The 143,777-nt window shown below is 32.9% G+C and overlaps 13 protein-coding genes and 1 non-coding gene across 38 annotated transcripts; 6 read left to right on the top strand and 8 right to left on the bottom strand.

Moving 5' to 3' along the window:
- Window positions 1–13,934: 13,934 nt before the first annotated feature.
- Window positions 13,935–16,450, top strand: LOC108338725 (glucan endo-1,3-beta-glucosidase 12). The gene is made up of 3 exons (XM_017575781.2): window positions 13,935–14,198; window positions 14,302–15,636; window positions 16,121–16,450. The coding sequence occupies exons 1-3, from the start codon at window positions 14,141–14,143 to the stop codon at window positions 16,153–16,155; spliced, it is 1,428 nt and encodes a 475-aa protein (XP_017431270.1). The 5' UTR covers window positions 13,935–14,140; the 3' UTR covers window positions 16,156–16,450.
- A 7,176-nt stretch (window positions 16,451–23,626) lies between these two features.
- On the bottom strand, window positions 23,627–26,927 carry LOC108336553 (TMV resistance protein N-like). The gene is made up of 5 exons (XM_052880695.1): window positions 26,923–26,927; window positions 26,246–26,879; window positions 25,859–26,137; window positions 24,855–25,748; window positions 23,627–24,701 (listed from the first exon to the last, which is right to left on the bottom strand). Exons 1-5 carry the CDS (start codon window positions 26,925–26,927, stop codon window positions 24,006–24,008), a joined length of 2,508 nt encoding a protein of 835 aa, XP_052736655.1. The 3' UTR covers window positions 23,627–24,005.
- On the bottom strand, window positions 26,878–34,174 carry LOC108336474 (TMV resistance protein N-like). Of its 3 annotated transcripts, none has more exons than XM_052880304.1 (6): window positions 34,113–34,174; window positions 32,814–32,887; window positions 31,041–32,731; window positions 30,503–30,761; window positions 27,572–28,200; window positions 26,878–27,343 (listed from the first exon to the last, which is right to left on the bottom strand). In XM_052880304.1, the coding sequence occupies exons 5-6, from the start codon at window positions 28,021–28,023 to the stop codon at window positions 27,118–27,120; spliced, it is 678 nt and encodes a 225-aa protein (XP_052736264.1). In that variant the 5' UTR covers window positions 28,024–28,200; window positions 30,503–30,761; window positions 31,041–32,731; window positions 32,814–32,887; window positions 34,113–34,174; the 3' UTR covers window positions 26,878–27,117. The 3 variants fall into 3 exon arrangements, with proteins under 3 accessions (XP_052736264.1, XP_017428439.2, XP_052736265.1); XM_017572950.2 differs by having other exon boundaries at window positions 27,572–30,412; XM_052880305.1 differs by lacking the exon at window positions 30,503–30,761 and having other exon boundaries at window positions 32,378–32,731.
- LOC108337361 (uncharacterized) lies at window positions 33,922–36,314 on the bottom strand. Of its 2 annotated transcripts, XM_017573876.2 has the most exons (6): window positions 36,181–36,314; window positions 36,023–36,093; window positions 35,841–35,921; window positions 35,669–35,712; window positions 34,306–34,388; window positions 33,922–34,160 (listed from the first exon to the last, which is right to left on the bottom strand). In XM_017573876.2, the coding sequence occupies exons 1-6, from the start codon at window positions 36,218–36,220 to the stop codon at window positions 34,030–34,032; spliced, it is 450 nt and encodes a 149-aa protein (XP_017429365.1). In that variant the 5' UTR covers window positions 36,221–36,314; the 3' UTR covers window positions 33,922–34,029. The 2 variants fall into 2 exon arrangements, with proteins under 2 accessions (XP_017429365.1, XP_017429366.1); XM_017573877.2 differs by lacking the exon at window positions 33,922–34,160 and having other exon boundaries at window positions 34,165–34,388.
- A 918-nt stretch (window positions 36,315–37,232) lies between these two features.
- On the bottom strand, window positions 37,233–41,735 carry LOC108338447 (vacuolar protein sorting-associated protein 29). Of its 2 annotated transcripts, none has more exons than XM_017575336.2 (4): window positions 41,579–41,735; window positions 39,811–39,979; window positions 38,750–38,887; window positions 37,233–37,756 (listed from the first exon to the last, which is right to left on the bottom strand). In XM_017575336.2, exons 2-4 carry the CDS (start codon window positions 39,940–39,942, stop codon window positions 37,454–37,456), a joined length of 573 nt encoding a protein of 190 aa, XP_017430825.1. In that variant the 5' UTR covers window positions 39,943–39,979; window positions 41,579–41,735; the 3' UTR covers window positions 37,233–37,453. The 2 variants fall into 2 exon arrangements, with proteins under 2 accessions (XP_017430825.1, XP_017430827.1); XM_017575338.2 differs by having other exon boundaries at window positions 39,811–39,982.
- A 3,832-nt stretch (window positions 41,736–45,567) lies between these two features.
- LOC108338027 (1-aminocyclopropane-1-carboxylate oxidase) lies at window positions 45,568–47,050 on the top strand. Its single transcript, XM_017574671.2, has 4 exons — window positions 45,568–45,726; window positions 45,838–46,064; window positions 46,190–46,523; window positions 46,605–47,050. The coding sequence occupies exons 1-4, from the start codon at window positions 45,622–45,624 to the stop codon at window positions 46,869–46,871; spliced, it is 933 nt and encodes a 310-aa protein (XP_017430160.1). The 5' UTR covers window positions 45,568–45,621; the 3' UTR covers window positions 46,872–47,050.
- A 7,641-nt stretch (window positions 47,051–54,691) lies between these two features.
- Window positions 54,692–56,607, top strand: LOC108338025 (1-aminocyclopropane-1-carboxylate oxidase 4). Of its 5 annotated transcripts, none has more exons than XM_017574664.2 (4): window positions 54,692–54,871; window positions 55,433–55,659; window positions 55,783–56,116; window positions 56,198–56,607. In XM_017574664.2, the coding sequence occupies exons 1-4, from the start codon at window positions 54,701–54,703 to the stop codon at window positions 56,456–56,458; spliced, it is 993 nt and encodes a 330-aa protein (XP_017430153.1). In that variant the 5' UTR covers window positions 54,692–54,700; the 3' UTR covers window positions 56,459–56,607. The 5 variants fall into 5 exon arrangements, with proteins under 5 accessions (XP_017430153.1, XP_017430154.1, XP_017430155.1 ...); XM_017574665.2 differs by lacking the exon at window positions 54,692–54,871 and adding an exon at window positions 54,894–55,344; XM_017574666.2 differs by lacking the exon at window positions 54,692–54,871 and adding an exon at window positions 54,894–55,297.
- A 6,240-nt stretch (window positions 56,608–62,847) lies between these two features.
- LOC128193407 (small nucleolar RNA R71) lies at window positions 62,848–62,950 on the top strand. Its single transcript, XR_008244628.1, has one exon. It is a non-coding gene; the product is annotated as a small nucleolar RNA R71 (small nucleolar RNA).
- Window positions 62,951–68,380: 5,430 nt separating this feature from the next.
- On the bottom strand, window positions 68,381–72,903 carry LOC108336554 (uncharacterized). Its single transcript, XM_017573030.2, has 7 exons — window positions 72,347–72,903; window positions 72,107–72,256; window positions 71,800–71,952; window positions 71,437–71,595; window positions 71,101–71,343; window positions 69,338–69,783; window positions 68,381–69,247 (listed from the first exon to the last, which is right to left on the bottom strand). The coding sequence occupies exons 1-7, from the start codon at window positions 72,876–72,878 to the stop codon at window positions 68,636–68,638; spliced, it is 2,295 nt and encodes a 764-aa protein (XP_017428519.1). The 5' UTR covers window positions 72,879–72,903; the 3' UTR covers window positions 68,381–68,635.
- Window positions 72,904–78,437: 5,534 nt separating this feature from the next.
- On the top strand, window positions 78,438–86,529 carry LOC128197792 (uncharacterized). Of its 15 annotated transcripts, XR_008250634.1 has the most exons (10): window positions 78,438–78,607; window positions 78,682–78,821; window positions 78,899–78,990; window positions 79,640–79,785; window positions 79,898–80,045; window positions 81,984–82,087; window positions 82,559–82,637; window positions 83,638–83,722; window positions 83,805–83,889; window positions 84,173–84,485. XR_008250634.1 is itself a non-coding variant. In XM_052880586.1 (8 exons), the coding sequence occupies exons 4-8, from the start codon at window positions 79,980–79,982 to the stop codon at window positions 86,272–86,274; spliced, it is 357 nt and encodes a 118-aa protein (XP_052736546.1). In that variant the 5' UTR covers window positions 78,438–78,821; window positions 78,899–78,990; window positions 79,640–79,785; window positions 79,898–79,979; the 3' UTR covers window positions 86,275–86,529. The 15 variants fall into 15 exon arrangements, 1 of the variants encoding a protein (XP_052736546.1); XR_008250628.1 differs by having other exon boundaries at window positions 78,438–78,821; window positions 82,556–82,637; XR_008250626.1 differs by having other exon boundaries at window positions 78,438–78,821.
- Window positions 86,530–88,130: 1,601 nt separating this feature from the next.
- Window positions 88,131–96,649, bottom strand: LOC108337707 (uncharacterized). Of its 2 annotated transcripts, XM_052879880.1 has the most exons (7): window positions 95,960–96,649; window positions 95,553–95,702; window positions 95,212–95,367; window positions 93,790–93,957; window positions 93,545–93,709; window positions 92,852–93,309; window positions 88,131–88,979 (listed from the first exon to the last, which is right to left on the bottom strand). In XM_052879880.1, exons 1-7 carry the CDS (start codon window positions 96,504–96,506, stop codon window positions 88,371–88,373), a joined length of 2,253 nt encoding a protein of 750 aa, XP_052735840.1. In that variant the 5' UTR covers window positions 96,507–96,649; the 3' UTR covers window positions 88,131–88,370. The 2 variants fall into 2 exon arrangements, with proteins under 2 accessions (XP_052735840.1, XP_017429771.1); XM_017574282.2 differs by lacking the exon at window positions 93,790–93,957.
- A 1,397-nt stretch (window positions 96,650–98,046) lies between these two features.
- Window positions 98,047–108,320, bottom strand: LOC108336558 (uncharacterized). Its single transcript, XM_017573032.2, has 7 exons — window positions 107,783–108,320; window positions 107,334–107,483; window positions 106,866–107,021; window positions 106,601–106,768; window positions 106,358–106,519; window positions 98,966–99,537; window positions 98,047–98,867 (listed from the first exon to the last, which is right to left on the bottom strand). Exons 1-7 carry the CDS (start codon window positions 108,306–108,308, stop codon window positions 98,259–98,261), a joined length of 2,343 nt encoding a protein of 780 aa, XP_017428521.1. The 5' UTR covers window positions 108,309–108,320; the 3' UTR covers window positions 98,047–98,258.
- Window positions 108,321–113,958: 5,638 nt separating this feature from the next.
- LOC108336456 (uncharacterized) lies at window positions 113,959–118,616 on the bottom strand. 2 transcript variants are annotated; one of them, XM_017572918.2, is made up of 7 exons: window positions 118,074–118,616; window positions 117,652–117,801; window positions 117,134–117,289; window positions 116,893–117,042; window positions 116,652–116,810; window positions 114,897–115,402; window positions 113,959–114,792 (listed from the first exon to the last, which is right to left on the bottom strand). In XM_017572918.2, exons 1-7 carry the CDS (start codon window positions 118,579–118,581, stop codon window positions 114,184–114,186), a joined length of 2,238 nt encoding a protein of 745 aa, XP_017428407.1. In that variant the 5' UTR covers window positions 118,582–118,616; the 3' UTR covers window positions 113,959–114,183. The 2 variants fall into 2 exon arrangements, with proteins under 2 accessions (XP_017428407.1, XP_017428406.1); XM_017572917.2 differs by having other exon boundaries at window positions 114,897–115,411.
- Window positions 118,617–138,378: 19,762 nt separating this feature from the next.
- LOC108336202 (1-aminocyclopropane-1-carboxylate oxidase) lies at window positions 138,379–140,232 on the top strand. Its single transcript, XM_017572548.2, has 4 exons — window positions 138,379–138,556; window positions 138,693–138,919; window positions 139,135–139,468; window positions 139,793–140,232. Exons 1-4 carry the CDS (start codon window positions 138,452–138,454, stop codon window positions 140,072–140,074), a joined length of 948 nt encoding a protein of 315 aa, XP_017428037.1. The 5' UTR covers window positions 138,379–138,451; the 3' UTR covers window positions 140,075–140,232.
- Window positions 140,233–143,777: the final 3,545 nt, after the last annotated feature.

Genomic DNA, 143,777 nt, shown 5'->3' on the forward strand with positions numbered 1-143,777 from the left:
GAATATGCTATATTTTGCTTTTGCCTGATCTTAAATCTTGAATATGGAGTATTTTGTTTCTGTATGATCTTGAATTTAACTGAGAGTATGCTTTTGTGTTGATATCCAAGTGTGATAGTTGTAAAATGTGATGTTGATTATGTTATGTCATTTGTATGTTATTAGTTGTTTATTTTTGTATTTGGAAGGATTAGAAATTGTCTAACCGGCTCTGCCAAATTCAATTTCTTGTTTCCCCAAACATTTTATTATTTTCCTTATTTATTTTTATTGTAGTTTGGAAGGATTAGAAATTGTCTAACCGGCTCTGCCAGATTCAATTTCTTGTTTCCCCAAACATTTTATTGTTTTCCTTATTTATTTTTATTGTATTTTGGAAGGATTAGAAATTGTCTAACCGGCTCTGCCAGATTCAATTTCTTGTTTCCCCAAACATTTTATTGTTTTCCTTATTTATTTTTATTGTATTTTGGAAGGATTAGAAATTGTCTAACCGGCTCTGCCAGATTCAATTTCTTGTTTCCCCAAACTTTTTATTTCTTTCCTTACTTATTTTTATTACATTTTTGGAAGGATTAGAAGTTGTCTAACCGGCTCTGCCAGATTCAACTTCTTGTTTCCCCAAACTATTTATTGCTTTACTTATTTATTTTATTGCATTTTTGGAAGGATTAGAAGTTGTCTAACCGGCTCTGCCAGATTCAACTTCTTATTTCCCCAGACATGTATTGTTCTTGTTATTTAATTATATTGTATTTTTGGATGGATTAGAAGTTGTCTAACCGGCTCTGCCAGATTCAACTTCTTGTTTCCCCATAAATTTTTATATTAAGATTATTTTTATGATTGTCAAATATTGTATTCTTATATGACCATTTATAATAATATTTGTTTGATTGTTAATTGTTTATAATTATCTTGTATGAATTCTATTATGAATGTTTATTGTGATGTTTGATATGAAATTATGCATTTGAAATATAGTATGAGTCTCGGGGAGAGACTTTATAATGACATGGTATTAGTGTATATGTTGATGTTGAGGGTCCTGTTGTTGGTGGTGATCCTAAAACTCTAATAATCTTCCAGTCTCAATTAGAGAAGGATGTGTTATGTGGTGAGAGTAGTAGGAGGTCCTAGTCTATGTTTATAGACATTAATGGATTAACCTTGTGGGTGATGTGATATATTATATTTGGCCAAAATTTTTGTTATTGAAATCACCACAAGTGCATGACCACCCGAGACTTCCATCAACATTATATCCGGATAATAGAGTCTAGTATGATAATTGCATCTTACAAGAATTTATGGTGAATGTATTATGTATATTAATAGTGTCATGCTTTTCTTTGAATTGTGCATGGTAGCTCACCCTTACTTGTTTGTTTGTGCCGGAAAAATCTTATTTCTTGCGATGATCGTATAATGTTTTTCTTATACGGGAGCAGATGAGGAAACGACGTCTGAACCAATTCAAGTGAAGGAGGAAGCAGCAGAAAAATGAAGAATATTTTAAGAAGAAAAAAATAAAATAAAATTAAGAGTGTTTTATTTATGTGTGAAAACATAATGTATTTCTAGTGTGAACTATGTTACTCCTAGATGGAGGATTGTAATATTATACGATGTTTTCTTTATTAATGTAATAAATTTGGGTGTGAGATGTTTTATATTTTGGGGTGTTACACGATGTTAGTTTAAAAATAATGAGACTTGGTTATTTTAAGTTAAAAGGTTTAAATATAAATAGGTTTGTTATGAACGACTTCCACTATTTTAAAACACATAATCTCTCTAGAAACCATTTTTCTAGAATTCTTTGACTTCTTTCTATAACCGAGATTGTAAGATTGATCCTTGTAGTGAACTCCTTAGTTTGGACTCATCAATTTTTCGTTGAGTTTAAACTCTTTTTCTTGGTCTTTTATGGTTATCTACATGTGAGCCTTAATGTATACTACTTTGCATGAAAGTAAAATAATAACAGCAAATAAGTTAGAGAAAATTCAATATAAGAAGTTGAGATTGAATTCATTTATCTCACTCATCTATAATCTGAATAAATATAAACATATAGCATATGAAATTATCAAAATTGATGCAACACACAGAAGTCATTTATACTAATTCCTCACATATCCCACACACACATACACATAGATCTCTACACTGGTAAGAGGCCTTTTGGAGTGGTGCCAAAAGCAAATCCGTGAGGGGTTGGCCCAAAACATATAAGATGTATGGTTTTGGCTATCTACCACTGGCCACCTGCCATGGCTTCACCTGATCAAGGAGGGACGTACTCGACTGAGCCCGGTCACCAGACCTGAACCATGGGCTCTGATACCATTTGTAGGGAGGGTCAACATACACATACACGTAGATCTCCACCCTGGTAAGATATTGTCCGCTTTGGGCCACTCACGGATTTGCTTTTGGCACCACTCCAAAAAGCCTCTTATCAATGGAGGTATCTTATGTGTATATAAACTCATGTTCATCTCTTATTTTATACGATGTGAGACTTTGTTTGTACCCAAGAAAATCTATTCCTAGCATCATGGGATATCAAGTATTCTTGTTCAAATCAGATTTTAGACATACCTTCTAGTCAAGTATAAAATCCACCTTCATGAAACTATTGATTAGATAGAATCAAGCACAAAGAGCAGAACAAAAATACCAATATTAAATAAAAATAGAAATGCTCTATATAAATATCACCAGATTATATCCGAGTTCGAATTGATTACATTCAATCCCAAGAGAAAGGATTAGCCACTCATGGTAGCCATTATTAGCATTCTAAGAGATGAAGATGAAGATCCTATAGCTAATGTTGAAGACGAACTCTTTCAATAACCCTGATTTGATTATACGTTCCCGTCCTTTTTTCTTCCCGAATCATGAGTATATATATTGTCCGAATTCTCGCTTAAGCAAGAAGAAACTTCTTGGTGAAGAGAGGTCATTCTTGCTTAAGCTAAATTATTCTCGCTTAAGTGAGAATGACTTTTAAATTAATGGCTTCCTAATCTTGCTCAAGTGAGAACATTTTCGTTTAGGCGAGGGTGGCTAATTGTAGAAGATATTTCTCTAATTAGCTCTCGCTTAGACGAGATCATTCTAGCTTGGACAAATTGTTACTAGATTTGCTTTTCTCTCTTAATTTACTTGAAACATATACAAAATAGGGATAAAATAATTTCTTTTTAATCAAAAACTCAAAAACATATGATTACATTTCATCTTTCTTAGATTAGAAAAAATTGATACAAATATACACAATTAAAATATATATATATATATATATATATATATATATATGTGCCAAAATTTCATACGAAAATTTACTATTTTTTTTGCACTTATCATTGAATACAAATTAATTTTCAAAAATTTAAAAGTGTTATTTATATGAAAATAGGTGTGCCCGTTAACTAGAAATTTATGTATGACTTCAAGGTTTTATATTGAGTTAAATGATAAATTTGAGTGGTATGTATAAAAAAACCGCTAAAATAATTTTTGTTTTTGTGTATTTTTAAATTTTTTACTTTTAATTTTTGTTTTTTTAAGTTTACTTTTCACCTATTAAACCTGTTACATATCACTAGTGTCACAATTATCACGTGACAGTTTCAATATTTTGTATTCAATTTTGTTCTTGAAATTTTTATTTAATTTTCTTTCAATTCTTTTTTAAAATGAGACAATGTTGTCCCTAACATATACACGATATAATTTGACACGTGAAAATAAACTTAAAAAAAATAAAAATAAAAAACTCAAAATTTAAAAATATTATAAACTGACACATGGTATGTAAAGACGACATTGATGTTGTTTATAGAAATTTAATAAAAATGAGTAAATTGAATCAATTTAACAAAAAGGTCTTAGTTAACAAAAAAAAATTGAATAATAGGAATAAAAGTCTTAACGAAAAAAGAATTTTAACTAAGAAAAAAAAACAAGACTCATGAAATTTAAGCTTTAAAGTTTTGGGTTATATGTTATGTGAAATGTTTTATATAGGTAACTTACATTTTAAAGATGCAATTAATCTCTCTAGTTTATATATGAGAAAAACAATAATAATTAATAGTAGTATAAGAGCTTGATGGTCTTAATGTTTGACTCAAACAAAAACAGGGGTATGTCTAATTGTAATAAGACTCAATAGTTAAAGTTTTGGGTTATATGTCTATTTTATCTGAAAAAAAAATTCCAACATCGTTACTAATTGATTTTTTGTGTGTATGATTATATCAACATTATCTTTCTTCACTTTATGAAAAGTGCATCATTATATCACTGAATAAAGTTGTTTCTACCCGTTTAAAGGAAACATAAAGAATAAAGAGAAAACTAATGGAAATGAGACAAAGGCAGAATATTTATATACTTCCTTCCCACAGGGACACTTTTTTCTTTATTCAACCAAAGAATTATGCTAAACAAAGAAAGAATAATACTCTTCACCATGTGCTCGTGTAGATAATGTGATTTTATTTTATTTTCCTTTTTGTTCAAAATTCTTACTTATTAATTGTCTTTATTTATTCATGTAAATTATTAAAGTGTAGCAATCCCATTATTTTAATAAAATTAAATAAAACATAATTGCTAAATATATAACATGTATTTACAGATATGTATTAAAAAATAAAAGTACAAAACATTAACATATTTATAATTACAAAAGAATATATGATATCTCTCAAAAGTTTCTTAGAAAAGTACTTTCGTCTCTATTTTTATTTGTTTTGTTTAGAAGTTAAAATATAATTACAAAAGAAATTACATACAATATAAGATAATAATATATTTAAGTTATCACATGTAAACATTTAAATAACACATTTATTCTAACATGTTTCACAAAAAAATTATCAGTATAACTAAACAAAAGACAATAGTAAGTTATGAACTAAATGTATAATATACTTTTAGTTTTTTCCTTTTGGTTCTTTTTATTTCTACTACCACATTTTTACAGTTATCTAAGGAATTACCTCACAAGATAAATATCAAATCAAAATCAAAGATTTTCAATTTGTTTGATTCCTGAGTTTGTGATTGAATTGTTTACTTTTTCAACAATTTCTATATTGATCTTGCAATTTAATTTTCTTGCTTTTTACTGTTCTTACTTTTTAATGTTCTTGTTCTTTAATTAATTGCACTTTAATTTTCTACAATTTTGTCTTCTAGCAATTTCATATTTCAGCTCTTGAATGCATTTGATTTATTGATTTCAGATTCAAATTATTTTTTCTGTTCTTAATCCATTAAACTCTCAAATTAATTTATAATAAAACAAAACTAAAAATTAAATACAATTAAATATGTGTCCATTGATATTTAGTATATGTTATGTTTTATATTATAAAATTAAAAAAAAAACTTACTTTTATTTGAAATAATTTACTAGAGTGAATTTATTAAAGAAAAAATTAAAGTTAATATAATTAGCCTTTCAAATTTTATATTTACAAATAAAAAATATAAGTTTCTTTCAGGATAATTGTATATTAACATTAATTGTCTGTATAATAAACAAACATCACAATTACTAAATATTAAATATTAAGCACTTTTTTAATCATTAACAAAATTCAAACAAAATAATGAAATATGTTATACTATCTATAGTGAACCAATCATTTATCCTAAATGTTTTATTTATATATGTGAAAATCTAACTTATCCTTTTCATTCCTCCATTTCCCATTCCTTCTCATACACAAGATCTTTAATTCTACATTTTCTCATCATCCACTCTAATTGTGATTTCATTTTAGAAAAAAAAAAAAGGCCTCAACATCAATTTGGAGTTCGATGTCATTCAATGGGTTTCTTATTCTTTATTCTCCTTCTATATTTCATGCATGTCGATGTTTTATGGAACATTTTTTATTAGGGGTTGGATTTGAATTTCAAAGTGATGAATCTAAGATTTTGCATAGTTATATTTTGTAACATTTCAAATTTTATAATGTATTATTTTTCAAGTATAACATATCAAATTATATTATTTTAAAATTACTTAAATGTTTTGTTATTTTCTTAAAATAATATAAGACCTACTACTGATAAAGAAAGTTTTACAATATATATATATATAGAGAGAGAGAGAGAGAGAGAATTATTAAATAAAAGAGAGAATAAAGCTACCTTATCTATGTGTACAAGAGATAAGAAAGAGATTAAACAAATCTCTTATGTCATTGTCAAAAGTTTAAATTAAATAAAAAGGAAACTTTTTACTGTGGATTGAAGAACTATGTGAAAATATTTTAAGAGATAAAGAAGAGAGAGAAGTAAAGAGAGGGTATAAAAAACTCATAAAAGGTGCTTATCTAATTTTAGTGTATCTTATTCTTCAACCAATACTCCAAAAATCCAAAAATATCATTACTCACTGCATTTCTAGTTTTTCTTTATATTTTTTTACCGATATAATACAATTCTTTCGAATACATTCTTGAAATGAGTAATTTTTTATGACTTTTCATTTTCTTTTAAATTATTCAATAAATCATTTGAAAATTGTTTATTAAGTCTTTAAATATTTTTCAACTGTAAAAAACTTATTTAAAATCATTATTTTGAACCTTTCAACATTGGTTTAAAACGGATGTAGTTGAAAGTTATATATTATAATGGTAAATGATAACTAATTTTGAAAGTATGAACTTTAAATATTGGTTAATGTAAAACCAATTTTGAAAGTGTAATCCAAATATAAAAGCAACTTTGGGCCAATACATTTTTTTCATAACATAGTTAAATTAAACAAGGATTATCTTACACCTTGTGGATGGCTTTTACTTCCTACACCCCTTTATTACTAGATGTTCTATTATTCTAACAGAAATACCCTTTCTCATTGTATCACACCACCTCGGTCATTATTGTTGTTCTCACCGCTGCTCCATTTCCATTGCAAAGAAAGAAAAAGAGAGGGAGAATGTTGTAGAAGAAGAAAAGAGAAAATAACACTTTGCGGAATAAGCTCCTTCTAGAAAGTTCTTTTCCAAACATATTTCATATATTCCAAAAACTTCATTCTAGAAAATATTATGTATTTTTTGGAAAATTTATTACGGAAATTTGTTTTAGAAAGCTTATTTCCAAAAAATCTCATCCAAATATTCTGTTTTCGAAATTCTATTTCAAAAAAATTATTTTAAAAATCTCATTCAAAAAGTCATATTCCAGTAAATTCAAAAAACTTATTCTGGAATAATTTTAAAATAGATAATTTGAAATTCACTTTTTTATAAAGAATGAAATGTCATTTTAAAAATTATAGGAGTGTGCTAAGAAACTATAGGAGACACAAGGAAAAAGCCCTGATGGAGGTGCAGAAAGTATAAATTATTTAAAAGTTATTCTAGATACATAAAAATTGGCCCGTTTGGATGGCTTTTACTATTTGCTTCAAAATTTTAGAAACCATATCAGTTTTCAGGTTTAGTTTCAATTTCAGTTTACTTTGATTCTTGTTTGAAAAAATCACTACTAATTAAGAGATTGCTTTTTAAAACAACTAATTATATACATTTCATTATTAATTTTACTCTTTTAAATATAAATTATTTTAAAGGTTAAATATATTTTTAGTCTTGGATGCAAAATTGAAATTTATTTTTGAAATTTTGATATATTTTGATTTCTAAATTTTAAAAATGAATATATGTAGTCCTTTAACCCAATTATTGAAAATGATTTTAATATGTCAAACGAGTTTTTCAACTGATATTGAAGCAAGAACATGTTAAATAGTATAAACAATTCAAATGTTAGAATGAAATGTGTATCACACATACAAAATATTTAATCCAATTGGATTAAAATGGATTATATCTATTATTTTTCAAGTTTAGATACTAAAATGTATTAAAGTTTCGGAGATAGACTAATTCTAATTTTGTGTCAAAATTTAGAGACTAAAAACATACTTAAACCTTATTTTAATATTAATTTTACACTTTAAATTTCATAATTATTTTTTTATAATTATCTTTTAAGAATATTATTTTTTATAAATTTAATATTCTTTTATTTTAATAATAATTAAAAGATATAATTTTTATTTCTTTTGTTACCATAAATTAAAATTGAACCCACATATACTTATAAATGCATGTGCTTTCACTAATTTTTTTTTATAAAAGAAATATCAATAGCAACTCATATGTTTTGAAAATAAAGGTTAAATTATTTTAAAATTTATTTTAACCTCTCCTTAATTTTGTTTTGAAAATGAATTTTGAAACGTTTGCTATCCAATTCTTTGAGTAATTCAAATATAATCTAAGACCAACTCAATTAATTAATGAATTTAACCTTCACCACATTATTTTATTTAACGTTCAACTTATTTCACATATATATTTTTTCCCTAAAACCACATTTTTAATGTTTAAAGCTTTCATTTGTTGTATTTACATGCATATCTTTAATTTATCTGAATTTATATTATTTTCCCAGAGTAATTAATATGGTTCTTTTTATTACTTTAGCTTAGTCAAATATAAATGAAATGCGATTACTGAAACTATCAATCACCATAATAGCAAGAAACAAAATAGTAGGCTTTTAACATTTGCAGTTAAAATATATTAGACAAAAGGTGGACGTTACCTATTTGTATTAAAAATAAACGTTTAGTTTAAGCCTTGACTTCAAAACAAAATATTTAATTTTTCTTTAACTAATTTTTTCTTACAATTTAAAAAAATAAAAGATAACATTTAAAAAATATATTTTAATTCTTTAAACTATATATTAAAGACACCTGTCAGTATTTTTTAAAAAATATAGTACATTTACACCAAAGGAAACAAACAATTGAAGATTGATAAATCAACTTAAATGTCACCAATATAAAAAATAATAAGAGTTCCAACATCGATTATTAATCGACGTAGAAAATGGATTCAATTGTTAGGAAGTGACCAATGTAAAAGGTGGTATCTTATTTAAAAAAATAATGTATTTATTTTAAATTTTCCATCAACCAAAAAACTATATTAAGAAGAATGGTATTTAGATTTACAAAATTATTAATAAAAATATGTACAATAAAAGGTACGAAAAATTATTTATCTTTCAAATATAGTAGTATGTAAAACTAAAATATATTTGAAATAAAAATAAACATGCAAGATATCATAAATAAATTATAGAGGGATTATAATTGGAATAGAAACTCCGTTAATGAATTATACTTTGGAAAGAACTGATATCCATAGTCAAAGAGGTATAAATACAAAGACTTCAACTTTACAAACATATTCAATATTTGTTTTTCAAAGTGTTCGTCCTCCTCTCCTCATTAGTAAGATAAATGAATGTGGTGTTTCTAGAAGACATTTTAGCGCTCAAGTTAGTCTCAAACGTCAACAAAGTATTTACTGTGTAATTAATGATAGCGTACCTAAGATATATTGATGATTGTGTTATTTATAATATAATTTATTACTTTTGTGGACTCTTACATTGATAGGTTGGGCTTGAGTCGAATGACACATTTTCCTTGTTTTAGTTAGTGTTTGATCACATTATGTTAAGTTATAGAGTAATCGGTACACCATTAATTATGGTAGACCGACAGGTAATCGATCATGCCGCCTAATGGTAGTCACATATCATGTCGTTGATGTAATTAAACTAATACGATTAGCAATTTTAATAATATTAAGATACTAACCCACAAAATAGTAACAGTGAAGTCAATTGATTTTTAAAGATTAGTCAAATAAAATAAAAATAGTGTAAGAAAATAAAGATAAATAAAATAAGTTAAAGATTAAATAAAATAATAATAAATGATACAAAGAAATAAAATTGGAAAAAGATAAAATAAGATAAAAAAAGGGTTAAATATGTTTTTAGTCCATAATCTATCAAGCAAATTTGTTTTTAGTTCATCTTTCAAAGTAAGGTACATTTTAGTCCTCCTCCTTCAGGAAACCTTAACTTTTCGTCTTCCAAAACTAACGGTATTGAAAAAAAGCTGAGCTGGTTAACGGTAAAGTGTCACGCCATTTTTTTTTACATTGAGTCAATCTTCCCAGCTTTTCTGTCACGTCAATCTTTCCCGCCTTCAATGCCATACTGCCAACACAATGTTGCGCCGGCCAGCCACCATGCCGCCGTGAAGTCGCCGCCGCAGAAACCCTAGCCGCCGCCATCCTCCATTACGCACCTCCACCATCAACACCTAGACGCGAGCAACCTCATCGCGCCACCATCCAATGCGAGCAGAGTTCAATCTCTCTGCCACCACTCTCTCTTCATCATCGCGAGACTGCCATCAAAACCTCATCATCCTCCAAGCTCGCATCGGACCATCACCACGAACAACCATTCATCGTCGTTGCGAGCCTCCACAACCATAACCATCAGCATCGCAAAACCCCTAATCCTCTAGGAAACCTGCACCGTGAGGCTTTTCTCTACGCCGCAAGAACGTCGTCGAACATCCAAACGACGAAGCTCCTCGTGACTTTCTCTTTCTAACCTGCAAGATAAAACCCAGAAAACGCAGCAGCCCAAAAAACCCCTAATCAAACCCAGAACAGAAACACTAACACATGCCTTGAGCTCGCGTAACCCATATAGCGCCTCACCACCTCCATCTGCGACGCCATCATACTTGCAAGCAGACCCTAAATCAGAACCTCCAACGTGCTACTACAGGAAAGAAATTCCAGTGTGTTTCTCCTTTGCGACAACAACCCTCGTCCCTTTCACCGACTTCTTCTCCATGATGGTCGCGCTCTTCACTCTCCTCCTCGATTTCGTGGGAACGCAGTACTACGAGCGTTAGATTAGGGTTGCTGTTTTGGGGAATAGGAGTGGGAAGCGAGAGGGCATTATGGCGAGGCTCCAAGAGGAGAAAGGCGGTTTTGGGAGAAGATCGTGGGGGGCGAAGCGGTGGGAGAATAAGTAGGAGAGAGGGGTGAAGTGAGGGTTGGCGTGGGAGGTGAGGAGGGTCTCGCCGTGGAGTCGAGGCGGATCTCGCCATGGAGGGCCAGGTTGGTGAGGAGGAACTGCTCGGAGACTGCAAAGGAGTCGAGATGACGCCAGTGAAGGAGGGAGATTGACTCAGTGTTAGAAAAAAAAAAGGCCGTGGCATTCCACCTTAGCTAGCTAAACTTCTTTTTAACCCCGTTAGTTTTTGAGGATGAAAATTTAAGGTTTCCTGGAGGATGATGACTAAAATATATCTTACTTTAAAAGAGGGACTAAAATCAAATTCGCTTGATAGATTAAGAACTAAAAACATATTTAACTCTAAAAAAATAGTAAAGAAAATAGGTCGATTTCACTATTTTTTTTCAAAATAGATTCATAATTGGTTTCCTAAAAATGATTGTTATTGATTTCATGTCTAGGATTTCAAATTAATCAATCTAATTTTCAAATTAATCAATCTAATTTCTCAATTAATTTGTTAGCGTCCTCCCTTTTAACCAAAGTAACTTTTCGTTAAAAAACAATAACATTTTAGACTAATCCTAACAAATTAATTAAATATTATTATGTCTAATGTCTATTATTTTACATCTTATATATGTGATAAAGAACTAATTAAGCAAAGTCACTTCTTGATTAATTTTAATTAAAGTTTTTACTTTAATGGAAGTAATTTCTCAATTTTTGGAAAAAATTCATATGAAAGTTCTAACTTTAATTAAAGTAACTTTCTAATTAAAATTAAAAACCCTTGCACGCTAATAATTGTTATGAGGTGTAGATTTAACACCGTGTTAACTTACTATAATATAAAAATTATTACTTTTAATTGATTGAAAAAAAATACATAAATAAAATATAAACAAAAGCAACAATAAAAAGAACAAAAAAAACTATTTCATTCTAACATCATAATCTATAACGAAGTTACAATAATAATCAACCCTAAAGATTTACTACTCCATAAAATTTAAAAATAACATAAAAATATAAAAGAATGGAGGCTAAACGTAATTTAGTTCCCAAAAGGTTGTTAAGCTCGCTTAATATTTTTTTTCTAAGTTTCTTTATAAAAATTAGATTGATTTTGTTTAAAATTTTTCTGTTGTTATGATTTTTTTTTCTGATGATGCAATATCTTTGAGAAACATTATATCTACATCAAATCATATAAAATTATTTGAGATACAACTCGTTATATACACAAACAAACTTTTTAAAAGCTATATGATAAAATCCAAACAAATTAATTAAACATATAATTAATTAGATATTTAATTACATAACAGTTTCTATTGAATATAAGAGATTTAATTAAAATTTATATAAATAAAATTCATTAATCACATGTGAGTGATGGAAATGTTCTCTTTTTTTTACCATATGAACGATAACATGGAATCAATCTAAATTATTCTTTAAGTACTAAAGGTATATTATTTGTAGAATTAGTTTATGCAACTTTTTTTAAGACTAAAATAGCCAGGTGTGAAATTGAAAGAACATGTTTAGTCATAAAATATAAATATTGAATTTTTTACGTTTGAAAATCTTATAATTAATTTAATCAGTGAAGAATATTTGACGACAATTTTAAAATATTTTATTACGGTCATTTTTAGCAATATCAGTTTAACTATTAAATTAAAAACTAATAAAAAAACCTCATTTTTAATGGATAATTAATTAAAATAATAATACTATTACTGACATAAATATACAATACTTGGTCAATTACTGTATTTGTATATTATTTTGTATTGAATAGCATATGATAGTTATAATTTGTATTGATATAAATGATGATTTCCATTATAGTCATTACTCTTTACTCATAAGTTTACTTTAGAAGGAGAATAATTGATGAAGAAGTTGGAAAAAAGTATAGTATGTTAAGCATTCCATCATCATTGGCCAAGGCTTGTATCAATTAGTTGCAAAGCCCAAGCTACACACCATCTTCACTCAAAGCTTAAAAATTAACAAAGAATCACAGAAAAAAAATTAAATTATTTTTTAAATCTCTCTTCGCATTCGTGTCAAGATTTGGAGAGAAACACTAACATTCATAATATATATAAATTTATATATATATATATATTTTTATCACATTATTTATAAATTTTTATTTATTTTTTCAAATACCATCATCTAACTTTTATTCATAGTTATATTTTATTTTAATCATCCAATCTTTTTTAATTAAAATATTTTTTTAATCTATCAAATTTATAACATTATTTATAAATCTTTAATTTTTTTTCAAATACCATAATCTATCTTTTCAAATATCTTAATTTAAAGAATAAGATACAGAACAGAACCTTTATCCATTCTTTTGAAACCCCTCCACTCACTTTTTCTCTAAATCCTGAACTCAATCTAAACTCAGCCTCAGTTATGGTGCAAGTGTAAGATGCTATTCAGAAAGATAATGATGTAATATTGGATGGTTACCATCTCTTTAAAAGGGTGCATCAAATTAATACGACCATGTTTTTTTTGTTCATCTTTGTCATTGTTGGATGATAGCAGTTCTTCCAAAACACTGCCCTTTTGAGGTCCAGAACTTCAATACACTAATGAACAAAATGCCACTGTCAATTTTCATTCTTATTCTTAAATTGGCCTTTTATCACTCTGCTTTGGCTGTTTCTTGATTAAGAAGAATGGAAAATCATGATTCATGAACCACAAATCTAATGCATGTGTGAGTACATAATTAAAAAAAATGTATGAATATAAATAATAATAATAATAATAATAATAATAATAATAATAATAAGTTGGAAATCCCGATCTCCAAGGCCCTGTTTGGTTCAGTGTTCGTCAGCAGCATGAAGGCCAACTGGCCTAGAATGATGGATGGTGGTCCTATAATTACTCGTCCATTTCTTACTGTCAGTAATACCAAAGGGTCCCACTTACCCTCTTAACCTTTTCCACCACCACCTCGTTTCCTGAACTTTCTCTCATAGATATACTAACAAACACCACTCTTTCTCACGTCACCCACTTGCACCGCAGGAACACACTCTGGGCACCACTTTCACACAAACATCGTCAAAAACACCGAAAACAAACACAAGACACAACACCAACACAAACCTTCTCTCTCTGTTTCTCCTCACAGAAGCAGAGAATGCAGCGCCTCACCGTCTCCACCCTTCTCCTTTCCCTAACACTTCTCACCCTCGCAGGCAATGCTCGCCTCTCTCACCTTTTCTCTCTCTTTTATTTACTCTGTTTACGTAATGTCACTGACCAACTATCCTGTGTTGTGTACATTGTTTGTTGTTTCAGATGGAGGTTCCATTGGAGTTAACTATGGTCGCATTGCGAACAACCTTCCCTCCGCGGTTAAGGTTGTTCGTCTCCTCAAATCCCAGGGGCTGAACCGAGTCAAAGTCTACGACACCGACCCGGCAGTGCTTCGGGCATTATCCGGATCCGGAATCAAGGTGACCGTTGATCTTCCAAACCAGCAACTCTTCGCAGCAGCGAAAGCTCCCTCCTTTGCATCCTCCTGGGTTGAAAGAAACGTCGTCGCTTACTACCCTCACACGCAAATCGAAGCCATTGCGGTTGGGAACGAGGTTTTCGTAGACACACATAACACCACCAAGTTCCTGGTACCCGCCATGAAAAACATTCACCAAGCGCTTGTGAAGCATAACCTCGACTCCGACATTAAGGTTTCCTCCCCCATTGCCCTCTCTGCGTTGGCGAACTCGTACCCATCCTCGTCCGGATCGTTCCGACCCGATCTCATTGAACCCGTTTTCAAACCCATGCTGGACTTCCTCCACGAAACCGGGTCGTACTTAATGGTAAACGTGTACCCGTTCTTTGCTTACGAGTCCAACGCTGACGTAATCTCTTTGGACTACGCTCTTTTCCGAGAGAACCCGGGCGTGGCGGATCCGGGTAACGGGTTGAGATACTATAACCTATTTGATGCCCAAATCGACGCCGTTTTCTCCGCGTTAAGTGCTCTGAAATACGACGACGTTAACATTGTAGTGACCGAAACAGGGTGGCCTTCCAAGGGGGATAGTAATGAGGTGGGTGCGAGCGTAGAGAACGCCGCTGCGTACAACGGTAATCTCGTCCGTAAGATCTTAACCGGTGGCGGTACCCCACTTCGACCCAAAGCCGATCTCACCGTCTATTTGTTCGCACTTTTTAATGAGAATCAGAAGCCCGGACCCACTTCCGAGAGAAATTTTGGGCTTTTTAATCCTGACGAGACAAGGGTCTATAATGTTCCGTTAACGCCGGAGGAGCTCAAGGACTACCACGACCGTCCATCACCGGTGAAGGGTGGCAGTCCGAAACAGACCACCCCGGCGCCGGCACCCATCGTGAGCGGCGGCGTGTCGAAGAGCACCACCGGTAACACTTGGTGCGTTGCGAACCCGGATGCGGATAAAGTTAAGCTGCAGGCAGCTCTAGATTTCGCTTGCGGTGAGGGAGGAGCCGATTGCGCTCCGATTCAGCATGGTGCCACGTGTTACGATCCTAACACGATCGTTGCACACGCTTCGTTTGCGTTCAATAGTTATTACCAGAAGCAATCACGCAAGGGCGGTAGCTGCTATTTCGGGGGTACGTCCTACGTGGTGACGCAGGAGCCTAGTGAGTATTCTAAAAATCCCTTTTTTACTTTTACATAATTTAATTCATTTTTAATATGTGTGTGCTTTAGAATAGTGTTTGGTAGGGTTACTAACATGAGCGGGGTGAGGAATGCACACGATAAAGAGGCACGTGATAGGGTTGACAAGAGGGAATCTTTTGTGATAACGACGTGGCGTAAATTTATTGGGTAGAGTGTACTTGTAGGACATTATAATTACGGTGCTACAGTGTTGTGTTACTCGGTCTACCCAAATAATACCTCTTTCTCACTGTTTTGGTGAACCCTATTCCCGAAGGGACTAGGGTAATGGACGCCAACTAGATGGAAACTTGTAGCTGTAAAGGTCGTCAATTAGTCAAACATTGGATTCTAAAACCTTTGAAAAACATGGGATTTATGATTGTACTTTATGGTCTTTAATTTTTAGTTTAATCTATGGATTTGTGATAAAAATGATTAACCATGGTTATTTTTGTGCAGGGTATGGTAACTGCGTGTTTCCTACAGGATACTAAAAAGCTGAAGAAGACTGACATTCCCGCATGAGAATATGCATATGCCTGATTTTGCTTTGTGTAAAGTATGTCATGAGAATGAATGTGTCTGGAAGTGAAGCTAGAAAAAGTGGCTAAATTAGTTTGAATATTTTTTTGGGGGTTCTGATTATGTTAGTTAAATAATGTTGACTTTTCATCCAGTTGGGTAGTTAAATTAATTTTACTTTAAAGTAATTGTATCTAAGTTTAAGTTTTAACTTTGCAGTAGACTTTATCTTTTGATTCCTCAACATCGTTCTCATGTTTCCTTGTATTTGAAACCAAGTTCCTTTTTCTTACAAAGCCTCTGTATTTTCTTTTCTTTCACCTTATACACTACCATCGTAGAGTGAGTAATTCACCGAAGCCCTTACAAATTAAGGGCAAGTGTACCTAACATTCGCCCACGTGGGACCTAAAGTCACAACTTGCACCCTTTTTCATCCAACAAAAGAAGTAGGGCTCGTGTTAGATAAAAACTAAGTGGCCATCACATGCAGTGTTGCCGAAATTTATAAATGAAAAATGATTTCGATAATGAGCAGTACACAAGCGAATAAAGTAATAATATCATGATTTTTTTTTCACAGATCATTAATTTAGTTTGTGACAATGAGATTGGTTTTAAAATATACAGTAGGAATGACTTTTATAGTAAAAAATGCATAATGATTTGTGACCATACATTTCATTCTTGGCTATAGTTACTGTATGAGTGGTCTGAAAAAATATTGGCTCAAATCATACTTTGGCCAATATATTTCTCTATTATAGCAAGTTATGATACACTTGAAAATATATGTAACTTTTAGCAACGGCTATGTGTTGTTTTCTTAAATAAAAAAATTGGATGCAGTGATGTTACTGTGTCTTAGTGCCTTTTCTGTACAAGTTTGTCTGTCGCTGAATTCTTTTATTTTGGGTATTTAGTATTTATGGTTGAAGAGGCAGAAACTATAATGAATAGCTATGATACCAAAACCTGTCTTTGTCAGAAGATGTGTACAATGAGACCAAAATAACATAAACAAATTACATCACATCCTGAAATGTAATTTTGATATATGACAATTACGGATTTGAGGGAGTCATGTTGTATTTATTTATATGAAAAAAATAGAGTTGAAATTGGTTACATCTCCACCCTCCATTATTGATGATTGTTGAATTGCTGAAGTATTGTGTTCCATTACCCTTGTTACTGAATGAGCTTGTTATGGCACCCACTATGCTAGTTTTACACCTTGTAAGCATTAATCAAATTCAAAATTATGAGCTATGAATTAAGGACAATATAAAAGGTGAGGAATTTTTGCATTTAACTAACTCTATTTTAATTACTTCTCATTCTTATAATTATATTTAAAATCATTCTTTTACCATTTATATATTTTATTCTTATTCTCTCAATCTGGGCTCAAATAATAATTTCTAAACAAATATTATTTTAAACTCATCATGAAATGAATAAAGTAATTGTTGAAGTGACCCTAAAAACGGCTAAGGATAAAAGTCAATGGGAAAAAGGGAAGCTTTCAAAGTTGGCCAACGGCCATAAAAAGGAAAAGATAACTCCCATAAACCAAGGTAACAGTGAAAGGTAATAGACTATGATCTGCAACAAATAGTTGATGTTTGCAATTTTAGTGAATGATTTGCAGAGTTCATTTTCAACAAATACTGCTAAAAGTCGACATGAATCTCGATTGCATCAATATATTCTTTCTTTCATTCATCCAAAGGGTGAGATCAGTTTTTATCTGTTTAGTTTTAATCTATATGTAAATATTTTTATTACTTTAAGTTTATGACACTTTCACTCTTCATTATTTTAATTTCGAATATTCTTCACTGTTTAAACTGTTTTAATTAATAATTTATTTTTTAACGTTAAACTAGGAATTATTAATAGTAAATACTAAAAACTAACAGCTATAAAATTTGAATATTTTAACTAACAAATGTTTTATAAAGACTAAAATAGGTTCGTTAGAAGAAATTAAATGCTTAGAAAACAGTTTCGTTGATCATTACGAATTAGCTAACTGTCTTTTTATGAATAAACGAAAAATAATATTAAAATAGATAACTGTAGCAATTAAGAAACTAACGACCAATAAATTATATATATATATATGATAAAAAAATTAAAATTAGCAAGTTTGACAACTCGCAAGTCAGGTTATTACTTTGAAATTGTTTTCAATTGAGAGTCTAACCCGACTTAGCCCGTTTTAAACATACCTATATCAGTCAGATTTAAATCCGTTTTGTCATTAAAAGGATAAAAACTTTTTACAATTTTTTTATTTATTTTTGAATTAAATAGTTTTATTCTTTACTAAATTATTGTAACATTGTAATTATAGAAATATATATAAGATGTATATTTTCCTTTTATATATATTTCTGCCGACTATAATAAGATGTATAGCTAAAAATTAAGGAAGCAGTTTGTTAATATTATATTATTTGTTGGGTGAGTGAGATAGCAAGTTAAAGGACAGACTTGGAAAAGTTGGTCATGAAAATTTGTTAAGCTAATAAAGTGAGCTATCTTTACTATAACAATTTTCCCAATATGCCCTTATCTGTGGCCCCCCTAACTTCAATTATGTGAATAAAGATTCATACACTTAACTTCTGACATTATTTATACTGCAACCATATTCTTCTCTCATAGTTTATGTGTACAATTATTTCATGCTTTCTTTAATATTGTTTTATTATTGATTATTTTGTACATTTTATTGATAAATTGGTATAGATGGTGTTGACATACAAAGTACAAGGGTTTCAATGTTAATTAATAAGTGATATAGAAAGTAAATTTTTAAATGAAAAGACATAACTGATATAAAGTGTATTATGATTTATATTCAACTAACCTATCACATTCTACATCTTTAGAATTACGACTTATGTAAAATATTATATATCTTAAGAAAAAACATTTTTACTTTTACATGCACGAAAATGATTTACTATCAAAATCTAAAATATTACAAAACGAGAATTAAAAGAGCAGAGACCTAAAATTTAACTAGACAGGTGAGATTATTGAAATAACGATAAATGTGTAAGATATTAAAAGAGAATTGTAGTTGAAAAAAAAACCTAAGAATCCATGTTCAAATGAAAGAAAGAACAAACAGATCAAAATGCCAATAAAATTTTTTACATAAAGGAAAAAGTTTGCATATTATTTAGTTTTATTATGTTTAACTGTTTATATACTAATATGTTTTTTTAATTTATTGAAAGTAAATAGTAACTTCTGAAAATTTTGTGTGTATAAGTTTGAGTAGAGTTGAGTTTTATATACCTATAATGACTCAATTCAAAATATGTCAATTTTTGTCTCAAGTGTTCAAGAATGACATTTTAAGATATTTTTCTTATAATGTTTATTTATTTTTGTTAACGTTAATTTCCTTTTTATTTTCTTATCATGTAGTTTTTAGTAATATGATATTGTTTGTATTATGAGTTATTTATAGTATAAAACTATGGACTTTTCTCTATGCGTGTTATAATGGGATCTTACGAACTTTTTATCATAATTTTTATTTACTAATTTTAACGTTTTCAATTTTTACTTGTTTAGCCTTAGTTTTTACTGTAATTAACCTATATTATAAAAGCTAATTTGAAAATATCACAGCCCATTAAAATATTCTCTAGCTTCTTTGTCTTATAACTACTTTTTCCAATTTCTCTCAAACTCAATAATATTTTCTCAAATATTGTTTTTTCTTCAAAAAAAAACTAACTACTAATCAGCTATCCATATATTCCCTGTTTAAAAAACTTATATTTACATTTACAAATTTAACTGTGAACTTAAAATTAGGTTAAATTGTTGTGAGTTCTATAATCTTGTGTAGCGGATGGGGAAAGGGGAAAAAAGATAAATGTGAAGGGATGCTTTCATGCTGACCTGACAGTCCTAAAAAGGAAAACCAACTCCCAGAAGTAGATAAGGTAACAAAGAGAAAGTTTCAGCCATTGTTCAAGAATATTTAAATAAAATCTTTTTTCTAACGAAGTATCAAGTATATTTACAGGCTTGAAAATTATTATTTTTATCATGTCCCATTGTTTATTTTAGAACATGTCTCGAAGATTAAAGAAAAAACTGTATTCAAATTGATTTTAATTTCGATTTTTAAACAATGTGAAATTATTAAATATTTCAAAACAAATTTCTAAGATTAAGAAAATTTTCATCTTCATAAACAAAATTGATGTTGGAACCTTAAGTCGGTTGAGATAAGATCGTTAAAGTGAATTACCTCAATCCATTATTGTTTGCTTCAGAATTTGAAATTCTATCACATTTATTTTAAAAATATTTCAAATTATTGAAGGAGAGAAATGTATGTAAAGTAACCTTAATTTTGACTCTTAAATCATATAAAACTATTGGTATAACCAAACATAAATTAATCATTATAAATCTTCTAAAAATCAAGGGTGAAGACATTGAATAAAAACAATTACCGATGTACACTGAAACGAGCATCTTTGACAACTATTTTTAGAAAGAGGTAGACGTTGAAAATATAAGTTAGACATAAATTATAGATAACATTCTCCACATCATGATGGGAGTCTCAGATAACCTAAAAGTGCATCTTCTCCTCTATGGTAGTTTTTCCTATACGTCCTTGCCTGGGCCAGGGAACGTGAACCCATGTGAGTAAAGATTACCTTATCTATGCTAGTTTATGTAAATTATAAAAGTGCTAACCTTTTAATACAAATTCTCATGTACCGTCTAATGGGATTAGGTATAGGTAGTGTAAAAAAAAACCTTCATTGCATGGCTATATATACAGGCAACAAGTCTTCTTTTATACGTATATATTTTTATAATAAATTTATTAATCATATGATAATTAGTTACCTGTCCTCTGTTTATATTGCAAATAAAAACATTATCAAAATGTTCAACAGTTTTTTTTCTTTTTTTTTCCAACATTACATTAACTAGTAAGGTTGTATAAGAAACTTGAAAAAAACAACGATGGTGGCATAGAAAATGGAGAAATAGAGTCGGTGGTGCGCCACTGGTCTGTGTCGGGCTATGTTTGAAGGTTGAAGCAGTGAACTAGCTCTGTTACAGAAGTGGGTTTCTCTCTCCACTGCAACCCTAATTTGTCATTTACCTCTAAGTCACATGCTCTGTTCTTCCTAACAGTGAATCATAGATTCCAATTTCTGAACATGCATTATGGCCATTGTCTTGTACCACGGTTTCTTGTTTTGGGTCCAATTATAGTACGTGAATTGCTAAACAACGTCAGATTGGGAACTATACACTGGTATTCAAGATCGCACGATCATTTTGACAACAACTTCTTCATGTCATCTTGTGGTTTCGGATTCTGTCGCTGTCGGAGAAAACATATTTAGGGCTTTTGTGACATCACTTTTTGTCTACTGTGCTCTCACTATACGTAGTCTCTTCGGTGCATCGTAATTTTAATCACTACCTCTTAGTTTTTTATTAATATATATATTTAATACTATTGCTCATTTTACATGCTAGACCTGTGGCGAATAATAATAACTAATGATTTTAATAATTTGAATGCATGTTTGTAAATACAATCACATGTATGGTAATTAGAAAATTTTGATCGCTGATTTGAGTTTCTGTTCTCTACTAAGATACGTCTTATGTCAATAATTTTTTTTTTGAGACCTTTATACCTATTAGAAATGAATCATGTAATAATAAATCTATGATCTTCTCCTAATAAATAAAGTTATTTTTGTACAGTATCATTGTCCGATCAGGACAATCCTTTATGTTTATATTTTTCAAACGGTTAGCTAAATGATTTTAGTTAACAACCATGACTTCAATATATTCATTATGTGCACATCCTTCATCATCGAAACAATCACTTCCCTGATGATTAAAACCTCTCCCGGTCAAACCACATTTGCAACACATGAATGACAGGAGGCAAGGAGTCAATTTCAAACTCTTTCCAATCATTTAAGGTTTGGATTTGGGGGATATGTGTACATATCACCGTTAAATCAAACACAGTCCCAAATAGTCAACGATTACTCGAGTGGTCAACTAATAAGTTCGACCAACCACCAAACAGGCCGACATGTCATGCACTAACCTAGAGGACAAGCTAATGAGTCTGGCCAACCACTAGACAAGCTGACATGTCATGTACCAGCCTGAAGCACAAATTAGCGAGGCCGACTAACCACCAGATATACCGACAGGTCATGCATCAATTTAGAGCACAAGTCACCAAGACTGGTCGGTCACTAAATAGGTCGGCCAATCATATACCAGCTCGAACATTCAATCACCAAATCGACAAACAAAATAACAAACTCGGCTAGCCACCACATAGATCGGTCGACCATGAATTAGACTGATTGAGATGAACAACCCCAAAAGTAAATTAACCTTAAAGCTAATTAACTTAAGGGTAAAACATACTTATTCATAATTGGACCCTAATTAGACCAACATTAATCAAAAGTCCATCACGAAACATATAAATAAATGTTTGAAGTAAGGAGGTAGGTTATAATTGAATTAATTGCTATCTATCAAACGTTGAAGTAACTTTGACATTAGAGTGTCTTTTACATGTATTCTCCGAACGGTGTTGATGAACGGAAACTTGCTTTTAGGATAAAATTTAAACTTCAGACAATACAACACAACCCAAAATATTGACTTCGACCCCGTTCCGAAACAATTTCAATGAAAAAATTGATCCCATAATTCTATAGTTTATTTTGAGATATTAATTAAATGTTTTAATGGTCATGATTAAAAAATCATAGGCATCTTCAGGAGGCTTAAACTACAGTGAAATGTGCATTTTAACAGAAAATGAGTAAATTTTTCATAAATTAAAGTTAATTTAAACATCTTAACCCTGAGAGAAAAATAAGATCTTTATAATGATGTGTAGTATTTGAATGCCCTGAAACACAGACACCGGTTCGGTAATTAGTTTGAAATGAAATAAAAAAAATCACTTGACATAGAAATATCACCCATAAGATTGGCTATTCTATGCTGATATAGCATAAAACAGCACCACTTTCGTAAGTGGTTTGAAAAGAAAAACTTTTTCTAGTATATACCACATCATAGAAAAGTGAAAAGCAACGAGAATAGAGAACAGAACACAACCTGCTTCATCCGTTTTTGTGTACTTATTAAATACTGAATTTGACCCAACACAAAGTTTGATTCACATGATCATAAGATGAGATTTAAGACGTTTTGTTTTGGAGCATATTGTTAAGAGCATGTTAAGTGTCATTATTTGTATTGTACCTTTAGTTGGGATATGTGGTCCTATACAATCTATTTCTGTTGCTTGTTTTATTTATTTTAAAGTCATAACTTGTTCAAGTTTTCTCAATTTCAAGGTTTGATCCCCAATTTATCCCACAAGTGAAATTTCAACATATTAAACGGAAAATTAAATGAAGTTGAGGACACTAACTGGGAGGTGAAAAGCGAAAAGGTGACAAAAGTGTGATAAGTTTTGGTCCTCTACAAGCATAAGTCACAAATTGTAATGGAACATTTCACAGATTATGTTGAAACATGTTGTAAACTATTATTATGAAACAATTCATCACGACATTGTGATAGAAGTGACAAAGTAAGTAAATTATAAATTATGATAAAACTTCTCAGACTCTCAGCTGAAATATATTAGATGAAATTATCAAACTATAAAGTGAAACATGTAAGATGTTCCATCACTATCAGTAATATACAAACCAAATTATTACTTGTATATTATGAACGTGATACAGTGAGATCATTTACCAAGGGTAGTTTGTCCTTCTGTTTTCTCCACGGGAGAGAATGTGTTTGGAGAAGTAGGTTCTTCCACCTGCAATTCATGACGTTCCTCATCTTGATTCGTTTCTGTTATTCTTGATATATTAAGACCATCTGAGAGCTTCCTCCATTCTTCAATTTTTTCCTTACATATCACACGGCACCCACACTTCTTTATTCTTGCCTTGCATGATTCAGAAAAGTTTTCAACAAAAAGTATCACTTCAAGCTGTGTTTGCTCCCCACTTAGATAATGCTGAATATACACATGATCAGCATTCAAGAATATAATATGGATGTAAGGGTCCTTGAATTTATACAGCATGTGCCCAAACTTGGGTGCTATAGGAAAATTTGGGTCAGGATCTTTATCAGGAGCTTTACAGACCCAGTAATAAATGCCAATTTCCTCATTGACAGTAGAAGTTGACCTTGCATTAGATGAAGATGGCACATCCATGTTCAAAGGTTCTATTACTAGGCATACTGCAATTCCCCACCATTCACTTAACTGGAAGTCCTCAGATACATCCACTGTTATTGAAGTAACTGAATCACAACACAACTTCTCATACGTTTGATCTGATGAATCAATTTCAAGAAAGTTTTGATTGTTGAACCAAGATGGAATTTCATTCCCTGGTGTTATGAACCAAAGCTCTGGCCCTTCAATCTGTTACAATGCAAGGATTTTTTTGTTGTTGTAAATTTAACTAGTTAATAAAAGAGTTATTCAGTTTTAACTTTTAATGTATGAGAAAACTTGATAGTTTTAATCACTACAAACAAAAAAGTTAAGTTTTGGTCCTGTGTATAAGAAACATACCGGATCCTCATGTGAATGTGACTCAAAGATCTTCCATAGAGTATCTTCAACCAAGTGAAAGGGTTTCAATTTAGGACAATTAGTTGTGTACAAAGATTGTAAATTTGGTGGAAGCAATGGCAAGGATTCAAGTCTTGGGCAATCATTGAAGGACAAAGTATGCAACATAGAAAGACTAATAATGAATTGGGCAGGTGGGTTAACAAAATTGTTACCACTTAGATCTAAACGCTTCAACAATGATAAAGGACCAAGATCACTAGGAATTGATTCATCAGTAAGACCTCCATAATTTAAATCCAAGGACTCCAAGGCCAATAAACTGGGAAGAGGAGGCATAAAGTTTTGTGATTTGGGTGTTGTTTCTTTCCTTCCACCAAAGGAGAGCTCTCTAAGTTTTTCTAAACGTGAAGGAATTTCTCTTATGTCAGTACCACTCACATAAAGCTCCTCCAATGACTCATTTTCATTCATACCATCTGGCAGTGTTGAGATTCTTGAGCAGCCAGAAACGTAGAGTTTTCTGAGAGATCTCAAATTGCAACTGGAATTTGGCAGGGAAAGGAGATTTATGCAGTTCTCCACATTAAGCAGTGATAAAGATTTCATGTTGTCTCCAAATTCTGGGAGTTTTTCAATTTTTGAGCAGCCAGAGAGAATCAATTCCTCCAAAGAATCCATTTCCAATTTTCTTGGCATGATTTGAAGATTTTTGCAATCTTTCAGCAACAATAGAACAAGTCTCTTGTGTTGTCCAACTGATGGGTGAACCTCAACAAGGTTTACACAACTTATACGAAGCAATCTTTCAAGAGATGGAGCCCCAGAAACTATTGGGGTTTGAATTAGATCTTCAGAATAGCTCAAATCAATGAACTTCAGCTTTGCAAAATCCTGACCAATCAGAACAAAAGGTAAATGAGAGAGTAGGGAGTTAATTAGCTTTTCTAGACTTAACTTATTCTAGTATTAAGTTAAAACAGGATCGTGATTGAACTACTGACTTGATTTCCATTCCAAATCCTTTTTATTCTGCTGGAATGCATTTTCAACTCTACAAGTTCATCTAGCAGCACGCCAAGCGGTAGATATTCCAAAGGATAGTTCATCCACTGAAGAAATTTCAGAGAACTGCAAAGACATTTGAGGCTAGTAGGAAGATTTACACGATAGTTTATGATAAGTAATTGAAGATTATACATCCTTGAGAACGCTTCAGGATCCCAAATAGCTTCTTCCTTTTCAGGCGAGTTCAAAACAATACCTTCAATTGATTCATTTGCCTAGCAGAGAATAATAGTAATGCAGATGAAGTTAAGACATGTCATAAGAAGTTAAAATATAGAGTAAAAATACATTAATGGAATTGGACATTAGCTTAAAAAACTTGCCTTATTGTATTTTAATACTTCATTTGTCTCCTCTAGAGTCCACAATCTACTTCGTTTTGCCGGATCCACATAACTTTCTTCTTTAACAATTTCCCTTGCTGATTCTTGAAGCAAATCATGCATCCCTATAGTAAAGCCATCATAAGTTGCCAATGATTTTTCAACCAGAAGGTCAATTCCAACTGGTGGATAACGTTCACAAATTTCTAGAGCTTGTATCACAAGCTCTTTTATTCTCCCTTTGAAGAAACATGCAATATCAAGAAACAAAGTTTTATAACGTAGCGGCAACCCATTGTAGCTTATTCTAAGCGATTTCATCGCAATATGACTCGGGGGCACTTCTTTTATCATATCCACTACTTCTTTCCATTGGGATTCACTTCTTCCACACAGAAATGAACCTAATAGCTCCAAGGCCAAAGGGAGGCCTCCTGCATATTTGGCAACAGCTTTTGACAACTCCAAATAATGTTCATCAGGTTTATCTCTTTTGAAGGCTTTCTTGCTCAAGAGTTGAAGGGATTCGTCAGAATTTAAGATGTCAATTTTGTAGTTTTCAACTATTCCATGTGATATTAGGACGTGTGTGTCTCTTGTGTTATTATAACTCTGCTCCCGGGGCCAAACCACTCTAACCTCTCAGCCAAACTCTCTAGTTGGCTAGTATCATCAACATCATCAATGACAAGAAGAACTTTCTTCTTGAATAGAAGTTCTCTTATTGTGTTCTTTCCCTCGTCTAAATCTCTAATTTCTAAGCCTTTTATACCCAGATGAGAAAGGAGTTTTCCTTGTAAACGAAGCCTGCCACCACTTTCTTTTGAAATCTCTCTAACGTTGTCAAGGAAGCAGCTAATATCAAACTGGTGCTAGATTTTCCTGAAGACAACTCTCGCTAGGGTTGTCTTTCCAATGCCACCCATGCCCCATATTCCGATAAAGCGAGCGTCATCCTTCGATTCTATCCTTAAAAGTGAGTCCATTTTCTTAACCCTTGAGTTAATTCCGACTAACCCATCATTGAAAGATGGCATTTCAGGACGTAGCTTTGTCCATACCGATTCAACAATGTTTTCAATGAGCTCCGTTTGATGCCTGTGGATGAAAATGTATAATCATGTTATAATTTAAACATGAAGAGAAATAAGATAAAAGTTTACTACTTGTCACATGTATATTTCACGAAAACTATGATATATTTATATATGTATATATATATATATCCATGATCCAATTTAGAATAAACGAAATGTAACTAAGCATAAGAGAAAAAAAGTACAAGTATCGTTGCTAAAAGAAAAATCAATGCTGAAAAAAACTTACTGGTAATTTTTGGACTCCCAGCCAGCAATTTGGCTAACCTCCTTCAAGGAATCTCTCCATTGTTGCAGCTTTTCTGTGTCTTTCTCAAATCTTCTTTCATGTTTCTGAAAAGCCTCTTCAAAACTCTTTGTTGTCTGGTGCTGAACCTCACTAGGACTAACCCCACAGAAAACTGGGAAAACTTTTCTCCCCAGAGCTCTATTTGATTCCAGAATTTTGTTGAGCTCATCCAAACACCAAGAGGAAGAGGCATAGTTCTCAGAGAGAATCACAATGGCCCCGAGGGACTCTTTAATTGCTTTAAATAGTTCTTTATCTATCTTATCTCCTTTCTCTAGATTTTTGTCATCTCGGAAAGTTATCATTCCCTTTCTCACCAACGCAACGTACAAGTGATCTGTAAAAACATGGTATGTCCATCTCGAAAACTCAAAAAAACATGGTATGTCCATCTCGAAGAGTTTGAGGAAGATTCTCCACTTAACATTGAAGCCTTGACATGCACCCTCGGACAAAAACAGTTCAATTTATGTTCAAAGCTTAAACCGATGATTATATAAGATCATATGTTTTTTTGAGTGGATACAAGCGCTGTTGTTGTTTGAATTATACAGTTCTAAAATCTGCCCCTGGAAGAGAAAAAAAGTAGATAGAAAATTTACAGATAACAACTAAGGAATAATATTTTCGTGAATGGATAGGTCATGATGGGAACATGCAGTGTAAATCAGACCATTGATGCAGGTTGAATGAATACTTACGCATGGTTGACACTCAATTATCTCACTTTTCTGTGACCGCATTTCTGGCATTATTATGATTATTTATGTTTAAACTTTCTATGATTTGTGTATTTGCTGATGTAATTAAAATTGAACAAGAATTATAAAATATATTTTAACTAATTCGTGTTTGGCATATTATCTGCTTTGTTGCAGGCTTATAGATTAAGAAACTACTGGAAAATGGAGATGTATACTAAATTTAAATTATTTTTACAACCATTGACTAAATTGTATTGTATTATTGCATGACCGACCATAGAGGTGATTGGGTATAAAATGGTGGTTTTCTTATTTCATGCGAAATATTTTATTATTTTATGCAGTAGTATTGGGTACTCTTAATTAAGCAATGGTTATACAAGGAAGTTATTGACTGAAATAAAAACTCTACTGTATCAGAATATTATATATCTTTTTTTTCTTTGTCGGCAATGAATATATATATAATTTGATTGGGTTAAATTTGATTTTACATAAATAATAACCCTTCTGAACATTTTTGTCAAAGATGAACTTTCTTTCGAAACGAAGTATATAACTATAGGAAGTTGTATAATTTTAGAGCTTACTTGAAAATATTCATATATAAAATTTATCAGTATGTCTTCAAATAGCTGCAATAAAAAACCTAAACAGTAACTGCTGCAAATAATCATTTGTGTTTCTTGATGAAATAGGACCACTTGGGTGCTGCTAATTGCACCATTCTTCAACATCTTCCTTAAATATAACACTACACCCACACTTCCTTATACTTGGTTTCCATGCCTTAGAATGATTCTCCACATAAAATATCAGTTGAAGAAGGCATTTTTCTTCATTGCATTCATGAACTGAGTGGCTATGTTCAGGTACTATGGGGAAAATCAAGTCAGGTTCACCATCATGAGCTTTACATGCCCAAAAATAAATGCGAGTTTCCTCATTTCCCTTGGAATGTTGACTCACATGTGATTGAGGAGAAGGCTGCATATTTGAATGTTCTAATGCTAAGCATATTGCAATTCCTAACCATCCACTAGATTCACAGTATTGAGGTGCTTCCACTTTTATTGATGCAGCTGAATCACAACCCAACATGTTATATGGATGATGTGATGGATCGACCAGAAAGCACTCTTCATTCCATTTTTGAGTTTCTCTCCCCGGAATGATGAGCATAAAATGTGGCCTACCTTCCATTTGGTAAACACAAACTTTATGGAAATGATTAGGGTGGATAGGGGGCAGATGAGGGAGAGAATGAGGTGTATATAATGAATATACCTGATTCATGTGCAACTCAAAGATCTTCCATAGCATATATGCATCTGAATTCAAGGGTTTCGTTTGAGTACTGTTAGCTGTACACAAACATTGAACGTTTGGTGGGAGCATTGGCAAAGACTCAAGCCTTGGGCAATCAATTAAGGTCAAACTCTTCAAGGCATGAAGATTTCTAATGCAGTAAGTAGGCCTAACAAAATTGTTACCGCTTAGATCTAAGCCCAACAAAGATGATAGGGATCCAAGATCATCTGGCATTGATTCATCATTAAGGTCACAGTAACTTGAATTCAAGAACTTGAGGCTTGTTAAACTAGAAAGAGGAGGCAAGATTAATTCCTTCGTAACTAGTTTCTTCCTACATATTGATGAGTTTTCCTCCACCAAAAGAAAGCTCTTTAAGATTTTCTAAACGAACTTTTGTCCCACTGACATAGCAAACAGACTTTGGTAGGAAGATAAGATTTTCTGATTTCTTCAAATCAATCAGTGATAAACATTGCACATTGTTTGCAAACTTGGGGAGCTTTTTAAGTTTTGAGCAGCCAGAAAGAATCAATTCCTCCAAAGAATCCATTTTAAACTTTGTTGGAAGGATTTGGAGGTTTATGCAATCTTTCAAGTTCAAAACGACAAGCTTCTTGTGCAGTCCAACAGATTGGTGAACCTTGACAAGGTTTTTACAACCTTCAAGAAGCAAAATTTCAAGACATGGAACCTCAGAAACTATAGGACTTTCAATTAGATCTTCGGAATGGCTAAGATCAATGAACTTCAACCTTTTGAAATGCTGATCGATTAGAACGGAAAAATGATTAGCTTTGGAAGATTATGTGCTAGTATTAAATTGAATGCACAAGATGTTAACTGAGCTACTTACTTGAGAATCACTCCAGATCTTCTTTATTTTGCTGTAACGCATTTTTAACACTACAAGTTTCTCAAGCTTAACGCCAAGCGGCAGAGCTTCCAAAGTACACTTTGTCCACTGAAGAACTTTCAGTGAACTGCTAAGACATTTGAGGCCACGGGGAACTTGTATATTGTGAAAATTAATTTGAGAAGGCTTCGGGATCCCAATTTGCAATGTATGGCTCAGTAGACGACTTCAAAACTATACCCTGAATCGATTCTTTTTTCTGCAAACAACGTTGAAGAGGATTAATCCTTCCTCTTATGACATACAATTGTTCTACAAAAGTTTAGACTGCAGAGAACTTCACAAGCTCATTATAAATCTCAAGTTCAAAAAGGGTTTAAAATGAAATAAAAGATTATCCAAATTCAAGTCATGACATTATATTATAGTGAATGAAAGATCAACCAAGTGAGTTCACTTCTCTTATATGGAGAGGTGAGATACAGATTCATATAAAATTTGTGTAAGATCAAATCAACTTAAAAGTTAAAAATCTTACCTTCTTTCTTTTTAGTGCTTGATCAATGTCATGGGGTGACCACAACCTGCTGCGTTTGCTAGCATCTATCAGACATTTTTCGACAACAATTTTTCTTCCCATTTCTTGAAGTAAATCATGCATCCATAAACGTGATCCATCACAACTTACCAGTGATTTACCAATTAGTACATCAATTCCATTTGCTGGACAACGGCAACAAATTGTTAGAATTTGTTCCACGTGCTCTTTCACCCACCCGTTGAAGAAACATGCAATATCAAGAAACAAAATCTGATAACTTTCTGGTAACCCATGATAGCTTATTGTAAGTTTCTCCATCACAATATCTTTCTTTGAGTATTCTTTCATATCTAAAAGTTCTTTTCACTGAGATTCGTTTCTCCCACAGAAGGATGAACCCATCATCTCAAGGGCCAGAGGAAGGCCTCCAGCTTGTTGAACAGCCCCTTTTGACAACTGCAATAGTTGTTCTGATGGTTTATCTCTTTTAAATGCTTTATGACAAAAAAATTGAAGGGATTCATCAGAATTTAACAGATCAACTTTACAAATTTCAAATTTTCCAAGTGGTTTTAGTACTTCTATGTCTCTTGTTGTTACTATAATCCTGCTCCCAGGGCCAAACTTCCCTTGATCATTCACACCCAAACTGTCCAGTTGTCTTGCGTCATCAACATCATCAAGGACCAGGAGAACTTTGTTGTTCCGTAAGATACCTCCTATTACGATCTTTCCTTCATCCAAATTTTGGATTGTGAATTCTTTCACTTCCATATGAGAGAGAAGTGTTATTTGTAAGGTAAGCATGTCATGAGTTTTCCCAGAAATCTCTCACATTTTCAAGGAAGCAACTAATATCAAATTGGCTACATATTTTCTTAAATACAACTCTCGCTAGAGTTGTCTTACCTATACCACCCATGCCCCATATTCCAGTGAAGTGAACCACGTCTTTCAATTCCAGCTTCAAAAGTGAACGTATTTTCTCAACTCTTGAATCAATTCCAACCCTTTCCTCCTCGTATGATGGCAATTTAAGACGTATTTTTGTCCATACCGATTTAATAATGTCTTCAATGAGTTCTTCCAATCTCCTATTGATAAAAATTTATAATTTTCTGATAACTCCAATGTCAACAGACATGAAATATAACAGAGCCATTCGCTAATTATTATAGATTGAGTTAAAATTTTCAATAATGATAAGTAATTACCGAAATCATGTAGTATTTTGTGTTGTATCTTCTTCTTAATTATGTGTTTGGTTATTGTAGCTACCAGAAAACTGAAATGATGATTACTTATGTAGATAAATTAACACAATCAAAACTCACCTATCCTTGGACTCCCAGCCAGAAAAGTCCGCAACCTCTTTCAAGGATTTCCTCCATTGTTGCACCTTCAATTGATCTTCTTCTGATCTTCTTTCATGTTCTTCGAAAGCCTTAGCGAAACTATTTCTCTGGTGCCGAACATCGGAAGGAACGACTTCATAAAACACAGGAATAACTGGTTTTCCCACATCAAGAATCTTTCGGAGTTCCTCCAAACACCAAGTGGAGGCAGCAAAATTCTCGGAGAGAATGGACAATGGCAACAAGGTACTCCTCCATTGCCTTCTGAACTTTTTTCAACATCACATCTCTCTCAACTAGCTTATCATATTTGAAAGTTGAGATTCCCTTTCGCTGCAACGAAACACATAAGGTGTTAGCAAAATCTACGTTAGTGCCTTCCATTCCAAAACTCAAGTAAACATGGTAGCTCCACCGCGAAGATGCATCAGAAGAACTTGAGGAAGATTTTCCACCTAACATGTCGAAGCTTTCACATTGACAAGCAGCCTACGCAACACATATATAACAGTTTTACTAGAATGTTTTAGCAGAAACTAAGAAGATGTGTATGTTTCTTCGGTGGATTATGAAGTGTTGTTTGAGTTATGTAGCTCAACAATTCTTCGCCTGAAGAAGACATTAAACAAGTTTTCAAGAGTTGGATAGGTGATGGACAGAAACAAAGTACCTTCATAAGGTCAAATAATGTTGATGACGTTCTTAAAATATTTCTTACATTAATATGTACTATTCTTTTTACTTTTTTTATAACTTTGTTATATGGTTGCACGCGGTTTTATGTTTGATGTGAGCATATAGATACTATACGAAAACCAATCTTTATGAAATAATATATATATATATATATATATATATATATATATATATATATATATATATATATATATATATATATATATATATATATATATATACACATTATATTAAAGGATGAAAGATTGACTCCTATTACGATTAGTTAATATGGATTTTGTTGAGTAGAGGATATCTTCTCTCATTCTTTGATTCCTATATTTCAAAACTCTTGAGAGTTCTTTTTTTTTTTAATTTCATAACAATATATAGAGATATTAAAACTTTTACTATTATTCTTTAAAATAATTAATATGTATATTTTGTAGAGCTGTACATTAGTATAGTACTTCAAAGATCATCTCTAAAACTTCATATATTTAACGGCCAAAACCTATAAGCAATTGCAAAGGATTTAAATCTTTATTTATAACTTAATTGAACTTATTCCATCAAAAACATACTTTTACAAAGTATTTGGAACATTGATGTCCATAATGAAAATAGTCAACCCTTATGTCCTATTCGAATTTAAAAGCAAGTATATGTGAATACTACCACAATAAACATTTTTCTAAAATTCTACTGCAAAATTATTTAATCAAGCATGCCCATATGAACACCTCACTAAAGCACCCGAGAGCACCCAAAGTCACTGCTGAAAAAAGTTAAATTCAAGTTCCAGTCTTGTGGGCAATCGCAAGGAAATAACTGGGTTAATTGTGTTTTTATTTTATTTTTCCACTTATTAATTACAAAAGACCACTTTACGTTATATCTGTTTTCTACTTACAAATATTTATGCAATTATTTTTTTCTTGTTTTATTCATAAATATCAGAAAACAATGTTATATAAAGTCTTGCTTTTGCCCCCTTCAGCTAAGGACATGGAGTCAAGTTCAACAGTTAACAGAAAACCTTTAAGAACATCATCGGTAGAAACACTGATTTCAAGATCACGAACCACTGGTAAGACAAAAGGGAAATGATTTACAAATATGAAGTACAATATGAGCTGATAACTGTTGATTTACTTTTTAACAAACTAGATGATAGATGTCGTAACAGCAGAAACCAAAATAGAATCGAAGTCATCAGAAAAACAGGCTACCCCAAGCTGCTATAAACGCAAAGCCACCAAATGGAGCCAAAGTTGAATGTTTTCTGTCTTCAAGAAGTGCAACAGTATAGCACCTAAAAATTCAATACAGCTTAATGATCATTCATCATTCCAATACTTTTTACCAATATTTCCAACCAAAAATCAGAGCATGCAGCAACAAAATATTGTTATAGACCAGGCTAATTAAATGGAGAAAGGTTATGAAACGAATGGTAAATCAAGGCATAAGTTATTCTTGTGCTCAAGAATGAAAAAGTTAAAAAAGCATCCAACCTGCTTAGCACATCAAGCAATCAGCTATTGGATACAGTGCCTGAAAATAACTGCTTCAAACAAGGGGATGTAAATTCTATAACTTTGTGTTCGTTTGTTGTGCGGAGACGAAGAAACAAAATTTTGGGTCTCCAAAATGTAAAGGTAATTGGATTACCTTCCAAAAAGATATTGAAAGTCAGATAACATATAAATGTTAGAATTTCCAAAGCTTCAACCCACAAACTAGCCCTAATTTGTGTATTTCTCGAGATCACTCGGACTCATTGGTCTCATATAGGGAGTAGTGACATGCCCTAGAAATGTTGCAACCATCTACATTCTTCGGTTGGGGCGGGCAAAAACCCAAATTGCTAGTTTTTCCTTTTTCTTTTCCCCACTCAAAAGGCATGCCTTAAGAATCTTAGAACACACTCACACCACCCTTCTACCTAAGTGGACAATTTAACTTTGTTGAAGTATTATAGGTTAGTCACATCTTATAGGTTTGTTGACCATCCATTGTTCGGCATCCCTAACTCCAAAATTAGCGATTATACTTTCAGAGTTTAGACCCAAACGTTGATTCAGTAAGAGAAATTATATCTGATTACATCATCAACATAAATAAACTTGATTAACATAAAATTATGCAGCAGTTCCCTTCCCTTTTTGAAATCAATGTCTCCCTTCTAAATTTGGTTCAACAACCCCTGACATGCTTAATTTTTTCATATGGAGGACTCCTTCAACCAATAGTCAACAACAATGTGTCAATGGCTCAGCTTTTAAACCTTGGTGGCTTAAATATAAGCTTCAACAATATCCTGAATCCTGAACAGATGTACATCTTGACCTTCTTAATCAAACTTTAAATATCTTTTATTCGATTGAAATTTGTCTCCAAGTTCCCAAAATGGTAAGAACCTCTTTCACTAAGCCCACCTCTAATTTTTCACATCAACTCCCGTCCCCAAAGAAAAAAAGTTGAAAAACATTATCTCTAGTCCCAAAATAAGGTTAACAAATAGCTGGAAAAGACATCCCTGGTAAAATACAAAATACGAATTGAAATAGTAAAGTTTGAGATAAAACTTACGTCCCAGAGAAGGCCAAGATCCCAGTTGTTAGAAGGCCTCCAAACTGTAAAGAAGAAAACCATGAGTGAAAAAAAAATGACGTCTTTATTTCATAAACACTCATCATAACAATAACATTCAAAGGGTTCATAAGGGAAGAGCAAGTAAGAAAAATTCTGAACGAGAACATACAACAGTGGGGTGTTTTGTAATTGGGGCGGCAACTAACGCAGCGGTGTGAACCAAATGGTAAAGCGATGCTGTGTGCCAAACCTTCACACACAAATTCCAATTTAAGCAGGAAGAAAAAACCAAGCTTTTTGATGGAACAGAAATGGAAATGAATGAGGAGAAAGTTCAGAGTAGAAAGAGACTTCTTTGTAAGCAGGGTTTTGGGGTTTGAAAACGTGAGCACCATAGGTTCCCAATCCAAGTGCTGCAACACCTGTTTAAGTTTCAGTGAATTATAGTTTCTGAAGAAAATTATGTTAATTGTGATCAAAGAGGGAAGACGATAAGAAAGGAATTGAACCTGAAATCGCTGCAACTTTGTGCCACACCTGAGGATCCATTCGCAAGCAACGTATTCTCTCTTGGTTCACTTAAGCCAAGGGCGTGGAAATACCTGCGACCATGTAACTCTTGCTTATTTTATTTTAGTTTTCTTAAATTTACTTTTCTAATGGGTTTAATTCATGACACAGGAGTACTTTAGTTTTGATCCTCGTTTTATTTTTTTATTTAATTTTCATTTCTTTTAATTGTTTTTTTTAAGATTTGGATAAATTGAATGAATTTAGAAATGAAATTTATAAAAATTTGTGAATGATTGGAAAAATATGATAAATACATTTTTTTCATAGATTAAAATATAAAATTAATATTTTATCATTATAATTAAAATTAATATATTATTATTATTATTTAATATTAAAATTAGTAAAATGACATGATATTATAAAAGTAAAGTATTAAAGTTTTATATGATATCCAACAAAATTGATAAATTAATATTGTAGACATGATAAAATGACATGTTATTGTAAAAGTAAAGTATTGAAGTTTTACCTGATTGGACATGCAACCAATTCAATGTTTCCAAACTCTTAAATTATTGATTATTATAAATTTTTATTTTTTATGTTAATTTTTCTCTCTCTAAATTTTATTCTCAATTCCCAGATTAATTTTTTCCATAATCTCTAACCATAATAAGATTTTCTTGACTATATTATAATAATTTATTCCCTTTATTTTCTTATCCGTGATGTCGACTTCTTTTTTTTCTCTCAGTATTAAATTCTAGAAAATTATTAGTTTAACTTTCAGAAAATTTGTAATTTTGATGTAATCCGGAACTTTAAATATGTTTTCGTTATTTTCATCTAATTGAATAAAAAAACTAATATGTCCATTTAAAAGTATCACGAAGAATAGTTTGAGTAACTAAAAGAAATAAATATAAGCAAAAAATGAAATCTGATTAATATTGCGAATTTTCTGAAATCTAGAGACTAAAATCATAGGGGGAAATAACAAAACCAAGATCTCTGGCTCTGAACCAATTTCTGGTAAGACGAGTAATACACAAAGCTGTTACTGATTAATAAGTCATTAAGTTTTGGCACAGATCACAAATTAATCAAAGCCTAAGAATCCTATGACATGGCCAAATACAAGTGTACATAAAAAACAAAAAATAAAACTAAAAGCAGTGCACCCTTGAAAAGTTTGAACGAGGAAAAAAAAAACTAAACAACAAAATGAGTGAAAGATAAAAGAGATCAGGTCCAAAATCCTAGTGTTTAATGGGCAGAGTGGCTGGTAGTTGTTTTCTTAAAATCAATCTTATCAACCTTAACCTCTCCATCGATAAGTTCATATACATAAACCACAACTCGCAGACCATCGATATCCATAAGGACAAAGCTTGGGTTCACGTCATAAGTGATACTGCTGTAGGCACCTGTTGCAGAACCTGGATTTATAACCACACCTCCCTCGTGTTTGTAAGCTGTAAATTGATGGGTGTGACCTGTGACAAGGATGTCTACATCCAGCTGCCTCTGTAGCATTGCCAGTGAGTCTAGGTCTCCCCATGGAATAACCTTCACAATCAATAAAGACTCATATTATCATATATAAATGCATTTTATAGCAAGGTTTAGGTTTCTACTAAACAGAAGCAATAACAGTTTCCAAAAAAAAAAAAAAAATCTAATCACGGCAGGAATACGGTTGAAAAAATAAAATATAACAGATCCAAACTATAACTGTTAAACTTAAACACCATCAAGAAAGACGGGAAAGAGACTATAAATAAACCTATAAAAGTGCAGCGTAGCAGAATGAAGTATATCATTTAGCTCATATTAAAGCGGTCAGCTGTAGCAAAGTAACATACAGCAGGAATAACTACAACTCCAACCCACAAACCTTTGATGGAAAGACTCCAGTGCTGCACCCAAAACGGCCAAGAAAATCCTATACGATAATATCTAGAAGGCGAAATGGTGCAAATGAGTTCTTCTAACTAGAAACCACTGTTTGTGGCCCCATCCATACTACTCGATTTTGATCTATTACAGTAGCTTTTGTGGTTTTAACTTTTTTGAATTGGTCCCAATTTTGTTAAATGTTACATTTCCTTCATCTCATCCGGTTACCCATTCCCGTTGAGTCCAAGTTCGACAGAAATCAATTGTTCAGAAATCTTAATTACATGTTCTTCTTTATACAGAAAATAATAGGGGAAATGGTGAAAGGATGTGTGTAGGACATCGGGGCATGTTGGAAACTGATTAATTCTGTGTGGTGCCAAAACAGTTTCAATGGAGAGTGCCATTTGCCACAAACTTCGCTCTAGGGTTGCAGGCTTGTGAGATGTGACAAATTTTAATGGACTGAAATAAATTAACTTTGGCTTGGGTTGTAATTGATATTTTAAAACCTTCCAATTCATCCCAAATAAGTCCCAAGTTATCTTAGATATTCGATTTTCTATTGATACATCAAAAGGTAATTTCTTTATGATTTATCCATGCTACCAATTTTCTTAGGTCCATTTTAGATAAAGCCGGGAAAAAGACTCAAAATCAGACCTGATGACCATGGCATAGTCCGAGCTTAAATTGGCCAATGGTTAGTGTTTTGGTCTCTGGATATTTCGTCTCTTCATCATACTCACCGCGGGTTATATGCAAGTCTGGACAAAGAGTCTTTAAGTAGTCATGAATTTCCTGAGCAGAAATGAAGTAAAATTAGCTTATGCATTCAACCATAAAAAAATCTAACTTTATATCAAGTTAATGTGAATAAAATATGCAGTATATAAAGAAAAAAACATAACAAATCTAATGAATTATTTTTATTAGGTGCAGAGAGATAATTAATGCATTACAAAGGGGGATAAATAAAGCATAAACAGAAGCTGTTGTCCTACAAGAATGTGACAGTACTGTACCCCTGATACCAGGGGTAGTATTGTTGAACAACCTAAATCATTATTGCTCCATTCTGTTGTCATCAATAATAACACAGTTTCACTGATCTTAACAGGCTTGATAACCAGTTTTATATGCACATAAAAATGTTTTGGGCTACTGAAAAGAATGTTCAATAATATATACAAGAAAACAGGGTGTGGGGAGACAATGAACAGTCTTTCAACTTGCCCTTTGGAAATAGCAATAATGGATGTTATAGGAAAAATCAGGGAGCATCCCACCAGGCCTCAACACAATGTCACTGCCCACAGAAACCATCACAAACCTTCCATGCAGGCACCAACGATTACCCCCAAATTACTAATTGTTCAACACTCATCAATTTTCAACCATTGAATCACAATGATAAAATAAACAACACAAACACTGACAAAACAAAATTTGATGTGCTCCACAGCAAAACGTTCTTGTAAACACATGTAATGAGAGCAAACCTTTCCAAATGAACTCAACAACTACAAGATTTTAGAGAGAACATTTTATTTGTCAAAAGACAAGGGAAGATGAAAATTTCAGACCTTCTAACCTGTGTCATGTGTTCATTCATAATAAAGAAGTTGAAAACCATAAAGCAGAAGATATTGATTATATTCAAACAAAGCATGGCAACAGTCAAAACTGAACCAAGAATAATTATTTCAATAAGATGGACATACTTTAACACATAAATTTCCAGTACAAATTATGTGTTGGATCTTGCCAGGGACAAGCATGGATTTGAACTTTGCAGGAAGATCAGGTGCCCTGTGGGGTATGTGCAAATCCCCCAGGGCTAAAACAAGCACCATCCTCAAGAATCAAAAACCAAAAGTGTACTCGGGGAACCTGCTGAAACAATCAATTGCCCATATATAAAGAAACAGTTATTAACTGCTAAGACAATTTATCGAACAGAATTTACCAATTGCGGTAATCAGAAATTCATATCAACGTTAGTTTGCTAAAATATAACCTGCTTTGAAGAGAGAATGAAAACCTATCCACAACTTCATCAAATCTCTTATCAATCAATAAATCCTTTTTCTATCGTTATATTTTATTACAACAGCCCAAATACCAACCCATGCCAATCGCTTGACCTGTGTCCAGGGGGCTAACTATCCCACATCTTATGTGGAAAAAAGAAAATTTTTGAGGACAGAGGAACATGTATTATAAGAGAGGATAAGATATCCTCCTGAACAAGAATGAAAGCAAAACAAGCCTATAACAACTTGAGCAAGATAATTAACAAAGAAAAGCTTAAACATTCTCTCAGCACATAAAGAAACCACTATGGAATATCTGCTGGCTGAACACCATAAAGCAGCTAGGAAGAATACTTTATACCAAAGCTAATGTAGTTTGAAAAAATTATCTTTGAAAATTATGGCACTCCTCTCTGGCCTAGGCACCAAATAATGGCACCCATTGGGCACTTGTAAAAGGTTCCCTCTCATTTTATGAATCTCAAACCCCCCAAATGGACACAAGAGAAACCCCCGCAATTTTTGAAGTAATTTTAATATATCTGAATGGTGAAATGAAGTTTCATACAATTCAGGCTTGCATGTCACCGAAAAAACAAGACTGTTAATGTGAGAGGTTTTAGTCCCTTAATCTTCATAGGTATTTCCAACTTTTTATGGGTGTGATTCACATGAAAGAAACTATTAATCCGAATATAGAATTTGTGAGAAATAATCCAATAAAAGCTTATCCAGTGTTAATCAATCCCTAATGACCTATTCTATATACAAATACCATTCGTTTCCTGCTCAAAAACCACTATCTTGCTCGAAAAGGAAAAAGAATCTGACCCTAAGAATGCCTGGTTGGAAAGAACAACGCCAGTTAGTGAATTCTTAAAGTTTAATAGTCTTTTACTTGAACAGCAAGAAGCTGAACTTCAGAAACGAAGTTAAAAACATTTCCTCCAAATTATACAATTCTCCATTCGCCTAAAAACATAATAGAGCCACATTTCACATTAACAAATCCACATTTGTTACCACAGAAGTTACATCTATCCTAATTCGAATTCACTTCAAGTTCATTTTGTCACCAAAAGCGAGGAGCAAACAAATTAACCAATTCTCGGAAACCCAAAACGAGCCTAGGGAAACTAATTCCATTTTCTGGGATAAGATTCATGCAGAATCTCACCGATCCAAAAAAATAAAATAAAATATATTAGTCAAAGGAATTAGAACACGGGTCACAAGCCTAGAAATCTCTCTTTAAACCGAGTGCCTAGAAATCGAAAAATAGATCAGAGTGACAGAAACGCATCAGATCCCTAAAACAATCCACACTCCTAAAATTCGAAATTAAAACAAAAACGCATACGATCGAATATAAATAATCAGAGTCAGAATAAAAAAATTGATAATAGGCGACGGGTGAAGAAAGAAAATCAAAGGACGATTGAAGCATAGAGAGAACCTGAGAGAAAGCGCCAGATTGGAGAAGGGTGAGATCGAGAGAAGCTAGAGCAAGACTCCACAGAAGTTGCTCGCTACCATTCCAAACGCAAACCCCAATTCTAACACTGGCACCTGCACCAAAATATGCTAACTAAAAATTTAATTCCATTAATTAAGTGATTAATTGTGATTATCATTTATTATTATGTAATAATAATAGTATTATGGCTGCTGACTAAGGCTGACTAAGCCTAAGGCCACGTTATTTTTTCACAAATTAAAGATAATTTAGCTTAATTAGTACCAAAATATTTATATAAAAGTAAACTGTGAAATATGAAAGTTTATACGCGACTTTAATTATTATTTGTAAAAAGGTCAGTTACCATCTCCGACTTCTTTTCTTTGAATTTCAAGTGAATTGGATTGAATGAATTTGAAAGCCCAAAATTGGACCCAGATTTGCACGTCCATTGTGAAGCTTCTTCCTGCACCTCGTAATTTCTTCCTCACCTCCATTCGTTTTAAATTTCCAATTTTATTCTCTTTTTATTTTGAGTTTTGGAACCTGTAATTCAGAAATATATAGAATGGATAATTCGAAATGCAAAATTTATATTATGAATTGTATATTTTAAAATAAAAAAAATTGTAATTATTGCTATAAATATTAATAAGTCTTCCACCCACGAAAGTGAAAAATTATTTCAATGATAGATATAATTTGACATCCAAAAAGAACACTTTACAATTCAAAATGATAATATTTCATTTATATTTATTTTACTTTTTAACTTAGAATACTTATCAATATTCTTATATTATTAAAATAGGTGTATTTTGTTTAGACCAAAATCAAAGTATTATTTTTCTTATTTTAGAATGTAAAATAAATCGTTTCAATTATTTACCGAAAAACTCTATAATCATTGTTACACAAACACACTAACATTAGTTGTTATTTTTTTATTATCTGTACTGATAGGTCCTCCCGGCATAAAGACACGCCGTCCAGTAATCCGGACGTCCGCCAAATAGTCTAGGACCGTCCGTCCTTGGAAACCGGACGACCGTCCAAGGACGTCCGCCCAGGAATCAGAACCGAACGAGCGGCCAACCATCTGAGAGGTGGACGTCCGCCCAAGGTTTGCATGTCCGCCCAAAGTGGAGTGTCCGCCCAATGTGGAGCGTATGCCAGTGTGGAGCGTCCGCCAGTGGAACATCCGCCCAATATGGAACGTCCGCCCAAGGAGTGGACGTTCGCCCAAAGAAGTAGGACGATCGCCCAAGGACTGGGTCCGCCAATGTGGAGCGTCCGCCCAGTGTGAAGCGTCCGCCCAATGTGGTAAGTCCGCCCAAAGTGGAGCGTCCGCTAGTGTGGAGCGTCCGCTAGTGTGGAGCGTCCGCCCAATGTGGAGCGTCCGCCACTGGAACATCCGCCCAATATGGAACGTCCGCCCAAGGAGTGGACGTTTGCCCAAAGAAGTAAGACGTTCGCCCAAGGATTGGGTCCGCCAATGTGGAGCGTCCGCCCAGTGTGAAGCGTCCGCCCAATGTGGTAAGTCCGCCCAAAGTGGAGCGTCCGCCCAATATGGAACGTCCGCCCAAGGAGTGGACGTTCGCCCAAAGAAGTAGGACGATCGCCCAAGGACTGGGTCCGCCAATGTGGAGCGTCCGCCCAGTGTGAAGCGTCCGCCCAATGTGGAGCGTCCGCCAGTGTGGAGCGTCCGCCCAATGTGGAGCGTCCGCCACTGGAACATCCGCCCAATATGGGACGTCCGCCACCCAAGGAGTGGACGTTCGCCCAAGAGCTGGACGTCCGCCCAGTGTGGAACGTCCGCCCAAGGAGTGGACGTTCGCCCAAGAGCTGGACGTCCGCCCAAGAAGTAGCACGTCCGCCGCCCAAAGAGAGGACATCCGCCCAGAGTAGGACGTCCGCCCAGAGGAGGACGTTCGCCCAAGAGCTGGACGTTCGCCCAAGGAATTGACGTCCGCCCAAGAGCTGGACGCCCACCTAGGGTAACATCCCTGACCGACCATCATTCCCAACCGACGCACTTCGCTGATTACACGGTTAAATGCTAATGACACATTAAGTCCTTAATAGAGATTAAGGTATTATTGGGCCGTTTAAAGGCCCCCAAAAGGTAAAAGCCCATTACGATCAGTATAAATAAAGGTCTCAGGTATGATTTCTAGACAGATTGCTTAGAACGCAACACATGCATGCATTATTCAACGCCTTGTCATATTACTGACTTGAGCGTCGGAGTGCCTTTAGCAGGTACCCGGCCCCTTCCCACTGGGAGGGTGAAGCAGCGCTAAGGAGAGGAAGGACGCCCGTCCAGTTTGGAGCTGAATGCTAAGGATCACCCGCCAGGAGGGGAGGACGTCTGTCCCGCTTGGAGCAGGGAGCGAACGTCCGGATTGGAGGACGTCCGCCCAGTTTGGAGCACAGAGTGATCGTTCATCTTGGTGCCGCCCGCCAGTGAAGCTTGCTTCGGTTCGTGACCATTCATCCGCCCGGCTTCAGCATTCGTCGTCCGCCCGTCCGCCTTCAACAGTAAGCTCGTGTGTTTTTGCAGGGTCCGCCCGGACACAGTCGAAACATATCTAAAACTACTCTATTATTATTATTTTTACTCAATTTAAAGATGCAAAATCCAAACACAATTTGAGAGTTAATTTAAGAGTATAACATATCAAATGCAAAACTACTTCTCTCTTTGTTCTCTAAATAGCTTGAAAACAATTACACTCTTCATGGTTACTTTGGCAAGAGCTTCCAATTGGTCAAGTGGTCAAATTCTTGACTTTCTGCTTCAATCAATCATGTTGAGTTGACTCCTTAAGTAAAATTGTATCAAGAATTAGAAAGATACCAAAAAATGAAAATATATAATATAAAAAGAGATTTTCATGCGAGAATAATGGATTAATGGCGTCCAGCCGTCCAATTTAAACAGTGTTAGATTTTTTAAGTTCAATTAAGACGGCTAAACATGGTCTGAACAATGTGATTCTTTTCTTATACAGAGTTTAAATATGTTTCTCATTTCCATAAATATATTACTTTTATAACATTTTTATTGACTAAAATTAGATAATGTTTCTCATATAACACCAACTATTATTTTGAATTACGTATAATATTTTTTAACCTGATTTAATACAAATTAATTATTATTAATAATTAACACGATCCACTTTATAAAAATGATCATAATGATCCGGTTTGTTAAATCAGCTAATGATAATTTGCTAATGTATATGGAGTATAAATTAATTTATGATTGTAAAAATTATTCAGTAGACGAGACAATTGATTATATATGAATACACTAAAAGGAAAATATAAATACACAGATTATATGAAAAAGTATTTAAGTAATTTCTTGTTTTGATCATATTTAGTTTTTTTAGCATTTACTTATCTTATAAAGCTAAAATAAACACATTGAAAATTAAAAAAAAATATATTAAGCAAGAGATTTTTTTTTTTAAAGCAAGAAGCTGCAAGTATGAAAGGAATTGTTGGTATAGAAGAAAAGGAAGTAAAGGGAAAAGTCTCTTTTTCACCCGTGATCGGATATGGTAGTAGTGGAACAGAAAGTAACTACTTGTTCGACTGCTGACCAATGAAGAACGATAAATGTTTGAAAGTAATAAAGTAATAATAAACTGTTGTTGATAAGACTCATTTTTTAAAAGTTTTGACAAATTTTTTGTTATTATTCATTTGTTCAAGAAAATAATCTAACACTAACCTAGTATACATTTGAGAGGTCGGTAGAATCTACCTCAATACCGAAAGGTTTGAAAGGTGGGAGGACCCTTCATATAACTCCAATGTTCCACGTTACAGTTGATAATTCAATGACACAAAATTAAATGATCAAGAGACTTCGTGATTCATGTGCCTTAACCTAACATCATTCTTCCTATTTTTCACCAGTACTGTACACTTAAATTTCTATAAATACCAAACACATAGTTTCCAATCCGCACACAGAAACAAACTCTGATTACGTCGAGTGACAAGAGAGATAAAGAAAGTGAGAGATGGAGAAGTTTCCCGTGATCAACTTGGCGAATATCAACGGTGAGGAGAAGAAGGCTACGCTAGAGCAGATCGAAGATGCTTGCCAAAACTGGGGATTTTTTGAGGTACCCCACCAACTTCCTCATAACACCTTTCTCCGTATACATTTGCAAGCTAAGGTTTTGTTGATGTTGTTCATTTTGACTGTGCTAACGAAGATGCTTTCGTGATTGTAGTTGGTGAATCACGGAATACCCCACGAACTTCTTGATAGGGTGGAAAGGTTAACAAAAGAGCATTATAGGAAATGCATGGAGAAGAGGTTCAACGAGGCTGTGGGAAGCAAGGGGTTAGAGCGTGTCCAAGACGAATTGAAGGACATGGACTGGGAGAGCACCTTCTTCTTGCGCCATCTTCCAACGTCCAACATCTCTGAAATCCCTGATCTCACAGAAGAGTACAGGTAAACAAATTGAAAACTAAGAGATTCACGTATATGCATGAATCCTGACATATTGCTCGTAATGTGACACATATATATCACTGTGTGCACTTGTCATGTCTTAACTGGAGGAGGTGATGATGCAGGGATGCAATGAAGGAATTTGCAGAGAAATTGGAGAAACTGGCAGAGGAGTTGCTGGATATGCTGTGTGAAAATCTTGGATTGGAGAAGGGGTACTTGAAGAGGGCGTTTTATGGATCAAGAGGTCCTAATTTTGGGACAAAGGTGGCAAACTACCCTGCGTGTCCAAAGCCAGAATTGGTGAAGGGTCTTCGTGCCCATACAGATGCGGGTGGGATAATCCTTCTCCTGCAAGACGACAAGGTGAGTGGCCTTCAGCTTCTCAAAGATGGGAAATGGGTGGACGTACCTCCGATGCGTCATTCCATTGTTGTTAACCTTGGCGACCAGATTGAGGTATGCTAACTAAAGACGTTTCTTGTTTATTAACTGTTTAACGTAATGTAATTGTAGTAATTGTGATGAAACATTTGACAGGTAATAAGCAATGGGAAATACAAGAGTGTAGAACATCGTGTGATTGCTCGAAGTGATGGAACGAGAATGTCGGTGGCGTCATTCTACAACCCTGGCAGTGATGCTGTTATCTATCCTGCACCACCATTGTTGGAGAAAGAGGCAAAGGAGACAGAGGTTGTGTACCCTAAATTTGTGTTTGAGGATTACATGAAGCTCTATGCTACGCTCAAGTTCCAACCAAAGGAGCCTAGATTTCAAGCCTTCAACGCTCTCAACTCCTCTTAGATTCCTTCCAACTCCCCCGCACCTTCATTATAAGTCTATTACTCTCTACAAGAAGAATTTTTATTTATTTAAAATAGAAAAGGATAAAGACTGCAAGACATTTATTTTCTAATTATTCAGTGCTTATTACAACTGCTGTTTGTTTACCTTCTTTATAATACAACGCAATTATTCTTATAATAAACAGTGTATTTTCCTCTTCCCTGGAATATTTGTTAGGTATGTTGAATTCTAGTATTTTTATTTACTCCATTGTTTTTGGAAAATAATAAGAACTGACATTACAGGGTTTTTTTACGAGGCAGATTTAATTGCCTTATCATGGAAGTAGGGAAAAAAGTTTAAAACTAAACGTGCAGTCTCCACACAACTTCAAGTGAAAGAGTCGTATTCTTGCTTTCACATGACTTCAAATTACGTTTAGTTGCCCACACAACAAATATATTGTCTCGTTCAACGAGACAAATAAGTTAAAAGTGAATTTGGTTCTCACTCAGGGAATATGTATTCTTGTCCAATGAGGGGTTAATTTCTGAAAGTGATTAATGAAAGAAAGAAAGGGAGTTCTGATGTGTGGAAACACAGATAAACTTGAAATTCTGTCAGATGTGACTCTAGAACATCAAAACTTCATTCAATCATCAATTCCATAAAAAATGTACGTTTTGGATCAATATGAGTAGTTAAATTCCCATTTTATTAGGATTGAATGTAATAATAACTCAACTTCTGTAATATAATTTCTATTTATTTATATGTTCTATTTAGAATAATAATGTATATGCTGGGGTATCATATTTTTTTAATGTATCTAATCATTAGAAAATGAATTGAAACATAAATATAGATAAAGCAATTAAGAAGATTGATTCTAGGAATGAATTTAATTTTTGATCATTTTAGACATATGATTTTAATGTAAATTGTATGTTAATTTGACTAAGAAATTAGTAATTTAAGATATAGATTTAAAACTTTCTCCTAAGGAATTAGGACTAGTATGTTTTTGATGTGAATGAGTGAATGAGACACAGATATTGTATAGAGATATTCCAATTTTGATAAAACTTTTACTGAATCATTTTAATAAACTTATAAATTTGTTGTCAAAAATGCGTTTTATTTTGCTATGAATCAAACCATACTTTTATCAAAGCTATAATTAGTAAATAACAATAATTAGACAAACAAGCATAAATTCATTAGGAAAAATGATACTTAAATTTCTATTTTACTACTTGTAACAAATTAGTTCATTCGCCAAAGAGTTAACACTAACTCCGAAACTAATTGGGGTTGAAAATAATGTAACTCAACTATATGATTTTATCTATACTATTTTGTGGTATCTGTAACATCCCGATTATATAATAATCAATATTATATAATAAGGACGTTAACATTCAAATATAGAGAACAGTCGGAGTATGACGTGTAATTAAATGTAATAAATTACAGTCATCCAAATAAAAGAAACTGAAAATTCAAACTTAAACAATTGAAAGGATTAAACACTACAAGTGTTCAATCAATAAATTCTAAGAAGACTATTCTGCGAAATCAGTAACCTCCAGCTCTTGCTCCAAGGGAAACTCCAAGTGGATGATCATCGCCAAAGAAACATACCCAAACAGCACATAACAAAAACAATGCAAGGGTGAGCTAGATATAAAAACATGTTATACAGATAGCACAATTAAATTCAATGTTATCATACTTAGATTCGTATAAAAGAACAATTAGAGCATATTCATTAAACCATAATTCCATCCACTCATACAACATGCAAAAGTCATTCAACATGGTAAATTGACATCTACAGACTTGTTACTTTATAGACCGACTCGTTACTTCATAGACAGACTCGTCCGGACTTGTATGAATTCTGTGTAGCTTCGATGTTCGTGCACCCGGGTGATGTAGTAACTGGAACTCTCATCAGCTGCCACCCGAGGTTAGTCCTATCTGTCCAGATAATCCCTAGGACTAGGACCTCCTGCCGTTCCCACACATGACGTACTCCCCTCTACGTGAGGACGAGTACTCACGGAACATCAGGATGAACAACCGGCTAAGCTTCCCACATTCATACTTTACAAATCTCAATAATCAAATTCTGAGTCGTTCCTCCTTGGAACGCTCATTTAATCATTCATACTTTCATTTCATCTCATATATAGTTCATCATTCACTTTTGATCATATATTCATAAATTGTAACCGAAATATTTAAATAACATAACTTACTGTTACTTTGAACCTTAACCCCAATTATGAAAAATCACATACCACCATATTATCCCAACAATTCCTACATATCTCATACATTCACATAATTCATGTCATAAATAATATTCCAAACATTGGTACACATAATTCAATCCAAAAGCAAAGGAAATTAAAATTCAACATATTTGTAAAATACTATTTGGACGAGCACCATTCACTGGACACTATTGGACGAACGCTCACTCACTGTTTGGACGAACGTTCAACTATTCGGACAAACGCTCAACAACTCGGACGAACGCTCAACTATTCGGACGAACGCTCAACTATTCGGACGAACGCTCAACTATTCGGACGAACGTTCGACATGCAACCTAAGGACGAACGCTCAACAATTTGGACGAACGCTCAACTATTTGGACGAACGCTCAATATGCAACTTAAGGACGAACGCACATACTATTTATTTAAGGACAACGCTCACTGGACGAACGCTCACTAGGACGAACGCTCAATGGGACGAACGCTCAATGAGACGAACGCTCACTGGACGAACGCTCATTGGGAAGGACGAACGCTCACTCAGTGGGAGGACGAACGCTCACTTAGTGGGAGGACGAACGCTCACTTCTATATTTAGGACGAACGCTCAGACTGGTTACTTAAGGACGAACGCTCAGAATACTTAAGGACGAACGTTCAAATACTTAAGGACGAACGTTAGCTATTTTGGACGAACGTCCAATTTGAAATCAAATTGGACGAACGACGTTTCTGCAGAATTCTGCAGAATCGCGTGCAGTGTTCCAGAAACTCAGAAACTTCATTTTTCAACCCAAAAATACCCAGATTTGCATCAACCACAGCATCATTCAACAATCAAACGAATAAAATCTAACTCCCCTTACCTCTTGAAGACCTCCTAGCAAATCTTGAACCAATCTTTGCACTGTGTTCCTCCTCCCTCTGCTGTTCCAGTCCTCTGCTACAGTGCCAGCTCTCCCTTTCCAGATTTTGCAGCAAGCCTATTGCTCCTCCAGATGCAGCACCGAACACCCCTCTCAGAGATATGGCAGCAAGAATTCTACTCTTCCCGAAGTTCAGAACCAACACCCCAAGAATCCGTGGCTTCTTACCTTTAAGGAAAACAACTAAATTGGACCCTCCACTGCTGGAAGAACCACAACCGTTCCCTTCTACTCCTTGGTGCAGTGTCCACTGAGCTCCTTCCCCCACTAATCAAAGTGCAGCAGCCCATTAGAAAGGCTTACCCTACCATTTTCATTTTTAAAAAAAAAATAAAAAGGACACCCGTCCTTACATTATCAAAACATTGAAAAATATTTTTTGAACTTAGACAAGGATCAAACAATTTAGAGTTTTGGTTCTAAACATAGACTATAATCTATTCTGAAAAACATTTTCTCAATGCAAATTTTGTGTTAAAATAATTAAAAGATTAGTATTTAAAGAATTAGGACTCACTTTGTGCTTAAGTTATTTTAGAAATATATTTAGAAATATATTGTGTAAATTATTATATTGAGTTTAGTTCGTAAATTCCAACTTCAATGAATTCCAAATTCTAATATTTTTGTATATATTAATGGTATAAAAGTTTATTGAATATTAACGGGACAAATTTTATTAAGGAAAGATAATAATTTTATTCCTTTATAATTTCATTCTCCATGAATTCTATGGTGGAAAGACCTTTTCAAAATTAAGAGTGACACTAACTCATTTATACGTTATCTAATGTCTCTCGCCAAATTAGAACAATTATTCTTAGATATTGTGTTGATGGTTGGATTTTTTTTTTATTAAGATGATTAGATTGCATAGTATTTGGATTTTTCATAAAACAATTTTTCTTAGATATTATGTTGATGGTTATAGTTTTTTATTAAAATGGTTGAATTATATAGTATTTGGATTTCTTACATTGTTAAACTTAGGTATAAACATTGTAATAACAATTATTTGCTTTGTTGATACTCTTAATTATCTATTATAATTTCTCTACATTTGTCATTGTTATAACTATTTTGAACTTTTATGATGACTTCCAAAATTACGTTTGTATTGCACAGAAAATCAATTTAATTAAAACGGTTAAATACATTATCTATAGATCAAGTTAGTAGGTAATTATTTACATACCAGTTCCATATCTGTTTTATGTTTTCCTTCTCATTTCTGCTTGTCAATCAGTGGCGAGGCAACTGATTAGGCTATGTGTTTGTCTTAAGAAACTATTAAATTATATATGAGAGTTCAGTTATAAAAGATTTATTGGTATGATTTGTATCTTGGACACTGATTTTAGTTTTTGTAAATGAGTCAATACACTTTAAGATGTTCTTATATTTATTTACCTAATAACAATTTATTTAATTTCTTAAAAATCTATATAAGAATAAATATAGAATTTTAGATTAAATTGAGTTTAATAAATATTAATAAGTAGCCTATGAAAGTCACAAAATAAAACCTATTTAACCCACATATATATATATATATATATATATATATATATATATATATATATATATATATATATATATATATATATATATATATTATATTAACAAAAGCTTACATTAATATAAGGATGATCCGTAAATCATCCCCTGTTATTTTATTTTTTCAATCAAAACTATTAAAAACCTATTTAAACTCTTTTTCACTCAAGGTTATGGTTAAATAACAATTTTGCTGCATCCTATCCAATCTATTAAACTGTGATAAAATTGTAATTATCTATTGATATTGTTAAATAAGACTTTTAGTTTTTCTTTAGTTTTTCTCTAATTTTAAAATATATTCAAATTTATTATATTTTAATGAAATGATATTTACATATCTTATTTTATTTAAATATTTATATATTGATTAAATTTTAAATAAACAAAATTGTAAAATGTAAAATTTGTAACTTAAAATATGAAGAATGAATATTTTTGTATCTTTTGGAAGACAAACTTAAACAGTTTTAATTATTAGTTATTAAAAATGTAAAAATAAATAAATTTTACCAATTATATATAAAATATAAAGAGTTATATTTTTTTAAAACATTTTTTATTGTAAAAATAAATAAATAGTTATATTACGTGATTAAATTTATTATTATATAAATATAAATACTAACACAATGAGATATTTGTTATTTTATTAATAACATAATTTGTAAAAATTTATTTTAAAATTGAAAGGAGTACAAATATCATTTGAAAAAAAATTAAGAGCTATGGACACAACTTTTCTTTATTAATTGTTGTCATAATTTAATCTAAATAACATTGAAATCAATACAATTAAAAAAAGAAATAAAACAAAATTTTAAAGATTAAAATTAAAATGTTAATCTAAAAAAAATTGTTATATTGTCATCAGTTAACAGTAAATTTACTGATATTGGATTAAAATTAAAATTTAATTATATTTAATTAATTTATCTTAATTTAATTATAACTAAATAATTTAATTTAATTATAATTAAAGTATTTAATTTAATTAATTTATAATTAAAATATTAATTTAATTAAATTATAATTAAACCTTTAATTTAATTATATTAAAATAATTAATTTAAGTAATAGTTTTTTTTTCTCTTATACACACTTTATATTTAACAAATCTCACTTTTAAAGTACATGTTTTGTTTATGTAAATAGTTTTTATATTTTTAATTTCGTTATTTTCATCAAAATACAAGTATTTTAATTAAAAAGTTCCCTGAGCTACAAATAAAAATATTGACAAGAAAAACCACTAACACGTTATAATTTTATGATAATATTTTTAATATAAAAAAAATTGATAAACTCATTAACTTTGATATCAATAAGTATGTATGGGTCGATATATGTTATTTTCATATATCTTGTTTAATCCTCTTCACTTGTAACTTTTTAAAAGCAAATAATCTATATTTTTATTTTCCCTGATTAAATCTTAAACTTTATCATGTTTCCAAATAGCACTATCAACTTCACTTTTATTCCAATATTGATCTTTAAGCTTTACATATTTTGAAAATAGTCACTTAATTAATTTTATCTTAATTAATCCTTAAAATTTACCCCCTTTTTTAAATAGTCTCTCATAGAATTGGTTTAAATTCTAAATCATTTTATTTTAAAACCTAGTCGTTTTATTTTATTTTCACAGAAAATTTTCTACATTAAAAATATAATTAATTTTATAAATAAATCACTCAATATAAATTTTATTACTTTTATTTTATCCCCTGTCTCTTTTTTTCCCCGAAATTATATCTTAATATTTAAATAAATGAACTATAACAAAATAATTAAATGAGTGATTTATATTGAAAATAAATAATCTCTCTCTAATTTGATAGAAATAACTATTGCCAAAAAAATATATTAGAATGCAATTAAAGTCAAGGGTCAATTCAAAAAAATGATAAACTCAAGGACTAATTTGAATTAGATTAAATGTTCATGATGTCTCCTTTAAATAACATTAAATAATTTATTAATTAACAACAAATAATTAGGTTTATTTTATTTGAGTTTTTCTTTCACGTTTCTCTCTCTAACTTATGTTATTTCATTAGGTTTGTTTCCACACGTGTCAAAACAATAACGTACGCAGTTCGCATACCATGAGAGCCTCCTTGCCCCACATAATTAAAAGACCATATTCAACTTACATGTTGGACTTAACTTCAGACACTTCATTCAATTTTTATGTGCTAAGAGAAACAAATTAGAGTAAAGAAGACTATTAGTATATTCTGGCAATATTCAACGTCTTCCCACTAAGAACAAAGTTTTCAAATTATGCACAGCAGAAATGTTCCTTTCAGTCAGACTCACAGCTTATCTTGTTCGGTGCCTCTTTCCCAAATGTTCAAATGAAATAATTTTCTTCCTTCTTTTTTGGATTTTCACTAATAATTTTCTTCCAGAATATAATATTAATCGTCCACTTGTAATTTTCAACCGATGGCATCCAACTCCTACTCACCAAATTTTTTATATATTTTCCAACTAAGAAATCGTGTATAAAATGCAGAAACTGTAGCTATTAACTCAGCTCACGCTTGAAAAATCACATCAGAAATATAAAACCACAACACGTCATAAAAAATATGATTTTTTTTTCACATCCTTTTGAGGGGTAACTTGTAAGCTATAGGTTCCAATCAGTTATAGATAAAGGTAAATTTTTTGGGTACCATACACAATAATATCATCGCAGATCTTCTGTTAATTAAATACTTGTAATATATCTGAATAATTGAGTTCACAAGTATTTATAAAAAGATAGAATAACAAATTTTACAGATTTATTTGCTTGTTCCATCTTCTAGGAAACCACGTTCTGAAACACTATAGTACAATTTAAGGGAAAATGCAAGGAAGATTGGCTTCGCCTCCACCCAGATGAATCCAACGATACAAAAAGTAGACAATTCAACCACGCAAATGACCATGTCGCATAGATTGTCCTAAGAAAGCATGCATCTCATGATTCATGAGGCACACAGTAGAATTTTTTATATGTCCTCTTGTCTTCACTGAACTCTTTGAATCACTATAAATGCCACGCACCTAGCTCCCCAATATGCACAAACAAACACATATACATCAAGATTACTTATTCGAACAAAAGAAAGAGAAGGCGCGAGAGATGGAGAAGTTTCCCGTGATCAACTTGGCGAATATCAACGGTGAGGAGAAGAAAGGTACCCTAGAGCAGATCGAAGATGCTTGCCAAAACTGGGGATTTTTTGAGGTACCCCACCAACTTCCTCATAACACCTTTCTCCGTATACATTTGCTGTTGGGTAAACGTTAAATGGATGGGGCCCACTTGTTGAATAAGGAAGCCAATGTTTCCTACTTTGTAAAGTGGAGGATTTTGAGGAAAGTGTCTTTCCTTTGTCTGCCGAAAATCTGCACCAATGCTTCTTGGAGTTTAACTCTTTTATTGGTTATAAAAGGAGAGTAAGGTGTGCAAAGAAAAACACACCACCGAGAAAGAAGTAGGCATCCTTGCAAAAGAGAAGAAAGAGAGGAATATTGTGAGTGTGTGAAAGAGAGAAAGCTAGAGGAGTGTGGTGTGTGTGTAGCATGAAATTCCAGAGAAGAAAAGAGTGGGATTGTATGTTATTGTGTTGAGTTATTGTGAGTTGTGATTATTGTGTGCACCACTGTGAGAGTTAAGAGTGATTGTTGTATTTCTGAAAGCTTTTATTTTCAATAAAAGTATATTTGATACCAACATTTGCAAGCTAAGGTTTTGTTGATGTTGTTCATTTTGACTGTGCTAACTAAGATGCTTTCGTGATTGTAGTTGGTGAATCACGGAATACCCCACGAACTTCTTGATAGGGTGGAAAGGTTAACAAAAGAGCATTATAGGAAATGCATGGAGAAGAGGTTCAACGAGGCTGTGGGAAGCAAGGGGTTAGAGTGTGTGGAAGACGAATTGAAGGACATGGACTGGGAGAGCACCTTCTTCTTGCGCCATCTTCCAACGTCCAACATCTCTGAAATCCCTGATCTCACCAAGGAGTACAGGTAAACAAATTGAAAACTAAGAGATTCATGTATATGCATGAATCCTGACATATTGCTCGTAATGTGACACATATATCACTGTGTGCACTTAACATGTCTTAATTGGAGGAGGTGATGATGCAGGGATGCAATGAAGGAATTTGCAGAGAAATTGGAGAAACTGGCAGAGGAGTTGCTGGATATGCTGTGTGAAAATCTTGGATTGGAGAAGGGGTACTTGAAGAGGGCGTTTTATGGATCAAGAGGTCCTAATTTTGGGACAAAGGTGGCAAACTACCCTGCGTGTCCAAAGCCAGAATTGGTGAAGGGTCTTCGTGCCCATACAGATGCGGGTGGGATAATCCTTCTCTTGCAAGACGACAAGGTGAGTGGCCTTCAGCTTCTCAAAGATGGGAAATGGGTGGATGTGCCTCCGATGCGCCATTCCATTGTTGTTAACCTTGGCGACCAGATTGAGGTATGCTAACTAAAGACGTTTCTTGTTTATTAATTGTGTAACGTATTGTAGTTGTAGTAATTGTGATGCAACATTTGACAGGTAATAAGCAATGGGAAATACAAGAGTGTGGAGCATCGTGTGATTGCTCGAAGTGATGGAACGAGAATGTCGGTGGCGTCATTCTACAACCCTGGCAGTGACGCTGTTATCTACCCTGCACCACCATTGTTGGAGGCAAAGGAGGCAGAGGTTGTGTACCCTAAATTTGTGTTCGAGGATTACATGAAGCTCTATGCTACGCTCAAGTTCCAACCAAAGGAGCCTAGATTTCAAGCCTTCAACGCTCTCAACTCTTCTTAGATTCCTTCCAACTCCCTCCCCCACCTTCATTATAAGTCTATAGCAACACAATACTCTACAAGAAGAATTTTTATTTATTTAAAATAAAAAAAGGATAAAGACTGAAATACTGCAAGACATTCTTATTACAATATTAGTTGATTTGTTTACTTTCTTTATAATATACAAGTAATTATTCTTTGTTGGGTATAGTTGATTTCTAGTATTATTTATCTACTCCATTATTTTGGACAATAAAAGCGAAGTTTCAAATTGGCTGCCATTACCAAAATGGATTAAGGTTTAATATTGTATGTGAAGATGGCATAAAAGTAAAGTATTGAGCACAACATTAAATTTAAAGTTGAAATCAGGATGATTGACGCAGGGGATGTCTATAAATTTGTCTCCTTAATCTCAAACATAACACACCATCTAACAAAAAATGGGTACAATTGAAAAGCTCTATTTCGCAGCTGATAATAATAATATATGTTTACTGCACAAATGTGTTAGTTTTTGTGTAGTTTGATTAAGTTTTTGTAGTGTGTTTTAGTCCCACATTGTTTAGTATTGTGAGATGATGTTCTTCACTTTGCTATATAAGAAAGCTTATGTAAGGTTTACAAATGCACCAAAACAAATACTTCTTAGTATTGTTTAAATCTCTCTTCTCTCCTTTATTGCCCTTGTTCCCAACAATTGGTATCAAGAGCCCATTTCTTAGTATGCTCTGTGGTTGCAACAGCGTTTGATCTTCCACATTAGAAAAGATTTGGTCAGAGTAAATTTTCTTAGTATGCTCTGTGGTTGCAGCTGTGTCTGATCTTCCACATCAGAAAATATTGTTTCTCTTGTTCTTGGGATCTCAGTTTAGAGAACTAGTGGGGGCTTTTCTTCAAAAGCAGTAGGAGCAATGGCAATGGACGAAGGCAAGATGAAGATTGAAAAGTTCGATGGTGCGGACTTTGGCTTTTGGAAGATGCAAATAGAGGACTACCTGTATCAGAAAGGTATGCAAGAACCTCTCACAGGCAAGAAACCAGAAGATATGAAGGAAGATGAGTGGAGCTTTCTAGACAGAAAAGCTCTCGGAGCCATCCGTTTGACGTTATCTCGTAATGTTGCTTTCAACATTGCAAAAGAAAAGACTACAGTTAGTCTTATGGCGGCCCTTTCCAGCATGTATGAAAAGCCGTCGGCCGCAAACAAAGTTCATCTGATGAGGCGGTTGTTCAACCTACGGATGACAGAAGGCACATCAACAGCGCAACATATAAACGAACTCAACACAATTACAATCCAATTGAGTTCAGTTGGAATCAATTTCGATGAAGAAGTACAAGCTCTAATACTTCTTTCTTCCCTACCAGAAAGTTGGAATGCTACTGTCACAGCTGTGAGTAGCTCCTCAGGAAGCAACAAGTTAAAGTTTGATGATGTTCGTGACTTAGTTCTCAGTGAAGAGATCCGACGGAGAGAGTCGGGTGAACCCTCAACCTCTTCAGTATTGCATATAGAGTCAAGAGGTAGAAGTTCAACCAGAGGAACTGGACGCGGCAAATCAAAGGAGAGACAGTCCAAATCCAGAAATCATCAAAGCTCTAACAAATCGAAAACTATCGAATGTTGGAATTGTGGGAAGACTGGCCACTACAAAAATCAATGCAGGAGTGCCTCAAAGAAACAGGAGGGGAAAGATGAAGCAAATGTTGCTACGACCTCAGGAGGAGGTGATGCGCTGATATGTTCCTTGGAAAACAAGGAAGAGTCTTGGGTGTTAGACTCTGGAGCATCCTTCCATGCAACCTCACAAAAAGAACTATTCGAGAATTATGTTTCTGGAAACCTTGGTGTTGAGACCTCGGCAAGCGTACCGGATCGTTCAAGTAATAAATCAGTAAGTCCGAATATCGTTTTCCCAAGGGATTTGTTTTGATTCACAGATTGATTAAAGTTTACTAATTTAGCGATTAATTTTACAACACAAGTAAGATTTGCATACAGATGAAATTAAAGAGGTAAAAATAGATGAATTAAAGTTCACTGGGGTTGAAATTCAAGTTCATCACTCCGGTAATTTTCTACTAACACAATTTCTCAAAATTAAGCATCGACATCCTAGGCGCATGCAGTCCTGATTCCTCAGAGACAGTTCTTAATCAATCAAACTAAATTGCTAATTCCTTAGCTAATTCAATTATCAGATTTGCCTTAAACACAATGTCACAGATGACTAAAAATTCCCTCCTATGTCTAGGACTCGAAATCCTTTAGCAGTTCTATCCTAGGTCCGCGGTCTCATACATTTTCCAATGATTTAACCGTTCAAATAGCTCAGATTTCCATCAAAAGCATGAAAAATAAAGATAAAACACAAAATTCAGACAAAATCATGAATTAATAGAGAAATTACAGAGTTTCAGAAATTTACTCTCAACCCCAGTGAAATGGAGTTTTAGCTACACATATACAACATAGAAGAGAGAAATGATGGATTGGATGGTGGAAATTGGTAAATTTCCACCATGAAAGCCCCTTGGAGCAGCTGCAGCAGCGTCCCTGGTCTTCTCCCCGTTCCAGATCCCCCTTTGCAAATGGCCACTGGATTCTGATATAAAGAAGATCCAATAATTGAGTCACGGGTGATTTTCTGAACGAGCGTCCAAATTCCTGGACGAGCGTCCAACTTCTGGACGAACGTCCAATTTCCTGGACGAACGTCCAACTTCTGGACGAACGTCCTCTCTTAGTCATTTTATGGACGAGCGTCCAAGTGCTTCTGCTGGACGAACGAGCGTCCTCTCCTGGACGAGCGTCCCATGCTGGACGAGCGTCCCCTGCTGGACGAGCGTCCTCTGCTGGACGAGCGTCCCTGGACGAGCCTCACTCTGGACGAGCGTCCCTGGACGAGCGTCCTCACTCTGCTGGGCGAGCGTCCTCTGCCGCTCTGGACGAGCGTCCTCACTCTTGACGAGCGTCCTCTTCTGCGCGCTGGACGAGCGTCCTCTGCATGCTGGACGAGCGTCCTCTGCACGCTGGACGAGCGTCCTGGACGAACGTTGGACGAGCGTCCTCTGCATGCTGGACGAGCGTCCGCTCATTTGCGACGAGCGTCCTCTTTCTTCTATGTGGCGCCCAGGCGCCCCTTTGTATCTCGCGCCCGGGCGCGACCCTCTCGGTAAAATCACGCCCAGAGCCCTTTTTCTCACGCCCGGGCGAAACTTTCGGCAAAACATCGTCCATTAAGCCTGGTCCAAGTCTTTTATGATATTCAATCCTTATTTTACATCAAAATAAACAACAAAAGCATCAAAAACATTTAAACAATCAAAATTATACTAATATCAACAATTATACACTTTTCATGAGAATTAACACTAAAACTTACTCAAAAGCCACACAATATAAGCAACAAAAACAAGTAAACTTCTCACCTATCAAACTCCCCCAAACTTATATATTTTCGTGTCCTCATGAAAATAGACAATAACAACACAATTGAACCCAACAAAGCAGTTAATATTCCATCACATAACCTCTGTCACAAGAGTAAAGATTGTACCTACACCTCCAAATATTCAGATCAAATGTTATAACTTCTATATTGACAAGTTCTTGAATCCAAAATGATAAGACAACCAGAAAAAGAATAAACCAGTAATGCTCAATCTGTGTTTATCTCAACCTGCAAGTGTTTACAACTCCAATTCATACTCAAATTGTCATCAACTACTTCATCAACTTTTGCAAGTCATCTCATATACACTTCAAACATTCTGATTTAAATCAAAAGGACTTTCTCAGGTTATAACTTGGCTTGGCTAGAAGAAACATGGTTTTACAGGGAAACAAAACAACACTAAAGAAGAGGAGAACAAGAACATAACACCATTGAAACTTTATTCATCAACTACCTCTTCATTCATCTCATAACACATTTTTTTTTTTTAATTTTTCTCTAATTTTGATACTTTTTTTTTTTAATTAATTTTTTTTTTCATCAGTTTAAGACTCAACTGATTATGATTTCCCCCAAACTTAATTTCTACCTATCATCTTGACAAATATGTTTCTTGTTCTCTTCTCCAAGAGTGTTGGATAAGGTAGATTGTTCTGTAATAAGCTCAGGGTTCACAACAAATATATATAAGGCTCAAACAGGATAACAAAGGATTAATATTCACGTATGGGTAGTCATCTGGCCAAGTAGCTAATTTCATCACACAAAACTGCCTTTCTCATTTCTAAACCAGAATGTATCTGTGTTAATAAGAATTATGCAAAAACCAAATTCATAGCAATAACAACTTCTCACTTGCTCTCAAAGCTTTCTCAATACACTCAGCTATTCAACTTCTGGGTCACAATCAATCAGATTCAAGAACCAGTCATATATAATCATAACACAAGCTCTAAAACTCAGATTTTTCAATAACAATCTCACAATCGTGCCAGTTATCATGGACAAAATTCCAAATTCAAATTCAAACTTCAAACACACAATTCACAATCAAATCATTGCAGAAACATAATTCAATCCACACAACCAACAGATTCAGATTCAATCCACACAACCAAAATAACTGAAAACATAAATAGATAGAGTTAGAAAGTTGGGTTGCCTCCCAGTAAGCGCTTGTTTAACGTCTTTAGCTTGACACTAAGAAGCACTCTGTGGTTGATCCAAGGGTTTGACATCATTCAGAAGTGAAGGTAGCAACTTCAAGTGCAACTTCTGTTCTCTTTTCTCTTCTTCCTCAGATGGAATCTCCTTTAAAACATCCAGATTAAGAGGTGAGGATATATGCTTCGTCTTCCGTGCAATCATGCAGACTTCTTCAAGTTCATCAATTAGAAAGCATGTATCTTCATCATTTGGGTGAGACATTGCTTCAAAGACATTGAAATTTACTTCTTCATCCTCAACTCTCACTTTGAGCTTTCCCTCATCAACATCAATCAACACTCGAGCAGTCTTCATGAATGGCCTTCCCAGAATCAGAGGAATTTCTATATCTTCTTTCATTTCCATGACAACAAAATCCACCGGAAATAAGAATTTATCTACCTTTACCAGAACATCTTCTACTACTCCCTGCGGATATTTGATCGATCTGTCTGCTAATTGTAGAGTCATGCGTGTGGGCTTCAACTCTAACTCTCCAATCTTCTTAAACATTGACAGAGGCATAAGATTGATGCTGGCTCCAAGATCAATTAACGCATTCCCAATAGCCAGTTCACCAATGGTGCATGGAATTGTAAAACTACCTGGATCTTTAAACTTTGGAGGAAGCAACTTCTGAATGATAGCACTGCATTGGCCCTGTACTTCTATAGTTTCTTCCTCAATATACTTCTTCTTCTTCTTAGTGAGCAAATCTTTCATGAATCTTGAATAAGCAGGTATTTGTTTCAGTGCTTCTGAGAAAGGCATCTTGATTTCCAATTTCTTGAAAATATCAATGAAACTCTGGAACTGTCTTTCCTTATCCTTTCTAGAGACAACCATTGGATATGGAAGAGGTTTCTCGTACACATGTTCTTTCTTTTTCTCTCCCTCTCTCTCTTTTTCTTCATCTCCCTGTTTACTCATCTCATCTTTTTCTTCACTCACTTTTTTCTCAATTCCTCTTTCTTCCAGAATTCTTCCTGATCTTGTAGTAATAACATTGCAGTCTGCCTTTGGATTTACTTCAGTGTTTGCCCCAAAGTTCTTCTCTGGTTTTTCTTCCAACTTCTTAGCTAATTGACCCACCTGAATCTCCAAATTCCTAAGTGAGGCTTCTGTGCTTTTATGGTTGGAAATTGATACCTGCATAAACTGCTGAAGAGTTTCTTCCAGTTTTGAAGTTCTGTCTGTCAGAGTAGGTTGTTGCTGAAAGTTCTGTGGAGGTGGTTTGTTGAAAGGAGCAGCTTGTCCCATACTCGGATGAGGTCTCCATCCTTGATTAAAACTTTGACGTTGATCATAGTTTGTCTGAAGACCTTGATTTCCCATATAGTGCACTTCTTCATGAGACATGCTTTGCACTGCACATTGACCATTATTATGATTTCCTCCGCACAATTGACAACTCTGAACCATCTGATGTTGAAATTGAGATACATTCTGCAGTTCTTTAGGTAGCTGAGATAACTTCTTCATTAATGTCTCAAGTTGCTGAGTCATAATCTTGTTCTGAGCTAGTAAAGCATCTTGAGTTTGAAGTTGAAGAACACCTTTTTGTTGAAATTGAGCTCTTTCACTCTGAACTTCATTATCATTTGCAGCCATGTTTTCAATCAGTTCATGTGCTTCTTCAGGTGTCTTCCATCTGATATTACCTCCAGCTGAGGCATCTAACATTAACTTTGTTTGAGATTTCAGCCCTCCAAGAAACAGATTTAACATTGTAGGCTCATCAAATCCATGAGTAGGGGTTTTTCTCAGTAGGCCTTTGAATCTATCCCATGCTTGACCTAGAGTTTCATCAGCATCCTGTTGGAAAGAAGAGATCTCCTGCTTTCCCTTATTGACTTTGGACTGAGGGAAGAACTTGTTCAGGAATTTGGCAACCACATCATCCCAGACAGTCAGACTATTCTCTGGAAAAGAATTCAGCCACATTTTTGCATTACCAGCCAATGAGAATGGAAATAAGCTGAGTCGGATTGCTTCATCTGGAACCTGGTGAATCCTCACTGTATTACAGATCTCCATGAAAGTAGCCAAGTGAGTGTATGGATTCTCGTGAGATAATCCATGAAACTGATTATTCTGCACCAGATGAATAAGAGCTGGCTTCATCTCCATGTTAGCAGCATTCACCACTGGTCTTGCAATACTATTGAAGTGCAGAGGTCCTGAGAAAGTATTATAATCTGCAAGAGTACGTCTTCCTTGCCCAGAACCTTCTCCAGTGCGATTATCTTCCATTTCTTCTTTTTCTTGCCCGGATGAAAAGTCCAGAATTTCTTCAGAGATAGCAGATGATTCTCTGGATTCTCTACTTTGTCTCCTTCTTCTGCTGTTGTTCCTTCGAGCAGTTCTTTCAATTTCCGGATCGAAAAGTAGATTTTCAACCTGTTCTCTGCTTCTCATACAAAACACAAACTAAAAGAAAACAATCCAAAAATACACAATCTCTACAGATGATAACAAATATGTACAAGAATTCAAATAGAATCACAATACACACTTAAACAACAGATAGCTAAAATCAACTAAACCAGATAAACAACAAACAATCAACGAAAACAAAAACAAATCCCCGGCAACGGCGCCAAAAACTTGTTGAGACCTCGGCAAGCGTACCGGATCGTTCAAGTAATAAATCAGTAAGTCCGAATATCGTTTTCCCAAGGGATTTGTTTTGATTCACAGATTGATTAAAGTTTACTAATTTAGCGATTAATTTTACAACACAAGTAAGATTTGCATACAGATGAAATTAAAGAGGTAAAAATAGATGAATTAAAGTTCACTGGGGTTGAAATTCAAGTTCATCACTCCGGTAATTTTCTACTAACACAATTTCTCAAAATTAAGCATCGACATCCTAGGCGCATGCAGTCCTGATTCCTCAGAGACAGTTCTTAATCAATCAAACTAAATTGCTAATTCCTTAGCTAATTCAATTATCAGATTTGCCTTAAACACAATGTCACAGATGACTAAAAATTCCCTCCTATGTCTAGGACTCGAAATCCTTTAGCAGTTCTATCCTAGGTCCGCGGTCTCATACATTTTCCAATGATTTAACCTTTCAAATAGCTCAGATTTCCATCAAAAGCATGAAAAATAAAGATAAAACACAAAATTCAGACAAAATCATGAATTAATAGAGAAATTACAGAGTTTCAGAAATTTACTCTCAACCCCAGTGAAATGGAGTTTTAGCTACACATATACAACATAGAAGAGAGAAATGATGGATTGGATGGTGGAAATTGGTAAATTTCCACCATGAAAGCCCCTTGGAGCAGCTGCAGCAGCGTCCCTGGTCTTCTCCCCGTTCCAGATCCCCCTTTGCAAATGGCCACTGGATTCTGATATAAAGAAGATCCAATAATTGAGTCACGGGTGATTTTCTGAACGAGCGTCCAAATTCCTGGACGAGCGTCCAACTTCTGGACGAACGTCCAATTTCCTGGACGAACGTCCAACTTCTGGACGAACGTCCTCTCTTAGTCATTTTATGGACGAGCGTCCAAGTGCTTCTGCTGGACGAACGAGCGTCCTCTCCTGGACGAGCGTCCCATGCTGGACGAGCGTCCCCTGCTGGACGAGCGTCCTCTGCTGGACGAGCGTCCCTGGACGAGCCTCACTCTGGACGAGCGTCCCTGGACGAGCGTCCTCACTCTGCTGGGCGAGCGTCCTCTGCCGCTCTGGACGAGCGTCCTCACTCTTGACGAGCGTCCTCTTCTGCGCGCTGGACGAGCGTCCTCTGCACGCTGGACGAGCGTCCTGGACGAACGTTGGACGAGCGTCCTCTGCATGCTGGACGAGCGTCCTCTGCATGCTGGACGAGCGTCCGCTCATTTGCGACGAGCGTCCTCTTTCTTCTATGTGGCGCCCAGGCGCCCCTTTGTATCTCGCGCCCGGGCGCGACCCTCTCGGTAAAATCATGCCCAGAGCCCTTTTTCTCACGCCCGGGCGCGAAACTTTCGGCAAAACATCGTCCATTAAGCCTGGTCCAAGTCTTTTATGATATTCAATCCTTATTTTACATCAAAATAAACAACAAAAGCATCAAAAACATTTAAACAATCAAAATTATACTAATATCAACAATTATACACTTTTCATGAGAATTAACACTAAAACTTACTCAAAAGCCACACAATATAAGCAACAAAAACAAGTAAACTTCTCACCTATCACTTGGTAAGGTTTACCTTGGTAATGAGCAGTCATGTGAGATTGTAGGTAAAGGTGTAGTAAAGATTAAGTTAAATGGGTCTGTATGGGAATTGAAAAATGTCAGACATATTCCCGACCTGACGAAGAACTTAATCTCAGTGGGCCAGCTAGCTAGTGAAGGCTACACGACAATCTTCCACGATGATGATTGGAAGATTTCAAAAGGTGCGATGACAATTGCTCGAGGCAAAAAGAATGGTACTCTTTACAAAACAGCAGGAGCATGTCATTTGATTGCAGTTGCAACAAATGAAAGTCCCAATCTATGGCACCAAAGACTTGGACATATGAGTGAGAAGGGGATGAAGGTCATGCACTCAAAAGGAAAACTACCAGGTCTTCAGTCAGTAAAAATTGACATGTGTGAAGACTGTATACTTGGAAAGCAAAAGAGAGTGAGCTTTCAGACAAGTAGAAGAACCCCAAAGAAAGAAAGGCTTGAGCTCATCCACTCCGATGTTTGGGGACCAACGACTGTCCCATCCGTTGGTGGGAAGCAATACTTCGTGACTTTTATCGATGATCACTCCAGAAAGGTATGGTTTACTTTCTGAAACACAAGTCTGAAGTATTTGAAGCTTTCAAGATTTGGAAAGCTATGGTGGAAAATGAGACAGGATTGAAGATTAAGAAGCTCAGATCCGACAATAGTGGTGAGTATGTAGACACCAGATTCAAGAAGTTTTGCTATGAGCACGAGAATCAGAATGGAGAGAACCGTGCCAGGTACGCCTCAACACAATGGTGTAGCTGAGCGTATGAATCGAACGTTGACTGAAAGAGCCAGAAGCATGCGTGTACAGTCAGGCTTACCAAAACAGTTTTGGGCAGAAGCAGTCAACACAGCAGCTTACTTGATCAATCGAAGTCCATCGGTACCATTGGAGCACAAGATACCGGAAGAGGTATGGAGCGGAAAAGAGGTAAAACTCTCACATCTTAGAGTTTTCGGCTGTGTAGCATATGTGCATATCAGCGATCAAGTTAGAAACAAACTTGATCCAAAATCAAAGAAGTGTACTTTTCTTGGTTATGGTGAAGATGAATTTGGCTACCGCATATGGGATGATGAAAACAAAAAGATGACCCGCAGTAGAGATGTAATCTTCAATGAAAAAGTGATGTACAAGGACATGCATAATACTGACACCAGAAATTCAGAAACGAGTGAACTAGTTTATGCAGAGGTGGAAGATATCCCAGAAAGTCCTATATTGAGGAGTCCTCAGCCAGAGGAATCAAATGAAGAAAACAATGAGCAATTAGAACCTCCTACTCCAACTCCTGTATTGAGAAGATCCTCTCGGCCCCATGTGCCTAACAGGAGATACATAGACTACATGTTACTCACTGATGGAGGGGAGCCTGAAGATTATATGGAAGCTTGTCAAACCACGGATGCCGACAAGTGGGAGCATGCTATGAAAGACGAGATCAAGTCTTTGATCTCAAATCAGACATGGGAACTAGTTGAGTTACCTATGGGAAAGAAAGCACTTCACAACAAATGGGTGTATCGAGTGAAAGAAGACCATGATGGTTCCAAGCGATACAAGGCCCGACTGGTTGTCAAAGGATTTCAGTAGAAAGAAGGAGTTGACTACACTGAAATCTTTGCTCCAGTTGTCAAGCTCAATACTATCAGGACTGTGCTAAGTATTGTGGCTAGTGAGGAGCTCTACCTAGAGCAATTCGATGTGAAGACTGCATTTCTTCATGGAGATCTAGATGAGGAGATTTACATGCACCAACCTGAAGGCTTTTCAGAAGGAAAGAAGAAAAATATGGTGTGCAAATTGAAGAAGAGCCTGTATGGCCTGAAACAAGCTCCAAGACAGTGGTATAGAAAGTTTGAAAGCTTCATGCACAAGGAAGGTTTCCAGAAGTGCAATGCTGATCATTGTTGTTTCTTCAAAAGGTACAAGTCCAGCTATGTCATTTTGCTGCTTTATGTTGATGACATGTTAGTAGCAGGATCAAATATAACAGACATCAGAAATTTGAAGATGCAATTGTCAAAAGAATTTGACATGAAGGACTTAGGCCCAGCAAAGAAGATTCTTGGAATGCAAATCACGAGAGATAAGCAAAAAGGAGTCTTGCAGTTATCTCAGGCAGAGTACATCAACCGTGTTTTGCAGAGATTTAACATGGACAAGGCCAAACCAGTCAGTACTCCTTTGGCCAGTCATTTTCGTCTATCCAAGGATCAGTCTCCTCAGACAAAAGAAGAAGAAGAGATTATGGCTAAGATTCCGTATGCTTCAGCCATTGGAAGTCTGATGTACGCGATGGTATGCACAAGGCCAGACATTGGCTATGCAGTAGGAGTTGTAAGCAGGTTTATGTCAAATCCAGGTAAAGCTCACTGGGAAGCTGTGAAATGGATTTTGCGATATCTACGAAAAACTAAGGAGAAGTGTTTGTGCTTTAGTAAAGGTGAACTAAAAGTACAAGGTTACGTAGATGCAGACTTTGCTGGAGAAATTGAATATCGAAGAAGTACCACTGGCTACATATTTAATGTTGGAACTACAGCTGTTAGTTGGATGTCAGAAATACAAAAGATCGTTGCTCTATCCACTACAGAGGCTGAATATGTAGCAGTAACAGAAGCTAGCAAAGAATTGATATGGCTTCAAGGATTGTTGACGGAGTTGGGATTCATCCAGGAAAGGACTGTTTTGCACAGTGATAGTCAAAGTGCAATACATCTGGCTAAGAATTCAACTTTTCACTCCAGAACGAAGCATATTGATCTCCGTTATCACTTCATCAGATCTCTGCTTGAGGATGAAGTACTAACGTTGAGGAAGATACTGGGAAGTAAGAACCCAGTGAATATGTTGACAAAGGTTGTCACAATAGAAAAATTGAGGCTTTGCAGTAGCTCAATTGGCCTTCAAGAATAACTGATGATGAAGGAAATTACACTATGTAATAATCAAACTCCAAGTGGGAGAATTGTTAGTTTTTGTGTAGTTTGATTAAGTTTTTGTAGTGTGTTTTAGTCCCACATTGTTTAGTATTGTGAGATGGTGTTCTTCACTTTACTATATAAGAAAGCTTATGTAAAGTTTACAAATGCACCAAAACAAATACTTCTTAGTATTGTTTAAATCTCTCTTCTCTCCTTTATTGCCCTTGTTCCCAACAAAATGCACACACACCACACTCTATGCTTAAAGATGAAAGTTGCATGATGAAAAGCGAGAATAAAAAGTATTTGCCAAAGCTATAATGATATGATAAGATATGACTCCAACACGACACTGATATGGTAGAATGTTCTAATAATTTTGTCCGTCATCATCAGTTGCATTTGGCACCGTAGAAAAAATGGCTGCCAGAAGGTCAACGTAGAGTTGCACCTGATCCAGGGCAAAGAAAATAACAGGAAAACAAGTAGCAACATAAATTGGGAATATGACCTTCTTGTATTTGTGATTGAACAGAAAAGAATGGCCAATGCAGAAAGAAGCAAGCAATGCAATAATGGATAAGAAAAGAAAACTTAAGCCGAAAGCAAGTTTGAGTGGCAATGATTTGCGGTATTCTCTGGGTAGCTTTCGTGAAGTGATGACGGTAAGGAACATTATGAGTCCGGAGACTGAGAAACAAAGTCCAAATAGCGAAGAAAAAACAAATGCATCGAATGCAGGCTTGCCTTCAAAATGAGGCATACCATGGTCATCTATGCCACCAGGAACAGTGGTGGCGGTTGCAAAGGAAGCAGCAGCAACAAGCGCAGTCACTACAGAGCAAGATTCAGATGTCTCCTTCAGCCACTCCCCACTCTCCTTCCTAAGATTATCATGTGTTTTCTTGAAGATTTCCCACGGGATTTTCTGGTCTTTATCACGCAAAAGGTAATAGTGTCGTGGTACAAGGCTTGCGACATACTGGTCCAAGGTAAAAAGTAGAATCATCAGCAATATCGTTCTTTCCTCAACATGAAAATCAAAATGTTATATATGAATTTGTTTGGGTACCTGAAACCATTTTGCGTCCCACACCATCTCTAAGGCAGAATAAGAAACTTTGGAATGCATATCATCTGCTAGAACCTCTCCTGCCATGTGTAACACGGTCTTCCCATCCTTATTTATTGCCATACATAAAGTTCTCCAAACTTCACACTTCAAGATCTCTTTCAGACTTTCAATTACAGCGGGTTTCCTATTCTTCGCAGCAACCAGTAATACATTCTCTCCCTGCGAGTTAGTTTCATGCACGACACTTGGACGTCGCTGAAACATTTCCTTCACCATTTCAATTATGCCATTCCTTGCTGCTTCCAAAAATGGCGTTTCCTTTTTGTCAATCATCTTAGCCTTTGTTTTGTTTACTCCTTTCTTTTGCCTTTTATCGTCTTCGCAATCCTTGTCTTCCTCTTCTTCCTCTTCTTCCAACCACCTCGATTGACTGGTTTCTCCCGCTGTCAAGTGAATGTTGTTCTCTTAGAAATTTAAGTTGGACATTCTTAGTTTGACACTCACAAAATGGTCATATATTTTTAGGTACATATATACAGATATAACTAAATGGTTCTGTTAGATTACTAAAAACGAGTTTAATGAATATAGATTTTGTTATTCTTATCTCACTTTAGCATAAGGAACTTAGTTCGGTTAACATAAGAATTTTTTATGTACCATTACTTCACTACAAGCAAATAATTAAATAGAAACCAATTTTCGAAAAAAATAATTAATTACTGTATTAGCTAATTCAACTATTATTTTATAATTAAAAATTATGTATCTAAAATAATGTTTATTATTAATATAATTAATTGGTAAATTAAAATTAAAATTGATCTTTTTAATATTAATTACTAAAAATTAGTGTTTAAATTAGTTTTTAATTTAAAATTAGAGAATAATTTAAAATTAATAATAGAGAATATATTTTATAATTAAACTATAATTAAAGGAGATATGATAGATGAGTTGAATATTGTGTAATAATATTGTGTGATTATTAATTGTGATAGTCATAGTAACTTACATGGAAGTGATAATGAAATATACGATAAGAGAACCAAGATAGATTGCACTTCAATAATAAAGATATTGTTGGGTCTAGAGTGGTCAAGATTATAAAGATAACCTTTAAGAAAAATTCAACACGTATTTGTGAAGCATATGTTGGATATAAACAAAGTCTTAAATTAGATAAAATAAAGTTGGACATGAATTTATATACACATAACATACCTCTCTTTTAGTAAGAAGCTTTTTGGAGTGATACTAAAAACAAATCCAGTCCTTTGTTTGATAATATAATTTTTCTCGTGATTTAAAGTTAAGTTGAAGAATTATGATACATTATTCTTAAATCATAAAAAATATAAAGAAAGCATCTACTAAAAAGTATTTAATTAGTAGTTTCAAAGTTGCATTAGAGAGTTCACCAATAACTCATTGTATTATTGTAAACAATAGTTTCTCTTAACTGTTTTAACTTTGATATCCCTAGATTCTATGTATAAGAACCTGTTATATTTTTGAAGTCCAAATCAAAAGATATCCTTTTTGTAAAAACTTCTACTACAAAAAAGTTGAGTTCTTTCACTTCTGTTCTTATGTTTTTCTTGTGATATGTGGTATTTGTTTTTAGTTCTGTGACATTTAAAACTCTACAGAAAATGGTAAGCGTGATTAAGATGGGTATGATAAGGGAGATTAAGATAATTTTGACATAAAATGGGAAGAAATATAGTTAGTTAGAAAAGTGTAATATAGATAGATACCTTGCATCGACTGGATATAAACATAATACATATCTGTATCAATAAAAGAGGGTACACCCCCTCCTACCGTGGTTGCTTCATAAGCTCGCATCGACTGGCTATAAACATTATACATATCTGTATCAATAAAAGAGGGTACACCCCCTCCTCCCGTGGTTGCTTCATAAGGTCTTTCCAATAGTTGCTTCAAGAGTCTTGGACCCAATTGGTGCTTCTTTTTTGTCTCTTTTAGTTCATTTATCCCTTAAAAAGCAGATGCAACGAAATCAACTTGCCAAAAACCAATAGCTAAAGTAGCTACCAATAGATCAAGAAACAAGTAGAATATATACACACCTCCAATAGCTGCTGAAATAAGAGCATATACATATTGGACAAACTGAAGAATAGTTTTATAGTTTGGGGGGAAACGCCTTTCCTCAACATGGCTAATCGGTATTAAGTCTATCGGGTTCTTTTCTGGGTCACGTCTTTCACTATTCAAAAGCAGTTTTCCTGACCGTACTTGTAATCAATAATGCATCACCATTGAACTCACAGTAGTAATAATTTAATAAGTTTGTCATATCATGTGCTATAGAGGCAGAATATCAAATACTCGACTACTGTTATACAGTTTATGAACATTTTGACAAATTAACGACGAAACAAATTAAGGAAATAGAAAAGAAACGGGATGACACAAACACATTTACATACCGGATAAACCGAAGAAACCGAATAAACCAGTAAAGGCTGAAGTCAAGACGGCGTAGTTCCGTGGACAATTTTCATTCAGAAGCTTCTGAGGTTTCATCTCTCTTAAAATCGCTCGCATTTCCCTTTCAGGCTCAAAGGGTTCCACGTGTACACCTTTAACAAGACAAGTATAATTAAAACTTATGTATATACATATACAGATTCTTCTATTTTAAGGAAACAATAACAATTGTGAAAGTCAAGTCAATTCATTTTTATTACGAGAAAAAAAGAGTCCTGTAAGCATATTCTGTGTGAATTTACTTACGTAGGTACTGGACTCGCCTCAACAATGAAAGATAGGTTGAACTGTAGAAGGCGGAAGGCTTAGTGGCAAGGACTTTGAGGGGAAGCTCTCCATCTTTATTCATACATACGCCAAGGAAATCATAATAATGCAATATTATGACTGCCAAATCTGCAGCATATGTAGCAATGCAGTGATGAGTGCGATTCAGCTTTGATATGTATATATAGAGGTAGAGAATGTATATATGTATATGCATACCGAAATATTCATTCCTGATAGCACAATGAAGAATACTGTCACCGTTGTATCGCACAAGATCTTGCAAGGGAGCGCTGTGGCCGTAAAGGTCAGAAAGATAAGCAAAGGCCTGTTTCTTCCAGTTGAGAGCGGCTTGAAAGAGAGGAGTCTCTCCATCATTGTTCTTGCGATTCACTAAGTAAATCCTCTCCCGATTCTCTCCTACGATGATCTGACATATCTTCGTGAAACCCCTGGAAGCAGCAACATGCAGAGCGGTATCCCCTCGAACATTCCTCATTTGCAGTGCCTCCTTCGTCTCGTATCTCATAATGGCATTCACAAGCTTCTCAACCACAACTTCTTCGTCCAAATCCACCGCTACGTGCAGTGCAGTGCCGACGAAATCGTCAATCGTTGCCGTGTGACACGCTGGGTCTACATTGTACATCTTCTCAACCTCATTCCATTTCCCATTGAATGTGAACTCCGCCAGACGGTTCACTTTATTCGACAACAACTCCTCAAAATTTTCATAATTGGTCGTTCTCATCCTGCTTCAACTTCCGATTATCAGAATCGTGTATACTGTTTAACTTGGCAGGAAACATTGTAGTAGTGATACATCTTATATACTGAGAATGTATATGTGATACCTAAGGAACTTGATGCTTCAAATTCACATGATTTCCCACTTTTCTAGTTCACACGGGAAGTATAACTTCATATAGTAATCAATAAGTATCTTTGATCATGATGGACACCACTCTCAATCATCAAACTCTACCAAACACAAAACAGAAGAAAAATAACATACTTATTTACAATATATGGTCATTAATCTACACATAATTAATGCCGATAAAGCAAAATATATGTACACGTAATTAACACTTTTTTAGTGGTAATTTATTAAGAATTACAAATGATATATTAGTCTTACCTTTTATTTAGTGTAAGTTGTATGACATAAGAGGAAAAAAAGAAGAAATACAATTTCGTTTGAGACCAGTCTGAATATGATTTTACTTTTTTTATTAAATCACTTTACTACTAATGAATAATATCCTTCAACCACTCCACATTGTTGGGAGTGGCCAACTAAGTTTATTGGATTCCGAAGAAAATAAAGCGTTACTACTGCAAAAAAGTACAACCTCGTTGTCCTCTTCTGTTTTTTTTTTCAGTAATGCTGTAATGACTTTTTTTTTTTATTTTATCTTTTCTACTTCTCACTGTAACTGAACAACAAAACTGGGAAAAAGAAATAAGCAGAAGAATAGTTCTTGTCCAATGGCTCCAGAGAACTGTTATATATGTAGATGGCCAAGGTTAACAATTAACCAATGATGTGTTTGGAATTTTGTAACGAATTTCCAGAGAACTTAAAATTTGAGTGTATTAAAAAAAGAAAAATTAGTTAGAGCTTAACTACTTAATAATTGTAATGTAATGATTGGTGGATCTCGACTTAGTCGATAAATCTGATTTTTAAAAATATATAGTAATTGGTGAAAATCTAATACATTCAAAATAATAGTTATCATAAAATTAATTTAAAATATACTCGTACGAATATATATTAACAAATAAATGAGAAAATATTAATTCTTTATAAAAAAGAATTATTTTATCACAATAAAAAAATCACCATCTTTCTTGAATTAATGTCATCTTAAACAATTTAAAGTTAAAAATAAATCCTCTAAATATTTTTTAAAATTTGTCAATACACCTAAAAAGCTTCATACACTTAATATATATATTGAACTAGCAATACTTAAGGATAAATTTATAATGGGTAACCCTACTATTTTAAAAGAAATTGAAGTCGAGAAAAAACGAATGATATAACAAAAAAGAAAAACATGAAAGAAAAATATATCATTTTTCTTGCACACACTAATATAAGGTTAATATGCCGAATAGTGAGATTTCTTAAGTTTTCATTTAAAGCCATCATGTAAAAATGCCGAATGAAGAACCCCTTTCATTTTATCCCGTAGTTGCAGTACACTTTTTCCTTTGTCTTCAATTAGGTTTATTCGATTATTACTCGTTTTAGTTGGTATAACACAAATTTGTGGTTAAATGTGGAAGCTTTTACGTATTGGCGTGTTTCATACATGTTGCACATGCAACATACTTCTTCCTGAAAAAGTACTAAAATCAAAGGAATAATATTTCTTCTTTTTCACTTTTTTTTAGCATTGTAGTTGAAGAAATGAAAACAAATAATAGAACATTCTAGATGAAGGAAAGAATTGGTATGTGTTTACAGTACATTATACATGCCCAGCACTCATATATGGGAGTTTTATTTTACCTATTTTCCTAAAGTAAAAATCGATACATCTTTTGCTCTCCAGATTTCACATTTTTATTCACTTTAGAATATCTTTATTTACATTTATAGCGCACCTAATGTTAACTAAATAATTTGTCTTAAGAAAGAAAAAAAACCACAATACAAAAAACATTGTATTATGCAAAATTGAATGGAAAGAGTACACATTTTAAATGTTGACTATTAAAAAATAAATTCCCTAAATCACGTAACAGAGTGTGAAGTAATTTTTATGATGATTACAAATTTATTAAGGTTTGTATTTTTTATATATGCAGTATATTATTTAAATACAACTCCACACAGTGAATAAGAATGTCTAACATTACATAATAGACAGTGAATAAGAATGTCTAACATTACATAATAGACGAATCTGTTTATATATTAATTAGATAAATTTAACAATATATTAGAAGAATTTATCAATAAATTAATTAGATGAATCTAATAATACATATTAAAATAGTGTTCATATTGATTTATATTTTTAGCAAGCCTGTCCTACATACTTCTACTTATCATTTATAAATTTTTTGAGAATTTACTCCATTTTTGCAATGCTTTATCTTTGAAGTTTTACAAAATCTACTATTTGCATTTTTATAGACTTATTGACATTTTAAATTTTAAATCATTTTTCAAGTTGATTTTATTCAAAACTTAAAACCTAAAAATAGTTATTATTTTTTCTTTAACGTCTAAATCTCTTTTAATAAACCCACAAACAAACATCAACACGCGTATGCATGTGTTTAAAACTAGTTATGATAAAAAGAAAAGTATTTTGAATTCTAAAGGAACTTGGTAACAGAATAAAAGTATATCATGCACAAAGAGAATAAAAAATTGTAAAACAAAATAATAGTTCTTCAAATAAAATAAAAAGATAAGAATTGATAATCTTCTGGTCTCCTGCTTTTTCTCTTGATCGCCCGCTCAAGCTCTTGGTTCTTGCTCAACATATCCTAAATGCTTGATGAGGGTCTCTAAGAGCTTTTGTTTTCTTTCATCGTGTGTATAAATAAATAAATATATATATATATATATATCCCTATTTTGAACAAAAGTGTATCAACATTCTTTTTCTATCAATAATTCTTGTTCTTCAATCTTGATTTCGTTCTTCTTATACTTAAAACATTCAACATTTGACTTATTTGATCGACTTCCTCAATATTTTCTTTGTTCATGGTCATGCCAGTTCTACTGACCGGTTTGTCCCTTGTTGTTTTCATAATCACTTCCATCATCATTTTGGTCACGATCTCCTCGTCCATAACCTCTTCCTCCAGGACTACCTCGGTCTCGAATAATTCGAGCACCTCCCTTCAGGTTAAGTCTTGCCTAAAGTACTTGATCAAGTTGCTCAAACAAAGCTCTCCTCCATTGTTTGAATGCCTTTAAGGACCCATCAAGCTATTCAACCGAGAGCTTAGTCAAGTCCTTGGATTTCTCAATTGCACACACAATATTCTCAAAGTCCATTCCACAATATGGCTGACATGCAACTCTTCTCCATTTTCCGAGTTGATTCGCTACCACCTCCACTCCAAATATATACTCGTTTACTCGTTCTCTACTCTTCATTCTCAGACTTTCAAATTCGTTTATGAGAGTTTGAAGTCTAACTTACTTTACATGTTTATCACCTTTGTAAATTTTCTCAAGAATCTGTCATGCTTCTCTTGAAAATTTAACATTCACTATTTTCTCAAAGCTAGAGTCATCAACAACTCAACCTAATATTTATAAGGCTGATTGATCCTTCTCTCATAATTTTTTTAATATGGCAAGTTGGGCCATTGTTTACTCTATATCTTTCGCGGGGCTCTTCGTAATTATTCGTTACAACATCCCAAATGTCTTAGGATCCTACAAGGGCTTTCATATATATACACTCAAATTGTTAAAGTTGACTTTCTTTATCAACCGAAATAAGAACATACAGTTTACTAAACTGTTCATGTGTCACCTTATCTCTTTCTTGTTCGGAGACTCAAAGCTCTCTTAGCACTAATGCTTGTTAGGAAAATCACTCAATAATATCTCTAAATATGCTTATATTGTTTTTCACGTTGTGTCAATCATGTCACTTTTTCTTGTGTGATAAGGGAAGAATCAGTTAGGAAATAGTAATTATCCTCGTGATTGTTATGTAAGGAAAAAAATCTTTATTGAGAATTTTGTGAAGGAGTAGGATCACAGGAGTGCGAGTACTGTTACTGTTTACATGATATATGTACACTTTTAGATTTTATTAAACCTATTTAACACCTAAAAAAACAGTTAATATTTTTATTTTTTTATTTAATTTATCTTATATTATTTGTATTTTAAAATAAAAAATATAGTTTTATAGGTGTTGAGTACATGTAAAAGGAAAATTAAAATATCCATGTATCATCATTCTTAAAAACAATTGGTTCTATTATCTGTTTTACTGTCCGATTTAAGAGAATATTTATAATTTTTTTATGTCTATAATATTTATTGATTGAAGTGAATATGTCACGTCTCATTAATTCAGTGCTGAGTCACCTAGTTGCTTACATCAATGCACTCACGTCACTCACTCGGTGCATTAAAAATCCACTTAGTAATCCATGCATCAAAAGCCACGTGTTGCAGTAGAAGGTTCTGAAGTTAGTATTGGGGGTACAGGTGTCGGCAGGGGAACGTTCGTCCGTTTGGACGTAGATGAAAACAAAAGTAATTTCTGGAAAACCATCCCACTTTTCCTGCACGCACCTTCTTTTTCTCAAAACTCAGATTTCAACTTTCTCCTCCTTCTCTCTAAACACCATTCTCCTTCTCTCTTCTGCAACTTATCATTCCCTACTCCGATCAAACTTCAGGCACCGTGGAAGCAGTCCCGGAGTCATAAGCTACGTTTTGAACCGAACGGTTTTGGATTCTAAAACGGGTAAGTTTCACGTCCTTAACTGCTCTTCCTTATCAACATGCAAGCCTCATTCTGAATTTGCATGCACCTTATCTGAACCAATCTTGCTTTTCTATAATTTTAGCTTGAGGAGTTTTGGGTGGAGCGTTAAGGGTAGAAGATATTTTCACTGAAAACTAATTCTCTGTCTGAAAAACGTACGCACACTTCTAATCCGGGTAAGGGAAGCTTATTAGATTTAATTCATATGATTTTACTGTACTGCATGTGCGTTTATGTGTTGTTTGAAGTATGATTTATGATAGGGGATTTTTCGTATATGAATATGATCCTGAAATGATGTATGAAAATGATGAAATGTTCTATGGTTTGATTAAATTGAAAAATGAGCTGTATGATGAGATGATGCATGAAAAAGTATGGATTTGTACTATGATATGAGCAATTTAATGTATGAAAGTTTATACTGAAAAATATGTTTACTGTAAGATGAATTTGAATATGAAATTCTATGTTAATGAACGTTCGTTATCGAAACGGTCTTTCACTACAAGAAAAATGGCAATTATATACAGATTATTATATACAGATTTTTATCCGTATATAATAGGGATGTTATATACGGATTTTATATACGGATCTGTGGAATAGCCTTACATACGGAAAAATCCGTATATAATGAGGTAAAATGTTATATACAGATTATCCGTATATAATATCGGTGGGTAAAATTGGCGCGTGTAAGCGGGACCTTTTCCAAGGATAGATCCGTATGTAAGTTGACAAAATATTTACCCGCTGATTTTTTATACGGATATGGAGATAATTAATAATTAAAAAATAAAACTAAATAATATAGAAGTATCACTTTTCTCCCTCCCTCCCTCGAGCCAAGTTTCTCCCCTTCTCGAGCCCTAGCTATTCGTCCTTCTCCACTCGTACGTATGCCTCGTTCTCGTCATTAATCTTCCTCACTCACTGCAACCTTCTCCCTCGTTCAGGCTTATTCTCCCTCATGGAGCGTTATTCTGTATGCTACTGCAACCTTCTCCCTCGTTGAACCTCTCTCAAAGGCTAACTTGAAGTCTCCTCTGTCGAACGCAGTGAAAGGCTCTTCTATCGAACACACTAAAGGGCTTGGAAGCATTTTCCCTAAATGTGGTTGTGCGTCGTTGCCTGCCGAAACAATCTCGTTCAGCAAACATTGTAGGACGACCTCCGTGGTTAGTTGAAACCTTCATCTGGTAAGTAATCCAAATTTGCTTCATTTTCATAGTATCTATAATGTTACATTGACCGATTATTGTTCTTGTTTCTTTAGAGGTTGGAAATCCCGAATTTTGAAACCCTAGGTTGGTTTGTTCCCGTTGGAAGAGATAAGGTGGAGCTCCAATTGCCTTCTGCACCTTCCAGGTATTAATTCATTAGACTTGGGTTTGTGTTTAATTCACATTTGATGGATTTGTTTTATTGTGTGATTTTACTTTGTTAGTTGATTTAATAGATGATAAGGAAGCTTAAGGGACCGTGACTATGTTGATTTTAATTTGAAAGATGATTTCCTAAAAAAAATAGCTTGTCTGATTTTTGGGGGATTGGATGTTAAGCTTGTTGACATAAATTTTTTTGAGAGATAAGCATAATTCCTGAGTCTTCATTTAATAGATGGTTGAACAAAAAGTGATTCAAGGTTTGAAATGAAGTTGTCCTTCCCCCAATTTATTTTCCACATGGACAAATAATTTGCTGGAAATTGAATGGTTTCAAATTTGCCTGGAGAGAAGATTTGGACGAAGGTTGTCAAAATTGAAGTTGTAAGTTGACGTGAGGAAAAGAGGGATTTGTCATAAGTTGTATGTTCAAAGTGTGTATCTTCAATTATTTTCCTTCATCTTGAGACATGCCTGCGTGGTTTATAGTGCAGACAGAATTAACACATTACTACTAATACCTTTATGGTTTCCTATCTTAGTTCTTAGATTAGATGACTTTAATCCTGCAGCCGAATAATTTTCATGTCTAACAGATATTTTATTGATAACCTTACATAATATTTCTACAGAGAGAATCAAGCCGTCAGATGTAGGTCTTGAACAAGAAGCACAATTAGTTCGGAATTGGCCTGGTCCAGCACTTGAACGTAATGGGAGCCATCAATCCTTGCCACCTATAAAATATTTGCATTTACATGAATGTGACTCCTTCTCTGTAAGTAAAGTCTCATAACTTCAAATCATGTTTACTCTGTCAGAGATTTTTATGTATTTGGGCCTTATATTAGCAATACTAACTGAAGTTTTGTTTGCTTTCTCTTTTGCAGATAGGAATTTTTTGCATGCCCCCCTCGTCTATCATTCCTCTCCATAATCATCTTGGAATGACAGTGTTGAGCAAGTTGTTGTATGGCTCAATGCATGTTAAATCCTATGATTGGATCGATGCATCTGGCTCTCATGATCAATCTGAAGGTCTATTTTCTATAACTTCATATATTTTACTATTGCTCTGTTTATGTTTTAGTCTTCCGTATTTACATGCGAGTGTGATTGATTGCCCTTTCTCCTTGCATTTACCTTCTTAAAGAACTCTAACTCCAGCCTCGTTGAGGTAGAAGAGATGGTAGCATTGTACTAGGCATCACCAAAATATTTCGATTGGACAGCTTAGATAAAAACTGGAGTAATATTAGTTCAGAAATCAATACGTGGCATATTTCCTTTCTTGATTTTATTTGGTATCGTTTGGAGCTTAATGAAGAATACGTTATGAAAAGGCTAAAGTTGTCATGGCACTGTAAAGTAAACGTGAATAAGGATAGATTGTTGTTCTTAGTTACTCATTTACTTCCTGATCTATTACTCTGTACTATTAAGTGCTTTAATATGTAAGGAAGTCATAATGGATTGATAGAATACTCGACCATTTATGATTTATATCAGGGTGGTTACAGTTATAATATTCAAATCCATAAACTGTAGTGAATTTTATCCTTTCTTCATCTGCTAGTGTGTGTACCAGTGCAAAGACCAAATAGAACAGACAGAGTCATATTTTGGGAACTTATATACTCTTAATATTGAAACCTTGCAAGAAGGTCTGAGTGACAATGTTAGACTGATAAGTGGATATGTTCTTCTGTGTGTGTGCATCAGTAACACTTTCTGAAAACGCTATCTAATTCTAGGCCGGTGTTGTTATTTTCGTTTGTCAATACAAATTCTATTTCATTTTACATATAACAAGCTCTTTCATAGCACATATGAATAAGATTGGAAAATAAACATTCACTTAAAACTTTTCCAATCCTTGTTATATATTAATGTTACTTAAATTCCAAAAGTTTTATCAAAGACCATGTTAAAATTATCTTATATCATTATCTAATTAAAACTGAAATCGCTCATTCCATATAAAATTCTACAAGAATATTGAGAATATTTGGAAGTTTGTACTTTAATGTGAATATATGTATTCCCCCATACATTTGTAACTGCCCCTGGACCTCTAATTTTATTGAATGCGATTTAGATGGAACAAATCTAGCCACTAAAATTTGGTTCTTCACAAAATTAAGTTGGATTGGAAGATTTACAGTTTCCTTTTGAAGGAAATCACCTAGCTTGTCTTCTTATTCTTCAGCTCATACATGGGAGTAATCTTTTCTTGAGGTCTTCACCAAGGAACCTTCCTTGGAAGAGGAAAAAAGTTTGAGTTTCTTTTTAGAAACTTGAAAAGTTTAAAGAATTTTCATTATCTTCCCTTGTGTGAAGCTGGAGGTGCTTTCCATCAGAAATCCTTTTGAATTTGAATGGCTTCTGATCCTTTGTTTTGCATGTCATATTCTTCATGTTGGATAATTTTTTGATGGATTGACTGATTATTTATAAATTCTTAAAGCTCTACTTTTATTTATTTTTCTCGTCGTCTATTATTTGAGCTTGATTGGCTTCTTCAATACCATAGTGAACATAATTGATTGGAGAAGAAGTTCGATCTACATGAGTTGCATCTTCTAAACTACTTGTGTCACTTCTAAACATTTATTCCTTTTGACAAATTATAAAGTATAAACAATAATTTATCGTGTTCTTAATGCCTTATTCTGAACAATTTAGATTATTAGTTGTTAACTTATCAATTGACTTAGAACACTAGTGTCAAAGGAATGAAAAACGAGGGCTAAGAATTTTCTTAGAAGTTGACAAGTCGTCAAGTCCTGGAAGTAGTCTCTCCACTTTATAATTTTCTGGATCCTTTTTTTGCTGATACATCTATAAAAGTTAAGTTTCTGAACATGTTTTGTTTGTGTGGTTGATGAACATAAATGCGTATTTTAGTGTATAATTTATGACTTTTTTACTTGATTGTTTTTTATCTTTGTCTTATTTAAACTTATTTCGTTTTAGGTTCGTGTCGCATCTGTAGAAGCACTAGGGCAGATGGTAGGTCTCATAACACGAGTACAGTTAAAGACTTCCCTACCAAGGCTTATCCCTACAATATTGGACTTGTAAGTATGGTCTTTAAAGCATTTTATATTTTAGTTATGTATGGTTCATATTTAATTCGTTTTTTTTTCTATTTAATGTTTGATTTCTCACTAGATTAAAATATGAAGAAACTTAAAATATCAACTAGTATTATCAGATGAATTCACATACATATCTTCTTATGTCAGGTATAAAAAAGATCAAGATATAGCTTTTTTGGGTACATGCAGTCTCATTATAACAAACTCAATCCCTGGTCCAAGACAAGTGACATGAAAACTAATTACTGACTTCTAGTATAGATAGAAAGATGTTAAGAGTAAATAGTGAACATTCTTTTAAAATTAATTGTATAATTTGCACTTGAAAACCACTTTCCCTTAAGGGAAGAGAGAAAATTGGTTGCCTAAGTGTGGTTAAAAGCCAGAGAAATGAGTTAAGTGACTATTGAGTGTATCAAAATATGCAAATATTTTAACATACCACAGCAGCTATGGTTGCAGATATGGCAACAGTGAGGTATCTCCCAAGTTTGGCATCAGCAAGGAAGCCACCAACAAGGCCAAGAAGGTTGACAGTTCCCATAACTATCTTTTTTTTATGCTTAACTCTGTAACAGTAAAACCCATGCATGCTAATTATTTACTTTTACTTATTTGTTTTTCACTGTGATTAACTATGTGATCTCCACTTTCTTCCTTGGTCTGTCCTATATGTGGGTGGCTTCCTTGTCATCATGTACTTTGTTTCAGCCAAGAAAAGAGGTCATTTCCTTTCCATTAATTCCACACTGCCCCCTTCTTCTTTCACGTATCAAGTCTCTCATTTCTCCAATAATATAGTGCTTTCCATGTCACAAAGGGTCCTCCACTTATTGTTTTCAGTCGTGTGTTTTTGTCTCCTCCCATGTGCACTTTTGAATTAAAAAAACAAATGAATTCCCATCATTCACGTGCTCCCAAGGCCGTGCTCTCCATATTGATGCTCATGGGCTGCCTTCTCAACAAGTGATTCTTTCATGTCATCATGCACCATGCCTTACTTCCCACTTTGACCAATTTCTTTGAAGCTTACTGGAATAAAAAATAGCAGAGAAAAAACTTACCTTACTAGTAGTGTTTATTTTAAATGTTAATCATTTGATGTCATGAATTAACTTACCTTTCATGTAACATACATACACTTACATGCTTCTTTAAATATAGTACATTGCTCTGCTTGAGTTTCAGAGTTTTGATGTTCAATTGCTTTGTCCATATACTGGTTTGTACTTTTCTTTAAGATTAATCAATGGTTGTTTTGCACAAGCTTATAGCATATGGTGATGTATTAATTAATGTAGCTGTTTTCCTTTCATCTTTGGTCACCTTTTATTTTTGGCATTTTTTTTGTTTAAAACTGTCAAAATGGTTAAACTGTTATTAAACCATTAAAACATTTAAAAATAAGTTTCTAAAGACTGCTAAGTAAATAAGAACAGAGATCAGATCAATAGCTAAATAGGAAAAAATAAATCCTCTTGAACAAATGGCTAAATCTGAAATACAAGTTTGATTTGATGATTGTCTAGGTGGGCTTTGAGATGATTGATGCATTTGCTAAATCTTAGGGGATTCCTATGAACACTTCCTATTCCAAAGCCATTTTCGGAAAAAGTTTGCCCGCTGCCTTGCTTAGATATTTTTATTTTCTGTTTTTCTGTCTATGTTTATTGTATTGATAAATTTTTTTCGCAAGTTGGTTTGTTGCAGGTTTTGTTGGTGAAGTTCTTGTCTTCCTTGCAAAGCCTCCTCGGACTTACATGAATCTGAGTGGTGAATTAGTAAGGAAACAATATGTGCTATTTTTTTTTCCTCTCTCTTAACCATGTGGATATTTAACTTTAGATTGTGCAAGTTGTGCTGTCTATATAGCTTGTCAATTTCCACTCACAAAAATTTATTGACCACGAGTTCCTTTAATCGCTTAAGCTTATAGTCTACTTTGAAGGGTAGCTTTTCTAATCTGCACATTGAAATTTACTCTTATTAGTTGGCATTTTTGTGAAGTTATATGTACTATCAATAGTTGTAAACAGTTAAAAGATTGATGTTTATATTCTGCAGGTCAATTGCAGCAGAAAACAATTTCCATCCACCTTGCAGTGCATTTTTGGTTGCATTTATGGTACTAGGATATCCTCTTATTTAATGATTGAGCTTATATTTGCTAATTAATGTTTTTTGTTGTTCTGAAAACTTGTAACTCCTTTGTTGCAAAGTTGATTGCTTAAGAATTGGCCAGTGTAGTTAAGATTTTGCACATGCACTATAGTAATGAGACTTGTGCACTTGAATTTGCAGCTTCACGGTATATAGTTTATATAATTATTGTACATATGAATATATTATCTTATAATTTGTCTCACTTTTCTTTGAGGTTGCTTGATTTTTTTCTTCTATTCTTTAAGTTGTTGAAATAAATTCTGTTACCAAGAAGGAAAGCTTATAGTACCTGCATAACTGCTATATACAGGGTATTTATTTAGCTCTTCTTAAACCATTATATACGGATTTATCCGTATATAATTTATATACGAAAATTATATACAGATTTATCCGTATATAATTTATATACAGAAATTATATACGGATTCGTATATAATTTATATACGGATAAATCCGTATATAATTTTCGTACATAAATTATATACGGATAAATCCGTATATAAACCTAGCTACGACGGTATTATATATAGATTTTTGTCCGTATGTAATCCGTATATAAACACGTATTATATACGGATTTTGGGTCTTATATACGGATTTTTGCTGTATATAATACACTTTTTTTTTAGTGTTTGACCGTTCAGTACTCTCAGTAAAATCTTTGAAATAGCTGAACCCTTTCATTTGGAAAGGATTCTATTTGAGGACGAACGTCCTCTTATATATAGCTTTACGTTTGAGCGTTCGGCCAAACGTAAATATCTTGAGAGTTGTGTGAGAGATTTGAGAAGCCTGAAAATATATATTCAAACACTTAGTCATCTTGTTAAAAAGGTAACTTCACCATTATAACTTATGAAAAATCCTATTTCAAATATATTGAATCAGTGATGGGTCTCGACCCAAAGCGTACGTCTTGAGTGGCGCTCGATCTTATACCGAACGCTCGTCCCAAAGCGTAAGTGATAAGTAGCGCTCGGTCCTATACCGAACGCTCGTTCTTTCTGTAATTATCAACGAGCTGAAATAGCGTTCGTCCTGAAATTTTAATAGCGTTCGTCCATAAACTTAAATAGCGTTCGTCCTAAATTTCATTAAATTCTCGTACCGCGTTCGGTCATTCACTGGCAGTCGGTTATTCCAACTAAATTGTACTTAGTAATTTTTAGTACTCGTATTTTTATCTTCATTCAGTTGAATTGAATCTGAAATCTTGTCAAGTGAATTATTCTAAGTATAAGTTGAATTGTTCTAGAATCAGTTCATTTAACTGATTCAAATGGTAATAACGTTCGTCATGAAAGATGGGTCAGCTTTATCCCTTCGGAAAAGAAGTTCCTTCAGTCTCGCTCTTGACGTTCGTCCTCGTTATGAAGAGGATTGAACGCTCGTCTTTTTATGGAAGTGGAACAAAGAATGAAAATGTTAATAAGAGGAAGTATTAAGATGTGCGAACACTATAAGAACTGAATTTATGATTATGGATTTTGAACGAGCGTTCCAGGGAGGAACGACTCTTGAATGGAAATTGAGATTGGTAAAGTATGAACGTGGTAAGCTTAGATGGTGGTTCATCCTGATATTCCGTGAGTGCTCGTTCTCAAGTAGAGAGGAGTATGTCATGTGTGGGAATGGCAGGAGGTCTTAGTCCATAACTGTAACTTGGACAGAACGGACTAACCTCAGGTGGAGACTGATGAGCATTCCAGTTATCCCACCTGTGTGCACGGACGCCTTAGCTACACAGGATTCATACAGTTCGGGCAGTCAGTCTAGTACCAGGAATTTGATTGAGTTAATGGATGAATTGAATGTATGTGTTATGAAATTATCTGATGTATTTGATATGTATGAAATGTATGTTTACTTGAATTAAATTCAATAAGCTTACCCTTGTGTTTCCATTGTGTTGTCCGTATATGTGTATCCGTCTTGTCAATACAATGATCATCCGTGTAGATGTGAGCAGAGGAAGATGCTTCTTTGGAGGAAACGCTTGAAGAGGAAACCATTGCTGAGGAAAATCTCGTGGAGATTGAAGTGAAGGCCGAACAGTAGGTTGTTCGGTTATAGTTTATTTTAGTTAAGGTAGTGGGCCGTTCTAGAACAAGCGCCTTTTTCTGTATGTCGAATAGTTGGACGTTCGGTATTTATTTTTGTAAACCGTTCGTCTTCATTGTTTTGTGAACGCTCGTAAACTTATGTATATATATGAGGCCGTTCGGCCACTTGCGAAATTATCCCTTTAATTGTAAGACTGTTTTGTCATATTAATACATGTTAATATTCTATTATATAGTTACTGACTGTATAATTTTGGGATGTTACAGAATATTTGTTATATTTTATTTTTTAATTTAAATAAAATTATTTAAAAATAAATATTTAAAAAGTATTAATATGAAAAATATTTTTAAATAAAATTTTAAATAAAATATTAATACAAATAAATTTGATAATTTAAAAAATAAAAATAAACTTTACGGAAGTACATAAATATTTCAATTTCACAAATTTAAATAAATGAAAAGTTAAAAATATATAAAATTAAATTTTAAACATTTTTTACGATTAATATTTTTTCATTAATAATTTTATTTTAATCACTTAAATTTTAAGAAAAAAAATTCTCAAATTCATTAACAATTAATTATTGATCATGAGTATTCATGAATTAAATGTATAATTCTAAATGCTATGCATATTTAATTAATAAACAAATAAATAATTAAATATCCATATTTATTATCTATAAATATTTATTTAATATCTATTATAAATTCTATTTATAAATACCTGCTAATACAAATTAATAAACTTCACCTTAGCTTTCTTTCTCTCTTTTTGGGACAGCTGGGTCACAAAACTGGTATATCGGATTCTTAAACAGAAACATACATTACTTATTTCAGTTCACTTGGTATTATGTCGGGCGAAGTACAAGTGTCATCTTTTTTTTTTTACAACCTGCTGATTCCTTTTTTCCTTCTTCTTTAGCTTTTTCAACCATTTCTGAACAAAATTGGTGTTAACGTCACGTTTTTTTTTCAGTAGAGTATTGAAAAATTGAACAATGGCCTGAATAAGTGCCAAAAAATTGTATTTTTGGTGCATAATTTTAATTAGTATAAAAATATGGTCTTATGAATAATTTTGCTTTAAAATTATTGTCATGGAATAATTAAAGAATGAACAATCAAGACTAAAGTGGAGCCTGAAGTTGGAAACCAAACTTAATGCTAGTATATTAAATTTAGTAAAACTAACTTCTTAAAATTAAGATTTTATAGCACATTTAAAACATTATTTCAAATTTTATAAAATTAACATTCGATTTTTAAAAACACCAATAAAAGTGCGTATATTGGTGTTTATTGAATTAAAAAAAAATCATATATTAAAATATAAATTGTATCATTTTAGTTATTAAAAATAAAACATATATATATATATAAATTAAAAAAATAATTTTATAATTAAAACTTTATAAACTGTTTTTTGATTTTATATATAATAAAATATTTAATATTTAATGAAACAAATTGTATAGCATATGATGGGTACATTAACATGGAATCTTAGATACAAATTCGTTGTATACACATTTTCGGTTATATTTAACAACCCATGTTAGAATCACATGTTATTAACATGAAAATATTTGGCACTATAAAATTTACTAAAGAAGAAAATAAAATTTGTATGAACATTACATATCGAGTTTTTCAAATTGTAGTGGTTTCTTGTTTTTACATTAACAAAAGTAAAATGGATAAATAAATAAACTTTTATTTTTTGGACGGCTTCCAAAGGAGAATAAAACATATATATAGATAGTAAGATATTCGAAACAAAATTATTTAAATATTTAAACCAGAAAGTATGATCAATTGTATTCTATTTATGAACAACTCGAATTCTTGCAAATCTTTACAATCCAGGTTAACATTTAGTCATAATTCTGCAAGCTTCATACATAAATCATTGTTATTTGTCTACTGATGATTAATTGTTGGAACCGTAGTTATAGGAAGATTTGTATGACAATTACACAAAATGCCAGACTGCAATGATAAGACAGAGCTTAGGTTAGCTCCTACAACTTTTCTCCTCTATCACTTGATCGTGGAACCTTTGTTAAAATGGCCATTAGAAGATCAAAGTATAGAGGAAACTGTGCCACAGCATAGAAAGTGACAGGGAAAACAGTAGCTGCATAAATGGGGTATAGGACCTTCTCGTATCCATGACAAAGCAGAAAAAAATGGCCGGTGCAGAAAGAAACAAACATTGCAGCAATGGATACGAAAAGAGAACTCAAGCCAAGAAGAAGTTTGAGTGGCAAACCTCTGCGAAAATCTTTGGGTTGCTTTCGAGAAGTGAGGATGGTGAGGAACATTATGAGACCAGTGACGGAAAAGCAAAGTCCAATGAGCGAAGCAATGGCAAACGCATGGAATGCAGCCTCGCTTTCTAAATTAGGTCTACCTTTATCGTTGCTGCCACCAGGGATGGTGTTGGCTGCAGTGAAGGAAGCAGCAGCAACAAGTGCAGCCACAACAGAACAAGATTCAGACGTATCCTTCAGCCACTCCCCACTTTCCTTTATCAGTTTTTTATGTGTTTCCTCGAAGATTTCCCCCGCGTTTTTTCCCTTCTTGTCGCTTCTAAAGTAAAAGTGTCGTGGCACAAGGCTTTTAATATACTGCTCCAAAGATAAAAAAATAAAAGCATCAACATTTATATACATTGCAGTAAGTAACTGTATTTCCTTCATCTACTCTTTCTACCATTTCATGCAATTTTTTACAGTAACACTCCTTTCTTTTACACTATGGATACCTTGAAAAAGAAAGTAACTAGATCTAAATTCAGAAAGTGTAAAATTAAATCAAGAAGCATATTAAGCAACAAAAATATTTTATGTGTTTATATATATATATATATATATATATATATATATATATATATATATATATATATATATATATATATATATATTGTTACTATGGTCTCGATCAGTTGCGGATCGGTCTCGACCAGCTACTGATCGGTCTCGACCAGCTACAGATCGGTCTCGACCAGCTACCGATTGGGTTCGACCAGCTTCGCATTTGTTCGGTCTCGACAACTATTGAGAAGAGTTAATGCACAATGAATGTGATAACGGCTACCGTTCAGCAATTAAGGTTTGCATTAATGGCCATTAAGAGGTAAATTAATTTGTCAGATTCCTTTAAACTCTATAAATAAGAGTTTAGGTTCGGGGTAAAGACAGATTGAACTCATACTACAATACACCCTGTTTACGCCCTATTCGGAGGACAATATTTTAACTGTAGCAAACAGTTCATAAACCGCTCCTAACTTGAGCGTCGGAGTGCCTTTTGCAGGTACCTCCTCTCTTTTCACAATCGAGCGGACAAGATTGAAGGTGACCGATCGGTCCAAATTGGAAGCAGGCAGGCGGATCGCAGCAGTCGGAGGTTAGCGCTCGGTCTCACAAATCCCTACCGAAACATTTTGGCACCCACCGTGGGGCCGAGAGCAAGCTGAAGACACTCAATGGTGACCACAAGAAATATGGAGGAGCAGAGCACCAGAGATTTAATAAAAGGGTTGCAAGCCCAGATTGAGGCACAAGTGCAGACTATACAAGCACAGGCGCATGCGCAACAAGAGATGCGGCAGAGCCATGAGGAGGAGATGAGGGCGCTAAGGGCCGAACGCCTCGAATCGAGAGAATGCTAATGAGGCAAGCCATAATCACGCCAACCCGAACGGTCGGGCTAGAGGGGAACCAACACCCCTACGGACCGCTCGACCCTCCAGTTTATTGCCCTTCACGACGACCATCATGCAGACCCCAATGCCCGAAAAGACTCCCCCCACATTGGATAAGTATGATGGTTCGGCTGATCCAGATAATCACTTGAGGACGTTCGATAATGCAATGACATTTTATACAAACAGTGACCCGGTCATGTGCAGAGCCTTCTCGTTATCACTTAAGGACGAGGCATTGGAGTGGTATAACACTCTTCCTCCCAACACGGTGGATTGCTTCGCTACTGTGGAAAACCTCTTTAGGAGGCAATACGCATCCAACCGGGCGCCGGAGGTAACACCGGCGGATTTGGTTAATACTAAGCAGGAGAAAGGAGAAACTTTGAAGGCTTTTATGAAAAGGGTATTTTGCGGAAAAATTGTATGCACGACCGCCAAAAACTATGGAAGAGCTCCAAGAGCGAGCGGCTGAGTTCATTCGTATGGAGGAAATGCGATTATTGCAAAAGAAACGACAGCAAGAGGCTGATGTGGGGGGAAGTAGAAAGGACAGCAAACGACCGTTCAACAATACCGATAAGGATAGGGAGCTTTCCCGAGCATTTAGGTTTCACCATTATACAACCCTCAATGCACCTAGGGCTAAAGTTCTCGAAGAAGCCCTTAACGCAGAGCTCCTCACAGCCCGAAGGAAACCATCTCCGAGAAACGCAAATGAAAGGAAGAGTTGTTGGTACCATCAAAACCATGGACACACTACAAAAGACTGCATCATGTTAAAAAATGAAATAGAAAACCTTGTCCGTGCGGGACATCTCCGTAGGTTTGTAAAGGAAGCAAGATACAGCCCGCCTAAGGAAAGATACCGGAGAAGAAGCCCCGAGCGGGCAAATAGGAAAGACGAGCGGGGGCGGGGATATAGCCGCAGTCCCAGTCGTCATCGGGAGCGGTCGCTTCGTGGAGTTATCAACTGAAGAGAAGCCTCCACAATTCTACTACTGTCATGTTTAGATTCAGTTTTATTTGATTCATGCTTTTGTTATTAACTTACGCTCTTATTATAGAATAAATAAAGTCCAATTTGGGCCAACCAATCGCTCCCAAAGTTGTTAGACAAAATCATTCAACGAAAAAGTCTGAGCTAGAAGATTAAGACCGAGCGGTAAATTCTGCTCGGCCAAGAGGCAAATCCCTCGTCAAAGTTTGAAGACCGAGCGGTAAATCTCCCTCGGAGAAGAGGTAAATTCCTCTATAAATATTTGAAGACCGAGCAGTAAATCTCCCTCGGAGAAGAGGTAAATTCCTCTATAAAGATTTGAAGACTGAGCGGTAAATCCCCCTCGGAGAAGAGGTAAATTCCTCTATAAAGATTTGAAGACCGAGCGGTAAATCCCCCTCGGAGAAGAGGTAAATTCCTTTATAAAGATTTGAAGACCGAGCGGTAAATCCCCCTCGGAGAAGAGGTAAATTCCTCTATAAAGATTTGAAGACCGAGCGATAAATCCCCCTCGAAGAAGAGGTAAATCCCTCTATAAATATTTGAAGACGGATCGGTAAAACCCGCTCGTCTAAGAGGTAAATCCCTATATAAATATTTGAAGACCGAACGGTAAATCCCACTCGGCGAAGAGGTAAATTCCTCTATAAAGATTTGAAGACCGAGCGGCAAATCCCACTCGGTGAACAGGTAGCATGATACGGCAAATCACAACCGAAAGGTAAAACCCTATCGTCAAAGTTGAAGTCAAAGAACGAGAAGAAAATCCCTCTCAACCGAACGGTTCTCACTCTCAACCGAACGGTTCTCACTCTCATCAATCAGGAAGCTTTGTTTCTCATCTGACTAACTATTTCTTTTATTCTAGAATAGTAATCTTTAATGATCTCAGATTCTTTCATTCTTATTAATTCAAACTCTCGTTTTAGAGAATGAAGTTTAACATTGCGTACCTCATCACTTCCTTGAAACTCCTCTTATATTGTGTTCCAAGCTTGTTTTGCACTTGTGGCACCAATTATCCTTGGAAAAATTGTGTCATCAACTGCTTGTTGAAGAACAAATAAAGCCCTTGAATCCTTCTGCTTGTTTTCCTTCAACTCCTTCTTTTGAGCTGTAGTAAGAGTGGATGTGTCTTCTAGAATAGTGAATCCTTCTTCTATGATGTCCTATAAATCTTGAGAACGGAAGAATGTCTTCATTTTGATACTTCAGAAATCATAATTTTGTCCTGTGAAAATAGGTACTGGAGTTGATGATGTTTGATTGGTAGTAGCCATGAGTTGAGAAAATATTTTGGAGCTAATACAAGATGCAGTTATAGTTTTGTTTAAGGTAGTTGAAATTTTTTATCTACGCCCAGTAGATGACCGAACGTAGCTCTGGTACCACTATTAGTATTTTAAGGTTGTGAAAAGAGTAGTTGATGTGGTAGAGAAAATGTAGAGATAATAGAATGTAGAAGTAATAGTTGGAAGAAGTGTTGTAGTTGTCTTTGTTGTTGTAGATGTTGGCCTCTTACAAATGGTAGATGTTGTCTACATCTTCTATCAAATGGTAGAGTTCATGGGTATTTATAGACCCATAGATTATTCTAGTACATACTAGCCACAACTTACGTGGAATGTTCTAGATTTTTACCTATGTAGAATATTCTTGATTTTTCTTTCTATCTTAGGCTTTTCTACAATATTATAGAACTTGTATTACATTTCAATTCTTCTATCTAAGGAGCTTATACGTTCTTCTAGAAATTGCATTTAGTAATATATACCTACTTTAATAATATATACCTGAAACCACGTTATATCCCACACCGTTTGTAAGGCAGAACCAGCTATCTGCCAAGGTTTATCCCTGCCAGGAGCATATGCTGCCAAGTGTAACATGGTGTTCTCATCTTCATCTACTGTCAGAGTTAAATTATTCCAAACTTCTAGTTTTGACTGCATCTTCGTTTTCAAACTCTCAACAACAAGGGGTTGCCGATTCCGCACAGCCACAAGCAACACATTCTCTTTCTTTGAGTTGGTGTTATGGATCACACTTGGAATTCGATATAACATTTCCTCCACCATTTCAACTATTCCATTTCTTGCTGCAACCAAAAATGCTGTCTCTTTTTTGTCAGTCTTTCCTTTTTCAGCTTGTTCATCCGATTCCTTCTTCACGCTCTCACTGGGATTTACACCCTTTTTCTCAACATCTGTTTCATTTTCTTCTTCCAACCATCTTAATTCACTGAGTTCAACTGTAAGAGCCAAGCCAAACAAGGAATAGTAGAGGTTGTAAAACTTCATCGTATAAACTAACATACATAGAATAAAATATAATGATTCATGTCTTGCGCATTTGAGCTTATGAAACGAAGAAATAAGAAGCTTCAAGAAATTAAGAAATTCTACAGATGGATTTGGTTCTGATCCAAAGAAAGAAGCATTAATTAATCCTTTAAAGTTGAAGCTATTGTATTCTTATATATATACCTTGTTTATATTCGCTGTACACATTATACATATCTGTTTCAACTTTCATATCCATTGGGACACCTCCACTTCCAGTAAATGCTGCATAAGGTCTTTTTAACAGTGCCTTCAAGAGTTGACCACTCCATTGATGCCTCTTCTTTGTCTTTTTTATTTCCTTTAATTCTGAAAAAAAACAGGTGTAATATCAATGGTGTTAGTTAAACCATCTTGCCCCAGATGAAAATAACATGAAGAAAACGTACCCACTCCTGAGAGGCCAAGAATATGTACATATGCAGACCAAAGAAATTGTTGAGAGGTTTCATAATTTGGTGGCAAAAATCCAACCTTGGGAGTTCCCAATTCAAAGGTACACCTTTTGGAAGATGGGTTTTCTATGTCATACTTATTCTTTCTCGTGGGCATTTTCCCTAAGACCGAAACAAAAATGCGTCATAAATGTTGAGTAAACTTTAAATGGACCCATTGCCTCAAAGTGTTTTGTCTTATTGAAAATTATGCACTCCATTTGTAAAAGAAGTTAGGTATTGTGTTAGCACTATCATTACCCACATAGTAGTGGAGAGTAGTGGAGATGTTAGGTTTAGTTTTTATTATAAATATGGACATGTAGTTTTGTATGAAGTGTGACACACTTGTTTGTTGTAGTGTGTGCACCGTGGTGGAATGCAAAGAAAGGGAGAAGCCCCAAGAAGTCCCAGGAGAAGCCTCACGGTTTTGTGAGAAAAAGGAGAGAGTCTCCATGTTTGTGTATTGTGTGGAGAAAGTGTGTGAGCGTGTGTATCGTAAAAGAGAAAGAGAAGTGTTTGTGTTTGTTTGAGTTGTGCGTGAGTGAAAAGAAAGAAAATGGGTTGTGCCTTATGAGTTGTATGTGGTGAGTTTGAGAGATTAAAGTGTTGTATTTGTATTTGTATGTTCTGGATAGTTTGGCCAAAAATATATATATATATATATATATATATATATATATATATATCAGAGTTATCTACAATAAATGACTCTGAGAAACCAGTCTCTCATAGACAAAAAAAAACACAAGAAAAAAAGATATTCCAACTAATTACATGCATTACTCTAAATCCTATCCAACATCTTCCCTCTAACACTATAAGTTACTAATTTTTTTTACTCTTACTAATTTATTTTAAATTTTACCTTCATTTTATCAAATATTTTTAATTGAATTAACTAATTTCCGAGTTTTTCTTCTTCTTTTCAGCTCCTAACTTATACAACAAGTTTCAACTTGCTTAAATTAACTTCAATGATTCAAAATCACAATTAAATAAATATTAAGTTGATATGTATTTATAATAGAGTATCAATTTGCACAATTATAAAGAACTTGTTGCAGCTCATTAGTCGAAGATTAATGTATTACGCATTAACTCATGCATTCTAATACGATAGTTAATTATAAAAAAAATAGTGTATATATATATATATATATATATATATATATATATATGATGGAGTTAAATCGCTATCCTTATATATGATGGAGTAAAATCGCTATCCTTTTTTCTGAACCACTGTCTATGAAGACGTGTGTAATAAAATAGAATTGAGTAAATATTAAGTACAAGTAGAGAAAAGAGTAAAGTTATGGCGTAAAGAAAAAAAAGAAGAAAGACGATATAGCAGAATGAAACCTGTTCACATACCAAATAGAGCAGCAACATTAAACGATCCAGAAAAAAAATCATGTAACGTGGCATAGTTCTTTGGATTTTTCTCTTTATCAGACTTGGGATTCTCCCGTATCTTTCCCAGATTTGCCTTCATTTGTTTTTCAGGGTTCAGTGGTTCTATAAGTATCCCTTTCACACACAAACAAACATGCAGTATATTTTAAAAAATCGTGTAACAAATTTTTAGAACACTTTTTACTGTATCATAAATAGGAGGTCAAGTAACTGTAAACATATACTTGAACAGAACCATTTATATCTGAAACTAGAAGCCTAGCCTTTTTAACCTAGTTCGTGGTGTTATTATAACTTACAGTGGTACAGAATTCGCTTCCACCATGACAGGTTGGTAGCACTTCTGAAAGCCGAGGGTCTTGATGCAAGGAGTTTGAGAGGAGTGAAACCCTCTATATTCTTATGTGTGCTAAGGAAATCATAGTAATGCACTATTATCACAGCCAAATCTGCATCATATCCATAAAAATATATATACTAATCATTATATATAAAGTTTTGTTATGTCAAAATAAAACAAAATATTACATAAAGTTTCTTATAGTAAAGAAGTGAATCTAGTTGTTAATATGCATCTTTTCCACAACAGACATATCAATTAATCAGTAGTCTACCAAAAACAATATATATATATATATATATATATATATATATATATATATATATAATGATGAGAAGGAAGAGAAGATAGGTATGAGAAAGATACCGAAATACTCTCTCATGATAGCACAATGAAGAATAGTGTCACCATTGTCTCGCACAAGATCTTGCAAGGGAGCGCTGTGGTCGGAAAGGTTAGAGAGATAAGCAAAGGCCTGTTTCTTCCAATTGATAGCAGCTCCAAAGAGAGGTGTCTCTCCATGCTTGTTTCTTCGACTCACCAAGTAAATCCTCTCTTTGTCCGTTCCTATGATCCACTTACATATCTTTACGAAACCCCTTGAAGCCGCAACATGCAGAGGGGTATCCCCTCCATCGTTCTCCATTTCCAGAGCCTTCACCCTCGCTCCTTGGCTGTGTCCGATAATGGCATTCACAAGGTCGTGAACCACAACTTCTTCGTCCAAATCAACGGCCACGTGCAGTGCAGTGCCCACCGATTCGTTAATCATTGTCGTGTGACACGCTGGGAATCGGTTGTACATGTTCACAACCTTCTCCCATTTCCCTTCCAACGTGTACTCCGCCAGATAGTCACTCACTTCATATGATGAGTTGTACGATAACTCCTCCTCAAAATTTTCAGGATTCATGGCCGAACAGGAACTTCAAACAACGACAATGTATATGAAGCACTGAAATAACTCGTTACTATTTTTCTGCATGCGTCTTATATTCCTAATAGGTAATTCGATACTTCAACTCCTCATTTTATGTCATGTCACTTTTTCTAGGTAACAAGGGAAGAATAATGATCTTCGAGATTGTTATGCGTTAATGTTGTGAACGAAAAAACAAAAGAAAATATTCTAACCAACACATTTCATCTTAAGCTTTATTTCTTTCTTTTCTTCTCTAGCTAAACATTCCCTTTACTTGCTACCCTGTCGGGTAAACTACAAGTTCCATCAGCTTCTTCCTCTGTTTCAACCTGCTCATTCCTAACTGTCGTAATCTTTTTTCTTTAGCCTCTTTTCACTGTTACTGAACAAAATTGGTGCTGAAGTCACCATTTTTCAGTTGATAGTATTTGAAAAATGATCTGACTGAGCGCTGAAAATTGGTGTTTTTGGTGCATTAATAATTTTAACCAGTGTAAAAATATGGTCTTTTGAATTACTTTAACATTATTGTGATGGAATAATTATAATTCATCAACTCTGCAGATCAAAGATAGAGTCTGTCAACTACTATTAAAAAGTTTTGATCCTCAAGTTAGAATTAGCCAAACATTAACTGATCATTCTAGAAACATCAAGCACAATCAGAGTAAAAGCAATCACAATGCTGCAATGAAAGCCTTTTCTCGATCGGTCGGGTTTTGGTTTGAAAATCTATCTTGTCGATTGGGCATAAAGATCCCAAACCAGGAAAATTATCAGTTAATTGGGATGTATTTTCCCGATTTCCACAAAACTCCTCAGCAGTTATCCCTTCTGAAAATTCTGTTGTTTGATATGTATTTACCTGCCAATGAGCTACAGATATATCTAGCAAACCAGCAATTTTTTGTGATCGCAGGATTCCACACATAACATTTGGACACCGAATCCTTATCTCGTTATACTCAAAATGAATTGTAACGTTGTTCAGTATCCTCATCCTAGTTTACATCTGTTACTGTTATCCCTTTCTATCTCTCTTTGTGTTTATGGCACTTGTATTTGTAAGTTCTCAGCTTCAGTACCGAGTCTACTAACATCTACGGATCATACTTCATACTTCGTGATCGTTAGTCCATAAGCCTTTTCATTTCCACGGAGATTTTGAGCAATCGTATAGGATTAATACACTAATCTGGGTTACACCAATATATACTGAGGCAATTTGTTGCAACTAAAACTATTTTGGTCTGATGGGTCAACGAATCAGGATACTCCATTAGGTTATGTGAACAAAATAAGGTCTTCAGGACATATTATTTGCAATACATGCCTTACAACAGTCCAGCTTTTATCAGTAACAATTTGTATCGTCAGCAATAACCGGTTCTTAATTTGTCTGTATTTAATAATTCTTTTGTCTTAAAGTAATATAAATAGTACTTTAAACAGTAAAGTAAAATTATTTAAATAAAAGTTATTAAATAAAAAATCTTAAGAGAATATTGTAAACCTAAATTAAATCTCCTGAATCGCAACTTTACAAGCAACAACCACAAATTTGCTACAATTCAAAGGCTATTTTTCATAGCTCAAAAAAATACATGATTATTCACACCAAGAAAACAAGCTCAAAATCACAGACAAAACACAAAACTTAACTGAAAAAGGGAAATTGATTTGAATGGCTGCATGAATGATGAACCAGTACAGCACAAACAATGACATGTAGTAGCATAGGTGCTATAGCTTGTCTCCTCTATTAGTTGCCCATGGCACCTGAGATAAAATGGCTATTATAAGATCAAAGTATAGTGGAAACTGCGACACGGCATAGAACATGAGTGGAAAAACAGTGACTGCATAAAGGGGGTATAGAACCGTCCTGTATGTGTGACTAAGCAGAAAGTAATGACCGGAGCAGAAAGAGACAAACATTGCAGCAATGGATACAAAAAGAGAACTGAGGCCTAGAAGAAGTTTGAATGGCAAATCTCTGCGAAAATCTTTGGATTGCTTTCGAGAAGTGAGGATGGTAAGGAACATTATGAGCCCGGTGACAGAGGAGCAAAGTCCAACAAGTGAAGAAACAGCAAATACATCGAATACAGGTTCGCCTTCTAAATTAGGCCTACCTTCTTGGTCAGTATTACCGGGAATGGTGGTGGCCGTAGCAAAGGAAACACCAGCAACAAGTGCAGCCACAACAGAGCAAGACTCAGATGTGTCCTTCAGCCACTCGCTACTTTTCTCAATGAGAACTTTGTGTTTATCCTCAAATATTTCCTCTGCAGTTTCGCCCACTGTGTCGCTTCTTAAGTAAAAGTGTTCTGGTACGAGGCTTTCAATATACTGTTCCAATGAAAAATAACATGTTTCAAGATAATTATAGTTTAATTTTGAATAATGAAAACCTATTTGTTTGAAGGTATTTGTTTATGTATATATACCCGAAACCACTTTATATCCCACATCATTTGCAAGGCAGAACCAGCTATCTTTGTATGCTTGTCGTCTCCTGGAGCATCTGCTGCCCAGTGCAATATGGTCCTCTCATTTTTATCTATTGCCAGAGTTAAATTATTCCAAACTTCTCCTTTTACCTTCATTTTCAATTTCTTAATAACAAAGGGTTGCCTATTCATCACTGCCACCAGCAGCACGTTCTCTTTGTTTGCATTCAAGTTATGGATCACACTTGGAATTTGGTCTAAAAGTTCATTCACCATTTCAATTATGCCATTTCTTGCCGCAACCAGGAATGCTGTCTCCGTTTTGTCAATACTGTCACTTGCCCTTGAAATTTCCTTTTTTTCTTTTTCTTTCTTTGCATTCAAGTTATGGATCACACTTGGAATTCGCTCTAAAAGTTCATTCACCATAGTTCTTGCCGCAACCAGGAATGCTGTCTCCGTTTTGTCAATACTGTCACTTGGGCTCGAAGATTTTTTCTCCTTATCCTCTATTTTTACTTCTTCTATTTCTATTTCTTCTTCGTTCGACCCTGACTCTCTTGATTCACCTGTCACCACCAGAAAAGGGAAATATTTTTATCTTCATCTTCCCACACATATTTTACTGACAAGAATTTTATTAATAACTTCTAAGCATATGTTTAAGGAGATTGCTTTTAAAATTTATTCATCATCTTCATCTTCAACTTTATTATATTTCTTCAATCAGCTTTGAATGTGTGAAAATTGTTATGGCCACTGTTATTATGGCCACTGTTATGGCCTGAGAGGGATTATGCAGAAGTGGGATTTATGCAGAAAATGAAAGAATACAGAGGAAAGAGAGAGCTAGAGAAAATGAGAGCTTTTTCTCATTAACACACCAATGAATACAAAACAACAGTATTTAAACAAAACACTGTAAAGAAGACTTGACAGTTATTACAGTTATAATATTCAGATTAATCTCAACACACCCTCCTTAATCTGAATTCACATCAATTTAACACCAAGCAAATCTCTAAGTTTCTCAAATCTGATCTGCTTCAAGGCTTTAGTGAAAACATCTGCAGTTTGATCTTCAGTGCCGCAATGGACCAATTCCAATCTACCTTTATTAACTTGATCTCTCAAAAAATGAAACTTGGTTTCAATGTGTTTACTTCTACCATGAAATACTGGGTTTTTAGACAGACTTATAGCTGATTTATTATCAACTAGAAGCTGTACCGGTTTTTTATATTCAATTTTCAGCTCATCAAACATTGTTTCCAACCACACACATTGACAAGCAGTTTCAGCAGCTGCGATGTACTCTGCCTCACAGGATGATAGAGCAACCACATTCTGTTTCTTGGAGCACCATGAAATTGTAGCTCCCATATATTTAAACAGATACCCAAACGTGCTTTTCCTGTCAACTTTGTCACCACACCAATCAGCATCACACCAAGCCTCCAATGCTCCTCTCGTATTGTCAAGATTCTTGGGGTAGAATAGACCAAAGTCTGTTGTTCCCTTTAAGTAACGCAATATATGTTTGGCAGTAGCAAGATGAGATTGCCTAGGATCATTCATAAATCTGCTCACCAGCCCAACTCCAAAACTAATATCAGGTCTGGAGTTACAAATATATCGTAAAGACCCCACAATTTGCTTATACAGTGTGGCATCCACTCTCTTCTCGTCTAGTTTATCAGTCAGTTTCAGATTTGCCATGATTGGTACTGAAGCACTATTGCAATTTTCCATATTAAATCTTCTCAACACTTCACTTATATACCTCCTCTGATTAAGAAACACTCCATCATCTGTCTGTATGCATTCTAGTCCCAGAAAGTAGCTTAGACTGCCAAGATCAGTCATCTCGAATTCTTCTTTCATTCTCTTCTTAAACTCTTCAATTTCATCCACTGAATCTCCTGTTATAAGCAAATCATCTACATACAAGCAAATCAGCAACATACCTTGCCTTTTACTAGTCTTCACGTAGATACCAGATTCCACAGTACATTTTTGAAATTCAAGTTTGATGAGCAAGGCGTTGATATGGTTGTTCCAGGCTCGAGGTGCCTGCCTAAGACCATATAAGGCTTTATTTAATCTATACACTTTCTGCTCTTCTCCTTCTTTTTCAAAACCAGGAGGTTGTCTTACATAGACCTCTTCTTCTAATGGCCCATTCAAGAATGCGGATTTAACATCCATTTGACATACTTTCCAGTTTTTAAAGTTGGCCACAGCAATTACTAACCTCACGGTTTCCAGCCTTGCCACAGGAGCAAAAACATCTGTAAAATCAACTCCAGGCTTTTGCAAGAAGCCTCTCGCTACCAATCTGGCTTTGAACTTTGCTACTTCACCGTCTGGTTTGTGTTTGATCTTAAACACCCATTTAACGTCAATGGGATGTTTATGCTGAGGTAACTCCACCATATCCCAAGTTCTGTTTTTCTCTATGGCCTTTAGTTCCTCCAACATGGCTTCTCTCCACTCCTTTACGTCGATAGCTTGCTCCCAGGTTAGTGCTTCTGTGTCGGCCAAAAACGCAAAATGCACAAGATCACCTGAGCTGGTAACGTTACTATCTAGAAAGACTTCATGATCTGCAAGTCTGGTGGATGGAAACCTTGTCCTTTGTGGTCTTCTATTGTTGACTTCACGGTTTGCAGTTGTCTGCTCAGCATTGGATGAACTCTTATCTTCAAGCCAACTTGGAACATAGCCTACTTCAGACTTTGCTTTGGCCTTCTCCCAATCAAACATTGCAGCCTCATCTACTATCACATCACGGCTAATGACAATCTGCTTCTTTTCTGGATTGTATAACCTGTAGGCACCTGTTGGATGGTAGCCAACAAGAATGAGAGTCTCACTCTTATCGTCCAGTTTTCTTCTTCTTTCATCTGGGACATGTTTGTAGCACACAGATCCGAAAATTCTCAAGTGGTAGACAGTCGGTTTAATTCCAGACCAAGCCTCTTCAGGAGTACACTCTGACAGGGCCTTTGTTGGACTTCTATTTAGCAAGTAGACCGCAGTAGACACAGCCTCTCCCCACAAACAATGCGGCAGTTTCTTAGCTTTGAGCATGCACCTCGTCATGTCAAGTATCATCCTATTCCTTCTTTCGGCTAAGCCATTATGCTGGGGGGTATATGGAGTCGTGACCTCGTGCACAATGCCTTTATCAGTACAAAATTTGTCCATCTCGACAGAGTTAAACTCTCCCCCTCCATCAGTTCTAAATACTCTGATCTGTGAACCAGATTGTCTCTCAACCAAAGAACAAAATTTCACAAAGTGTGAGTACACCTCTTTTTTCTCTTTCAACAAATATATCCACATTTTCCTAGTCCATTCATCTACAAATATTAAAAAATATTTGTTACCTCCAATTGAAGAAACGTCAAAGGGGCCGCAAACATCTGAATGAATAACGTCCAGAGACTGCTTCGATCTCCTGGGTGCGACTTTTTCAAATTTTCTTCTAGGTTGTTTTCCAACGACACAACTTTCACAGATTCTATCTGGAACAATTATGAGAGGCACACCTTTCACTAATTCTTTTCCTTTTAGTTGACTCAAACTTTTGAAGTTCAAGTGCCCGTATCTGTAATGCCATAACCATCTCTCTTCTTCGTGGTTTAAGGAGGATAAGCATTGTATTGCTGTAGCATTCAAATTCACTTTGAAAGTTCTGTTTCGAGCAAGTGGTGCTTTAATCACAGGACGCTGTTTGCTGTCAAACACTTCTATGTGTTTCTGATGCATAGACATAGTATACCCTTTCTCCAGGAGTTGCCCCAAACTCAGTAGGTTGCTCTTCATTGTCGGAACGTATAGCACATCATCCATATACGCAATCTTGCCATCCTTACAGCTGATCAAGACTCTGCCAATTCCTTCCGCCCTAATAGTGCTGTTATCCGCGAACCTCACACAGCTCTTTATACTTGAATCAAGATTCACCAGCCATTCTCGTCTACCTGTCATGTGATTCGAACAACCCGTGTCCAAGTACCAGCTGCATGAATCATCATTCGCCGCTTGGTTTACATCGTTGGAGAGCAACGCATGTGCAGGTGCTTCATTGTCTGCATGTCTCGTTTCGTCCGAAGACGACACCTGTTCTCCACCTTCTTCTATGATTGACACATGTGCTTCATTGCACCTGTCCACCGAAACCATTTCTTGCTTACACCTGCTCAACGTCAATTTCTCACATTGTCTTTTTCCGAATCGTTCCACTGTGCTCATCAACACAACGTGGTCAGACTCCGATTCTTCAGTTTCTTGCGCAAGATTGGCTGACTCTCCATTCTTGGTTTTCTTCGTATCTTCATTGTGCCAACACTCCGAGGAATGATGGCCGTATTTTCTGCATGTGAAACATTGGACGTTTCTTTTATCATACCCTTTTCGGCCTCTACCACTGGAATGTCTGCCCCCTCGCCAACTTCCATTCTTCTGCTCACCGCCATTGCTATCACTGTTTTGATCTGAAAATTTCGAATTTCTGCCACCACTGCGTCCTCCGCGTGATCTTCCTCTTCCTCTCCCACGATTCTTGAAGCTTTGATTGCTTCTTGCTTGCAGCGCCTGGTTCGTTCCTTGTGCCACGTTTTTTTCTGCGTTCCTTCTTTCTATCAACCTTTGTTCATGGGCTTCGAGAGAGTTTTGCAACTCCTCAATCTTCATTTTATCAAGATCCTTACATTCCTCTATCGCAACGACTATGTGATCGTATTGAGGAGTCAACGTTCTAAGAATCTTTTCAACCATCTTCTTATCTTTCACAATTTTATCACAGGCCCTCATCGCGTTTGCAACAATCTGAATTCTGCCAATATACTCTGCAATCGTCTCATTCTCTCCCATGCACAGAAGCTCGTATTGCCTCTGTAAAGATTGCAGTCTTATCGTTTTTACTTTCCCGGAATTTCCATACCCTTCTTGCAAAATATCCCATAATTCCTTCGCCGTGGCAGCCTTCGACACCTTCTGAAAAATCGTCGCAGATATGCATTGGTGAAGTAGCATCCTGGCTTTACAATCCAAACGCTTATTCTCCTTATATTCTTTCTTCACGTCCTCCATGTCGTTCTTCAAAGGTTCTTTGAAACCTTTTTTCACAATATCATCTACTTCTTGGTAGCCAAAAATTGCCTCCATTTTGACGCACCAATCGTCAAAATCTTTACCATCAAACACCGGAAGATTGTTGTGAACCATACCAGCCATCGCTGTCACAAGATTCTTTTATCACCGAGCTCTAGATACCACTGTTATGGCCACTGTTATTATGGCCACTGTTATTATGGCCACTGTTATGGCCTGAGAGGGATTATGCAGAAGTGGGATTTATGCAGAAAATGAAAGAATACAGAGGAAAGAGAGAGCTAGAGAAAATGAGAGCTTTTTCTCATTAACACACCAATGAATACAAAACAACAGTATTTAAACAAAACACTGTAAAGAAGACTTAACTGTCAATAGACAGTTATTACAGTTATAATATTCAGATTAATCTCAACAAAAATGACTATAAATCATATATGTAGCAGTAGGGACCGGATCCCAAACAAGATGGACGTCCACGTAACCACGTTGGACCCAAGAAACTACCCTTCTGCTCACCATTAGGAAGGGTTGGGCACGGTAGGCCAGGTGTCCGTACGTCCACAATCACGCAACCTTACCGCTTGTCACCCGTGGGAGCACGAGGGCGGCCGGTCATACCACTAACCAGCCGGGTTGCTTGTATGCGTTGGTCGGTCATAAGGCCAAACCTCGCGAGACCGGCCTGTCACATTGCTAATTAACTAAGTTTAAGGTAAGTAGTGGTTAAAAGCTATTGGGCTGAATTTGGACCGTGATTAACTCTTCACTAATCCCAAGCCCATAGCATACAAAAGTGTTAATTAATTTGTGGATTGTACCATCTATTAGATGATGGGTTAGACCATTTATTAGTGTTATAGATAATAGATGATGTGCAACAACCTTTTTATTTTCTGTCATACTTGAAGTTTATATAGTCTTGTTTGAAATTATATATTATATATATATATATATAGCTTTGGCATGTGTAATATTTTCTACTATTCTTATTTATTATAACATTTATTGCATGATGTGTTCGATTGTATACTAGTGTTATAGCAGATAATACATGGTAGTGTAACAGTTTTTTTTATTTCTTTTATTTACTTTTATACTTGAGGTTTATAGTTTTGTTCGATACTCTATATGGTTTTAAAATATGATTTTTTTTCCGTCCGGTCTTCTACTATACAATAGTGATTTTTTTTTCTATCTTGTTTTTTAGTGTTTCTATTATTGCAAGCCCTATAATTGACATTGTATATAAGAACAAGAAAAAATGTCAAAAATATTTGAAATACGGTTGTCAATTGAGAATGATGGTAGAATAATTGAGGAACTTTAATAATATTATGGATTATATTGAAAACTTTGAAGTGAAGCTTATGATGTACAAACCATTACTCTAGAAAAGTTCAAACCATAATTAGAATTTCCTAAAGCTTCAAAAGTCTAAGACAAATTATATTAGGGTTGGGTTGGATATCTCAAAGTTGTTAAGCAAGAAGGAAGCAAAGGGAAAGAAATACAAAAAGTGTCATGGTACTAGACTCATGGACGATTGTTTCACTTTCTAAGCATAATAGACAATTTGTGGAGAAATAGTAGCATGACACACTTTTACATTCATTTGACACAGAGTATAAAAATAAAATGATCATAAAAAAATATAAACTTTTGTATTGTTTCAAGAAAGAAAAGTGTAAAAAATAAAAAAGAATAATATCAAATGAATGTAAAATGTTTAGATGTGTTAAAGAATTATTTTTTCTCAAAAAATGTTCAAGTCGACATTTGATATTGAAAATTTTTATCCAAAACATTTCAAAAAAACAAACCAAATTACTTACGTCAATAACTACCAAAATTATAAATAAATTAAAATTATCAACAATAAAAATTTCGTTGGTAAAATAAAATTATAAAATCTATCGATAAATTTTGTATATAAATTATATTTACTAATGAATTTTCTTCAATCAATAATTTAACATTTTCTAGTAATAAGTAGATAAAATTAGTTATAATAACGTATTCTAGCATGTATGAAACACTTTGCGATAAGAATTTTGATGTCAATTAGTAATTAGTATAATTTGAAGTTGAAAAAATTGGGCGTGAAGGAAACTTTTTTGCATTAATACATGGAGGATGATACATTACTAGCAAGTAAAACAAGGGCATCTATCTCTGTTGATCTTCATAAAAAATTGAATAGATGGATCATACATTAAAACTAACATAAATAAAAAATACAGAGTTCGTGTTTGCATACATACATACCTGATTTAAGTTGGTTAAAAACATTATACATTTCTTCATCAACTGGAATATCTGGAGGAACCCCATATCCTGTGAATGCTTCATAAGGTCTTTTCAACAGTGCCTTCAATAGTTGACCACTCCATTCGTGTCTCCTCTTCATATTACTTATTTCCTTTAATCCTTAAAAAAGCAAGTACTTAAAATCAAACCAGATAAATGGTATTAATTAAAAGCCATAGATCAAGAAATTAGGCGACATACCTACTCCTGTGAAACGAAGAGTATGTACATATGCAGACCTCAGAAATTGTCGACTGGTTTCATAATTTGGTGGCCAAAATCCAACCCCAGCAGTTTCAGATACGATTTTACGCTCCTTAATTGTTGGGTTTTCTGAATCTTGCTGATTTCTTTGAGTAAAACAGTTGTCTTGCCAAAGGAAAATGTGCAAGAAATAGATTGAGTATTAAGAAACTAGTCCCCAGAATTAAGAAAAAAACAAACTAGTTAGTATATAAGCCGTTACCAGTTCGAGCACCAAGACTTTTGAATCCAGCAATGAATTCACATAATGTGGTATAGTTCTCTGGATAACTAAATTTTGAGTCATTTGATTTCTTCTCCATCTTTTTCAAAATCTTGTTCATTTGTCTTTCAGGCTTCACTGGTTCCACAAGGATACCTTTCACAAAAGAAAATAATATTTGCCAAGTTGATGGAATTTTTACATACTATATATGGTATTATCATCAGTAAATGTGGACATTTTAAAACTTATACATCATGATCAATCTAATGGATCAATTATCATCTCTTTGATGATTGTTGGAGAAATAGATGGATATTTGATGATTGTTGGATAAAATTGATTTTATCTTTCAAAACTTTTATTTGATAGAAACTGACAAAATAATAGCTTTTTAAATTAAAAATATCTGAACATCACTTCATTTCATATGTAATGCAGTGTATAGATATATATAATAATACTTACAGTGGTACAGGATTTGCTTCCACCATGAAAGTTTGGTAGCACTTCTGAAAGCCGAGGGCCTGGTTGCAAGGACTTTAAGAGGTGTGAATCCCTCTTTATTCAAATGTGTGCTAAGAAAATCATAGTAATGCACTATTATCACAGCCAAATCTGCACCATATCCATAAATATATGTACTACTCAGTATATAGTATTATGTTACTTCAAAATAGAAATATATATTAAATAAGGAATTATAAGGTTGATATAATAGTAAAGATAAAAATAAGGATGAAAAAGGTAAGAAAATTAGAGAGAATTCGTCTCTTCATAGTATTATATATTAACAACTAACATTTATTTGTTTTTGAACTTTAAATACAATAAATTCTTGCTGGTATATAAATTTTGAATAATTTTGATATCATCTAAAATATGGGAGGAAAAGAAGATAGGTATGAGAAAGATACCGAAATACTCTCTCCTGATAGCACAGTGAAGAATACTGTCACCGTTCTCTCGCACAAGATATTGCCAGCGAGCGCTGTGGTCAAAAAGTTTAGAAAGATAAGCAAAGGTCTGTTTCTTCCCGTTGAGAGCGGCTTGAAAGAGAGGAGTCTCTCCATCTTTGTTCTTGCATTCCACTAAATAAGTCCTATCCTCCGGATTCTTTCCTACGATGATCTGACATATCTTTGTGAAATCCCTGGAAGCAGCAACATGCAGAGCGGTATCCCCTCGATCGTTCCTCATTTTCAGAGCCTTCATCGTGTTGTGTCTGATAATGGCTTTCACAAGCTTTTCAACCACCTCTTCTTTGTCCAAATCCACGGCCACGTGCAGTGCAGTGCCGACGGAATCGTCAATCATTGCCGTGTGACACGCTGGGTTTTCATTGTACATCTCCTCAACCTCATCCCATTTCCCTTCAAATGTGCACTCCGCCAGACGGTTCGAGAACTCCTCCTCAACATATCCATAATTGATCGCACTCATCCTGCTTCAACTTCAGATTATCAGAATCATGTATGGCAGGAGAAATTGTAGTACTGATATGCATCTTATATACTGAGAATGTATATGTGATGCCTAAGGAATTTGATGCTTCAACTTCACATGATTTCTCATTTTTCTAGTTCACACGGGAAGTATAATTTAAGATAGTAATCAGTAAGTATCTTTGATCATCGATGCACACCACTCTCAATCATCAAACTCTACCAACCGAAACAAAAGAAAAATAACATACTTATTTACTATATATGGTCATTAATCTACACATAATTAATGCCGATAAAACAAAATATATGTACACGTAATTTTAAAACTTTTTTAGTGGAAATTTATTAAGAATTACAAATGATATATTAGTCTTACGTGTAAGTTGTATGATATAAGAGGAAAAAAAGAAGAAATACAATTTCGTTTGAGACCAGTCTGAATATGATTTTACTTTTTTTTATTAAATCACTTTTCAAATCAATAATATCCTTCAACCACTCCACATTGTTGGGAGTGGCCAACTAGTTTATTGGATTCCAAAGAAAATAAAGCGTTCTACTGCAAAAAAGTACAACCTCGTTGTACTCTTTTTTTTTTTTTTTTTTCAAAATTTTATCAGTAATGGTAGCTGTAATGACTTTCTTTTCTTATCTTTTCGACTACTCACTGTAACTGAACAACAAAACAGGGAAAAAGAAATAAGCAGAAAAATAGTTATTTCCCATAGCTTCAGATAACTGTTATATATTGAGATGGCCAAGGTTAAAAATTAACCAATGATGTGTTTGGAATTTTGTAACGAATTTCCTGAGAACTTAAAACTTGAGTGTAGTTAAAGAAAGAAAAAATAATGGTAAAGTTTTACACTAGTTAGAGCCTAACAGTAGTTAATAATTGTAATGTATTGATAGGTATGATCACGATTTACTCGATAATTCTGATTTTAAAAATTATATAATAATTGATGAAAATCTAATACATTCAAAATAATAATTATCATAAAATTCATTAAAAATATACTCATACGAATATTAACAAATCAATGAGAATATATTAATTATTTATAAAATAGAATTAATTTATCACAATAAAAATATCATCATATTTCTTGAATTAATGTCATCTTAAAAAATTTAAAGTCAAAAATAAATCCTCTAAACATTTTTAAAATTTGTCAATATAACGTCCCAAAATATAACATTTCACTATATAATAGTCATCCCAAGTTTAATAAGATAGAACAATTGTTAACAGAAATATAATAAAGTAAAAACTTACAATTATCCAAAAATAACTATAAACTTTTAACTTTATATACAAACGGGCTAGCCAAAACTATTTACAATACTAATCTAAAGAAAGCTAAACGGTGAGTCTCCTCCATCAAGTATCTACTCCAAGAAAACCTCATTACTCTTTGTTCATACCCATAGAATGATCATAACCAAGGAAAGAACACGATCACATACAAACACAAGCACAAACAAAAAAGGTAAGCTAGATATTCATATAATGTTATAATACATTAAACATCTTAATTCATTCACATATGACAACCAACTTCAAACATCCTAATGTTAAGACTTAGACTAGACTGTCCAGACTTAGAATGATTGTCGAGCTATAGCGGGTTGTGCACTCTTAGTGACTTCTACTGCTTTGCAAAGTCATTGCCAATGAGTTTAACCTACCACACTCACAAGGTTAGTATGTTCCACGCTTTGGATCATACTAATATTGGGTGTGTCTTCCACATACTAATATAAGGTTAATATGCTGAATAGTTATATTTCTTTAGTTTTCATTTAAAGCCATCATGTAAAAATGCCGATTTACTTCACAAAAGTTTTGGTTTTAATAATAGTTTCTTAACATATTAATGTTATTTCAGTAATTAATTTCTCATTCAAAATTAATTAGGCTTTGAAACGGTTTTGTGAATAAGTGTTAAAATAAGAAATGATAATTTAGAAACAACTAGAATATAATTTCATATTCTTCTTTCTTTTTTTGTAATAGTTGAAGTCATTTAGAGTAACCTTATACACAGTGAGACAGAAATAATATTTTTTGAAAATAGAGATATTCAAACACACCCTCATTAATTCTTCACTTTTGGAATTATCCAATTATGCTTCTTTCTCCTTTTTGCACTTTTTTAGAGATAGATATGTAAGGAGGCATGAAGGATTCTTGAAGAAGGATGCTTACTAAAGTTCCATCTTCTTATCCTTCTTTTCTTGAATTTTTTATGCAACTTGCTAATTTCTTATTGTTATTACACGTAACCAAAATTGTTAAATTTCTTTTAAATTAATGTTTTTTTGCTTTTGTATAAATAATTTTAATTTATAAAAAACTATTTGGTTTTTTTTCTGAAAGTGTTTATGAAAATTTTTATCCTTATCACAAATTTTATGTCAATTATGATATATTTTTTTCATAAACGAATTCACTTGAGTGGCATTTTCTGTTCGATATCTTAAACCTTAAAACTTATTAATAAAATAATATTTTTAATATAAGTGGCAATTTATAAAAATAAATGTATCTCAAATTGTTTCCCAAACGAAGAACCTCTTCCATTTTATCCCGTAGTTGTAGTACACTTTTTCCTTTTTCTTCAATTAGATTTATTCGATTCTTAATTATTATTACTATTACTAGTTTTGGTTGGTATAAAACAAATTTGTGGTTAAATGTGGAAGCTTTTACGTATTGGCGTGTTTCATGCATGTTGTACATGCATCATTCCTCTTCCTGAAAAAGTAGGCTAAAATCAAACTCTTCTTTTTCACTTTTTTTACCATTGTAGTTGAAGAAATCAAAACAAGAGATAGAACATTCTACTGAAGGAAAGAATTTGTACGTGCATGCCCAGCACTGTTATATTAGGGAGAGTGACACAGACATATGTGAATTTTATTTACCTATTTTCGTAAAGTAAAAATCGATACATATTTTGTTCTCCAGATTTCATATTTTTATTCACTTTAGAATATCTTTATTTACATTTATATCCACCTAATGTTAACTAAATAATTTGTCTTAAAAAAGAAAAAAATCACGATACAACAAATATTATATTATGCAAAATTGAATGTAAAAACTACACATTTTAAATGTTGTCTGTTAGAAAATAAATTCCATAAATCTCGTAATAGTAATTGAATTTTTATGATAATTACAAACTTATTAAGGTTTGTATTTCTTTTATATGCAGATTAAATAAAACTCCACACGTAGTGAATAAGTACGTGTAACAAATGTGTTTATATATTAATTAGATAAGTTTAATAATATATACCAGACGAGTTTGATAATTGATTACATGAATTTAATAATATATATTAAAATCGTGTTCATATTAATTTATATTTTTAGTGAATGTATCCAATAAACTTCTATGTATCATTTATATTTTTTAGAGAATCTATTTCATTTTCTCAATGTTTTATTCTTTGAATTTTTACAAAATCTATTATTTATATTTTTATAACTTATTCACTTTTTAAATTTGTAAATTATTTTTCAAGTTGATTCTATTCAAAAACTCATTATAAACTTAAAAATATTTATTATGTTTTCCTCAACCTCTAAATCTCTTTTTATAAACCCACAATTTAAACTTGGTAATAGAACAAAAGTATATCACGCACAAGAGAATGAAAAATTGTAAAACAAAATAATAGTTCTTCAAATAAAATAAAGAAATAAGAATTGATAACTTTCTGGTCTCTTGCTTTTCTCTTAATCGCCCGATCAAGCTCTTGGCTCTTGTTCAACATATCGTAAATGCTTGATGAGGGTATGTAAGAGTTTATTTTTTCTTTTATATATATATATATATATATATATATATATATATATATATATATATATATATATATATATATAACTATTTTGAATAAAAGTGTATCAACATTCTTTTTCTATCAATAATTCTTGTTCTTCAACCTGATTTTATTCTCATTACATTTAAAACATTCAACATTTGACTTATCGATCTTCTCAGTCTCTCCTTTGTCCATGACCACATCAATTATATTGACCAGTTTGTCCCTTGTTGTTTCATTATCACTTCCATCATCATTTGGTCACGACCTCCTCGTCTACAACCTCTTTTTACAGACTACCTCGACCCTAAATGTTCCAAGCACCTCCGTTCAGGTTAAGTTTTGTCTTAAGTACCTAATCAAGTGGCTCAAACATGTTCTCCTCAGTTGTTTGTATACTTCTAAGGACCATCAAACTCTTCAACCGAGTGTCTGGTCAAGTCCTTGGATTCCTCAATTGCACACACAATATTCTCGAAGTCCTTAGTCACTCCACAATACGGCTGGCAGGCAACTCCTCTCCATTTCTTTCCAGTTGATTCGCTACTACCTCCACTCGAAATATATACTCAGTCACTAGTCCTCTACTCTCCATTCTCAGACTCTCAAACTCGTCTCTTAGAGTTTGAAGTCTAATTTGCTTTACATGGTTATCACATTTGTAAACTTTTTCAAGAATTTGTCATTCTTCTCTTAAAGATTTAACATTCATTATCTTCTTAAAGTGAGACTCATCAACAGTTCGATACAGTATGTACAAGACTGATTGATCCTTCACTCATAATTTTCTTAATATGGCGAGTTGGGTCACTGTCTACTCTATATCTTCCATAAGCTCTTTGTAACCATTCGTTATAACATCCCAAACGTCTTGAGATCCAAGAACATGTACACTCCAATTGTTAAAGTTGAATTCGTGATTGTTATTGATGGACCCATCGTTAATGTTGTGAACGAAAAAACAAAAGAAAATATTCTAACCAACACACACTTCATCTTAAGCTTTATTTCTCTCTTTTTTTCTCTCGAGGGGTCACAAACATTACAGATATCATTTCACTTGCTTACCATGTCGGGTAAAGTACAAGTTCCATCAGCTTCTTCCTCTGTTTCGACCTGCTCATTCGTAACTGTCGGAATCTTTTTTCTTTAGCCTCTTTTCACTGTTACTGAACAAAATTGGTGTTGAAGTCACAATTTTTCAATTGATAGTATTTGAAAAATGGTCTGACTAAGCGCCTGAAAAATAGTGTTTTTAGCGCATTAATAATTTTAACCAGTGTAAAAATATGGTCTTTTGAATTACTGTGATGGAATACTTATAATTAAAGAATGAACAATCAAGACTAAATTCATCAACTCTGCAGATCAAAGATAAAGTCTGTTAACTGATATTAAAAGGTTTTGCTCCTAAAGTTAGAATCAGGTAAACATCAACTTATCATTCTAGAAACATCAAGCACAATCAGGATAAAAGCAATCACAATGCTGCAATAAAACGTGCGAGTACGAAGGTTTTTTCTGCCTTTTCTCGATGGGTCGGGTTTTAGTTTAAAAAACTATCTTGTCCATTGGGTTATGTGAACAAAACAAGCTCATCATGACATATTATTTGCAAAAAATGCCTTACAACAGTCCAGCTTTTATCAGTAACAATTTTATCGCCTGCAATAACCGGTTCTTAATTTTTCTGTATTTAATAATTCTTTTTGTCTTAAAGTAATATAAATAGTACTTTAAACAGTAAAGTAAAATTATTTAAATAAAATTTATTAAAGAAAAAATGTTAAGAGAATATTATAAACCTAAATTAAATCTCTTGAATCGCAACTTTACAAGCAACCAACATAACATTGCTGCAATTCAAATGCTATGTTTCATAGCTCAAAAAAATACATGATTATTCACACCAAGAAAACAAGCTCAAAATCACAGACAACACAAAACTTGACTGAAAAAGGGAAATTGATTTGAATGGCTGCATGAATGATGAATCAGTACAGCACAAACAATGACATGTAGTAGCTTAGGGGCTATAGGTTGTCTCCTCTACCAGCATCCCATGGCACCTTAGATAAAATGGCTATTATAAGATCAAAGTATAGTGGAAACTGCGCCACGGCATAGAACATGACTGGAAAAACAGTGGCTGCATAAATGGGGTATAGAACCGACTTGTATCTGTGACTGAGCAGAAAGTAATGACCGGAGCAGAAAGAGACAAACATTGCAGCAATGGATACAAAAAGAGAACTGAGGCCTAGAAGAAGTTTGAATGGCAAATTTCTTCGAAAATCTTTGGATTGCTTTCGAGAAGTGAGGATTGTAAGGAACATTATGAGCCCAGTGACAGAGGTGCAAAGTCCAACAAGTGAAGAAACGGCAAATACATCGAATGCAGGTTCGCCTTCTAAATGAGGCCTACCTTTATCGTCGGTGCCACCGGGAATGGAGCTGGCCGTAGCAAAGGAAACACCAGCAACAAGTGCAGCCACAACAGAGCAAGATTCAGATGTTTCCTTCAGCCAATCGCTACTTTTCTCTATGAGATCTTTGTGTTCATCCTCAAATATTTGCCCTGCAGTTTTGCCCTTTGTGTCGCTTCTTAAGTAAAAGTGTTCTGGCACGAGGCTTTTAATATACTGTTCCAATGAAAAATAACATGTTTCAAGATAATTATAGTTTAATTTTGAATGATGAAAAGCTCTACCTATTTGTTTGAAGGTATTTGTTAATGTATATATACCTGAAACCACTTTATATCCCACATCATTTGCAAGGCAGAACCAGCTATCTTTGTATGCTTTCCGTCTCCTGGAGCATCTGCTGCCCAGTGCAATATGGTCCTCTCATTTTTATCTATTGCCAGAGTTAAATTATTCCAAACTTCTCCTTTTACCTTCATTTTCAAATTCTCAATAACATAGGGTTGCCTGTTCATCACTGCCATCAGCAGCACATTCTCTTTGTTTGCATTCAAGTTATGGATCACACTTGGAATTCGCTCTAAAAGTTCATTCACCATTTCAATTATGCCATTTCTTGCCGCAACCAGGAATGCTGTCTCCGTTTTGTCAATACTGTCACTTGCCCTTGAAGATTGTTTTTGCTTGTCCTCTTCTTCTTCCTTTTCTTTTACTACTTCTTCTTTTTCCGTTTCTTCTTCTTCTTCTTCTTCTTCTTCATCTTCTTCTTCTTCTTTTTCTTCTTCTTCTCCTTCTTCGTTCAGCCATGGCAATTTGCTTGATTCACCTGTCATACCTGAAGTTTATATAGTTTTGTTTGATATTATATATATATAGCTTTGATATATGATTTCTATGTGTACTATTTTCTACTATTCTTATTTATTATAGCATTCATTGTACGATTTGCTTGATTGTATACTAGTGTTATAGTAGCAGATAATACATGTAGTGTAACAGTTTTTTTATTTTTCTATTATACTTGAGGTTTATAGTTTTGTTCGATACTCTATATGGTTTTAAAATATGATTTTTGTGCGTCCAATCTTCTACTATACAATAGTCATTTTTTTCTATCTTGCTTTTTTTGTGTTTTCTGTTATTGCAAACCCTATAATTGACATTGTATATAAGAACAAGAAAAAATGTCAAAAATATTTGAAATACGGTTGTCAAATATGGAGAAGGTTTTAAGAAACAACAGCTTTGAGTTATGAAAAACTAACATGGAAGTTATTTTAATGTAGCAATTACATGTTAAAGCAATAAAGGGGAAGTTAATATATCATCTTTGTTAAAGAAATATAAGACGGACATGATCAACAGAGAAAAAAGTGTCATAACATTGCTTCATTAGTAATAAGACACTGAGAGAAGTTACAAGAACAAAAAATAATTACATCAATGTAGAAGAAGCTCGAATTACTTTGTGTAAATAAATCTATAGCACATAAACTTTGCTTAAAGTAATAATTACATTCGTTTAAGATGATAGAATTGAGAATGATAGTAGAATAATTGACGGACTTTAACAATATTATAGATGATATTGAAAACTTTGAAGTGAAGCTTATGATGAACAATTCATTACTCTAGAGAAGGTTCAAACCATAATTAGAATTTCCTAAAGCTTCAAAAGTCTAAGACAGATTATATTAGGGTTGGTTGGATATCTCAAAGTTGTAAAGCAAGAAGGAAGCAAGGGGAAAGAAATACAAAAAGTCATCATAGGAAAAGACATAGAAGAAGAAAGGGCCAAACACATAGAAGAACTGAGTCATGACCTTAAGTTTCATTTATCACATTTGTCCATGAAAGAATTATTTGAGAACTTAGAACAAAAGGAAGGTATGGTTCTCCATTGGAACCATACATATTGGATAGTGAGAAGTAGGAGAAGTTGGAGTTTTGTAATGCAAACTAGGAAAGTTTCAGCGACATAAGTTTGAGACTTACAAGAATGTGTATGGTACATCAGTATGTTCATAAAAATATTTGGTCCAACACACAGAGTTCGTGTTTGCATACATACATACCTGGTTTAAGTTGGTTAAAAACATTATACATTTCTTCATCAACTGTATCTGGAGCACCCCCATATCCTGTGAATGCTTCATAAGGTCTTTTCAACAGTGCCTTCAATAGTTGACCACTCCATTCGTGTCTCCTCTTCATATTCCTTATTTCCTTTAATCCTTAAAAAAGCATGTACTTACAATCAAACCAGATTAATCGTATTAATTAAAAGCCATAGATAAAGAAATTAGCACTACATACCTACTCCTGTGAGCCCAAGAGTATGTACATACGCAGACCTCAGAAATTGTTGACTGGTTTCATAATTTGGTGGCAAAAATCCAACGTTTTTACTCTCCTTAATTGATGGGTTTTCTGAGTCTTGCTCATTTCTTATAGTACAAAATTTGTCTTGCCAAAGGAAAATGTGCAAGAAATAGATTGAGTATTAAGAAACTAGTAATTAAGAAAAAAACAAACTAGTTAGTATATAACCCGTTACCAGGTAGAGCACCAAGACTTTTGAATCCAGCAATGAATTCACATAATGTGGTATAGTTGTCTGGATAACTACATTTTGAGTCATTTGATTTGTTCTCCATCTTTTTCAAAATCTTCTCCATTTGTCTATCAGGGATCACTGGTTCCACAATCATACCTTCGACAAAAGAAAAATATTTGCTAACTTGATGGAATTTTTACATACTACAGGATTAGTAAATGTGCACATTTTATATAATGGATCAATTATACTCTCTTTTCTTAAGAATATAAAAAATAACCCACCTGTCACCTGATTTAAATCTGAAACTTGAAAATTTTTCAATGCTTGAGTTTCTTATTTTACAATTGAAAAGTTATCAAAATCAATTTTATTAATTTTATATGAACATGAGTTGGAGAAAAAGATGGATATTCTGATTAAAACTGACAAAATAATATCTTTTTAAATTAAAAATATCTGAACATCACTTCATTTCATATGTAATGCAGTGTATAGATATATATAATAATACTTACAGTGGTACAGGATTTGCTTCCACCATGAAAGTTTGGTAGCACTTCTGAAAGCCGAGGGCCTGGTTGCAAGGACTTTAAGAGGTGTGAATCCCTCTTTATTCAAATGTATGCTAAGAAAATCATAGTAATGCACTATTATCACAGCCAAATCTGCATCATATCCATAAATATATGTAGTACTCAGTGTGTATATATATATAGCATTATGTTATTCCAAAATAGAAATACAAAATAATAAATAAGAAGTTATAAGGTTGATTTAACAGTAAAGATAATAATAAGGGTGAAAAAAAGTAAGAAAGTCTAATTTCTAACCAATATAAAATCTTCAACGCATACAATATTATCTAGAAAGACAGAAATATACCGAAATAGTGATCTAAAATATGACAAGGAAAAGAAGATAGGTATGAGAAAGATACCGAAGTACTCTCTCCTGATAGCACAGTGAAGAATACTGTCACCGTTCTCTCGCACAAGATCTTGTAAGGTAGCGCTGTGGTCAGAAAGATAAGCAAAGGCCTGTTTCTTCCAGTTGAGAGCGGCTTGAAAGAAAGGAGTCTCTCCATCTTTGTTCTTGAGTTTCGCTAAGTAAATCCTCTTCCGATTCTCTCCTACGATGATCTGACATATCTTTGTGAAACCCCTGGAAGCAGCAACATGCAGAGCGGTATCCCCTCGATCATTCCTCATTTCCAGTGCCTCCATCGTCTCGTGTCTCATAATGGCATTCACAAGCTTCTCAACCACAACTTCTTCGGCCAAATCCACCGCCACGTGCAGTGCAGTGCCGACGAAATCGTCAATCGTTGCCGTGTGACACGCTGGGAATTTATTGTACATCTCGTCAACCTCATCCCATTTCCCTTCCAATGTGCACTCCGCCAGATGGTTCACGTTCTCAAAATTTCCATACTTGGTCGTTCCCATCCTGCTTCAACTTCAGATTATCAGAATAGTGTATACTGTTTAACATGGCAGGAGACATTGTAGTAGTGATATGCATCTTATATACTGAGAATGTATATGTGATCTCTAAGGAACTTGATGCTTCAACTTCACATCATTTCCCACTTTTTTAGTTCACACGGGAAGTATAATTTCATATAGTAATCAATAAGTATCTTTGATCATCGATGCACACCACTCTCAATCATCAAACTCTACCAAACACGAAACAAAAGAAAAATAACATACTTATTTACTATATATGGTCATTAATCTACACATAATTAATGCCGATAGAAGTAAGTAACACTTTCTTAGAGTAAATTTATTAAGAACTTATATTGAGATGTCCAAGGTTATCTATTAACCAATGATGTTTTTTGGAATTTTGTAAGGAATTTCCTGAGAACTTAAAATTTGAGTGTAGTAAAAGAAAGAAAAAGTAATGGTAAAATTTTACATTAGTTAGAGCTTAACAGTAGTTAATAATTGTTATGTAATAATGATAGGTAGGATCTCGACTTACTCCATAAATCTGATTTTTAAAATTATATAGTAATTGATGAAAATCTAATACATTCAAAATAATAATTATCATAAAATTAATTAAAAATATACTCATACGAATATTAACAAATAAGTGAGAATATATTAATTCTTTATAAAAACAATTGTTTTATAATAATAAAAAAATCATCATCTTTCTTGAATTAATGTCATCTTAAATAATTTAAATTTAAAAATAATTCCTCTAAATATTTTTTAAAATTTGTCAATACACCTAGAAAGTTTCTAAATATATTATTATTACTCAATCTAATTGGTATATAATATATATATATATATATATATATATATATATATTAAAAAATATGGTCCAATAAGACCTTTTAAGTTTCTTTCTCATGGAACAATCCAAACATTCATATATTTGGACTATATCCAAATATTATAATTAAGTTTTGTCAATTTAATCTGTTGTCATTATTAATTATAGTGTTGCTCAAGTAAGTATTATTCTCATAAAAATATAAGTTTAATGTTCATGTTGAATTTATAATTTTCGAGAAGTATTCACTCTTTCAGAAACACTTATACGAAAAGTTTTTTAAGTGGATCATCCTCTTTTAACAAGGGATTTAATTACATATCATCAAGAACGATCGTACCACTATTCGAATCTCGCCACCATCTACATATTTGAACTCATTCCAGTTTAAAAAATAATGATATAACACAAGAAAAACATGAAAAAAAATCTATCATTTTTCTTGGACACACTAATATAAGGTAAATTTTAATTTATAAAAAACTATTTGGTTTTTTCTGAAAGTGTTTTTGAAAATTTTTATCCTTATCACAAATTTTATGTCAATTGTGTTTTTTTTCATAAACGAATTCACTTGAGTGGAATTTTCTCTTCGATATCTTAACCCTTAAAACTTATCCATAAAATAATATTTTTAATATAAGTGGCAATTTATAAAAATAAATGTATTTAAATTGTTTCCCAAATGAGGAACCTCTTCCATTGTATCCCATAGTTGTAATACACTTTTTCCTTTTTCTTCAATTAGGTTTATTCGATTTTGTTTGACTCTTTCTTAATTATGTTTACTAGTTTTAGCACAAATTTGTGGTTAAATGTGGAAGCTTTTACGTATTGGCGTGTTTCATGCATATTGTACATGCATCATACTTTTTCCTGAAAAAGTACTAAAATCAAAGGAATAGTCTTTCTTCTTTTCCACTTTTTTTAAGCATTGTAGTTGAAGAAAACAAAACAAATGATAGAACATTCTAGATGAATGAAAGAATTGGTATGCGTTTACAGTACATTATACATGCCCAGCACTGATATATTAGGGAGAGTGACAGACATATGTGAATTTTATTTTACCTATTTTCGTAAAGTGAAAATCGATACATATATATTTTTGTCTCCATATTTCACATTTTTGTTCACTTAGAAATATCGTTATTTACACTTATATTCACATAATCTTAACTAAAAAATAAATTCCATAAATCTCCTAATAGAGTGTCAAATAAATAATTGAATTTTAATGATAACTACAAATTTATTAAGGTTTGTATTTTTTTTTAATATACAATACATTATTCAAATATAACTCCACAAAATGAATAAGAATTTGTAACAATATATATTGAAGGAACGTGTTTATACAACTCTAACAATACATATTAAACGAATTTATCAATATACTGACTAGATGATCTAACAATAAATATTAGGGTCATATGTTCATAAATTCATTTTTATTTTTAACGAGTATACTTTATATACTTCTATATATCTTTTATATTTTTATCAAGTCTACTCTATTTTTTGCACATGTTTTATCCTTTGAACTTTTACAAAAATATATTATTTATATTTTTATAGATATATTAACTTTATAAACTTATAAATAATTTCTTAGATTAATCTTATTCAAAACTTAATTGTAGTAAATTGTACGGAAATAGATAGAATATGTTAAAATACTAAAAATACTTTTGTTAAAATATTCTTGTTAAAATATTTTATTTTAATTTATATGGACAACAGAAAAATTGTGTTAATTAATTCTCATGAGTGTGTCAATGGCTCGGGCCTCTGTTGAATCTGGGCTGGTCCTTGTTACTAAAAATTAATTATAGGCTATTTCTTCCTGTCCTCCATGCTTTCTTCCTGCAACCCCATAGTTCAAAGTAAATGACCTAAATAACCTAGCTGTCGCACCTCCATGACCTAGCAATCGGACCTCCATACATAGCTTGTGTATAGCCATAGTCGAAAGCTACACTTCCAATATCAAAAAGCTATAACGACTTGCATCTTCATTGGTGGAATCCATAATGTATTCTGGGATTTTTAACATATGGGAAGAGAGAAAGATGACTATCTTATTTACATTTTTAATTTTTAATAATTTTTAAATTGAAAGTATTTAAGTCATTTACTTGAACTATCAGGTCCACGAAGAAAATATAAAGAAAATATAAAGGTAGAAGAATAAATAACCTTAATCATAACATCTTCTCCTTATTCTTAAGGCTCTTTCTTTGTACAGACATTTTCTTCCTCACTTCTTAAACTTCCTCCTACACTTCTATATAAGAAAAATATGTTTTTGCCCTCTTTAAATTGTATAAACTGGAATTTATTTTCTAATATGTAATTTGGAACAAATTTTGAATTTTATAATTCAAAAATTAAAATAACTTTTATATAATTTAGAAGTAATTTCTTTTTAAAAATAAAACTTTTGATTTATACTATTTATCAAGAATAACTTTTACATAATAAAATCTGAAAGTAAAAAAAATGGTCTATGTTATATATATATTTTTTAATTATCACTTTTAAACTATGTTGAAAGTTTTATATTAATTAAAATAAAATAAAATAAAAATATATAATTAAATTCAAACTTAGTCTTATATGTCAAATTTATAAACTTAAGTTAAATTTAAAATTTACTTGTTATATATAAAATAGAATCGAGTTTAAAATTTATTTTTTAACAAATTCACTTTCCCATATTCGTCTTCATTTGTTTTTTAGGGTACAATGATTCTACAAGTATACTTTTCACACAAACAAACATGCAGTGTATTTTAAAAAATCATGTAACAGATTTTTAGAACATTTTTTACTATATCATAAATTGTAGTATTTATCTTTCTTTTGATGTTTTCTTTTTGTGTTTCTTTATTTCTTTTGCGATGGTTATCAGTATGAGTAGATGATAGGATAAGTGTTGAAACATCTTCCAGTAAAATACAGTAATGTTACGGAGTATTTTTTTTTTATCATATTTTTTCTTAGTATATTTTAGATATATTTTATTATTATAGTTATTTTTTTATATAATTGTATTAATATTATATATTATAAACAATATGTTTTGTTTTATTAATTTTGTAATGTCTTATTTTATAAACTGGAAAGCTGAAAATGAAATGTTACATGATTTTTTTTTTCTATAATTTGCCAAACTCTTTTAATTTAAATAACAAACTTTTATTAAATATTAATTAGTATTTTATTTCACAAATGTCAACCAAGAAAACTTTCCCATCAAAATTGATAAAAGAAAAATAATATTGATTAAATCAATAAAAAAAGGTTAATATTAGTTAGTGGAAAATTGTTAATGAACTTTAATCGAAAAATAATATCAATCAATTTAAAAATATAATCAATTTTGATATTTTTGAATTTTTAATAATTATTTGGTATTTAAATAACTTTTTATATTTGATGATAATTAAAACTCTCTATTAAAAAATTAAAATTAATTAAATTTGAATTTTCTAATTCAAACAAAAACATTTAAAATGAAACAACTTAATGGAGAGTAATTCAAAATTCAATATATATTTTACATATGAATTTTTCCATCCAAACAAATTATTAAATTTCCGATTCAAATATAAAGTAAGATATTAATTCTTCTTATGTGAGATCTAAAGTGCATATTCATATATTGATTGTAACATCTCAAAAATACAGTATACACTATATAATAGATTAATTACATTTAATCATAATTCATATCAGTCTTATACTAAAGAGCGAACGCTCATGGCCGAACGGCTTTACAAAAAGGATCACAAATCTAAGCCGTACAGGTAAGCAAACTTGACCGAACGGATTACAAAAGAAAATACCGAACGGTCATAATTAAATAAAGGGAAAGTGATAGAACGACCACCTCACTATAACTAGACAAGGGACCGAACGTTCTACTGTTCAATCTTTTCTTCAACTTCTTCCAAATTTTCTTCTTTCAGCGCCTCTTCCAGCCACTCGTCTCCTTCTGCTCACATCCACACGGATGATCATTCCAATGACAAAGACGGACATACAAAACCAGACACGACAGGAAACGCAGGGTAAGCTTATGTAATTTAATTCATGCATAAACATACATTTCACAACATCACCCAAACAAAATAATTCATAGTTCGTTCACACAAAGCCTAATATACTAGACCGACCGTCCGGACTATATGAACTCTGTGTAGCTACGACGCTCGTGCACCCGGGTGATGTAGTAACTGGAATACTCTCATCAGCTGCCACCCGAGGTTAGTCCTATCTGTCCAAAATACCCCTAAGGACTAGGACCTCCTGCCGTTCCCACACATGACATACCCCCTCTACGTGAGGACGAGTAATCACGGAACATCAGGATGAATCGACAGCTTAGCATTACCACAGTCATACTTTACAAATTTCCAATATTCAAACATGAGTCGTTCCTCCCCGGAATGCTCGTTCGTAATTCCAACACACTTCATTCATGTCATATTCTTTTCATCTTCTATTATCAATTATCTCAGTTTCATCTTTCATTAATCCTCATCTCAATTTCATCTTTCATTATTAATCATGTCAATTTCCTCCTTGTTCAAAGATTTATAAAGACACCAGATACCGAACGTCAATCCTCACTCAGAACGAGGACGAACACTTGAGACGAGACAAATGGGTCTCTAGTTCCAGAATAGAATAAGACCGAGAGGTTTACTGTCGGTTTGAGAGAGAAACCGAGTGTAATAGATATAGCAAGGAACGAATGAATCGAACGTTCTCTACGAAGTGAATCAATTATATGAACTGACTCTTGATAACTCTGACCGAACGCTGAAAAGACCTCACCAAAGGCTACGACTCTATGCTGAAACCAATCGATACAGACACTTCAAGATATTCCAATAATAATACTTAGAAGAATTCTCATGAAGAAACCGAACACTTATGAATATTTAACTTATTTGATTTTACATCAAGAAATCCGAATGTCAATAAATGACCGAGCACTGTAGAGAGAAAGCTCTAGTCACGTTGGACAAACGCTATTTTCATCAAGATATATCATTAAAGAAACGTGTACGAGCGCTTGGTGTAAGACCGAGCACTTTCTCCGTAAGAGAGCTTGGTGTAAGACCAAACACTTCTCAGTACGAGCGTTTGGTGTAAGACCAAACACTTATTTAGGACGAACACTTGGTATGAAACCAAATACTACTAAACTGAAAGAGACAAGGCTTGATAATTATACTTATATACTACTGGGATCGTGTTTTCGAATAACTACATATATAGATATTTAAATTTTATAACAGGACAACAATACACAGCTATACTTGGCCGAATGCTCAAGCATAGTGGTTTGAGATACAAACGCTCGTTCTCAAATAGGATTCTTTCCAAATGAAAGAATCCACCACCAATCAAATTCACTAGAAAACCGAACGGTCGAGGACCATTCAGTATGAACGTACAATTTCTTAGGGGAACTTATATCAGGATCATTTATATTTCAACTCATTTATAACATATAGTTTCACCACTTTATACATTCATATTTCATACCATCCAAACATAGAGGTTTCATATTTTACATACATCATAACATAACTCAGACATACTTCATTTCCACTCATTAAATAAACGAACGTTCATTCAATCCAATCATATCAACCATCATACATCAAAATCATTCAATCAGCTAAACGAACATTCATACAGTACAACAACATACTAATTAAATTAAATAAGCTTCCCTTACCTCTAGCGTGAACGAACGTCCTAAAGGCAGATTTTGGTTCGCCTGACTACAGATCTTTCTACTCTCAACGCTCAACAACTCTTCAAACTAAACCAAACAACATAAAATTAATAATGATTCAGACCAGATGACAACATGCAACCAGAACTTGGCTTGCATGTATCAGAAAACAATCGGCTAAGATAAGAAAACTTACCGGTTTCAGAACTCGAAACTGTTCGGTTCAAAATGAAGCTCTGGACGCCGGAAGTGTTTCTATGGTGCCTGAACAGTGATCGGAGAAGAGAAAGAGTGAGTTTTTGTAGAGAGAAGGGAGAGGTTTTAGAGAGAAGGAGGAGAAATGGAGTTTCGGAAATCAGAGAGGAGAATGGTTGCATGCAGAGAATAGTGTAAACTTTTGAAACTTTAAATTTTGGCTTTTATCAACCAAAACCGAACGTCCAATTCCTTGCAGCCACCTGTTTTCCATACTCTAAAATTTTAACTCTTGTCTCGACACTTGGCTTCCACTAAAAAGGGTTTTGGGAGTGCGCTTTAATGAGATTTGACATTGATTAGTAAACAACTTGAATATATTAAATATTTATAAGTAGTGTAATAGTTATACGCAAGCAATACAATATATCCAAATAACTCTCAATATTATAAGTTTGGATAAAATCATACTCAAGTATATATCATAAGTAGATTTTTATGTTTAATTAAGTTCAGACTTTTATCGTATTTTGTTTATATATTGAGTGCAAACGTATACATTTCAACTTTCGTATAGTTTGGCAGACCTCCACTTCCTTCCTGTAAATGATAATTCAAGAATCAAGTGTTGTTCAATTTGACTTCTAGGCTTAGCATAACTTTCACTATGACAATAATTAACCTTTCACTGATATCTAATTATGGTGAATTAGATTAAACATTGTTAAGATTCATTCTCTCTGTTAAACTTTGACCTAATTTTCACAAGATCCAAAATTTAGCATTGTTAAGATTATTAAAAAAATTGCCTAGATAATTTGGTAAATGGCATTAATAATATGAACGTAATTATTATACCTAAACACGCTTACATGTAGACTTCATATATAATCAAAAAGTAAAATATAGAAATTTATATTTTTCTCTCCTTCATAAATGCAAAAAAAAAAAAAGATTTAGGCTGATTATCAATATTTTATTGGATTACATCAAATATTTGGTTTTGTAATGTGGACGTAGAAATTTTTATCCATTTTTCGAAAGCAAAAAATGTGAGCCTTACGAAAATATTACACGAGACGAGACAAAAGCAAAAGTCATGGACTTAATGAAGAAGATAATGGATGCACTTGGCTTTTTCTTATATTAGCTAAAAATGTAGTAACCATTCATGCACCTGGCTTTTTCTTCTAGACCCAAAGAAATAAAAGCATATTTAATTTTATTCATGTGTTTCACAACCCACACACTGACCTATTTTTTGGTGCATGTACAATTAGATACTACAACTGAGTTAAAAAAAATTAAGTTAATTAGTATCATTTAATTGCACCAGTTTCATTAAAAAAAATAAATGTTTTCATTAAATTATCCTTTCTTTAAATTTGATAATAAAAAATTTTAAAAAGTCATTAAATGAAAGAAACTTTAGAAATAGTCTCATTTAAATAAAGTAAAATTAGTTTAGATTTATTGATAGTCATAGAGGTTGAATACTTAACATAAAAATTAGGTTTAATCATTTTCAAGGTCCCTAATTTTGTTGAGAAGTCTCAATTAGGTTCAGTTATTTTTTTTCTCAATTAAGTCCTTATTTTCGAAAAATTAAAGTCATTAAGTCTTTATTTTCGAAAAATTAAAGTCATTAGGTCCATTAGTTTCGTACCGACACCGTTAAAGAAGGTGTCACATGTAAGTTTCTGGTTTTTTTGAATTTTTTAATTTTTCTTATTATATTTTTATTTTTTATTTATTTTTATTTTAAAAATAATAATATTAAAAATGTCACGTGTCAAATTGATATTGTGCCACATGACAATAACAGTGTGACATGGCACTGATAGTGTCAAGTATCAGTGTCAATGCCACCTATCATTGTCAGTCCACATATCTAGTTCTTATATTTTTATTTTGTCTCAATTTAGCCCTCTATTTTTATTTTGTCTCAATTTAGTCCTAATTTTAAAAGTTAAGCAATTTTGTCCCTCTCCAAATTCAAATAAAATTTAATTCGTATATACATCTTAATAAAAAAATGTATTAAAATTGATATTTTTATTAAATATTTTTAACAAGATTAAGTTTGTTTATATTTTTATTTAATTAATTATATAAATGTTAATTATGTTCTTTAAATATACCTATAAGAGTTAAAAGAAAACATTAACATAACATGGTGGTGTGAATTTTTGAAATGATTTAGCTCATTGAACAAATTATTGATTGAAATTTCACTTTTTTTAAATAAAAAATTAGAGAAAGTTTTCGTGAAAATGGTAATTAAAGGTAGTTTCTTCTTTCATGATCTTCTATAAAAAATTCACACAAACATGTTATGTCACTCTTTTTTTAAATCCTTATAGGTATATTTAAATAACATAATTAACATTTATATAATTAAGTAAATATAAATATAATTAAACTTAATATTATTAAAAATATTTAATAAAAATATCAATTTTAATAAAAATATTTGTTAAGATTTATATACAATTTAAATTTTGTTTGAATTTGAGGAGGGATAAAATTGTTCAATTTTTTAAAATTAAGACTAAATTGAGACAAAATAAAAATAAAGGGTTCAAATTGAAACACAAGAAAAATATAAGGACCAAATTGAGACTAATGCAATGACATGTGGCTTGACAATGACACGTGGCATGTCACACTGCCATTACCACGTGGCACTGTATTAGTTTGACATGTGGCTTTTTTAAATTTTATTTAAAAAAAATTAAAAATAAATAAAAATAATAAAAAATAATTTAAAAAATCAAAAAAACCACAAACTGACACATGACACCTCATTTAACCGTGTCAACACGAAACTAAAGACCTAATAATTTTAATTTTTGGAAAATAGGGATCCAATTAAGAAAAAAAATAACTGAGAACCTAATTGAGACTTGTCTGTAAAATTAGGGACCTCGAAAATGATTAAACCTAAAATTTAGGATAACTCACACATCTTTCTGAATTAAAATAAATAAAAAACAAATATTTTTTTAATTATAGAGTTATATATATATATATATATATATATATAATTACGTTGATTCAAAATTATTTTTAAAATATATGAAGAATATAAAAAAAATAGATGAACAAAAGTATTTTAATAGATTATATTTAATCATCATTGATTTTATAGTTAGTAACCATAACACTATTTTAAAAAGAAGAATGAATGCATATCAAATTTTCAATAAAGAGAATCTTGTTATTTCTTGTAAAACATATTTTTAGAATATCATATTTATTAACAGAAAATGATCATGCTGTAAGATTGTCTTTGTATAATCATGACATATTAGGTCATTTATTTCTTTACTTTTCTTATAATTTGATTTTATATCTTCGCATTGTTACAGGTAATGGAGTGTTTTCATTATTTTGGTAAATCTTCTGGAATGGTATTGTATATATAATATATGTTATTCTAGTTCCATATAATTATATATTTCAAGATTTTTATTGAAAAATTCATCCTTAATTACTTGGATTAATTGAATATAAATTTAGAAAAAATCAAATACCATAAAAGTTTCTGTTTTCATTTTTTTTTCTTATTATCTTCGATTTTTTGTTATTATTGGTGTTCATGAATCATTGCACTAAAATTCTCTTATCATAAAAAATAAGTTTTCTTTAAAACACTTTTTAACGAATTTAGTCCCTCTTAATTGTTTTTAATTTTTTTTATCTGATATGAATTGAATTTCTAATTATATGAATTAAGATAATAATATTAATTATTTTTTCATATTTTTCTTGAGTTTAACGTCGATGCTTAATTGGTGTAAAAAATTGTTATCAAAAAATTAAAATTTATGTAAGATATAACTTATAAGTATTTCACATATAGATCAATAAATTTATTGTAATATATAATTTAAAATTAACTTAAAATATGAAAAAAAAATATTACATCAGCACATTTTAATTAAGTTTTTTTCTTCTTCAACCCACAAAAAATTATGATTCCTTAAATAAAACATGCACTAGTAGAAAAATGATATTTTATGACATACAAAAATAATATATTATGACGTCTGCACATTTTATAACACAGCAGAAATTTACGTCATAATATGTTAAACATATTATAATGTAGTTTCTGAAGTCCGTCATAATATGTGTAATTTATTAGGACAAATTTTCATTTGTTCGTTATAATAGGGCGGAAGGTATTATGACATAGAAGTTTTTGTACGTTATAATATGTGATCTATTATTACATATAAATTTTTTGTACGTTATAATATGTGATCAACGTATGATGACGTTAGTACGTCATAATATATGTTTTTTAAAAAAATTGATTATTACATTTGACATCCAATGAAATTATAATCATATTCTTGTATTATCATCTCATCCAATCAATTTATAATCTATATAGCTTCAAATGAACAAATTCAATGCAACTAACAAAATAAAATTCATTTCAAAAATTAAGTTGTCTAATAATATTTAATACATCATTTATACATGAAACTATATATTAAATCCAAATATTACATTAATGTACATATACTATTGAAAGTTGAGTAATTACCTTGTCATATTTCTTCATTATCTTTGAAAAGACCAACACATTCAAAAATTTGTTTCATGAAGTACTTACAAATCCTTAAGAAACGTGCAATACAAGATGTAAAGGAGATTGTGATAACATCTATTACGTGTAGTTCTTTAGAAGTCGAAGCTTGTTATAAAACTCAATAAAAGTCCATTTTAATGCTTCTTTTACTTTGCTCAAATTTTCCTTGGTGAAGTTTAACTCTGCTTGAAAAGGGTATTTGATGATGCCTCTTATAATTGAACGAGGAGTCTCATATGTGTTATTTAGCTGCACTCGATTAAGTATTTCCACATGATGGGTTTGATATTCTTCTTCTTGTTTTGTACATTCAACCAAACAGAATCAAAACATCATTACCCTATTTTCATTTCCCCAAACATACGATTAGACCCAAATGAACATTAAAATAGGAAAAACATAGCATACTACATACAAGCAATCAATCACACTAAAATATCTCTCCATACCTGACAATGAATTCTTCCTCACCCGAACTTCTCCTGTGAAGAATCGCGCCTCACCTCTTCTTTTCACACCTATGCTTCTCAAATTCTAAGCTTGGTTGTCTCTATCCCTCACATTCTCGACCTTGCTCTCATAATTTTGCTCTTGTTTGTTTTTCTCCAGGGCTTTTGATGCTCTCCCTCACACCGTTCTCTCTCACGCCAATGTTTCCCCTAACCCTAGGGTTTGTGATTTCAAACAAGAATAAGAGAATGAAAGGAACGAAAGAAAAGAAAAGGAAGAAAAGAATCTTAATTCATTCAAATGAATTCACTCTGATATAACCCTGTCATTGTTTCCCATTTTTTGGAGGAGTGCGCGGTTTAGAGAGAAGACAGGAAGAGAGGAAGAGAGGAACAAGAGTGAGGGAACGTCAAATTAGAAATAGCCAGAGGAGAGGGAAACGTAAAAAATTACATAGGCAGAAAAATATTATGACGGATTTTTAAAACTCAGTCATAATACATCAAAAAAAAATTATACACTTTATGACAGGTGTCTATATATACGTAATAATAGGTTTTAAACTTATTTACAAGTTTACCACCGCGTTTCATATTATGACTGATATACAAACTACGTTATAAAATGTCTTACTTTTATTATGATTCGGTCACCGGTCAACCTATTATGATGGATAATTTTTATCCGTCATAATAGATCGTCATAAAATATCATTTTTTTCACTAGTGATGGAAGGCAATGAACATTTCTTATGCCAAACGCGACGTTAACAAGTTTTTTCGAGTGCGATAGTTTAGTTTTTGTTAGGATTTTAAAAAATATAGCTAAAATTGGTCTTGTATGAAGCAAGTTATATGGTGAAGTATAACAAAGTCTCTATTAAAAATATCCTTTAGTTTAATTTCTTTAAATTTAACTATATTCTTTTATAGATTTGTAACTTTTTTAGTGTGTTATGTGGTAAATGGAAAAATGGCATGTTAAAAATTTATCGGTATTTTTTTAATATTTTTAATTTCAGATGTATGAAACTCTAATATTTATCCTTTTTGTAAGAAATGGTTATATACAAATGAAGGATTTTGGTCTATTTTGTAATAAATTCTTACATAAAATTGAGCCTTTCATCTCTCCATAAGTGGTGGTGAGAGACAAAGAGTTGGTAGTTAAAGATTTGCTTCATCAACAACAATAAAAGTACAAACATAAATCCAAAAAATTCAAAAGCATAGCCTAACATTCAAATTCAATACAAACATGTGTGTGAACAATGAATAAAAAATCTTCAATAATAAAATGTGTTTTTTAATAAGAAAAACATATTTTATAATAAAATGTTTCTTTAGTAAAAGTAATTACGTTCTAAAAATTATTCATCTCGCACTCTTAAATAAAGCAACACGATTCATGAAAACATAATCATTTAAGCGAATTCTAGATTGAATTATAATGAGAGTGGAACAAACTAGTGAAAAAGATGTGTACGTTTCCGAATAAATTAACGTAGAGCCTTACTAAAAGCAACTTCAACGATTCAATCAAACAAGTTAGAGTGTAGATTTATCGTTCAAATCCGTGTATTAATTTAGACTTATAGAATTATATATTAATAAGAAAAAAAAAACCCACAACTTCTACGCAAATTTTAAGTAACATTTGTTCTAAACCTCACCCATGTCAAAAGGAGAAGCAAACTGCAACTTTACATTTAAAGATGTTCAATAATTTTAAAATTTGATAATTTCTTTTTCATTCATTTGATGGCTTATATTATTATTATAATGTAAACTTTGATCATTCAAAATAGAGAAAAAGCTATAAGAATGAAATGAACATGACTCAATAAACAAAGTTAAGGGAGTTTCGTTGAGGTGATTCAGGATTTTTTAGGGTTGTTTTGGTGTGATAATTATTTGGTATTGATCTTCAATCTTAATGAATGAAAAAAATCTAAAGTTTCAAATTGACAAGAAGACTATTTTCTGTTTCTTAAATTCATGGCCGCAAAATGATTTTTCAAGTTGTCATTGATAGCGTCGCGCATGATGTAGCTATGTTAGAGTTTTCTTATGCACAAATTATATATTAGTTTTAAACTGAATGCTATCTCTTTTTCATATTTTAAGATATTTAAGGTTAAGAACATAAATTGATAAATGCTTAAATGGAAATTAAATATTATTAGAATATTTAGATTAAGTTAAAAAGACTCAATTGTCTTCCTTTATCTTGATATTCATGCATGTATGTGAGATAAATAACGAGTTCGTTAAACCTAGCTTCACCTTGTTGAGATAAATTTAAATTTTAAGAGTTTATTAATAATTTTTTTAATTTAATTTTATTGTTTTGGGTATAGTAATATTTAGTTTGATTTTGATAAAGATAAAATAGGGATAGATAATTTTGATTTTTCATTTATTTAGGTGCAAGATTACTTCATTTTGTTGATATAAGATAGAGATAGATTAAATATATTTTATTTTGAGTTCGTTGATATTTTACTTTTAGTTTTTATTATTTGTACTTGTCTCAATGTCCTATTTGCACTTATTTAGAAGTTGTCAAGGTTCGATGAAAATGAACACAGTGAATTAAAGAGTCAAATTATTTGTGTGTGTCACATTTAGTTTTTTACACAGTAGTATCAAAGTCGATGGTTGGTGATACGAACTGGTACTCGTGATTAAGAATGCTTCCGCTGGAGGGGAGTGTATCAATGTGAAAGAGACTCACTCTTGAGGAATGATTGTTGATAATCCAAGTGTGAGTCCAAGTCCCCGATTGGATAAAAATGAGAAAGTAAAGCACTATATAAACGTGAAAGACCCATTAACTCATTGCCTTAAGATTTTGGATAGAGAGTGGTGTTAATCTCTTATGTGGTTGGGCCTATATCTCATTAGTGTTTGTATCTCTCTACTCGATCTCCTCCTCCATATACCTAACTCATCTACCATGGGATTAATTAAAAACTTGGTTTATATATAATTATATATTTCGATGCCAAAGTAACTAATCTACCAAGAGATTAATTAAAAACTCGGTTTATATATAATTATATATTCCGATGCTAAAGTCATATCACAACTTGGACAAATAACAATAAATGTTGTAATTAATACAAAACTTATCTTTTTACATTCGATTCTATTCAAACTGTCTGGTCTAATGAATGGATGTTTGATTTATTAAATGATCATCTAAACTATTTGATTGATCATTCATGCTCTTGATTTATTGTCGATTTGATAGTTAATCGTCTGAGTTGTAGTTGATCACATTATCATACATTGTAAGACCCATGAAAAATATTTACCTTAATAGTAACAATTTTATTACTAGTAGTAATAAATTTCTTTGTGAATGGAAAATATAATAAGTTTATAAAATGTGGAAAGCTAAATAAGAAATTTTGGTTAATGGTAGAAAATTGTGGGGATTTCAAGAACATGGGTTCAAACTCTTTTCTACCTTTTTCTTTAAAAACAAATTAAAAAAAATTAAAATATTGATAATAGATAAAACACTCAAATTTTAAGGCATTATTGAGGAATCCAATATGTCAAGTGGTGATTAAAATATTAATATAATAAATAATATTAAAATAAAAAATAATATTAAAAAATTGGTGAATAGTAAAAATGTTGGACTATAAATAGCCATGAGAGGGGAGGCTATTCTGCACAAAGAGAGGAAGAATCAAGTGAGAAAGCTTGAGAAATAGAGAAGAAAGAGTTAGGAAGAAATTTTTAGTTACAAGAAGAGTAGAGATTCTGGAGAGTTTTCGGGGAAACAAATTCTGAGCAAGAGATTGAGTCTGGAATAGAGGTAGGAGAGCTAACCTTTCTAAGCTTTTATATATTATGATTTAGTATTGTTTTATTACTATTCATGTCTTGAAATTCTGTGTGAATACTATTAATGAAAAACATAGGTGCTTACTGTATATCTATCTATAGTGAATTTTTGTGCTAATATTTTATGCTGTTGTTTTGAATCTGTAAATAAGAAATTTGTTAAAACTAGTTGAGGAACACTTTGGCTAAGGAAAGACTTGGTACTTAAGTTGTCCATTGTGACGCACCTCTCTTTCTTGGAAGTCTACTCAACGAGTTTTTAACTTAAATCTTGTTGAACAGATTATGTACTGTTAAATTATTGTGCAATATATTTTGTTGGAATGAAAATTTCTGATGAATTCATGTTATTGTGGTAGATATGGAATTATGAATTATAATTGTGATGGTAGGATAGAGAAATCTTAAAAACCGGAGTTGGTACATCTCTAATCATAGAGCAGCCCTGGTCAAATCCAGTAAGTTGTGACTAGTCATATGTACTAGCGTTTATGGTGAGTTTGATTCGTCAAACATTTGATTCTTCTTCGGTGACCATTTATGGTGATATTTTAGTATTGTTAATTTATTGTGATATATTCATTTTGTATGATTTTTGCGATGATTGGATTTTATTATATTGGATTTGAATTTATGCATCTGAACATGATATGAGTATTATGGGGAGATTTTGTAAGGGTATAATGTGAGTTGAGGAATATGAGTATGGTATGAGTCTCGCGGAGAGATTCAGTAATGATATGGTATTTGTGTATATGTTGATGTTGAGGGTCCTGTAGTTGGAGGTTATCCTGATACTCTAATAATCATCCAGTCTCAAGTAGAGAAGGATGAATTATGTGGTGAGAGGGGCAGGAGGTCCTGGTCTATGTGCCGGTTTTGGACATAGTGTTGAGGACTAACCTTGTGAATGGTATGGAGTATTTTGGAAGTGTATTTGTAAGAGAAAGTAGAAGGCATCACAAGTGCATAACCTCCCGTGACCGCTCATCAACATATCATCGGAATGAGTGTCTATTGGGTATTGTGGAATGAGTGTCTATTGGGTATTGTTGAATGAGTGTCTATTGAGTATTGTGGAACGAGTGTCTATTAAGTATTGTGGGATGAGCGTCTATTGGTAATTGTGGTATTGTGTGATGAGTATCTATGATGCGATTGTTGTATGATGGTATGAGGATGTCTGACATAATTATTATATGAGGTTTGTTGAGTGTATCAAAATAATTATGCATGTTTTATAAATGATTGGTTGCATGTTAGCTCACCCTACTTGTTTGTGTCTGTGTATGTGCGATGATCGTATAATTCGTTATACGGGAGCAGATGGAGGAATGTCGTCTGATTCAGTGCCAATGAAGAAAGAGATAGAAGAATAAATTAGAAGAATTTGAGTTATATTTATGAGTTTATAGTTGAAATCTGAGTTTAAAACATATATATATATATATATATATATATATATATATATATATATATATCAACTATAAATTATCAAGTGTGAGATTAAGAAATGTTACCTTAAATGTAATAATATAATATATCAATTATGAATTATCAAGTGTGAGATTACGAGATTTTACATACATTACACTTAATTAATAAACATTTTAAATATTCTAATTATTGTACATACTATCTTAAATAGGGTTTTAGAGATGCTTTACATCACTCTTCAAGATTTTTTATTACTTTTAGGAAATAAAATCTTAATAGCTTTTTAAGACGTTAGTTTCTCATTAATTATATATATCTTTAATTCTAGTATTGTGTTTCAAAATATTGAAGGTTGAATATTATGGTAATGCAAATATTCTATGTTATTTTTATTTTAAACCTATTTTAAATATTATTATATACAAATAAGATTAAATGAATAATATTATATAAATCTATTCATGGGATTGTGGGCAACTGTCCACAAATTTTAAAATTGTCTTTTTTTTAATAAATCCATTCTTAAATTTTGTTTTGACGAGCAATGTATAGAAAGGGACGACGGAAATAGAATACAAAATATATAATATTTGGAGTGATAGAAGTAAAAAGAATAAAAATATATTTTTAATTATTTCAATGAAAGGAAAAGAGATAATTAAGAAATAAATAAATTATATGAATATATATATATATATATATATATATATATAATAAAGATGACTTTAAATAGTAGTTTCTTTAACATAATTTCATTAGTTATATTCTTTGAAAACTAAATAAAATAAAGGAGATAACTTCCTCTTATTCCACTCCACTTAACAAAAAAAATCACACAAATTACTTGTCTCTTCTTAATTTACTTCCAAAACAAACCATATAAATATAATAACTATATATTTTATTTTTTATTTCTTTTCATCTTTTTTTTACCAAAACAGAATAGTTTTATAATCTGTTTCTTTAGCAAAAGCATAGTGTCTCTTCTTTAAATCTTGATCATTTCAAACATCTTATTTGTTTGCCTCAACTTCTTAATCATATCTCTCTTTTAATTTATCATCTTCTATATTTTGCTACTAGAATCAATTTTAATAACTTTTAATTATCGATAGATAAACATAATATTATTAATGTAGTAAAATGACATATATTAATGAAAATGTTTGTTTCTATGCAACATTTAGTGTTAGAAGATCAAGTAATATATATATATATATATATATATATATATATATATATAGACAGTTAAAAATAGTAAGGGGAAGGGGAGTTAAAATCAAAATTTAATGACTAGGGGATCAAGAATATTATTAAGTCCTATATATTATTTAATTTACTGAAATAGTTTATTTTTTAGGTTTATTAAAAATCAATATGCTTTTAAGCCTTTAATTTAGATATATTATTTCTTTTAATCCAACCATTAATTTTTTTTTTGTTTAATTTTCGTAATGCTACTTTTAGTCAATAAAGTCGGATGATATTAACAATGCTATTTTTATGTGGTCATTATTTGAAAAAAAAAATTAAGAAAAAAACAATAAATTATTATAATGATTAATTTAAATACTAATATTAAAAATTATTAGTATATAAAATAGTTTCTATTATAAATAAAAAAATATAATTAATTTATAAATTTTATCTCTAATATATTTTTACTATCAAATGAATTAGTGTCTAAATTAATTAAATGTTAATAAACAAGTTTCCACATAATCAAATTATCAACCAACAACACTCTGCATGCATTACAAGTTTGAATTAACTTAACAAAAATCATATCTAAATAATTCTCAATTCACGACCGATCACTAAAATGCTAGTAGTCACGGTTGGGTTCATATAAGAATGAAAAGTAAAACAGAAGAATCTTGTTCTACTTCAATCTCCTTATCACCTCGTCAACTTTTACTTCTTTATGAAACTACAGGAGGAAATAAATAAAGCTGCTTTATTATTCTTGTACAAAATGAAACAAGATTTTAAACAAATTACTAATTAATAAACTGGATAGGAATGACACGGCACTCTCAAGAAGGACCACACAACCTTTTTTTACACATGCACTATGGATAATGAATTTGCTTGATTGAGTAAAATGGACGCAATAAAAACATTTCATTTTTGTGAGCTTCCTTTAATTTAGAAATTTCTAATCTAGATTAAATATTAATCGAATATTTGCATACACACACCCTTAGTAAGAATTCTTCCATGAGGCTAATAATTAAGTGGAGAATACAAATTCTTCTTCCAAACTTATTTCAAAACGTGGACGCCATTATTTTGGAACTCCTATACTCCTTCCAAGAAAGCACCTTCATATGACTCAGAAATAAAGGTCAAGTAAAACTTCAGAATTGATTGGAGTGTGTTGTAGTCTCTCTTGTTCTGGTCAAATTGTCAAGATAACAAATCAGCCACCAAGTGGGTCCAAACTACACCTAAGTGGCAAGACAATTCAACAACGGAACCAAAAGAAACGTTTGCTATGTGATCTGCACTGTGCTAAAGGCTAAAGCGTACATAAGAAAGCAAATTCCAACATATTTTTTATATTATTTAGCGACATTCTTTTTTCTTTTTTCTTTTTTGTGGTCGGCCTTATATCTTAAAGGTCTATAAATACCACCCTCGCAAACTCATATTTGCATAGAGTAATAGAGAAGAGGCAGATAGAAAGAGAGAAAGAAATCGAGTTTTGAGTTTAAAAAATGACTAACTTCCCCGTGATCAACTTTGAGAAGCTCAATGGTGAGGAGAGAAAAGACACCATGGAGAAAATAAAAGATGCTTGTGAAAACTGGGGATTCTTTGAGGTACCTCAAAACCCATGTTTGTCTCACCTAATTCATTTCTACATTGCCCTCCTAATATATGTCCTGGCTAGTTAGTTCTTGCGGTTTTCTTGGTAGTTAATGTCCTTTCTAACTATTTGCTTGCAAAATTATGTAGTTGGTGAACCATGGCATACCCAATGACATATTGGACACTGTGGAGAGGTTGACTAAAGAGCACTACAGGAAATGTATGGAAGAAAGGTTCAAGGAGTTAATGGCAAGCAAAGGTCTAGAGGCTGTCCAAACTGAGGTCAAGGATATGGACTGGGAGAGCACCTTCCACTTGCGTCACCTCCCTGAATCAAACATCTCGGAGGTCCCTGATCTCATTGATGAATACAGGTCACACTGCAACAAACATATATAACATTACACATTGCATGCTGAGAATGCAGAATTTCAGAATTGAAACTGCTGTTGTATATATATATATATATATATATATATATATATATATATATATATATATATATATATATATATATATATATATATATATATATATATATATATATATCTCTTTCACAATATGAATCTAACATAAAGTGATGGTGCAGGGTGGTGATGAAGGATTTTGCTTTGAGGTTAGAAAAGCTAGCAGAGCAGCTGCTAGACTTGTTGTGTGAGAATCTTGGTCTAGAGAAAGGGTACCTGAAAAAGGCCTTCTATGGATCAAGAGGACCAACTTTTGGCACCAAGGTTGCCAACTACCCTCCATGCCCCAAGCCAGAGCTGGTGAATGGTCTTCGTCCCCACACCGATGCCGGTGGGATTGTCCTTCTCTTTCAAGATGACAAGGTCAGTGGCTTACAGCTGCTCAAAGATGACCAGTGGGTTGACGTGCCCCCTATGCGCCACTCCATCGTTGTTAACATCGGTGATCAGCTGGAGGTAACTGTCAACTTAATTTGAATACAATGATAATGTAAATGCTTTTTCAACTTTCATCTTATCATAGATTACCATGTACTTGAGAACATCATTGATTTCTGTAATAACTACTTTAAAAAGTTTTAATTGGTAACTTTAATATATATACATATACACACATACATATATATATATATATATATATATATATATATATATATATATATATATATATATATATATATATATATATATATATATATATATATATATATATATACTAAGTAGACATTTCTACAAACAAGTTAGATGCAACGATATTACTAATCCTTGGTTAAAAAACAGGTGATCACTAATGGTAAGTACAAGAGTGTGGAGCACCGTGTGATAGCACAAACTGATGGGACCAGAATGTCCATAGCCTCATTCTACAACCCTGGCAGTGATGCTGTCATCTACCCTGCACCAGAATTGTTGGAGAAAGAGACAGCGGATAAAGTCCAGCTCTACCCAAAATTTGTGTTTGAGGATTACATGAAGCTCTATGCTAAGCTCAAGTTCCAGGCCAAGGAGCCAAGATTTGAAGCCTTTAAAACATCAAATTTTGGTCCAATTGCAACTGCATAAATATGTATTTTTACTCTTTGGGAGAACCGATGAAAGTAGCTTATGCACTTGTTTACCAGAAGAATATTACGATAGCCATAATAAAATGTCATCATAGTGCATGTTTGGATTTGAGTTAGAACAACGTTAAAAAACTAATGTAATACAGTGTTCCTTTATTATTGTGTACTGTAATTGGTATTTGTGTGATGGAATTCCTAATAGAATTTTCTCAATTTTACTTCAAACATAAGTTATGTACGGTTGAAGTGATTGTGACACGAAAAATTGGTCAACAAAAATATCAAACTTCATAATAAAAACATAACTACTTGGTTAGCAAAAATATTTAAGCTATTGGCTCTACTATGCATTATTTTCTTGCCTTTTTTGGCTTCATGTGCCTCCAATATGCTAGTTGGGTTTTGGACCACAGTGACAGTGTCCTAGTGATGTTGAATGCACAAGAATGTTAATGGCACCATGATGCTGAAGGAAGACTATGTAGGTCAAACACACTTATTTGAAACAACGTGTAGGCCAAAGGATGTGGATGCAACCAAACGAAGATATTCAATATAACTAGTAGATTTAAAAAATGATAAAACATAATAAAAAAAATTAAAAAAAAAACACTTAGGTGGTTGTCATGTTACTTTCTAATTAAAACCTTTTGTTTTGTTTACAATAAATATGGTAATGACTCCATAAAAGACATGCATGAAGTTCCCAGTGTTCAATGTTTGTCCAAATGATTATAATTATTTTAGTTTTAAGAAGTTATTTTTTATCAAAAACTGTTTAAATCATCCATAATTCTAAAGTTTATTGAAAATTAATTTTAAATGGTGAAAACACCCACCAACTTATATGTGTTAAGGGGTGAAAATTAATTCATGTATTTATCCAACACATATAAAGTAAATTTCCCAAATTCATCCATTAAACGAAAAATAGATTGAATTGAATCCAATATTGTTTTCAAAATGTAGTATGTACTCTTATCAGTATTTAATTTATCAAAATTAATTTAGCCGATTTTTATATTTAGAACTTTCTTAATTTTTTTAAATGTTCAAAAACATATTCTAGTATTGTTTAATATTTTTACTGTTTAGTAATTCAAATACGATCCTTCTTGATCCTTATAAAGCTTTCACAGTGACAACTTTTTTTTCTCTCTTTTGCTGAGGCAGAAGAGAAAATTTGAGAAAAAAATTTCATTTTTTCCATATAGTATTCAACTATATTTCTTACATTGTATTTTTTATTTATGTATTTACTCCCATAAACTTTTCCTTAATTAGTTTCGTGTATCAACAATTTCCATCTCTTTTTTTTCTTTTTTTTTTTCATTTTCCCAATTTTTTGTTTTGAACAAATTTTCCATTTGTGAGCAAACTTTTAACAATTTTCACAATCCTTCAATACTGATTAATTAAAATTAGAGTGACAATAAATTTTTAATGCATCAAAGTAAATTAATAAATTATTCTTTGTATAATTTATTATTATCCAAATTAAAATTTATTCAATCTACTTATTTTAACATTTGCACACATGTATTCTTTTATCCATTACCTATAATTTTCTTCTTCTCATCATTATCATTATCAACTTCTTTCTCTTCTCTCATCATTTTGTCTCGACAACCCTTAAATTGTATTTTATTTATACACAATTCAAAAAAACATCATAATCATCTTATTTAATAATTAAGCTGTTATTTTTATTTATACAAATTAAACATATTAAAAAAATTCATAATATTTCACCCTGAGATTGACTACCTTATTATATCATTTGTTCTCATCACGATGAAATTTACATGGAAAATAAAAATAGGATTGAATTAATATCTTAATGAATTTTCATGACAAGCAATTGAGATTTTTTTATTTATAAAAATAATAATAAACTCGAGACAATAATGACAATGAAAATGTTAAAAAGAGAGTAGAAGTAGAACATAAGACTGAATATATTGATGAATACAGACGTAACACAACGTCACATCAACAAAAAGAAATCATTACAAAACTAAGGATGAATGAGTCACAATAATTGACTCAACACAATTTGTTTTAACGCACAGAAGAAGCTTGAAATCCACGTAAGTATTCAACTTGGGACAGTGGAGAACCACCTTTTATAGTATACACTCGAAAAGCAGAAACCAAGTGAAACCTCTTATTTGCACAAAGCAAAAGTTACCAAAAATATGTCTCAGCCAAAACAGACATAGATACTCAAACACGTAACAATAACATGCATACATTTTTATACTTCTAAGATCTAACTCTATGAATTTTAAGGTATTGTTCAATTGAATGAATTTGAAGAAAGTAATTGAGAAGAATTTAAAGAATTTAAAAATAAATTTTTTTGTTATTTATTTGAGTGAATTTGGAATTAATTGAGAATGAATTTGAAAGTATAGTTTATAAAAATTAGTATAGGATTTGATTGACGTGATAGATTAAAACAATTTCCTTTCAAATTCACTCTCATTTACCTTCAAATTCAATCAAATAAAATGTATCTTCAAATCCTCTCAAATCTCCTTAATTAGTTTCCCCAAATCCATTCAAGTGAACAAGGGCTAAGAGAAGATTTTTATGGTTTCTAAGTTTTGCTTCGTGCTGAGTATCTTTCTATATAGTGTGAAACCACTCTTTCCGCCATTTAAAAGACACAACCCAACAAAAATTAAAATAACTTTTGATAATGATGCATGTAAGGACAAACTCCTTAACATCTTTTCATATATTTTATTATTTTTTCTTCAAAAGGTTGATAGAATTTTTCCATAAATACATTACTTCTACAAATAACCTTAGACTTTTTCTAAATCTTTTTAGTAATAGTGTATTTTATTATTTTGTTGGTCTTCCTTTTATCAATTATCTTTATATTGCATTATTCACTATGTCTTTTTTATTTTTTAGTTTAACGCATATGCTCACATTGTAAAAAAGTTACAATCAACCCATGAAATCCATCTTTTACATAACCTTTTAAATAATTATTTCAAGATGAACAGTTCAGTATATAATTTGAACTCAGACACATATTATTTATCATTCTTTGACTTATAAACATATTACAATTTTTACTAACCATGATATATTTACTAGTATTGGATATACTGAAACAAATTCCTTAATATAAATAATGCTAATGTTCTGAGTTTAAATTTGTGGTATTATTTACTTTGATGTTCGGAGTTTTGTTATAATTTTATTTTAAAAAAACAATTCAAATAATTAAGATTGTTAACTTCAACTCTTAAATAATGTACATTATTCTTAACTTCAACTCTTAAATAATGTAAGATTGTTAATCCAAAAAATTATGTAAAAAAGTTAAGAAATATATAATTTCTTATTTTATTTTTATTGAAAATGTATATACTTTATGCATAGAATTATTCACAAATTGAATTAAACCAACTTTGAAGGAAAATTAATTCCTTGGTCAATTCATTCGGCTTGTTGGTTAATCTTATCACCCAGCAGGTTTGATGATCTTGTGATCAAATCCAACCCTATCCATTTATTTTTATTTTTTTAGGTTGGATTTGATTGGATTTAAGTTGTTGAAAAAGAATTTTCAAATATTATAAAATACATGATGAAATAAACAAACTAATGCAACATCAAATATCACATCTCATATAAAACTCATACTAGTTCAAAGTGTATATATATTCAAAGTACAATTT

Source organism: Vigna angularis, chromosome 7, assembly GCF_016808095.1.
Source record: "Vigna angularis cultivar LongXiaoDou No.4 chromosome 7, ASM1680809v1, whole genome shotgun sequence".
In the NCBI taxonomy this organism is placed as follows: Eukaryota; Viridiplantae; Streptophyta; class Magnoliopsida; order Fabales; family Fabaceae; genus Vigna; species Vigna angularis.

Coding starts and splice junctions, on each gene's coding strand:
- LOC108338447 (XM_017575336.2), bottom strand. CDS start 39,942: ATGGTGCTTGTTTTAGCCCTGGGGGATTTGCACATACCCCACAGGGCA. Junction 38,888..39,810: donor CTGGAAATTTATGTGTTAAA/GTATGTCCATCT, acceptor ATTTCTGCTCAG/GAAATTCATGACTACTTAAA. Junction 37,757..38,749: donor GACTATGCCATGGTCATCAG/GTCTGATTTTGA, acceptor TTGATTGTGAAG/GTTATTCCATGGGGAGACCT.
- LOC108336202 (XM_017572548.2), top strand. CDS start 138,452: ATGACTAACTTCCCCGTGATCAACTTTGAGAAGCTCAATGGTGAGGAG. Junction 138,557..138,692: donor AAAACTGGGGATTCTTTGAG/GTACCTCAAAAC, acceptor AAAATTATGTAG/TTGGTGAACCATGGCATACC. Junction 138,920..139,134: donor GATCTCATTGATGAATACAG/GTCACACTGCAA, acceptor GTGATGGTGCAG/GGTGGTGATGAAGGATTTTG.
- LOC108336554 (XM_017573030.2), bottom strand. CDS start 72,878: ATGAGAACGACCAATTATGAAAATTTTGAGGAGTTGTTGTCGAATAAA. Junction 71,344..71,436: donor TATTTCAGCAGCTATTGGAG/GTGTGTATATAT, acceptor CTGCTTTTTAAG/GGATAAATGAACTAAAAGAG. Junction 69,784..71,100: donor TTATATCCAGTCGATGCAAG/GTATCTATCTAT, acceptor TTCACTTGACAG/CGGGAGAAACCAGTCAATCG.
- LOC108337707 (XM_052879880.1), bottom strand. CDS start 96,506: ATGAATCCTGAAAATTTTGAGGAGGAGTTATCGTACAACTCATCATAT. Junction 95,703..95,959: donor TATCATGAGAGAGTATTTCG/GTATCTTTCTCA, acceptor GATATGATGCAG/ATTTGGCTGTGATAATAGTG. Junction 95,368..95,552: donor GAAGCGAATTCTGTACCACT/GTAAGTTATAAT, acceptor TGTGTGTGAAAG/GGATACTTATAGAACCACTG.
- LOC108336558 (XM_017573032.2), bottom strand. CDS start 108,308: ATGAGTGCGATCAATTATGGATATGTTGAGGAGGAGTTCTCGAACCGT. Junction 107,484..107,782: donor TATCAGGAGAGAGTATTTCG/GTATCTTTCTCA, acceptor GATATGGTGCAG/ATTTGGCTGTGATAATAGTG. Junction 106,769..106,865: donor AAGTCTTGGTGCTCGAACTG/GTAACGGCTTAT, acceptor TCCTTTGGCAAG/ACAACTGTTTTACTCAAAGA.
- LOC108337361 (XM_017573876.2), bottom strand. CDS start 36,220: ATGGATCCTCAGGTGTGGCACAAAGTTGCAGCGATTTCAG. Junction 35,922..36,022: donor AAAACCCTGCTTACAAAGAA/GTCTCTTTCTAC, acceptor TTGTGTGTGAAG/GTTTGGCACACAGCATCGCT. Junction 35,713..35,840: donor TTACAAAACACCCCACTGTT/GTATGTTCTCGT, acceptor TCTTCTTTACAG/TTTGGAGGCCTTCTAACAAC.
- LOC108336474 (XM_052880305.1), bottom strand. CDS start 28,023: ATGGACATACCATGTTTTTTTGAGTTTTCGAGATGGACATACCATGTT. Junction 27,344..27,571: donor TGGGAGTCCAAAAATTACCA/GTAAGTTTTTTT, acceptor TTTCATCCACAG/GCATCAAACGGAGCTCATTG.
- LOC108338027 (XM_017574671.2), top strand. CDS start 45,622: ATGGAGAAGTTTCCCGTGATCAACTTGGCGAATATCAACGGTGAGGAG. Junction 45,727..45,837: donor AAAACTGGGGATTTTTTGAG/GTACCCCACCAA, acceptor TCGTGATTGTAG/TTGGTGAATCACGGAATACC. Junction 46,065..46,189: donor GATCTCACAGAAGAGTACAG/GTAAACAAATTG, acceptor GTGATGATGCAG/GGATGCAATGAAGGAATTTG.
- LOC108338725 (XM_017575781.2), top strand. CDS start 14,141: ATGCAGCGCCTCACCGTCTCCACCCTTCTCCTTTCCCTAACACTTCTC. Junction 14,199..14,301: donor AACACTTCTCACCCTCGCAG/GCAATGCTCGCC, acceptor TTGTTGTTTCAG/ATGGAGGTTCCATTGGAGTT. Junction 15,637..16,120: donor CGTGGTGACGCAGGAGCCTA/GTGAGTATTCTA, acceptor ATTTTTGTGCAG/GGTATGGTAACTGCGTGTTT.
- LOC108336456 (XM_017572917.2), bottom strand. CDS start 118,581: ATGGGAACGACCAAGTATGGAAATTTTGAGAACGTGAACCATCTGGCG. Junction 117,043..117,133: donor AAGTCTTGGTGCTCTACCTG/GTAACGGGTTAT, acceptor TCCTTTGGCAAG/ACAAATTTTGTACTATAAGA. Junction 114,793..114,896: donor GGGATATAAAGTGGTTTCAG/GTATATATACAT, acceptor TCATTGGAACAG/TATATTAAAAGCCTCGTGCC.
- LOC128197792 (XM_052880586.1), top strand. CDS start 79,980: ATGGCTCAATGCATGTTAAATCCTATGATTGGATCGATGCATCTGGCT. Junction 82,088..83,804: donor ATCCCTACAATATTGGACTT/GTAAGTATGGTC, acceptor TTTTTTCGCAAG/TTGGTTTGTTGCAGGTTTTG. Junction 84,234..86,233: donor CATTTTTGGTTGCATTTATG/GTACTAGGATAT, acceptor TCATCCGTGTAG/ATGTGAGCAGAGGAAGATGC.
- LOC108336553 (XM_052880695.1), bottom strand. Junction 25,749..25,858: donor GGATTTGGAATGGAAATCAA/GTCAGTAGTTCA, acceptor CTGATTGGTCAG/GATTTTGCAAAGCTGAAGTT. Junction 24,702..24,854: donor CACATTCACATGAGGATCCG/GTATGTTTCTTA, acceptor GCATTGTAACAG/ATTGAAGGGCCAGAGCTTTG.
- LOC108338025 (XM_017574664.2), top strand. CDS start 54,701: ATGCACAAACAAACACATATACATCAAGATTACTTATTCGAACAAAAG. Junction 55,660..55,782: donor GATCTCACCAAGGAGTACAG/GTAAACAAATTG, acceptor GTGATGATGCAG/GGATGCAATGAAGGAATTTG. Junction 56,117..56,197: donor ACCTTGGCGACCAGATTGAG/GTATGCTAACTA, acceptor AACATTTGACAG/GTAATAAGCAATGGGAAATA.